At 40.7% G+C, this 122,486-nt stretch overlaps 5 protein-coding genes and 1 non-coding gene across 6 annotated transcripts; 3 read left to right on the top strand and 3 right to left on the bottom strand.

Moving 5' to 3' along the window:
• Positions 1–12,690: 12,690 nt before the first annotated feature.
• wdr18 (WD repeat domain 18) lies at positions 12,691–63,224 on the bottom strand. The gene is made up of 10 exons (XM_036522281.1): positions 62,989–63,224; positions 61,040–61,150; positions 60,617–60,750; positions 52,722–52,863; positions 37,878–38,021; positions 31,538–31,602; positions 30,048–30,172; positions 17,054–17,220; positions 14,633–14,701; positions 12,691–12,889 (listed from the first exon to the last, which is right to left on the bottom strand). Exons 1-10 carry the CDS (start codon positions 63,196–63,198, stop codon positions 12,761–12,763), a joined length of 1,296 nt encoding a protein of 431 aa, XP_036378174.1. The 5' UTR covers positions 63,199–63,224; the 3' UTR covers positions 12,691–12,760.
• Positions 63,225–77,207: 13,983 nt separating this feature from the next.
• si:ch211-1a19.3 lies at positions 77,208–81,211 on the bottom strand. Its single transcript, XM_036522705.1, has 5 exons — positions 80,753–81,211; positions 79,805–79,901; positions 78,178–78,331; positions 77,881–78,008; positions 77,208–77,627 (listed from the first exon to the last, which is right to left on the bottom strand). Coding segments are annotated over exons 1-5 (705 nt in total). The 5' UTR covers positions 81,077–81,211; the 3' UTR covers positions 77,208–77,625.
• Positions 81,212–83,085: 1,874 nt separating this feature from the next.
• On the top strand, positions 83,086–84,031 carry LOC118771434 (cathepsin L-like; the record flags this gene model as incomplete). Its single annotated transcript, XM_036519435.1, has 3 exons — positions 83,086–83,130; positions 83,315–83,539; positions 83,831–84,031. Coding segments are annotated over 3 exons (471 nt in total), but the record flags the coding sequence as incomplete, so codon positions are not given.
• Positions 84,032–84,770: 739 nt separating this feature from the next.
• On the top strand, positions 84,771–91,098 carry LOC118771427 (cathepsin L1-like). The gene is made up of 8 exons (XM_036519421.1): positions 84,771–84,831; positions 88,445–88,584; positions 88,782–88,904; positions 89,031–89,198; positions 89,384–89,608; positions 89,696–89,861; positions 90,611–90,716; positions 90,999–91,098. The coding sequence occupies exons 1-8, from the start codon at positions 84,771–84,773 to the stop codon at positions 91,096–91,098; spliced, it is 1,089 nt and encodes a 362-aa protein (XP_036375314.1).
• A 6,697-nt stretch (positions 91,099–97,795) lies between these two features.
• On the bottom strand, positions 97,796–103,780 carry LOC118773549 (death-associated protein kinase 3-like). Its single transcript, XM_036522535.1, has 9 exons — positions 103,706–103,780; positions 102,756–102,884; positions 101,363–101,723; positions 100,905–101,034; positions 100,321–100,369; positions 99,906–99,932; positions 99,477–99,629; positions 98,898–98,943; positions 97,796–98,799 (listed from the first exon to the last, which is right to left on the bottom strand). The coding sequence occupies exons 2-9, from the start codon at positions 102,818–102,820 to the stop codon at positions 98,269–98,271; spliced, it is 1,362 nt and encodes a 453-aa protein (XP_036378428.1). The 5' UTR covers positions 102,821–102,884; positions 103,706–103,780; the 3' UTR covers positions 97,796–98,268.
• An 856-nt stretch (positions 103,781–104,636) lies between these two features.
• Positions 104,637–104,710, top strand: trnan-guu. The gene has a single exon. It is a non-coding gene; the product is annotated as a tRNA-Asn (tRNA).
• Positions 104,711–122,486: the final 17,776 nt, after the last annotated feature.

The raw sequence follows: 122,486 nt of genomic DNA, 5'->3' as shown, positions 1-122,486 counted from the left end.
TGTTACTGTGAAAATGGTTTAAACAAACATGCATGGCAACATTTCTGACGGTTTTGGTGTGCACTGAACAGACATCAGTACTGCAGCGCCGGTAGAAGTCTTGGTACGGTTACTGTACATAGGAAAAATACCAACCATCTGAGTGAGAGAATCTCTGTATTAACCAAGAGAAATCACTGACCATAGAGGCGCACTGTACCAGCGACTTGTTTATTATGTAACGAAGTTCAAATGTTCTCTTTTTGGAATGACGATTTCTTAATTTAGAATGCATTTCATTATTTCTGAGATGATTTCAAATGTTATCATAAAATAAGAGCTAGACTTTATTTAGATAACAATAAGAACGGGAAGTAGACTAATCTAAGTAATTACATTAGGTTCTGCCAAACTGCTGTGCAGTTTATTTGTGTTAAATGTATGGGGTATGTATAGGATTGCGTTTGAGGCAAAGCTGGAAACGGCTTTAGGAAACGGATGGCGAAAGAATCGGTGTCTAGCATCATCGTAACAGTGTGCTTAGAGGTTTCATGGTATGTATTGTGTAATTACAGCGTTGCAAGACAATTTATAAATGCATACATACGAATGCGTTTTAAAGTTATAATTTTACTAAAATGAAGAATGTAAAATCACAAATTGGGCAGCAGTGGGCAGCAGCAGTAAGGAGGAGGGTTTGTAATCCAGAGGTTACCAGTTCATATCCAAGGCCAGATAATGCTGCTGTACTCTTCAACAAGGTACTTAACTGGCACTGCCACAGTAGATGTCCAGCTGTAAAAAAAATATATAATGGATAACATGTAAAAACAAAAGAATAAGAATAAGAATAAGAAAGCAATGTAAGTTTCTCTGGATAAGAGTTGCTGCAAAGCAAATCTAATGTAATCATATACACTGTCCATAATAATTACAAATAACAGCAAATGGGAGATATCCAAGGACAGCTTGGTTGCTACAGGAAACAGTGTTTGTTAGTCAATGTGTGGAATTCTTTCCTTTAAATTATCTTTAAATCTTTAAATTAATCTAATAATGCAATGATGAGGCACTGTGTTGTTGGAGGTACCATCCTTCATTTCAGCTTTATTTAAAGATGCAAAGTTCCTAGTTCACTGTAATTAACAATTAATCAAAGACACATATCACATTTGCACCACAGCTCTTGCAATGTCCTATATGGATTTCGTCATTTGTAATATGTGATAGCTATCATTGTTTTTCATATTAAGAGCACACAATGAATTGCTCTGTCAACTATAGCAAGAAAAACCTGTCACAAATAATTCGATGTTAATGTGTTCGCTAACCTCAACCTCACAAACATGTGTCATTAGAGAATAATTTGCATGTGAAATGAAACACATTTGGAACAACTGCAAAAATAAATAAACAAATGCCTACTTGAATGAATACATTGATACGCAAGTCTTTCTCATGGGAACTCATCAAATAATTATATTTGAATTATTTTTTGATGAAATGAAATTAGATTTTAACTGAAATGCACAATGTCATACTCCAAATCAAGCCTTTCAAAAATTAAATTATGACGCTCAACAACAAGTAAATTTGAATACCATATAAAAGTCTCTGAACGCACTTTGCATGTGATGAAACAGTAGAAAGCCTTTATGTCATTGCCCATCTACAGCATAGACTAATATGAACACTGAGGAACAGAGTCCCCTTAGTGATAAATGGTTTGCAGTCATAGTGGCAGTAAGAATACTGGTAGCAGCAACAGTAGTAGTAGCCATGTAGCAGCAGAAGTGGTGTTACCAAAGTAGAATGGGAAAAACTGGATCCTGCAAAGGAACAGTGCTTGTGATGACAGAGGTAGAGATTAAATAAGGCCTTTTAAATGTTTAATGTGACAGATCTTTATATTCAACAAAGCTTATTAAAATACATCTGTCACAAAAATAACCTGGAGGGGCTTCAGAGTATACATGCATCCAGGTTTTGACTGTTAATTATGGATTTACTTTGTTAATTTACTGAATGCTTAATTTATACAAGTGGCATGCTAATTTGGGTTTAAATGGAATGTTGTGTTGAGGGATATGTCCAAAAGCTTTTTTAAGATTTGTGGAAGATAAGGGTGATCCCCCCCCCCCCCCCCCACCCCCCACAGTCCTCCAAGTGTCCTGTCCTCACCAGCAGTCTGTAGTGCACAGCTGGAGATCTGAGTCTTGGCAAGATGGGCAACTGTGAGACTCAGATAATAGTCTGCAGGTATGTCCCTCGATATTGCACTCTACCTGGAACCTTCTCTACCGTGTCAAATTAAAAAGGTGGTGATGTGTGAAATGTACTTTTTGACAACAAATTAAATGCATCCCTAGTTTACATGGGGAAAAGGGGAGAAATGTGTTTGAACTCACCTCCCTTGCCATATGGCGCTGCTACTTATCGATGTAATTCTGGATGAAAAAAATGGCTTATCAGTTTGTCCCAAGGTTCAGTTTGCCTTTGTATGTATGTGTGTGTGTTTGTGTGTAGCTCTCAAACGTGTGTCAGTTTGATTTCTTTCTCTCCCAAGAAAGAGAAGCATCTTACATTTGACATTTCAAAGCCAAGGTGAAACAAAAGTCTGCATTTTTTTTCATAGTAAGCTTATCTATTTATGGTACCTGCGGATTGACTCCACGAATGTAAAAACATTTTTGAAGCATCTCTGAGAACCAGCAGTAGCCTCATGACATTTAAAGTGTCATTTTAAGATTTGGCTTTCTGTCAGCTTGGAGTGCGTGGCGACCAATGTGTAAACATGCATCGCCAGTATGGACTACTTTATTTTCAAAAGTGAAACTGAGACTGAGAAACAAAACATCAAAAATGGAAACAAGGAAGCAAATCTTGGACAATCCTTTCACAAATGCTATTGATAAAAATAACTGCTGAGACAATAATTATCAAGACGCTAAAGACTGGAAACCACATGGCAGGAATAAGCCGTGGGAACCATGACAGTATTGAGGGAATGTCGACCTTGTCAGACATTTGTAAGTTCCTTCTCAGGCTGCTGTTGCATGCTTTACCTTTACAGCGACATGTTTCCAAAAGTAACACTTCACTCAATTTTAAGGGCATTAAACTCTGAATCTTCGCAGAAAGTACTTGACATAAAAGCCTCCTTTACGTGTACTGCATTAAATATGCATTTGCTTGTCCTTGCACTTGAAATGCATTTTGGCTCCGTGTATGGGTCTATTTCAGACCATTTCCACCCTCTCCGTTTCACAGTCAGTAACCAGCCTTGTGAAACCCACTTCCTAACAGACATAAAGGAGACAAAACTTATCCTACTGCACAAACATGGCTAATTCCCCAAAGTGACATTGCACAATCATGCAGCCATTAAATCTTGTTTGTACAATCACTCCTACTTCACCAGAATGCATAATGCACTGCTTCAGTGACAACACCCACCCAGAAAAACCAGACATGGAGCAAACACCCACATCCATTAGAGTTACTGTCATCGCCTCTGTCAGTAGTGCAGATTTCAGTTCAATACTGTAGGACCCTGATGGCAAATTTTTATGAAGGAAGTATTGATTAGCACACTGATCGGATTCCATGCTTAAAATGTTACTCTGACATGGCACTTTTCATGAGCAGATACAAAACTGTATGCGCTGCACATCCTTTAGAAGCGCTAATATTTTTCATTTTTCAGCACATGTCTTTCATCGGGGCATAGCACAATAAAAACATATGCTGAGTCTGACTGCTGGTGTGTTAAGACATCCCGCAGGTTTACTGAATGTAAACAGGTTTTAAAATGGCTAATGCGTAAGGCAAATACCAATTAAAACAGAAATTATCTCTGAGGGATTACTGTGTCTATTCTCTCTTAGCACAAGTGTGTACTTGTGTTGATAATTCCCCTGCTGTCCTTTTCTTCATGTTAATTTCTAATTGTAACCTGAACATGCATTACGCAAAAGGAGCACAGTCTATTCCCTCTAGGAGGTTGTCATGTTGAACGAAGAGGGTAAAGGGAAATTGAAAAAAGATTGGATGCGGTCTTCAGTCTTACTCTTTGAAAAAGGCAAGCAAATTTCCCCACCAATCACTAACCCACACAAAAAAACTGCCAGGCTCTCTGGATGCATAACAGTGGTGGTAATAGGCCCTTTTGCCTTTATTTCTTCGAGCATGCGAAGGTTGGTGGCTACCTTGAAAATAAAGACACCATTCTCAATTGTTTCCTGTTTCCACACCAGCTGACACATCACAGTAAGTCCATCACTGGTTTTAAATAACCGAAACGATCTCCGGAGATGTTCTGCTTTTAAATGTCAGAGCTGCTTTAACATTCCTGGTAGATCCACAGCACCACATGTCCGTGAAATGTAACAGGAGGGGAAGAAGGGGGGGGACATGCTTTAAATTCTCCTCAAGCCAGGTAAGTCGGAGCAAGAGGATTCAGAACTCTCACACACCAACACAGCCATATACACACCTATTAAAAAAGCTTTCCAGAATTACACTGTGCCTGACTGGCATGGGACACTTTAATTGGGAGATTAGAAGGCTGGAGTATATTTTGTCTTTTTTACACGCAAATTTATGTAGAAAAAGTTTCTTTGGCACAAAGAATCCAATCAAAGTTTCTCATATCCCTGACTTCTTCAAATTTGTTAGTCTGTCAAACTCCACAGATTGGAGCTTGTTTGTTTGTTTCCTATGATGGCAAAGGTATTGACTTGTGCAAGGTATAAATATTCAGTTAAACCACTTAGGTTTAATATGCAGCATTATTTCACGCAGTCTTCTATACCAAGAAAAACTCTTTAAATCCTAAAGGAATGATACAGGAAATAGATCCATTTTACCTGTTACTCTGTTTGGTTCATTGGAGCAAGAACAAGGAGACCTGCAATCGATTCCTCTTCACTCTCAGAAGGAGATGGGAGAAAATGTGATTTCATTTTTTTTCCCGTCTGAAAAATTTCCTTTGCGATTTTCTGCATCTGTTGGAAGCCTGCATTTCTAAATAAATGTCTGTCAGACGTCCATCAGATCACCTTAGGTATTTAAGAAGCTTGTGAGTTTGAAAAGCAAGTCATGAACACTCTTTAATGTGCAAGCTGGACTGTTACACCTTCAGCATCATATGGGAGCAGGACGCCTTTTTCAATACTGCAAAAAATTAGTTTATTGTCAGTAGAACAGTTAAATATTAAATACTAATTATAAAGTTACATTTTTTATCTGTTTTGTTCTCAAGTGTGAAGGGACAAGCAAACACCTGAGAACTTAGTGTAACCATTCATTTTTTATATGAATGAATGCTGTTTCATTTACAATCAGTGCAAAATTAAGATTAAGAGAAAATCATCCATTGAGATCTTTGAGACCCCCCCACCCCCCACCCCCCATTCACTTCTGCTGTCTGGGATTCCCATTTCATATTTAATTCTGTAGCATTACGCTGTAAAAATGTCTGGCCAGCTAGTTCTTAGCTACCTGAGTTTTTATCTCTGGAATGTCTTGTTTCTTGAATACATATTTTATCTACTTGTTTGTTAATACATTACATTAAATATGGTATTTGTGCTGGGACCAAATCCCCTAATGCATGTAAACTTATTATTGGTGCAATACAGTGTGTGTTGATTTTGCCATTCATGGGGATTTCAAGAATATAGCGCTCGTGAGTAGTGAGAGGGTCCTGCAATGACAAGCACGATTGTAGATCCTGGCCCCTCTGAGGTCCATTCAGTCTCTGGAGGTTATGGTGTATTTTGATGTGGACAGACATATCAAGCCAAATGCAATACCCCTGGGGGGATTAAAGGGGCCTAATTTGCAGCTAGTCCCAAATTTGAGACCACAAAGGGAAGGTTAAAGTGATAAGCAGAAGTTATCTTCTCCCTTACCTTTTGACTTTTCTCCACACCATCATGCCAAGTACAACCCTAAAATGGTCAGCACCACTGTTATTTAGCAAATGTGTGACTTATACAGTCTGTGAATTCAAAATGAACTCTGCACACAGACTTGGATATGCAAAAATGTGACGTACTGCTTATAAAACTCTTGCTCTGGTCTAATTCAATAGTCTTTCAAGATATGTCCTTGGGGCCCAAAGATTCAATACTGAGCATATTGAGTTCATCTCCATGTTTTACTCTGTGCGTCTCCAAGGTGAACAATGTCTTTCAGGCTGCAATGGTATACAAAATCTAAAGTATCAAATCTACAGTAAAACAACAGATGTATTTTAAATAATCTCCCGAGCGGCTCAGTCTGCAAGGCGCTCATCTGCAAATGCAAGATGGTCCTACAGTGTGGAACCATTCCGTGACATCTGCCTTATGATGGTGGGGAGCCGGGCCCACAGTGGTAGAACAAACAGACTTCATCCTGCCGGGGATAGGGGGAGTAGATTAGCCAGGATTTCCTCATCTCACTACTCTCTGCCTTCCTGTGATTTGTCAGATGCCTTCAAGTTGTTTGGATGATGTCAGGGAGTAGCGCCTAGTTTTTTTTTTTTTTTTCCCCATTTCACTGTTGTGTGGAAAATAACAATTGGTTGTGTGCGAGTGTATTGAAGAATTGCATTTGCATGACTACAGAGGCTGCTGCAGTGAGACAAGCCTAACATACAACAGGTGATATACAGGGTTGCACACATGGGGAAAAGCATACATTAATGTATTTTTTATGCTATACATGGCCATATAACCCAAGCGGAGATATTTTTCAGAGTTGCATGTATTGACACTTAGTTGAGTTTTTTGACACTTTCTTAAGCTTGCAGATGCATTTCGTATTCATTTCCCTGTCACACAGGTTCTCTCTATTCTTCGCCTCTATGGTTTTGAATAAATCACTTCAATCGCAAGTCGGACTTGGTTCCTATAGACAAGAGCCTACAGAGCTCAAGGCTGAAGCACAGCAATGTGGATTTTCCAGCAGCTGTTTCAGTTGTTTTCTTCTGCCTCATTAAACGTGGACCTCACAGCTGAGAATGCAGAATGTTACAGAGAAGAACTAAAGAGTGTGAAATATAGTTTCCTGTATGGTGTTTGCTCATCTTTTGTTCTTAGATTGGAAACAATGTCTTACAATATATTATTTCAGGTGTCAAACAAGCCCATGATGTTCAGAGACAGGTTTACCTTTGTCAGGTTTAGATTTATTCCACATTGTACTATACATATTGGTGTTTGGAGTAACTTTTTGTTTACTTGTGAAACACACAGGCAAGGCATTTATCAAGGACACCTACCTACCATATTTATTCTAGGTACTGCATTCAGTAATATTACGTTGCATTTTGTCGAGTCCGGTCCCTCACAACCAAAGGTAGCCTTGCACTCATCATTAAATATAGGGTGAGAGTCACCCTAAAATCCCCAATGGCCTCTCCTCTGCAGGAGTTTATACAGTACGGCACAAAACTCACCACCGACAGCCTCGTCTTCCTCCTCCTCTTTCACGCTGTCAAGCTCAATCCTCCTCCCAGCCAGACATGGGATCATTGAAGTCTTGTCACCCTGTGAAAATGTAGTGGAAACCCTTCTCTCTCACCTCACTCTTTTTTATATCTTTTTTTTTTATTCCATCCAACCTGACCATCTTCAGCCGTACATTTTTGCTCTGTCTCCACATATTCTGTATGCTTTGATTCTGTCATCTCTCACTTCCTCTCTTCATCATTCTTTTTGCCACTGATCACTTTTCACATTGATCACATCACCCTCCTCTCCTCTGTGTATTAGGAGAACAACCACTGAGAAACCAGAGCTTCCCTCAGCATGCAATATTCTCAGTAATTATTTGTTCATCTTTCCACTATCACACAATACAATTATTCTATGGGAATTGGGAGGGTTAACTTGTTTAAGGAAATGCTAACTGGGTCACTGAAACAGTAGTGTGGTGGAGAGGGTGAAAAGCAAGACAAGATCCTGTCAGTGGCACTGCATACCTCAGGAAACAGTTACAGGATCTGAAAATGTGCAACATGCCTCCTGAGTGAAGAGTCACAGTAAGATTAATCTCATACCTCTGAACCACTCAAGATTGGATCACACAGAGCTACACTGAATTTCACAGTGCTTGAAAATACAATAGGTATTTTCAACTCCTGTGAGGTTTCAGCTAATGAGGATTGAATAGAAGGATAATTGCCCTTCAGTTAAGTGGAACTCAGTGGCTGCTTTCACTTAGAGCACTTTATCTAACTAACAGGGAAACATCAACAGCTTCATTGCGCATGGAGCTGCTGAGCAAGTGTCACAGTAGGAAGTGTCTAAAACGGTGAAAGTGACGACAGGATGGCACACTCCAAAGGGGTGCATGTTCCTGTAAGAACATTAAAAGTTACCAGCTGCACCTGGCTAATGAATCTTAGGGGGATTTCTGCTCCCTGAACAGTTTCCAGCTTTTAGATGCCTCGTGTACATGGAGTGACAGCAGCCGACTCTATCCTACAAGCAGCATTCCCACACTGGAGGGGTTTAATTACTGTACTGTGGGACGAGCCACGATATTACAGCACACTTTTTGATCAGGCTGTTATTTGATCTGCTCTGAGTCACCCAAAGGAAAATTGTCATCCCAACTAAACTCATCAGCGTGTGCCTCATTTTTTCTGCTTGCGTCACAGGCCCCTCAAAGTGCCTACCCTTCAAAAGCAAGGGGCGGGACGCACCAGTGCATAGTCCGGCCCACAATGGAGGCGCCACAACGAAGGCCGTCCTGACGGAACCTCGTTTTGTTGTGTTCATTTCTGTGTACCCTTTCAGAACGATCTCGCTGGGACACTCCACTCCTGCAGATAAAAGCTAATGAGTTCCATCTCGTTAATGCTGCTCTTCGTCAAAAATTTGGGTATTAAAAGAGGTTAAAGAATCAGGGCAGTACCTCTAAGTGGATCCAGAGGCAATGCTATTCCTGACTTCATTATGAATTTCCATGCTCATTTTCCTTTCTGTTCATGGGAGTTGATATTGGAAGCAGGAGATAAGAATGGATTCAATTATTCTGTGCTTGCGCTCCTTTTTCCTTTAGTCATGCCACTGGGTTGGTGTCTGTGTCTACCTTGATACTGGTAGTCTTGTATCCTAGCAAGAGATTAGTGGCAACCTTGATGTTCTGAAGTTACCTGAGGTAACAAAGAGATCTAATACGAGAAGTGATGTGCCATTTTCAACCAATACTTCTTTGATTCTCCCCATGCAGGTGAGAACCAATACACAATCTGGTGTATGACCCAACTGCCTCACATCTCTCTGGGTTTGTACTGGCTCCATTTCGCACTTTACTTTTCACTTCCTTGCTGTGGCTGTTGGTCTAAATATGAGGCTTGATCAGTCAGTGTCTTTGCATGCAAGTCATTGTGGGCCGCCACCCGCAGACAAGATAATCAAGTTCATAGGCCTCTCCATTAATCCAGGTGACACCTCATGCTGCTAATAAAAGCACATGCTGACCATCAATCCAGCTCAGTTTTATATGCCGCCTCCTTCTTTTCATATTTTCCCACCTTTCACCCCTGAGGAAAATTAAAAAGAAAAATCCTCCATTGATTTTCCTACAGATGGCTTTTGCACAAGGGCAGAATAGGGATAAAACATTGTTTTATCGTCCGCACTCCGCAGAAGTGATCGATTGCAGGAAACCCACAGATTAAGCATTCTCTTTAATGCCAGATTATTTTTTGGGGGGAGATGAACCAATCAAGTATGGCATCTTTTTCCTTGCGGTGTCCCAGACAAGCCCCAGATGACGGCACAATACGGGAAGGGGGGGGGGGTTTAAGATCCACTGGTGACCGAGGTGGTGCGTCAAGCCAAGCGTGACAGTCACTGAGACGGAAGCTGGAAGTGCTGCAGCTGCTGTTAAAAGAGGTCCTCTGGTCACTCCTCATCCAAACTGGTAAATGCCAAATAAAAAACTAGCTGAGGATTTCATGATTGATCCTTTTAAAGTATAACAGCAATCGCAGGAATCTCACTGCCCCTGACAACTCCATCCACAGTGTTCACAGAACAAATCAATGAAGGAATGACAGAGCAGTGGTTTTCTCTAGTGCATTATGGGAAATGAGAAAGTGGAAACTAGGGAATGAGGTATGGACGGGCCCGGTGCACAATGTGGAAAGCAAATTTAATTTGACGCAAATTAAAGTTTCACGTCTTGGTTTGGGTTACACATAATAGCATTACCTTAAGATTTTTTGCATCAGGCTTCACGGGGAGAGTGCTCTCAATCAGAAATGTGTGTTATCCTGTAGAGTGATTCAACACATCTGAAGAACAGGTGCTTGTAATTCTGTTTCCCACAGTCCTGCTGAAAACAATAAAGAAAGTGGAAACATCCACTGCCAGAAGAGGCAAAATCCAAACGCAAACCCTGACTGAAGACGTTCCAATCATGCCGCCGCACAATAAATTGCCTCCCACTTGATGAAACAGCACATCAGATCATTGCATCTTACAGAGGAGATTCAACAGAGTATTGATTGCTGTTAACACTGACACACAGCTGGGAGGTCGCCTCAATCAGCACGATTTTCAAGTTCCATATCGCCATCATTGATTTGGCTGAGTATGTCACTCACTGAGATAATCAAGCAGTTCAACAAAGGCAATACAACAAGCTAACCGCTCATCTCCATACTTTGGTAAGTGTTCAAACATCTTTTCACTCTTCACATATTATAGGATAGAGCTAGGAGATGTTGCACCTTAAAGGAGATTGCGTCCTGATGAAGGTCAGAGGGGGCGCAGATAAACCTTGTGGAAGTCCTTCTCCACCTCCTCCTCCTTTTTGTAGCAAAGACAGGTCTTCCTCACTGGCAAGTTTTTGTTTTTCACAAAAATTCATTTCTTTCTCATTTTAAAAGTAATACCAGGTCACATGAGTTCAGCAAGCAAATGTTTCTCTTCATTTCAGCCGAAAGCAGAGTCCGGTCCCTCACAACCAAAAATGTGTGTGAAAAACATGCACTAGTAACTACAGCATAATAGTTAACAGCTTGATGCCACCCTTCCCTCTTTAAATAATGAATACAGACAAAGCCCCTCTATTACTCGGCCTATTCTGTCCAATGTACAGCAAAAACCCTGCTTCACAGAAGAGATAAGCAATGGATGAAGATAAGAAAATCTGACACTTTTTTCCAAAATTCACAGATTCATTACCACAGAAAAAAGACATTTACGTCAATGAAAAATGTTTATTTCATAGGATACATCAAGTTAATAAACACAAAACAACATACCAGTTCAGTATTCAAAGGCTGTTTTTTTATCTGTCAGATCAAACAAAAACAAGTAACTAACGGCTCTGGAAACAGTGCCCCTCCCCTTCCCATGATGCTCCAGTTTACCCTCTGATCAGTTTGCTCCGAACGCCCATCTCTGAAGGCCTATCTGCTAGAAGTGAGTTAATTGAGGTCAACAATGGCGTGCGCTCCTCGGTCAGCGCGGGCAGAGATGCTGTAAAACACGTTCAGCATCCCCGCAGACGCAACACAAAGGGAAAGAAAAGACTGCCCATATCGGCCCCTCACTCCTTCCTAACAAGCAAACGCTCAGTCCCTCAGATCCCCATCAAAGAACGCAAATAAGAGAATCAGATTAAAGAGGCAGCTGTTTCGCTGCCCGCATATTGCCCGTGGTTGTAAACCAGCGGTGACGAGAGAGCGATTTCAAAAGCCCCATCCCCAACCCCCCGCCCCTCCGCTGGAGACTCTTTATTCTTCCGGACAACTTGCAAATAAACCTCTCACCAGCAGCACAGAGCCCTGGGCTAAAGACAACTTACTGATCACAGTCCAACAAAAAAAAACGATTCTCAGAAAAAAAAAGTTGACCTACTCTAATTTGCGTTCAAAGAATGGCATATGTACACGAAAATGTGCATAAAGAAGCACACTTGATGATTAAAAACACATTGGCAAAATGAAGTGGGAAACAAGCTGGAGCTGTTGATGGCAAACAGTCCCATTAGCATGAAGCACCAACCCACGAGGATTACACACATTCGGTCTCACTTTTCCAAAATGAACACACACATCATCCCTATGCAAATTGCACCTTGATGCACGTAACATCGCGGTGGAAATCCATTTTATTGATTGGCTGCTCGCATGCCCTGAATTAAAAGCGTGTCATTGCCGAGTGGGAGGAACAGATGGGACGGGATATTAAAAATTAAGCCTTTAGGAGGCCAGGGGGGTTTGCGGAGTTATGAAGCGGGCAGGTGTCAGAAAGCAAACCAGCCATTCTCCCTAATTGCATTTAACAGAGTGCTGAGGCGGGTTGCGGGCGCCGCCGGGGCTGAGACGGGGCGGCGGAGAATGCAGGCGAGGGAGCGAACAAGGTGCTTGCGTGATACGACGGTGACACCGATCCCCCCGTTCCGTCCCGTCGTGCCGCCTGGCTGACGGATCCATGCCGCTGGGCGCACCGCAGCCCCTCCCCCCGTCCTGCGCTACATGTCAAAGCTGTAGCACAGTGCAACATCTGGCTCAGGTCCCCGGTCCGTGCAAATGTGATCCGGGCGCCTCAATGCATCCATTACTGTTGGAGTCAGAGTCCGTCATGGTCAATGCGAGTCGGAATGCATGTTTTTTTTTTTTTCCCTGTACTGAAAATGACAAATAACAAACATATTCTTTAAGCCCCCCCCCAAACCCCCACCCACCCCTTCCCCCTACAGAGCTTGGCATCTCCCCTCTGGCGTGCCGAGGCCCAGCGGCTGGGGCGACACCCTCGACAGCGCTGCTCTAACTGGGCTTGGTGAGGAGCTGCGAGGAGAATTCATACAGGTCCTTGTTGATCTTCTTCAGCGTCTTCACTTCCTCCTCCAGCTCTGAGACGCGCACCTTGGTGTTCTCACCATCTCCAAACACGCTCTGCGAGGCACAGGAGACAGGCAGAGAGGCAGAGGGGGAGAGAGAGAGCGCTTAATAGCAAGGCATGGGCAAGCATCATGCTCCGTTGGGCATGCTTTTACATCATTAACAGACTGACAGCCTCACATGTTGCTAGACTGACATGATATAATATTAAATTACAGAATCTATTTTTAGATATGTGAAAAAGTTGGTTCCTGCTCCTATAGTTTCTGAGCTTTCTAATGCATACTTCCGTTTATTTCGAAAACCAAGCATTTCTGGACATGGCTGCTCTTCATTCACAGACTGCACTTCAAGGAACAAACGTATCCAATATTTATGGAAATGTGTTCAAGCGTTAAAAGCTCAAATGTTTGGAAATGAGCTTGGGAATTAATTTCAAGCGGGGGTCTAGAATATACTGAACTATATCTAAACCTGCAGAAACGAGCTCCCACTTGCCTTTGCGGTGAGGTCATGAAATCCCATTTTGAAACATCCCTAATCTTATGGAGCAAATATTGACATTCCTATTGTGGAGAATTCCGCAGTGCAGGCAGTCAGAGGATGACAGCGGTGCACATCTCCCAGGGATTAAGAAAGGAAAACTCTTCGCCTCCACTAATTTATTTATTTACCCACTTATTCCAAATAAACATATTGGGGCCTCTGGCTAGCCAGCGGGGACGAACCCTTTTTTGACTGAGTGAAACTAATCCACTTAACACCACCTCTGACTCTGGCCACAGCAGTGGATTCACGAGTGCCTCCATCAGCGGGAGGATGAGGTGCCTTTGGTGACCCTGTCCAGCTATCTGACTAATCCCTACTGCAGACTCCCCCGCCTTGCCTCCCCCCCCCAAAAAACTCACACACACACACACACACACACACACACACAGAGTGAGAATGTGCTAACCAAGGCTATTGCAAGGATTTCCTGTGAGTTCACAGAAGGCCATCAAGCCCCGGGGGGCTAAGGGCACCAAGTCTAAGAACAGGAATATTGTTTATTACACCACACATTCCTGGGAGCCTCTGAAGTTGGCACTCATTTTGCCTACAGTTAAAATATTGTGCTTCCTGAAAATATTGGAAATGCTAGATCTGAGAGGAAATAGATGGTATACTCCTGCCCCATACACTAACTTAGTAAGAGTGAAAACATGGCTCTGAATTTCTGAAGTTTTGATTATCAGATTCCCTTCATGAAATTCAGCTTTGATTTAAGGATATGAGGGAGGCAGGTTGCCTTAGAAAGGATACTGAAAAGATAGCTGCTCTTCGCATAAAGTCTCAGCACCTCCGGATAAGACCATGGTGCTGTCACACCTGAAATCACACTAGGTCAACAGACAGCTCAATGCGCTGCACGTGACAAGACCTTAACTTCCTAATGGCCTGTCATTTCCACAATCTATGATCCCCAGACACTTATGCAGTAGGATCCAATACCTGCAGGGCCTCAGAGAATGATCATCACTGCCAAAAACAACTACTTTCCCTAAGTATCTTTGTGAGAATCTGGAACCGAAAAAGAAAAAGGCACCAGAAAGAACGGGAGTGGCTCACAGGTTGTAATAAATGGAGCAAGTCCAGCCAGTGGCCTAGAGCTTATTAAAACCTTCACTTTCCCACTAACGAAAGATTAAATGCCTTTTCTGCCACGTCCTCTGTTTTGTTGCGGTTTTTTTTTTTTTTAACTCATTTGTAAGGCAGTCTCTCGTGTCGTCGTGTTCAGACGCCGACCTTCCTGCTCACCTTGTCTGTGACGGCACACATGAGGGAGTACAGCTTCTCTGCCTTCTCCAAGTGCGTCTGCTCCGAGCCCTGACGGAGTCCAAACACAAGGAAAGAGTCATCAGTCATGTAATAACTTACACGGCCATGGCAAAATTCATTAACAGATCATCAGTGTGTGTACGCTTGCATGTGCGTGCATGTGTGTGTGTGTGTGTGTGTGTCTCTGTGTGTGTGTGTGGGGGGGGGGGGGGGGGGGGGGGTGCGTACAAGGCGTTTCTATTCTGAAGGACCTGCTGACACAAAGGGTCAATGTCAAGCACGGTTAGTTGACGAGCCAGGATTCAGGACACTGATTTGCAACTGACACGGAACTTTACTCCACCTTACAGCCAAACTATGCGCTCCTCTCTCAAGAGGAGTACAAAACTAGGTACAGTAAAGGCTGACAATGATAATAAAGGCTGACAATGATGATAACAACAAGGTCAATCTTTTTTAATGGCCTTGTCCAATAAACGGTCTATGATCACCTTTCTGCTGATTTACAGGGAGTCAGCAGAGAGTCCGGTGAATTTACAGCTCCATCCACTGACACTTACTGTGTGGGTGTTCTTGCTTATTTTACAACATGGTCAATAAAGGGAGCTGAGAAGTAAGCTCAGTGGACTCTGCGGACGGAGGCTCTGAACAAACACACCGCCCACATTACTGAGCACACAGGGAGGGAAGAGAGACATCATATTAATGGGATATTACACAAGCCTCATAAGAGCCAGCCGGACGTGAGAGCGGTGCACTTCCACGCAACCTCAGCTCAACGGCAGTTATTAGCACCCTCGATGACTTCATTGCATTTCGCTATTTAGATGACAGTTAGTGCGAGCGGTTTGGCAGCAGGAAATTCACAAACAGCCGGTAACGGAGGGGGTGGGGGGTGGGGGGAGGAAGAGCAGCCTGCTAGAGGCTGCCTTTCATCACTGAACACCCCGTGCTCCCCTGTCCTCAGCATTTCGGCGGCGGGAAAAGATAAAGGCCTTCCGCTGGTATGCATCGTTATCTACCTGTACCCCATAATCTCCCTGAGCCCTGCCCCCAGAGGTACCGCTCAATTAGTGAGATGTGTAACTCCCCACCGAGGGAAGGAGAGGAGACCTGCCAGCTCCCTTTGCTCTCAGACCCAGCTCGGCTTGGCCATGTCCCACGCGCTTTATCGTGACCTCCCTCAGAACAAAGTGGCCACGCCGTTAATGGCGTTCCTCAGTGCCAAGACGAGGGGCTGGACAGGTAATTTCAGGCCAGCGGCAGGCTCCCGGACTCCCAGCAGAACACACGCTTGCACTGCTGGAGGAAACCGATAGCAACAACAATTCTGGAGTAAAATTAATTTGGTTACTTAATTTCTAAGCGGCACGCTGTGTGAGCAGACGCCATGTGTGATGTTGGCAATGCCCCTGGGTCACAGCAGGAATATTGTCTTTTCATTCTTATTAGTATTAATTTTTCTTTTTTTGATAATTTGTTTTATTTTTTCCCCCCGCAAAGCGTGCGTGAAAAGCTCGTTTTGAGACATGACAGTGTATTCCTAACGGCTCAGAGATTAGCTTTTATGTAAATAAGAAAAAAAACCTCAGAGGCTGGGTGAATGAGACACCGTAGAGAAAAAGAGGGAGAGGGTGACAGAGAGAGAGAGAGAGAAAGGAGAGCGAGAGAATGACAGAGCAAGACAGCGAGAGAGAGAGAGAGAGAGAGAGAGACAGAGAGACAGAGAAAGAAAGTGAAAAAGAGAGAGAGCAAGCGATAAGGGGAGAAATTGGACTGCTGGTATTGTAAAGATGGTTGGAATCCCTGAGCAGGTGGTAGGTAATTATAAAAACCTGGCATTACCATTTTATTTGGAGCAACATAATTGATTTTGACACTGAGAGAATTGCCAATAGGTTCCACACAGATGTTTCACAGTAATATTCGCAAGCAAATACATATGTATAAGTACATATCTGATCCATTTAGGACTGAGAAAATATGCACTACTAGCCTGTTAAATAACTAAGGCCATAGAGGAAAATGCACTGCTCGATTTAGTTCCCCAAATTAACATTAAATCAAGCACTGCAGAATTCATTTACAGCAGCCAGACTGGAAGGTTGCCCTTGGTAATTCTCAGGAACTCGGTGTTAAACACCAGCCTGTTGTTATGCGCCCCACCATTATTCCTTCTTGATGTCCCACCATTAATCAAGGCCCCATTTATTTTATGAGACAGATTACATTTATCATAGTATCGATCTACCTGCCCGTGTTCAAAGTTTTCATGATGCTGCAAGTCCATTCAATATTTTGTTTTTGAATCAATGTGTTTACTCAGGTGTTTAATCCGAGAGGCCCCTGATTTAGACTTCATTAGCGTCCATTGTGTGCAGCGGCGGGGCGGAGTCTGACCTGCACGCTGGACCCCAGACGCAGACACACCCCCCCGGTCTCGGTGCCCTCGCCCTGCTCGGACGGGTTGAGGTGGCGACTAAAGCGCGGCAGGGGCACGGCAGGCCGGCTGTCTGGCAGGAACATGTTGGCCGGTGCGGGGATGATGAAGGCGTTGGTAACGGGACCTGTCGGGGGCAAAAAAAAGGGGGGTGGGCTGGGGTTAGTAACGTGCGCATCTGATCCTGGTTTCTCACACGCTGTCGCTTTCACACATCAACGCGTGCCCCCGTGAATGGCTGGGAAAATGATCAACAGAGGCTGAGTAGAGAAAGCAGTGTAACACCATTACATTACATTCATTTAGCAGACGCTCTTATCCAGAGTGACTTCCAGCACAATAGAACATAAGTGTATCCATTCAAGCTGAATGAGCAACAGTGTCAGACCAAGCTAACAACATTCCCACACCAGGGAGTGTGCAACTTGACCAGACAAGGGAAGCCATACTATCCTACCATACATGAGTCACTAGAACACACAATCCGAAATACATCGCAATACTGCATGTAAAATAAACAGTAAGTGCTACAGGTAGTGGGTGTTAGGGGGCAGGGATTGAGGTGGAACCGAGATGCAGTCTGAAGAGGTGGGTCGGAAGAAGGCCAGTGATTCCGGTGTCCTGACCTCCACGGGGAGTTCACTCCACCAGTGAGGGACCGGTACAGACAAGGATCATGTTTGTGCAGAGAGTAGCCCTGAGCCAGCACTCTCCTCTCTCCCAGATCTCCCAGCCGACACCACCCATGGGAACCTCTGCAGTTCACGTTTAAAAAGTAAAAACAACACCACATCATTAGAAATAAATGATGTCCTTGGAATTTTACGATTTGGACACTTTAGCGCTCTTCAACTCTTGAACTCAACGTCAAAGTCCCCTTTTTTTATTTGCCCATTACTGCCAGTATTTCACACATGGGCATCAAATCATTGGAACTGCCCATCTGTCCAAAAGGATAAAAACATCTTTCCCTGAAATTGGCCACTGGAAAGGTTTTCAGCAGCACTAGCACAAAGCCTTCCGCACAGCCTGCATCAGGTACAGAGAGATTAATGTGCAGAATCAAAAATTCCACTGAGGTTATGACACAGACTAATTCCCACTGATGGCTCCAGGTGAATCAGCCATCTTATCTCATGACGGGACATAATCACAAATCATTTAACCACTGTGCTCTTGTGTCACCAAGTCCTTTTTTACATTAAAAAAATCTGAGGTAGAAACCTGATCCTCGTATCCTGAAGGGACGGAATCTGAAGTAAACTTTTTTAGCTGTGGGGTAAGAAAGCTGATCAGCACACAATAGGGTGTCTTCCACAGTACCCACTTTTTAATGTATTCAGAATTGTGCTGAACTACATTTTCCTGGAGAGACATGAATAAAATTCTTATCCAAACAGGAAAGAAAACAAGGCTTGCCTGAACTTTCAGATGTCTCCCTTATTTTAGACTTTAACTATGCCTCAAGTGTATTCTTAGCATTAATCTAGGACAATACAGATCACCTAATTTGAAAGTATTAATCATACCCATTTTGTCATCTTACAGGTATACATGTGAACCTTATTGCAATTAGACTCAGTAATATTACATTTTAAGCATCATTATAACTTAAGAAAGCCTCTGAATTTGTGGTTGTTTTTTTCTTATCATATCTGCTTTTTTTGCCAAAATGCATCTTAAGTCAATCTTATAATTGTTATATATGTTACATATTTATCAGACGTCCAAGATCACCATTTCACAATCCCAAGTGCTTTCTTTTTTTTCCCCCAAGTGTTTTTCCTTTGGATCAATCAATTTATTTCCCAGAGAGTTAGACAGAAGAGAAGAGAGGATCATAACGAGGTAGAGCCATTAAATCTAAATTAGATCTGATGTTGTTTGTTGCATTGATGGCCACTGCACTTCTTCAGATGCACCTTTCCTGTATGTGATTGGGGGGGGGGGGGGGGGGTCACCATAAATTCTACATCTTTATAAATACATGTTATTCTATTGGTTGACTATTCCACTAATCATCTTCAATTGGAGCTAAATGTTCGAATTGAAGGAGCTCAAGTAGCTGGGATCCCTCATTAAACAAACATGACTGTTAGAGGTTTCCATCCGTTAAAGTTGGAATCTTATGCAGAGCGCCTCTGCACTGGAAATGAAGAGGTTCTTTTGAAGAGATCCATGGCAGACAAAATATGCAGAACACAGGCAAACTATGAAACTTGTGCAAACAGTGCTTTTTAGTTTGTTAAATTCACATCTGTCAAATCCCTCCAAGACAGCGGTAGCATTCCTCTACGATTCCGTCTGATGTCTGGTGAAAACAGAGCGAGCAAGAGCCATACCAACGGCAGAAAAGGAAAACCAAAGCTCATTTTTTAAAACAGGTAAAAATGGAGCGACTGCGAGCTCTTTCTAGATTTCAGCACGGGTGTGTGGATATGAAACGCCGGGGGCTGTGTGACACGGCATGAAAGAGGGGGACAGGGTGAGCACACAGAGGGAAATGCTTCTTTCCTGTGTGGCTGATGAATGCCATCAGGGGATTCTGTGACATGAACTCAGCGGTGAAAGCAGCAGCGGCGGCAGCTGGGTCTGGGCTGGGAGCAGCTTCTCTCTAATCAGTCCTCATGATCAAACAAACTCGGAGTCAGACGCTTCCCGTGAGTCAGAGGTGTTTCAGGGGATCACTTGGTCGGGGGTGTTTCGCGGTGGGACCGTTCCGTGTAGCGGTTTGGTTCTGCCAATCGATTTGCATTGGATTTATACTACAATGACTGATTCATACTGCTCCCTGGGTCTGCTTTTTTATGTAACTCCCCTCCCAACACACTCCCTTTTTTTCCTCTGAAAAGTGGATATAATTCATGCCCAATGTTCCCATCGACGCAGACTGACGTGTTGCAGAAACGATGAGAAATGAAAGGACCCTCTCATCGGTGGGGGCAAAAAATGAGCAAAGACAAGGGAGCGCTATGTGATAAGGAGCAGCTTAAAGAATCTGACACAGATGATGCCACATCTCTGTGGCCGCTGGGGGTTTGCGCAAGGTGGGTGCACACATTACCACAGCTCCGTCAATGCAAAACTTCAAACACGCACACCCTCTTCTTCACGGCGCTAAATCGCTGAGTCAGACCGTGGCGTATCACATTCTCCTCCGGGCTTGATTGCCGACAATGCAAAGCGAATGGAAGCGGAACCCGACAGCCAGTTTCTGGATTCAGTCCTAGCAAACAGTTCCAACGCGGTTTTTGCATAAACTCAAATTACACCCCTAGTCGGTAACCATAATATCAGAAAGCATATCAGCGCTCATTCATCTCTCAGTGGTCTCCCATCCCATCGAACCTTCTGAATCGCTCTGTGAAACAGTGGTCTAATAAAGGCGTTCCTTTTAAACAGTGGCTTTATTCTAAGCACCAACTGCCACCTTCTGAGGACTGAGCCACTGGCAGAGAACCTGATGTTTGGACCCCACGCCAAAGGTCTTGCACGTCAGCTGCATCAGGCTGACAGGACTTTTCTTCTCTGCTGATTAATCTGTTTTTGCACAAGAGGGGGTTTCTGGAATGATTGATTCCTTCCAAAAACTTTCTGATGATTTGGGATGATTTATTAATGCTCCAGCTCCCTCTCCCCACAAAGCATGTCATATTTTTTAGCTTGGCCGAGTCCTGTGCCAAAAACGCAGTCGAGTCAATTTAATTCTAAAGCTTTTTAAAATAAAGAGATGAGATGCTTCTCTAATGCTTTTTCCCCCCAACAGAGAGTGCCATCATATCTCCTGGAAAGGGTTGGGAAGACAGAGGATGAGTAGTGGAAAGCCAGGAAAAAACACAGGAAGGAAATGGAGTAAGAGAGGGAAGGAGAGGAGGGGAGGGGGAATAGATTTTGAGCCTGTGATTTAGGGTATTTAAATCAATGGTGTTCTACAAACCTGGGCTTGTAGGACACACTGTAGGCTGCAGGATGGCAGTCCCCTTTAGCTCCATCCATGTTATTGAATATACATTTCAAAAAATCCCTTGTGAATGCTGAGTGGGGCATTCAATCTCGTTTGTCTGCTGCCTCCATCAAACCGCCTGCCATTTTTTACATGCTGACCATTATCAACCCCCAGAGAAGTGAAAATGTAATAATATTCTCAGTGGAAAGAACTCATTCACATATTAAGGAATGCTTGCACTAGGCAGAACCTTATCATGCATATCATAGCAGAACTCTGTGTTACTTCAGCTGACTGGTTGGGACTCGGGAAGGAAAGGTGGAGTGAATATGTTAATCTAAACGTCATGGCATAAATCCTAAATCTAAAACTGTGGGCGGGTTGACAAGGGTGAGGGAAGGATGCAGTGCCATAATTCCTCATCTATGTGCTGAGCTTCATGCCAGGAACATTTCACGCCAAAGGAGGTTGAAATTAAAAGAAAACGTGGGTGGTTGATTTATCTGTCCTGACCGTGGGTAAATGTAAATCAAAGAGTTTGGTAACCTTTCTTCTAAACCCCTTGGCATAAAACTCTCATCAAAAGGCAGGTTTGCTTACCAAGTGCACATTATCGATTCTGCTTAGGATGTATTACTGTGAAAGCCAAAAATGAAGTGTCAGTAGAGGGAACCAACTCTTCCACCTTCTTTGTGAGTCTAGTTCACATCGGTAAGACTAGCCACATGGCTGGGTGTCACATTAGCTTCCTCGTAATTTTGGAGGAAATCGTTTCAGTGTGCACTGCCTGTTGTTACTGATAAGAGTTGCTTTGGGGGCAGCTGAGGCGATTCTAAATGTTAAATCATGCTGACTGTAACTACCCCCGGGGGGGGCTTTTGTACTTCATCAATTAGCAGGATATTATATGTAATTGTGCATACACACACACACACACACAAACACACACACATTTATATATTTGTTTGTTTATATATATATATACATACATATATATAAACAAACACATGTTGTTATTCATCATCAATCAAACAATACAAATATTTATAGCGAGCTAGCCATTGTAGTAATCTTGCTGTGCTAGCTCATGCACAATGTTGTATACATCATATGTGTTCACAGCTTGACAAGTCCATTCCAAAAATAATAGCAGTGGTGGTATAACATATTTAAAATGATCTTGCTACCTTATATGTAATGTGTAGGGCCAGTGGCAAGAATCTCTTCCTAGCATAGTAAATGTTAACTACACATTTATTACTGAATATAACACTACTTGATAATACATGTAATCAGCTGGCCAGCAATAATGATCAAGATTGGCTGACTCTAGCCTGAACACAATGTGTGTTGAGCTATGTTGTTAGTCATGCTTTTGCAGACTTACATACCTAATGACAGGATAATCATAGTTTTAGACTAGCTAACATTACCAAACCACCTACTGTACATATTCAATAACACATTTGCACCCCAGAACTGTCCATGTAACACTAGTTTTCATTCATATCTGGTTGTCTCAGCAAACTGTATCTTGCCCCTTCTGCCATGTAATGCTTGCATAAAATTAAAAAGTATCTCACTTGACAGAGTGCATGCATATTCACTTTTCGAAAGAACGGGTTATTGAAATCTGCCAGATGTTGTTACAAGCAGTCTTTAAACAGAATTGGCAGGTCCACCCAGGCGTACTGGGGTGTGTTTTTTGCTTTCTACAGTATGTGCAGATCTTATTTTAAATCAGCAATCTATCGTACAGGCGTGAAACAGTGTGTTGTTCCATGGCAAATTCTGTTTATGTTACATTCCATTGCATCTTGCTGGTTTGCACAGAGCAATCCACTATGTGAGGGACATTTCACATTTGGTGAACAATCAAACTAAAAAGTCAAAATTTAGTTCATGCAACAGCACGAAAGATTATACGTCTGACAAAACACTGAAGATCCAAATGCTGCTTGCATTGGATTAACCGATGTAACCGATTAACCTCTTTTACATGTCGTTATGGAAATAGCCAAAAGGTTACCACTGGTAAATAATTAATTCAGGGATGAATGTAATGCCATGAGAAGAGGCCTGATCACAACACCTGTAAGAGTAAAGATCAAACTGCTTGAACAGATTTTTTTCTGGGGACGACAAAGGCAACTCCACCAGAACTAGGTAGCTTCAAATACAGGAAGAAGGACCAACGTCCATCAATAGTAACAGTACTTACTTTCTAATTTAGCGTGCTGGCGACAGGAAAGAGCAACCATCTCTGCTCTTCTGCTGAGCTTTATACTGACTCAACTGTCTGTTATTACCAGTAATGCGCTTTCATTTTCAAGCAATACTGACTTACAACATCTTCAACAATGCAATCCATCTTCAGGCATTAGCTGAGCTTCTTAAATTAAGCGACTAATCAATGCAGGAAATTGAATTCAAACACACCCATGATATAAAGTAATAGAAATAAATGCTTATAAAGAGCAAATCATCTCTATTTAACTTAATTTCCCCCTGAGTAAATATTTCCAAGCTGTGCGCCTTTGTGATTCAGCAGTGCAAATTCTGCAGCATTGTTATTTACCATGTCATCATATTCAGCAGAAAATATCCGTTTTGGGGAAGATTTCTCTGGCTCCTTGACAGGAAAAGGTAAGGGTGGGAGAAAATTAATGTCACAGAAAGTTATAACAGGTTTTTTCTGCCTAGGACAAAACAGTATTAGCCTTAGGGTTACATCCTGTATGGCTAATTGCAACGTTGAATGAATATGAAAGCCAGGATCAAGCTCAAGTAACTCTTTAAACCGCAGTAATATTTCCATGTTTGAGGAATCCTGTCTTGATGTCCCTATTTTTGTCTGTTTGGGGCGAGCGAGGGAATTGAATTATGCATCAGGACCATCGGAAATATCTCAAGTAGAGCAGCTGGCTACTTCGGAAGGGAGAGAACAAAAACACCCATATATTAAAATTGGATTCAGGCAATGGAGCCAAGAGGTTGCTCTTCATTTATCTGCACATAAATACAATACCCAAAGTCAAACAAAATAAATTACTGCATCATAAATAATGCAGGACAGCGGCAGGAGAGAAAGACGAGGGCAACATTACGCCTAATAAGGGTGGCTATAAACTTCACTCTAATCTCACAATAAGTAAATACAAAGCAGACTGGGTCTCCTCCCTCTTTCTGTCTATCTTCTTTGGAGAATAATAATAATAATAATAATAATACTTTATTTGTATAGCGCTTTTCATACAAAGAATGTAGCTCAAAGTGCTTTTACATTTCAGCATATGACAGAAGAAAGAAGAGAAAAATACTACTACTAATAATAATAAAAATAAAAAAAAAATAGTGATAAATAGACCACACAATAAAAAACCCCAAAATAAACCACATAATCCAAGGGGCATAAAACAGGAAAGATAATCAAAGTTAAAGAATAAAACAGTTCAATAAGCCCTCAAAACCATTCTGGTTTCTTGAAAACCGCACATTTGCACTAACTGGAGGACACCATTTACATTAAGAGAGGAAGAGTTTTAGTTCAGGAAAAATAATATTTATGACCGTGTCCTTCCATGTAGGCCATCACTAAACTCCAGAGGAAGAAGTGCAAAGAGAAAAACAGAGGAGCGTGAGACGCGGAACCCTACCTGTATCTGAGCAACAACAAACCCAGCGACCATTTAAAATGCACTTTGTGTAAAAGCCCAAGCAGGGAGTATATTCCTTCCTTGTTGTGGGTAATCAGGGCTGGCTAATTATCTCCCACTCAATTACAGATATCGATCCCTTAGAGCTGGCTCCCACTACTAGCATTACACTAATGGTCTGGGCCCCCTCCGCCACACATTCATAAATTTTGAGCTCTGCCACTCAGGGTCAGGAAGGCAAAGGTGGAGATGGGGGAGGGGAGCGCTATGCTCTGACACTGCCAGCACACTGCAGATACAGCCTCCAAGCATGTGCGTCCACACACACGGGAAGGAACTCAGACTTAAGACCCATGACGCAACAATCTCCATAGACCATTTCAAAAGTTAAATCCCGATTTCTCCTGAAGCCTCATGTCCTTGCATTTAGGTAAACTTGCATTCAAGTAATCTTCCTGTTTTAACCCAGGATCTGGATCTGGATCTGTGCTAGGTTTTCAAGTGGCTGTGCACAACATATGGTAGAGGTGTTCTTGTGGTGGGAATTTCATTCTCCTACGGTGACTGAAGTTGCCAACTCAACAGCCACTGCAGAAGGGTGATAAATGATGCAGGGCCCCTTCTTCCTCCAGTTCACACTGAGGTGCCAGCCCCAATCACTTTTTCAACAGCTCCCAACATGTCCTGAAAAGTAAAGTGTGTCAGACAATTCCACTGCTGTCCCTGAAAACAAGGGAGGGAGGGCAGGGTGAGAGGAGAACATCACTCTGATGTCTTCTCTGGAGTTTTGACTAGACAAATGCAGCCTGTTCTCTCCCCCCCCCCCCCCCCCCCATCTCTCTCTCTCTCTCTCACTCTCTCTCTCTGACAGAGAACCAGCCGCAGGCAGCAGGACCCGGGATGGGCTGCTTATCATGCTGTTCAATCATACCGGTATTTAACACAGAGGTTAATGTGCTCCTTGTGTCCCTGCATCTCCCTTGACAGAAACAGATTTGAATTTGAGACCAGCCTGAGCCAAATGAGTCCAGCAGGAATCAATCTGCCATGCTTTTCAACCACACTGTAAATCTATCCTGGAAGAGTCATCCTTGTAGTGGCTGAAACCAAACAAGGCAGAGGGGGCAAAGGCAGGAAAGTAGCTGAATCAGAATTTCACCCATGCAAAAAAAGGCGAGCAAGAACAACAGCCAGGGACCTAAATAAAGGCGACACATTTCATTTTTCCTGGAACATCAACAAAAGTGGAACAAAAGGAAAAGTCAAGGCCTGAGTTGCAAAGTAATAAACCAAAAAGGATGAATGACTGGTATGATGCCTTCGCTTTTTTCGATTTATTGAATGGCAATCTCATCATTGTATTAGTTTCAATGCTCACTGCCAAAAACGGTTGGAACCCGCTTCAAAAGAGCCGCTCTGGAAGTGGCAACCTCGCATCTGGTAATGCTCCCTCTCCGGCCCTTTAACTTGCTTGAGTCAAACTTGGCACGCTCCCAGCGGCGGATTTAATGTTTGCCGTTTCCAGAATGAAACTAAATCATTATGAACGAGAAACCTTTGATATCATGGGATTTAATGCATGCTCTGAAAATCCACCACGATCAAGATTTTTAAAAGCCAATTTCACCTTGGTCGTTCCACGCGCACCTGCCCCTCGTTTGTGATCATTAAGTATCAGCAGGAGGAAGGTAATCAAAAAACAATAATACTTGGTAATTACGCACGACAGAAGCAGTAATTGAGTTAATGCTTACAGTGCCTCGGAGGACGATAAGCAGACAGTTACATCCACAAAGCAGGATTGGTGCAGACAGGTGAAGGAGACTGCAGTGTCTGAAGTGTAATCTGTCAGAATGTCACTGTGGGCCCATAGTTAATCAACCTGAATTTTGTCAATTACTGTGAAGAGGCTCTTCTCTCTCTAGAGAGAGTGCCACCAGCCCTCTGCTCCGTTAATACAAGTTAAGAATTCCTTGGTGAGTCTGAGACGGTGTCTCTCGAACTGCAGCACATGGGTAAATAATTTCCCCTGAAAGGCACAAAGCTATCATAAAGCTAATCATCTGTGTTGAAGCCACAGGTTAATTCCTGCAAGGAAAACATCTCTGATTGACATTCTGACTATGTATTTATGTGCTAGGGGTAAAGACAATAAAGCAGGTAATTATCACTCGATAATAGATCAACTATTTTCTTCTCCAAATTTAATAGTCAAATAATCTTTTTTTTCTTGCTGCCAGACTTCTAAGGTGAGCTACATGAATGAACAAACTGCAAAAGACAGAAGGTGACACACAGTCACACTTTTCTGATCAATTTGTCCTTCTTTGCACTGAAGGAGAATCAGTGGAGAATTACACGGTTTGAGAGGTTTATCGATATCTACATTCAAAGAAATCAGAAAACGTGCATATACATACACACAGAGGAGTTAATATTTCTGCAGGCCACCAATGATCAGTCAGTGTAGACTGTCAAGGACACTCCCGCTCACACTGTAGAGACAGTCAGCAGTCTGTGTGAAGCTAAATTCATACCTCTTTCTCTTTTGTTCGTCATCAGGACAGTGTATAAGCCATGGTCTATCTGCCTGTAGCCAATGTACTCATTTTATGCTGATCCTGCCAGTAACTAGATGCATATTGTCCAAGTCCTAATTGACAGTCCACACATAAATTGTTTAACTTAAACAATTTATTAATTGTCATTGTTCACATATGGAATTAAGGAACAGACACCCCCACATCCACAAGCGCATGCACAAGTAATTTCATTTGCTGAAAACCCAAACATAGTAAGCTTGAGATGGAAATTCCTGCACATTAGCCATGAATCAGACTCAGTCTATAGACTACGGCATTCTCGCTTGCAAATCAGTTTGGAAAGGTAAAAAAAAAATCTCTTGGTGTTTTTCAGAAAAGAAGTCGATAACTAGTCTGCAGAAGTCAATCACAGGTCACTGCGGAATCTTTTTTCTGCTCTCTGAACTCACTTCAGATGCATGAAACACAACCACTAATGTATTTCCACTGGAATCTGCTGGCTGTAGGATCAACGAACGGAAGTTTTTTTTTTTTTTTTTTTTTTAAAAACATTCATTCTCACAGAACTCCAGCTTTGGAAGTACACATTTCAAAACTTCCGTTCACCTGGGAGTGGCTTTCTGATTTTCCGCAACCCAGCTGATTAGCTCTGGTGAGGCGCCACAGCTTAATAAAGATGAAGAGAAGGAAGAGGGTGACGGCCTAAGGAGAACTGGCCATGAAAGTGGTTTTAATTGCCTTTGTAACAAAGCACCCTGGAGTGACTAACACAAACTGCTGTCCCCGCCCCGCCTCCTCCACTCTCTGTCTGATGCTACAAAGCTAAGACAGTCTAAGAGCCACCGAGAGGCCGAGCTGCACACGGCGAAGAGGGGAGCCCGGAAGTTTCTGACAACTCCGTTACCGGCCGACTGTGCCCTACATCGCTGAGTAGGCACTGGCGTCTCTCAGCTGTGATGAGGACCTCAGAAAGGTACCATCACCCACTGAGCTCTGAGAGGGAAAGAGAAAGTGGCAGGAAGTTCCAGGGCATGGAGACGACCCCACTGTCAAAATAAGCCTTCATTCGGCACTCTTAACGCAATCTGCTTAAATGCCACGTTCTCATAAAACACGTTTTGATACTGCTTGGTCGTTTTTTTCTCTAATGTACCGAATGTTTAATACTTTTTTCTAGTCTTTGTTTATGGAAGGGTATTGATGTGGGGGCAAGCTTACGGGAGTATCTGGAAGATAAATGATGGGTTAGAGGTGGGCCATTCGACCTGTGTCTCTGTGATTGTTTGCTTGTTGCAGCTCATTGATCGAAGAATCCAAAACCATTTGTCTAAAGGGTCTTAGATTCTGCCTCCACAGCACAAGTAGGGCAGTTAGTTTGACATTCCCTCAGCGTGGCGAAAAGCCTTTTCTGTTCTCTTCCTGATCTGTTCTGTTCCATTCCAACACCTGTGGCAGCGAATGTGATACAGTCATAAGGAGCTGTCATTAAAATTAAATCATTCACCTTCACACCATTCAAGAATCTCTGCCCAAGAAACAGGCTGTCATTGTTAGGCGTCCACATAGCTCTACTGCAACAGCAGCCGGCTAAAAAAACAACAATTCATTAGCTTGATTTTCAAATTTCGATGCTGGCCTGCTCCTTCTCCATTTGACAAATTGGTAAAGAGCTTTTTGGTGATAAATTGTTTTTCTATAACAATTTATTAGCTAGGAATGAAAAAGCATGGTATTGGACAAGGGTGTTTCTGACAGTCAAATGATTTCACTGGCTAAGCAGTGACCCGTTCAAATGAGCTTTAATGAAGTCCTGAGGGTAGGATTTGTGTGTGTGTGTGTGTGTGTGTGTGTGTATGTGTGTATGTGCGCGTGTGTATGTGTGTGTGTGTGTGTGTGTGTGTGTGTGAGAGCAAGAAAATGTTTTCGAAATCAATCAACCCATACACCCCCATGGACAATACCAGGTCTGAACCTTCAGCTTTCCCATGTGGATGTCAGATTTGCAGAGGATACTCATTAAACAACAAAGTTCTCTGTGGCTCAAAGACATGAAAAAATACTGTTATGAATATCTTTGAGAGCAAACACTGGAGGATTCAGAGTGAGAGACTCACCGAGTTCACAACTGGGCCGGTGATGCAATCACGTACAAACAGTATAAAATCACTAAAGCAGGAAGGTCATGAAGTACTGAATCAATTCTGCAATCCAGGGCAGGTGAGCAGAAGCCCTCATGATGAAAGCTGAGGAAGTCCACAGAGAATAACAAGTTCCCCTTCAAGCCCTCTGTCTGCTATTTGGCAAATGTCCTGCAGAAAATACTACCTTAAATCAAATTTGATTCATCAAGTTACCTGAGAAGATGTAAGACTTGTAAGCACAGTCTTCCCCAATTAATACAGTCATGGAAAAACTCACAGCATCAAAGAGGAGAATGTGTGTATGTGAATCAGGGGTGGGGGTGTCACAAGGCCCTTACAATCAACACAGAGGCTTCTTTAAGGCAGACAGGCTGCCAGAAAAACAGACTCAGCAAAACCTGATGTGAACCTACCAGTTATCTACAAGCACCCCAGTCTCATCTGTGTAACTGTTCTCCCCAGAGATTAGAACAGTGTTTTTGGAGATTTTTCCACAACATGGGGAAGGTGGGAAAAGGGCTTTTGGGGGCAAAATCAATGTTACAACTCAGAAATCTTTTTCCCCCACCTGACTTTGTGACTGAAGTGGACAAGACAGGTTTGCTTCAGGCTAAGCAGAGGGCTGGGAAACAGGACCAGCGCAGCACCGGACTCTGGTCCATACTCACCTTTGTGGCTGATGCTCCGGATGCTCTGCTTGCTCTGGATGTCCCACAGCCTGACAGTCTCATCGTGGGAGCCGGACAGCAGCAGGGTGCCATCCATAGACACAGAGAGGCAGGTTACCAAATTTCTGTGGAGGAGAGGCCCAAAAAGAGACTTTGTTATCAGTTCGCTCATGCATCAATTCAGATTAAATTTCTTGATCAAAACAGCTTTTTTTTCCCCCTCTAATTACTCCCATTGAGGCCTTAACATGGAAGGGGCCATAGACTTGAGCATTGTCTCATTCTTTTGTTGATTCTGTAAATGTTTTATTTTAAACAGACACCTCTGATCTCACCCCAGCGAAATCTTTTGAGATCAGATTTTACTGTCAGTTTTCGCTGAAGCCTTGACAGCCTTCCCCACAGCTTCAATTTTCTTCAAGCCACTCAATGTGCCGCAAGTTAAACAGAGCGCTGAGAGAATTCGGCATAAGAAGTTATAACACAAATAGGGTAATTACTGGAATGAAGCAAGAGCAGTTGAACTCAAGTAAATTGTTCTGGTCAGTCAGCTGTGTCTACTGACTGCAGAAGACATGACACAGCTAAACGTGTTAATTAATAGATGAAAAGGAAAACATAATAACTGGATAGCGTCCAAATCTCTTGTCTGTATTTAATAAGGTCCGTATTTAATAGGCAAGACGTCTACATTTACTGACATTAAGTTTCCCCTCATTAAAGACGTGAAAATTCAAACTAAAAACGAAATGAGCCGATTGAAAAATAAATAAATAAAAAATGAAGTACAACTTTTGATCAATTTTTTGTGAGACGGCAGGCTGCGTATAGAAAGCACAGGCCTGGCCGAATGAATCGGAGAGCTATTTTCAGAGCGCTCAAAATAGAAGCTCACGTTGGACACTCCTCCCATTAAAAAATACTCACGCCTCAGTCACTCTCGGAGGCTTGCTGCCATAGCACTAAACAAAATTACAATTTTTTTTCCCCCCAAACTCTTTTTTCTTTTTTCTTTCTACCCAGCTTCAACATCGTTATCTTGCTTGTTTCTGTTCACACATTACAAGCAGTCTAATTACCATTTGTTTGCCTTCGAGGTATGGTAATAGAAAAGAAAAAAAAAAAAAAACAACAAAACACAATTTCAACACCAAACAATTCAAGCGGCAAGCTCTGGTTGCAAGCTCCCTCCACCCCCTTCCCCTGCTGACGCTCAAGTCCCCGAGACTGGTTTTGCACACCTGCTGTTTCCTGCCTCCTTCAGGGTGGTCCCAGTGTACTCCCTGGCAGTTTTCAGTACCATACGGTGAAAGAAATTAGAATAGCTATCTGGGTATGAGGAGAGGGGAGCACAGAGATTTAATGAGGATAGTGGAGGAGTATTTAACCCCCATGTCTGCCAACGCGTAGCTGCCTGACCTCCTCTTCACTTTGTAACTGCAATCCCCACCTTTAGTAAAGCAAAAAGGGAGACATTAGGGGAAGACTACCTGTGTCCTTTGAAAACTTGGTTGCCTTCATTGTCAGACTGGAATGTCTTATCCCGGCTGAGGGTCTGTGGATCAGACAGAGAGAGGAAAAAGAAAGACTTGAGAAACAGGACACTGCACAAGGGTACTGGAGAAAGATGAGAAAATTTTAAACTACCTTCTCCTCCTGTTCTGCTTGCATCTCAGGTACACACACTCACATGTACATCCCCTCTGTTTAATTGCAGGATTTTTTTTTTTTTGGCCACGTCCTACTCCTAAATGGTTTGATCGATTGATTTAATTGCACTGATTAAGAATGTGGCTGAATCAAAGGCACACAATGGGGTGGACCAGAAGTCCTTGATTTTTAATACTACAGACAGACATCACTGCATCATTTGAACGCTCAAATAAACATGACAAGTGAACTTAAAAGGAATAAAAAAAATCTCTTGTGGAATGGAGCCAAGTTTATATATTGAACCTAAATCAAATTTATACAGCTCAGCTGGGAGATTTTAAAGGCCCAACTGGAAGCCCAGCTGCTGAAGAGAGCAGACTGACTTCAGTTTAAATCTTTAGTCAGAGGAGGGAGGTGGAAGAGCAATCAGTCCAGTGTGAAATTATAAAAGCGCTCAAAATGTATGGAGTGGAAATGAGCTGAAAAAAAAGACCAATTAATCTGACACCGAAGGAAAAAGAACATTTAAAAATGTATACTTGTCCCTTAAACAGCTGAAGCCAAGTACTTAAAAACATGAAAGCTGTCCGAAACCATTTAAAAGGAAATTGGATGTCTTTTTAAAGAGGAAAAAAAAATATTCCACGCAGGATTAGATTTCAGAACCCAAGGAGTGCAAAAAATAGCTCTGCTTTTGGTTCCCAGCAGAGAGGACTTCTCTGCTACATATCTGTCCCTGTGCCTTTCTTCCTATTATGACTACTCCATGCAAACTTGTCTCTCTTTCCCCACCACAAAAAAAAACAAAAAAAAAAAACAGTTCGAACAACAAGCAACCAAACACCCCAACGCGCCTCTCTTTGAAATGCAGCCCTCATCTGCTGCTGGAATGAATGCCCGCGATACACACTGAGGCGTCCCGTCACACTGGAGCGTGTGCCCAGCCGGAGTATGAAATCCCTTTTATTAGACAATGATCCACAGGCACATTCACAACTAAGCTGTCTAGGAAGTCTCGATCCTGTAAACAGGACAATTAAGAAGGCAGAAAAAGTTGCACCAGTTGAGCGTTAATACCTCTTTTGAAAGACTCGCTCCAGTAAGGTGGAGGATGAATTATGAGGAAAGTAGACAGGATGGATACAGAAAAGAAAAAAAAAAAAACGAACTGAGCTGCATCTGAGGGAGGCAAATTTATGTAGTCACTGTGACAAGGAAGATGTGTTGGACCGAAATACATACAGGTAAAGACGCTGTTCAGAGGATAAAATTCACATTCACGTTAGCGTCAGTCAAACAGGTAATAGCTGAATCTCCTAAGCACAGCACCCCCTGGATAATTGCACAATGATAGTAGCGATTTGTCCAAACGCACTACTGACTGCCTATTCCTCCAGAATAATTGAGAAAGACAGCAAATTTCAACCAAGGGGAAGCTTGAAATGTCTTTATCAAAAAAATGCATAAACTCAAAAGCTTAAAGGATTATAAGGAGAAAAAAAATGAAAGGAAACAGAGAAATCATTCACTGAAAATGTAAATCTACTAAAATAAAAACAAAACTCTACACTCAATCGTAGCCGGGGAAGAATAGGCTGACGGATTAGCTCCAATCCCTTCAGAAAGACAACACAGAAAGCTGAATAATGACATATCATCATATTATGAGAGCCACGGACAGGCCAGAGGGGTGTGTGATTTGCCGTGGGGGAGGAGTGGGGGGTTGCAATGACAGGACATTTTAAAAGCTGCTTCCTGACTCAGTCGTCTCACCATCCCCAGCTTTTCCAAATGTACTCCAGCGGTACACATATCCAGTACTCTGCATTATGTAAGGCTAACAAACGAAATACCTTTGTTAATCAAAAATGACTGGCTCTTTTCTTTAAACTGGAAAAAAAATCAATTGTATTTTATTCTGCTAAACTCACTGTTCCAATACTGAATTGCTAGCCTTTCTCCAATTACCTTAATTATCAAATTGATCGTTAAGCCAGATTACCTAAATAATTAAGTGTCTAAGGACTGGCATTGGAGTCAAAGTCCTGCATTGGAGTTGATTGGGGACTAGCTCTGCTTTGAAATCTTTAAAGGCGAGCTTTGGAGATATGAAAATTAAATAAATAAGTGAATCATGCACATTAATAAGCCTGGCAATGATTCCAGAAACAGCTGCAGTGTTGAGAGTGGAAATGTGTAATAACAAGAAGCTGAAAAACTTTATGAACTCACCTAATATAAATAACTTGCCATTGTGAACGCTTTTACTTCACGATAAACACATCTAGCCAGCAATCTTTAATGCACAAATTATATAAACAGCCCTAAAAAACCCAACGGTGCCTCTGAATAGTTCACTCAGGGCAGATTTACCAGTATCTGTTTTTTAAAAAGGGGCCAGTCCAATTTCCATCCACACTTCTTGAAGATAACTTATTTTAAACTGAAAAACTCATAAGGATTACAAATTAATTCAATATACGGAAAACTGTGGCAAAGGGCTAAACAGAAAAGCAGATATGCCTCGCACTATTAAACCTCCAACCTAAACACTAAAAAGAAAAACAACCACAGAGTGTGGGTTTGAACCACAGGTGTCACAGCAGCTCTATCAGAGTATGTACAATAAAGTTTTAACTACAGCTCTTTAGTTGACTGAAACCAATGGAGACTGGTAACCTGTTAGCTGCATTTAGATGTACTGATCCCTGTGGCTATGACCCCAGCTGACTCAGGCAATCACTGCAGGCTTCCAACCACTCAGGCTCAACAGCTGAGTGAAGGGGCCTGTTCTGCTATAGAGGCCATGCTGCAGGGAAGTAGGCATTATCAAGAGGATCATTTGGAGTAATAAGACATTTCTCAGTGGTGGGAAAGCAATCAGTTGATGAGCAAATGAGAAACGAAAATGTTGTTGTAAGGAGCGACAGATAATGAAAAGCAAAACTGTGAGCCAAGATGTGACATCTGTCAAGAAACGCAGCTGTGTGCAGCACAATCCTAGCCTTGATTCCACGAACCCGCCCCAGCCACATACGTGCCGCTCTGACGCACACCAACACGGCAGCTCCCATCTGACCGCATCTCACCTACTGCTCCAGAGCTGCTCAAGTGCATACTAGCTTGTTGCTGCCAAAACAGTCTTTGTTCACAAATAAACAAGTGCAATCACTCACTAAATGTACCTGTTTGCTTGACAGCCTATGATGGAGGAGGAAATCCTGATGTTTATTATATGCAGATCCAGCGTACAGTTTTGGAGACGAAGTGTTTATTTTCCTGCATAAACCATCAATGATATGTGAACAAAGGTGTGCTATCTAACCTGGTGTAAACAGAGAAAATGCTGTTGTGGCCATGCTCATTTACACTAGATAAATGGGGCTTTTTCTGTTTGGTTAGCCTGTAGTCCAGGTTAGCCTACTGGTGTATCTGGGGCTGTTCAATATACTGTCAGTCTGGATCGACTTACCGTACAAATGCCTCTGGCTCCTAGCAGGTGGAGTGGGCAGATCCAATCCTACTTCTGTCAGTCCAGTGCTCAATAAAACACCCCGCACAGCCTCACTCAATCCTTTTTTATTAGCTCTTTCTCTAGTCGTATACTCTGGCATAAAGGGAAACGGGGTTTAAACACAGGACCCATAACTTCACAATTCAATCTACACAAAGAGTAAACGGCAGTGAACTAAGAGCATTCGTGAAACCAAGTGTTGCCACATTCTAATGGACCAGAGAGGGACAGCGAGAGATGCAAACGAAGGCCGTCGACAGCCACACATAGAAACGCCAGCCACGTTCAAACCAGCACACGGGAAGCAGATGAGTCAGGGCCAATTCCCCTCCGCCAGCTCGCTGCGGAGGGAGCCGGTCTCCGGTCACCCTGGGGGGCAAGCGAACACGTGTCGCCGCTCAGGCAGTGACCCCGTCCGACCCCCATCCGTCACACGCTGTGGATCTGCATTGGAGACGCGGTGCAGGATGGGAGCGTGCGGAGGGCCTGGCGTATTCCCTGCAGGCCCCACCGGCCTGCTGATATATGGCACCCTTCACTGCCGCTCCCGCTCATTATGAGCAGGCCACAGGCCACGGGAGAAAGCTCATCAGCCACAGCATTTTAATTACCAGCAGAGGAGGGAGCCCATTTAGAACACAAACAGCCCTGCCCCGGCGTAGCGGACAGTCCACTCCACTGTGAATGATGTGGCTGCGTCGCTCACAGGAGGGGCATGAAGATGCACCCTCCAAAGAGCAACAAAACGCTTGGCCGGCGAATGGAGCAGCTTTAGCCGGACTGCCGGCTTCTTCATCTGGAGATATAGTAGATGGTACAGAGGATGTGAAGCACAGTGATGGTGCAGAGGATGTGAAGCACAGTGATGGTGCAGAGGATGTGAAGCACAGTGATGGTACAGAGGATTTGAAGCATGGCTGCCAGTACCACATCAGTTCACAAATTCAAAGTTCACTTCGAACTTAAGAAGTTCTTTTTCTTGCGCACACCGACACAGAAACTTGAAGACAAACGTAGATAGAAAAAGAATATAGTGGAGCGGTGTACCGCTTCACCCCTCCTTCTCCCATCAGACTGCAGCCTGTCCATGGGCATGCCCTGACCTGACCTTCCCAACAAGCAACAGAGCTGCGCTGGACTGAACATCACTCACACTCTCAAATCTGAGTAACAAACCATGGCAACCATGATCCGCGCCTGCACTGATAAAAGACATCAAGGAGCTGTCGACTGATCAGAGGGCCCCTCTTATGAAATAAAGATGCTGTCCTAAGATTAAAAAAACGGGAAAAGCGTACAGTACGGGGGCTGACAGCAGGAACTCAAAGGGAGCCGCAGCAGGAACTCAAAGGGAGCGCGAGGCAGCTCTTGGAAAAGCACACAGGTATGTGACAGTGTGTAAAGTTTTGCATGTGTGTTGTGCTAACCTCCAGGCTCGGCAGCATCTACTCAGTACCTGAGCACCGCCAGGCCTCGGAATAATCCCATGCATTCAGCTCCTTCTGCTTTCAGCAAGGGAGCTCAAAAAATCCTAAAAAAATAACCAGCTGACTGACATCAGTTTGTTTTTTGTTTTTTTTTTTTTTTTTTAGGGCTGGTGCCGATGCCAATGTTTTATAGAATAGTTAAGCCGATTTAGTCCAGCATATTGGCTGATATTACACTTCTGCTGGTTGCTTTTGGCGATTCAGCCATCTGTACAAAATGAAAGATCTGTTTTATCCAGAGCAATTTACAAAGCAAGGTACAACAATTTTATAGAATGAGGACGCATGAACAAGCATACATACGGAAAATGTGAGACAAATGTAAACTACTGTCAACATGCCACAATGTGCAACAACAGCTGGTTCCATGCTGAAAACAAAGCCTAAATGTTGGATTGATCAAAACCTGAACAACAGTCTGTTGCAATGTATAAATTAGTGCAGCAATACTGCTATACAAAAAATTATGCATGCTCAACAGTTAGTTAGGGGAGCCGAGATGACGCCTGAGGAGAAGACTCCAGCCATTCTGCAGTCCTGGCCACTGTGGCAAGGACACTCTAAATAGGGGCATGTGACCAAGACAGAGGAAGGATGGCATGGAGTCCTGAGGATGCAGAGAGGAGTGGTCTGGCAGGTATGTAAGGTCTGATAATTGCTTGCAGATACGGTGGAGAAATCCCCGCTGCAGGCTAACACCAGCAAAACTAAATCTGGAACCTACTCCATACACCATGGGAACGAAATATGTTCCAATGCAACTTTTATGAGTACCATATTCTGTACATATTCTGTTCTGCGCAGCTATTTATTCTTGCCTCTGATCTGAAAAAAAAAAAAATAATGTATGTTATTAGAATTAACCTTAAAAATTCCCTTTATACAAACAGGTCACATATGAAATCAATACATCCAGTAGATGTATAACATTCAGCTCTTTGTAAGTTCCCCTTTCACGTTTCTCTGTGGGTTCAGCATGTTGCGGGTGTGTACCGAACGCATTCAGAAAACAAAAAAAGTCAAAGATCTACATGTCTCACTTTACAAATTACACATTTGGCAAGTCCTGGTATGATTGGCAGACCTAACTGTTCAGCACCAAAATGAGAACAAGCTGAACAGAAAGAGAAGAAAGAAAAGTGGTACAGGTCAGAAAGACAGGGCTGTAGTCCTTACCGTGCTGCACAGGGACACCTGGAAGATGCTGCCATCACTGCCGCCACAGAATAGGGAGTACTCGCAGGGGTCAAGGGTCACGGACATGATGCCCACATCGAAGAGGACAGACAGAAGCATCTCGCCTGAGGACATCTCCCACAGCTGAGAGGGGGGGACAGAGAGAGAGACAGAGATGGATGATGTGTGAGCTCATCACTGCAGAGGTGTTCGGCTGACCCCCGTCTGTCCGACAAGAGTGGGCAGCGGCACAGAACAGTGGTTCAGGGCATAAAAATCTGTTTCAGCGAGCGCAGTGTCGGCACTTTTCTGTTCCAGCCTCAACTTAATTACTTGATAGGTCCAATTATTTACCCCGTATGACACTTTTAACTGTTTTGCCAAAGACTTTTATAGATGATCATTCACTGTGCGCTAAGCTAACATTAATATTCTGGTTCAAGGAAAATTAGCTGAGGTACAGATTTTGGCAGCCCTAGTTAGAAGTCTAGAAAAGGTATGAAGAACTGACGTAACAATAGGCCAGAAAATGGTGTGTTTACATCGTTTATCAGTCAGTCGTTTAATCACTTAACTCGGAAAAATGGCTTGGGACTGGTTCAGCCATTTGCTTGTGAAGCTGGAGTCAATAAAGAGACATGTTGAATGTAAGGCCAGCTTTGTGCATTCCTGTCTTGGAGTGCTACAGTGGCAACGGCTTTGATATCGTGGTTGCATTCTTCATGGAGAAACTTTACTCTGATGATTCAGTAAAAAAAAGACAGCTTTTTAGAATTATGCTTTAGTTTGCGTGTGTCACTCTGGATGGCAGATATGACAGCAGCAGCTATGGATGGTGAGTGAGTGAAAAACACATCTGATTCACTCTGTGGACTAAGTGGGTTAGTCTTTGAATCACTCTTTAGACTATAAGCGAATGGGTAACTCTTTGAATGACTCTGTAGACTATTAGCAAGTGTGTAACTTTGGATCTGATGATGAGCAAGTGGATAACTCATTCAGAAGATAACTGATGAACTGACGGACAACAGCCCTGCCTCCTAACTGAGATTAACTGTAAAGTAATGCAGCAATAACACATAACACAGTAATCCCGGCCAAAACCTCACCACAAAAAAAGGTGATGAAATCGAAGGGATTCAGATAATGTGCTCCACTTGGCCAAGTTCATAGAAGCACTGCATCCCACAGGCCTACTTCACTCTCTCCATAACAAACACTTCAGGGTAGCTGAATGCTTTAGTCAAATGTCTTTTTCTCAAGACACAAATTTCATCAGACAATCTGTAAACTAAGGCAATTTCTTTCTGGATGACAGCACTCTGTGCGAGGTAAGAGCCTACTCACTATTTTCTTTCTTTGTCAGATGCTCCCATCCAGAGTGATTTAAGAGGCTAATATGGCATAATGTATTAAACATATCACAACATTAAGGTAAAAGATATGTTGAAATAAAAACATAAATATGTAAATAAAGAACAAAATGGCTATCAATACCCATGACTGGTACCATAATTGTGATGAGTTATAACTTTCAAAGGGGAACATTCAAAAGAATGTTTCCAGTGGCTTTGGTACTAGTACCCCTCATACACTGTCTAGCAATTACCCTTAAAAGCAACATAAATGTGTGTTACTAAATAAAATGAAGAAGCAGGCATGCATCCACAGTAGCAATATTACCTTAAACCACATTAACTATGATCCTTCTACCATACATATACTAATTACATGTTAACTGAAAGAGCTATGCTAAACAACATCAGACTTCATTCAAACATGGACTAATCAGGTTTTTGCCGTTATGTGTAGGACAGGTCCAACTCATGGGAGCATATGTGAAGTCTGATAGTGAGTGGTTCTGCAGTTCCGACATTTACACGTCATTCCTCCTATAATGAGGGGAAAAAGGGAGTTTGGGATGTGCAGACACAGATGGGAGAAATATCTTGATGACTGGACCAATGTCTAACAATTGACTACAGGCAGGAAAGAGCCGTGTGCTTGGCTGCGCAGTGAGTTAGCACCAGGGTCTCGAATTTGCTGCTAGGAGCAATAGGAAGCCAGTGATGGGATGATAATGAGAGCAGGACATGAGCATAATTTGCGAGACTGAGGACAAGTAGCAGTAGTCTGCATAAGTTTAAGTATTCAGGCTGCACAAACAGGAAGACCAGAGTTGCAATCTAAGCAGTTATCAGGGTCCTAAATTCAAATGAACCTGCATGCTGTGTTTAACAAATGGTCACAGCTGCTTGAACAGACAGAGGGAAGCGGTTTAACATGGTGAAAAAGAAAAAATATCCATTGGCAAAAGACAAATTACTGAAACACCTCAGTCTGCTGGCTGTTCGGCTGCATTCCGATACGCTTTATTTGATTTGCCTTTAAAACCTGGTGGCTACTGCAGGCGTGCTAAAGCACACCGCCTCCAGAGAGCTCCGTTCCACCCGGCTCAGGGCAGCTCCAGCGGGAGATGGCAGCCGCAGCTGGGCCGAAAAGGCTCCGCTTCCGCAGCTCTACCAGCTCCCCTCTCTGGCACCGGGTGCTGCGCTTGCAGCAACAGCCGAGGAAACGTTTCCAAACTTTCAAAAGAAGATTAAAAAAAAATGTTAAATGAGTGAGGAGCACAATTCAAACTACACTCTGTTCCACATGTTGTGTACCCCAGCTCACATCACTGTTTTTTTTTTTTTTAATTCTGAATTATTCTGAGTGAAAGGGAGAAGTTAATTGGCACAGTGACAGTGCAGTGACAAGAGGTGCTCATCATTCCTAACAGGCGTCCTGCTAACAGGAGCAGATTTTGGTCATGACCTCCCCTTCTCCTTCAGCCAACGCTATCACTCGCCGACATCAGCCAGTTGAATAATTTATTGGTCGAGACTGACAGCATGTAATCCATAGCAGCTGATGATATTGAACATGAAGCCATGAGCTGATGACAAATTTCATGGAAGGGGGAGAAATAATAGAATAAAAAATCATATAGTGGAACCCCAGCAATATAGAGTGGCCAGACAGAATGTGAGGCATTACAACCTAAATGCACTGCCCGGTCAATTTATTTTTTATTTGTATATATTTATTTTTGTATTTGTTGTCAACACCATGTCATTTTAGCTGATGGTCTAAATGGTGAATTGATAGCCATGAGAAAAAAAATTACATTTAAATATAATTGAGAAGATTTAGTGTATGCTAAATGGATAATATATATAATATATAATATATATTGTATTATAAATATAAATATATATCTTGCTGTGAGAAAACAAATTATATGGCTTATTAGGGAGACACAAGTCAAGTAAATTGAAGTACTGCTGTGACCACTTAGCAATAATTGTAAAATAATGATATAGTTCAATTGTGATTCAATAGTATCTTATCATCATGTTGTTTTCCATTTTCAATTAAACTGCTTGATGAAGACAAGCTTAAATAGTGTAGAAACTGGCTAAAGTGGGAGTGTCTGAACAGAATGCATCATCCGGCAAGCTTTTAAACAGAAGTCTAAGCCAGAAATGTAATCAGCGTCACTGTTAAAGCAATCACATTGGAGGAAGAACTAATACTCCCCATTTATGTACTTGAATTAAACTAAGCCAGACCTTATGTTTTTTTATGTTTGGACATATGCACTTCTCAAATTTCCAGCTGTGTGAGATATATATATAAAATATATAATGTATATATATATATATATATATATAAAAACTATATAATATAACTTTGCTCCATTGCATAACATCAGTTATTGTTACATGTTTTAAAGCCCACAGTTGTCCTAAAGGAACCATGGACAGAGGATTTGTTAGACACTTTAGACACAGTTCTCCCTATGGCCGGATCCAGACAGCAATAAATTTAGAACAATGTATGTGAGCAGCTCTAGTCCCAATATGTAGATCAAGCACTACCTGAGCAATGTCTTTCTCTCTAGCCTGCCTCCAGCCTGCCTAACAGCACAAGCCACCAAACCTCATTAATAATGTTCTTAAAATCCATATGCCGTACAAGCTGGATAAGTTGTTCTGTTACCGCTGACTCGCTGTCAAATACAGCTAGTTTTTAAGCAACTTCAACTGGCTTTAATATGGCAATGCAAATGCCTTCATGAATGTTTTCCAGTTCCATTCTGCGAATTGCCTTGAGGAGCTAAAGAGGGCTTAAGTGGTTTGAAAAATGACACTATATATTTTTGAGGTGGGTCAGATCACGGCATACTTGGTGACTAACTTTTTACCAGCTGCTGTGTTTGAATTGTAAAATTTAGTCATCAGTAAAAGTCATCACGAGCTGCACTGATGGAAACTAATTTGGTAAATCATGTTATCCATCACAATATAGAATACTGTGTTTTGAAATACAGTACGTCTATATAAACTTTCCTGTATATCAGTCTCATTTCATCTCATGTCATGTCTTATCTGTGGCACTCCAAAAACTGTTTTTGTTTTCCTTGCCCACTCAACTCATTTTGAGACTCCCATGTAATTCCCATAGCATTTGTCCTTCCAGTTGCCTCAGAAAGCATGGGATTCAACCTGCACATACAGTATCTGCTCATGTATAGCCCCAATGTTGACTGCTTCTCTAACGAACTAAATGTAGTCTGATACCTAAGTAGCTAAATTTGACAACTGAGAGAATTTACTTAACGTTTGCTGACATCAAACGTAAGCATGAGATATTCAATGAAATGTGTTTAAACACGGTAGAATTCGGTATGTTAAGACCCGTGGCCTGCACCCCGTCGGTGGGAATATGGAATTTGTCAACAGAAGATAAAGGAAGCATGTGAAGAAGTCAGAGAAATTACATGCAATGATAACTGATTAGTTGTTTCAGTGAATGCAGTCTCTGTATTACATTCAGAACACAAGGCTACGATTGATGTTTAACAAAAGAAATGAAAGCAAAACATTTTTTGAACAACTCTTAAAATCAACAGCATCCATTGTGTCACAAATCTCAATAATATTCTGCCCACCACAGAGACATGTAAAATCTGTCTTTTTAATCACATTTAGGTCTGCAAATTGCATATGAAACAAACCACTTGCACAGACTGCAAATGACCTTCCTGCTAAATAAAAGAACATCTTCTAGATATCATTCATGTAAAATTAATAAACAGGGGCTGAGTTCAAACGGAATTTCCAGCACTGTGCAGGTGTCTGTTACAACTCACACATTCAGAATCAAGCACTTGCGTCAGAAGGCAGACCGTTGAGTCTGGGAGTTCCGTTTTCCTCTTTTCTTACTCAATCAGATGATTACTCTGCTGGTTTACTGGGAATTTTCTCTTGTGTGTAGCGGATTTAACCCTGACAGCAAATTGGATGTTTTGAAAAGCCTCCTGCTAGGTGGGCAAACCCACCAACCGACAGAATGAGATCAAACAGCAAGCAGCCCAATGTGGTGACACAGCACATGCTGACACAAGACGCTTTCACAATGGGGCTCTATCTGGCAAATAAAGGTTTTTCTGAAACCCAGTGAAGTTTTATCCCCCATTCTGGCTTTTCACAGTAATTTTTAACAGCAGATGCTGGTGTTGAAGAGAGAGCAGTCTACAAAAGTGCTGCTAAGAAACCACAGATTTACAAGCAGTACAAGGCTATTGAGAGGAGAGGTGCTGACAGGTACATCACATGACTTTCCAGCCACATAATGCCAATTCATATCAAATCACATACCCTAAACATATAATAAATGATAGGCTAGCCAGGTCCTACATATTTGTGAAGTGAGACAGCCAGAGTATTTGAACAACACTAGTTACCCACATATATTGCAAGTGTTCTGCCAACTATGTGTGTCACTGGAATACATTCATGAATTAGCTTATATATAATATATGTATGTATGTCTGTTTCTAGTCTATTTCAGCTAGCTGAGTTCTGTGATCTGATACCATTTTGAACATGAGGCAGCGCATTTCATGATGACCTAAAGCACTGGTGACATAAACTCTTAGCTATCTAGTTTTGATTGCACTGCAAGAATGCAATGCTGAAAAAGGCAGTCACAACAGCGTAAAAGAATGCCTTGCCTTGTTACCACTTCTGCCATGTCTGGAGAATTTACAAAAACATTTCTCTGTTTTTGACATTTCATTTTGTTAAGAAAGCTACAAGAACAACAGCTAACAACTATAACCCACAATTTACAGAAGGCTGGGGCTGTTTGTCAAGTATCAGTGTAGAAATTTCACATTCATTCATTCTTCTGAGTTTAGCTTTACAGACCTACTATTTCCATTCAAAGAAATAACAGGATTCAGTCATTTGAGAGCATACAGGAACACACAAAGACCAAAATCAAACTGCTTCCATCTAATTTTTTCATTTACCAGCTGCAGAAGCAAGCTGCCGGAGAACTTCAGACAGATTTTCAGTCTGCGGATTCAGACTCACAAGCTGTTTTTTTTTTTTTTCCCCTAACAAAACAATGGCTATTCCCACCTCTCTGGAGGACTGTCAGCAGAGCAGCAAGGTGGCATGAAGACACAAATCAATGCAGGCTGCTGTGCTTGTTAGATAGGGGCACGGCTGTGACTCTGCATGGAAAAGCTATCATTCACTCTGATGTATTCAAACAGCTAATCAGGGCAGGTTCCCTGTGATGGGGTCACACTGACGTGGCCGGGACCCAGCAGCTCGTCTTCAGCTGGCAGCAGGGGAAAGCAGCGCAGTCTCGCCGCTCAGGTCACGACAGCCTTGGACAAGGCACACTACTCAAATGCACCCGCTTAACAGATGCGTTCAAACCATACGCTGGTTTACAGGTAGAAAACGAAGGCTGCCAGTCACTGTGGCCATTGACAGGAGACTGATTTATCAAAACAAAAAGAGCAGAGCAGGAGGTGTGGAACTTTGAGACTCTGAGGCATTAACTTTGGTTTGACAAATGAGGATACAGGAATCGAAACCAAATCTCCGATTTGATGCGCCCCTCAATCCCCTGATGCCCCATGGAAAGGTGGGAGATAGCAGAAAGCCATTTCTTGGCCATTGAATAGCTTAAAGACTAATAAAACGTTTTTTGGATGGGCAGTCATGGGTGAAAAGGAATGTGCAGAGAGCCCAGGCAGGTGCCAGGCAGAGCCCTGCCAGCAAGAGGGAGGGCCCAGTGCTCTGGCTCTCCATGCAGCAGAACAGGAGGAGGAGGGGGTGTGCCCCACAACCTGAGAGGGATCCTTTTCTGCAGAAATTTCCACGAAAAGACTGAGTTTCAGACTCAACCGAAGACTTGAAGCCCCACGAGTTACCAGACATGGAAGCGAAACTTTGTCCCACTACAGCTCGGTTGCGTGTGATCAAACCGTGGCTTGGAACGGTGCTCATTATAGTGTAACTCACCCACACTGAAGAGCCCACTTGGATTACTCAGAGAATTCCCCTAATTCACCATTACTGTTTCATTCTCTTCATGTTTTAAAAGGGCGTGAGCTGAGAAGGCATCGACATGTTCTTCGGTTAAAAAAGGGAGCGACAGCGGGGTCTCACAGGTTGCTCGGAACTGCTTGTGGGACACGACTGCAGTATCAGTAGCACGCCATAATCTCTCAAAGAAGAGCTCTCTTTCTTTCCAAAGGCTCAGTGCTTATTTATGTCACGTACACCACGGGAATGTCAGCGTTTGCCTGAAGAGGACCCACGCCACAGTTGAAAATGCACTGCCTCCAGCCAGAGTGCCTTATTGATTCGGGTTGTTCTGCTGTTTTTCATTTATGTTTTGAAATTATTTATTTTCTCTGAGTGCTATTAAGGTAAATGTAACTGTCACGGTATAAATAAGCACTGCGCCATTAAAAAGAAATAAAAGATCACCTCTGCCACTTAACGGTGTGCTTTCCCACTTCTTCAGGCATGACAACAATAAACAGAACAAAATATGAAAATACCTTCCATGTTGTTACAGCAAAACTATCATATAGCAGCCTTCTTAACCATTTTGAAAACAGTATCAGTAGCATCCAGAGGAGTAGAAGAGAAGGCTGACCTTCCCTGTAGCCTACTTGCACATCCTTCACATCTCTGCATCTACCCAGCACCACTTTCCAGACACAGGCAGTGTAATTTCCCCTGCAAGCTGCATCTATGTGCCAGCTGAAGAGCCTGCCCTCTGGGGGCTTTCGGTAATGGGAGAATGTGGTCTGTGACATTGAGCAGGGCCACTGTCACTGGGCCCAACTCCCCCCTACACACACACACACAGACAGATCGGACATCGAAGCAGCGTATGTCAAATCCCTTCAGACGACACAAAGCAGGCCAACAGCTCTTGAGTCCGTCATGCCTCTTCCCTCATTTGACAAGCTTGATTATTTAAACAAATCCTGTCAGTGCAATGTCAATGACAATGAACACAAAGTCAAAAGAGTGTGAAAGCTCTTTTGTCTGATGTATCATTGTAATTTGCTCCTGCCCCCCTGCTGGACTAGGCACCAAACAGATTCAACACTCAGATGGTGACTGGAAAACCACATGTTCCAAACTTGCTGTTTAAGGACTAAGTTTGGTTGTTTAAATGCAAACAGTGAACCACTCAGGTCCTAGGATAAACCTCCGGCTTCTTCCTTTAGATGTCCCACACAATCAGTTTCCATCTCCCACTTCTAAGCACAACACACCCCTCCCCCAGCCGTAAATTGCCTACACTGCCTTTTCAAAGCCTTTTAGAAAACTACTGACTGTGTTTTTTTTTTATTCATTTCATGTACGTAAGATTAATTCTACCTTTTTTTTTTGCGCAGGCACAGAACACCTACACGCAAACTGCTTCTATTGCATTTCAAACAGGACTCATTAGGTCTAATTAAAACTCTTAAACTGTGGACCTTTGAAAAACTATCTTTGTTTGTATTTGTGTTTGTGCTAGTGTGCATGGACATGTATGCATATAAGCAGCCTCCCTATGACAAAGCTCCAAATTCTTCAATCTCATACAATAATTGCCGGCTACCTGACCACTGAAAAGCGACCGTCACATCCCTGTACTATTTCCTTCCTCAATCACCCAGGAAGCCACACCACCCACTCACAGCATGGGTGCTCATTCCTCCGTTTATCGATCTGGAGTTACTCCTGTCAATCAAACCCCAGCGGCTTGAATGCTCACCCTAGAAAAATAGCTGCCCCAGTCTGCATAACCAAGAGGATTGATTATTTCTAATCCAATTTAGACGTTTAATGTCAGATGCATGGATCGACTTTGAGGTCACCTTCCACTACAGACCAAGTCAGTTACACAAGATTTTCAGACACAGTCTCTGTCAAGTTTTCCAAGTAATATGCCTTTTTTCTAAGCCTCCAACAAGAGAAATCTGAAATCTCACAGATAATGAATAGCTTCAAGAGTACAGCAATTTCAAGCATTGAAAAAATATAAAAACCAACTGGAATACACTGACGATAATAGAATATACAATACAACAGATACAATATCTAGAATATACTGTACATAACACTATAGGTATTTTCATCAAATGAATTGTTGTTTGTACATTGTTCATTGTTGAAATAAGCAGCTCATCACATGATTAAATAAGTCACAACAGTGATGAAATTTGTAATTCTACTCTACATTTTGTAGTATTGTCATTTTTACACAGACCAACTTAAACTGGCTACAATATTTTACATTGTATCCATTGATACAGCTGGATATTTATTCAGACAATTCTGGGTGAAGTACCTTACCCAAGGGTACAGCAGCAGTGCCCCCATGGGTAACTGAACCAGCAACCTTACGGTTACGATCCCTACACCTTACTGCTATGCTACACTGCCATCCATTTCAATATCAGGCGTGTCCTCCGCTACTGTTTGCTGGGTATGAGCATTAGTCTCCACTAATGTTCATACCCAACTGGGTACCAATGTCACAAGGACAACAATCTTCCTCAAGTTTCACCATGCAGGTCAGTGCTCTTCAATGTATATGTTTCAGGTTTATCCTGTTTGTAGTGTATTCCAATATTGTATCTCCCAATGTCTAAACATAACGTCTCATTATATTTTATTTTATTCAGCCACTTCCACAGTCCAAAAAAACTTTGATTTTGTGTCCATGATTTGCACTTTTTAGAGACAGCTTTTAATGATTATGTAACAAGAAGTAAACAAACCGTAATACAGAATCACTCTCATAGAACGCCCACAGGGATTCAATGCAAGCATTGTTGCTCTAGTGCAGATGTGCATTGGGAAAAACAGAAGCATGGAACCAGTAAACCTGTTAACTCTGAGACTCTGTAAATATTTTAGAAACTTCATTTCACTTGCATATACAAGGGATGTTAAATCTCTATTCCCAAGTTCTCAGATCACCAGTGTTTAATTTATGAGTTCAGACTATGTTGCACCTACAGTATGACACTGGAAAACTGGCTAAAGGAGCAGGGCACTGCGCACCAAAATTACACGCTCACAGGATGACCTCAACAAGGTTATGTTTCTTGGAAAAAAAACACTTGTTGCATACATTTCGAAGAGTGCATCTTTGGTGTACATAATAATGTGGGCAAACTTAGTTGTAAGTAGGTGGTCACACTCACTCAATACTTTGTGTGACAGAGCCATTTTCACAGCTGTGTACATACTAACATAAAAAGAATACATCTCATACCTCGCTTTTGTTATACATACCATGTCTTTCGATAGTTTGCCTTGAAATGATACGCAGATGAAGCAAATTAAGGTAATGGATACAGACATGCATGCAAGGCGTACTGTGGCATTCCTTTCTCTCAAGACCTTTAACACTGAACACCTTCCACCTGCCTACTCTTGCACCCGAACAAGATGGCATAAACAATGCATTAGAGGTGCAAGCCGGAGGTGGTACATGGATCATACAAGAAGGATTCAGGTATATGTCATCAGATCAGAGATTTATGGTCACTCTGTATTTGGCACACAGACTTACAGATGCCATTTCACTGGCTTTCACCAGGGCGGGTAGACCCCCCGCCCCCCCTCCCACAGGAGTAAAATCTCATTTTGGGAGAAGTAGCCACCTCCTGGGTGCTTCTGAGGGGTGCCCTCTTAGAAGATATTTGAGATGCAGCATGTTGGGTCTCCCCTTTGACATTTACCATGTTCTACAGCCTGAAAGTAGTGATGACTTTGGCTGCAGACCGCAGGCAGTGAAGGGTAACATTATTAGAGCAGGCCTTGTATAGTTCCCTGTGGGCTGTTTTCTCTACAAAGTTGTGATGAGTTCTCTGAAAGTGAGCACATGTGTTGCATCTCCTATGCAGTTTGTTTTGGGAATGCTGAGGCTCCCGCTTACACTGGCTTAGGATATATATGCACATGTTTGCAGCTCTGGGTGTGTTCTACTCCCACATCCCACAAGTAAGTACAGGTGCCATCTCTCTGCAGTTGTTTCAGTGGACTGTAATGGCAGACGTTTTGGAGGCTTTTTGGTTTTGTTTTGTTGCATCGTCCCTCCTGACTAATTCATGGTGTGTCTTGTCCTCTTGACACGTAGTGGTTAAGTTGTCAGAATGCTCTGCTTTTACTTTACATCAGGGTGGAGATCCAGTCTTGCGGCATGTTGACCGTAATTCACAAACTGCAAGTTAGCCTACTATATAACCATTCACTCAGGATTGCTATCTAACACCTGTACTCCTACGGGTAAGGAGTCTGCAAGCACGCATTATGGAACACAGCCACAATACAGTTGATATGGCAAAGCACACATACTGTAAGCAATGGCATGTTTACATGCACAAAAAAAAGAAAGTGTACTAGAAAGCACCATCAATCACAAAGCCATCAGATTTCAAGTTTCAAATTTACCAGACCAGAAGAGCTCTCTTTTCATTTTATTTTACCTAAAACAATGTTGGTTCCACAGATAATAATCTACAATGGCAACAGTTAATGGCAACTTACAGCCATTATTTATATTTTCAAAAAGCCAGTCACAATTCCTCTCGACATAACAGGACACACAGGTCTCCACATTATTGGCATCAGAGGAGTAATCATCAAGTTTCCTATTAGCAGGCCAACTTGACAGAATTGGTGGGCATTACCATGGAGTAACAATATAACATACACAATATAACAACTATATTCTCCTACTAATGTAATGTTGCAGTTGTGGCCTAGCAGCTGGCTCAAATTTCACATTTACTGATGTTTTAAATATACAGGAAAACACAGACACAGGACAAACCATGCAGAGAAAAAATGTCAAATGATTACAACATACGTTTTAGTTTAAAAAAAAGTATTTATATAATCTTTACATAATTTATTTTTCGTTTACAGAATTACTTCTTTTCCTTAAAAAATTATTTTTCATCACAATTATTTATTTTCCCTTGTAATAAGAACGAATAGACTATTCATTAAGCTACATTATTTATTTGTGTATAAATCTGTATAATTAATGCTTGCCTAAATTGGAATATCTACTTAGAATCTGTGACTGTATTCACTATTGATCTGCAGTGGGTTTATTGTCAGTGCTGGCCATTCCTTTTCCAAATGACTTATGATTGCGTTGGGCAAAGTGTTCTTTCAGCAACTGGAAAAAAATCTCTGCTGTCACTCTCATGGGTGAAAGTGCCAGTATGGGCTATGGATGAGACTTTTGGAAAATAACTTCTACTACTTTTTATTTATTTTTTTATTTTGGTTGGTTGTCAGAGGCAACTTGCCCTTGTGTACGACAACCAGATAAATGGAGTAGGGCTTGAATAGTGCTATGCTCACATTCTGTGGTCTGGGGGTGTTGTTAGCCTTGTCTGACACTGTTGGTCATTCAGCTCGAATGGATACACCTATTTTCTATCGTGCTGGAAGTCACTCTGGTTAACGATGTCTGCTAAATGAATGTAGTGTAATATAATGTAACATAACGGCTATTCTGCAGCCCTCCTTCTGAGTTAACAGCTGTGATTTCACTACACAGCAGAGTCCACATTGATGTGTGTCCACAATTCCATCACCAAAATCTCTCAAAGTAATAATTATCCGTAACAAGAGGTGTGGAATCCCTCCTAGAAAAAGGTATTTGTGAGATACCCAGAATCAATGGACCTGCTGCTAGAAACCTCCCAATGCTCAGTAGAGTAAAAAAATCCACAAAACACTATAAGGTATGTGCAAGTATAGATCACAAAGACTGAACAAACATTACCTGCATTTAAAAAAAAAACTGTGCTTGGTGTTTTCTACTTGAAAAACAAAATTGTCACTAGCAAATATAATACAAATATTTTGCTCCTGGGTTTCCTCAGGTCATGCATGACTGAGGAATGATCTTTGAACGGCTTTTAATTTCAGGATTATATGCTAATTTTCTTCAATTCACCACATTTATGGCCTAAAAGATAAACACTGGTTAGCAAGTTAAATGAATGTGGAAAGAATTTTGTTAGGTCTCATTCCAAGATGAAACCCCCCCAAGGTAGCCATACATGAATATTTATGGAATATATGCATTAAATGAATCCAATCAAAATATTTACTGGAGTATATTCACTTGCTGAGATACTCAAGAGTAAACATACATGTAAAATGCAAATGAAAATGGGCAGTACTATCTGGTGCTGCGTTTTAGTTTTCTTTATTGTAGCTGTGGACTAATTCATGAAAACAGCAGAGAAACAAACATCTGATATTTTATATTGCTTCCTCATTTTAGCGGTCCTCTAACACTCTAAGAATATAGTACTATGTACAGGATGTAGAGGAATGCATACGAATACATAATACTATAGTATGTAAAGGATCCTATAGTATGTATAGGAATACATAATATAACAGGACAGCAAATGTGGACCAATATTCCCAGCCCTGACTCAAGCTGAAGGTTTAGCCTGGTGTTGAAATTAGTCGGCTCAAACCATCTTCATTAAGGTCTTCATATATAAAACACACAGAATACATTATGTGGTTTCTGTTTAAAGGAAAAATCTGGAATGCTGAAATTCAACTTGTTTTCTTTTGGAAAAAAATAAACTGACAGCACAAGTGGTCCGCACTGTCCTGGGCATACACACTTTGATGGTGATCCTACTCTTGTTATCACCATTTGAGGAAAAAAACTGGGAGGTTACTTGAGAGGCCTGAACACCCCAGCTATTTCATTTAGATTATACTGGCAATCTATTACAAAAGTGATTACAGCTGTTGTGAAGAATGTAAGCAATCACAAGATGAAGAAAGGGCAAAGCCAGGCATTTCTCAAAAGCTAGTTTGCAAAACCAAGACACCCCCTCCCCCACCACACACACACACACACACACACACACACACACACACAAATATCATCTGAACATCAGAGTATATCTCCCCAACCACAGTGTACTTTTGGAAGGCCTTGAAAAGCAGCTTAATATGTTAATTTCAAAATGCAAATGTATTCATTTTATTTCGGGTTTCAAATAATCCAATATGAGAGTTTTGCAAACAGCTGACACATGCCCTAGAAAGACATAGGGCCTTTTCACTGTGGGCATAATGACTAAGACAGAGAACGTGCCCAGTGTTCTTGTGTGCTTTTTAGCAGGTTGTTATGAGAACGTAGTTCACTCTGGATTAATAGTGTTTGCTAACACTGTTTATGCAATGTTTGACAATTTATCTGGATACAGTCTTTTGGATATATCTGCTCCATGGAAAGATTCCTTTTTATGTTCAGTGACTGTTGGCAATTCTTCAAAAAAATCTGTCTGAATACATGAGATAATAATTCAAGCTGAGGTATTTGCTACTTCTCATCCACTATGCCTCCGAAGCAATTTCAGAACATTGTGGAACCTTCAGTTATCCTGAACACAAATGTGGATGCTGGAGCCAAGCCCACCTTGACAGTCTGGTCCAGGGATGCGGTGGCTACTCGTGCCTGGGGTCCCATCAGGCCACAGTGGATGTCTGTGATGGGCAGAGAATGCTGCGTCCAGACATGGCGGGGCTCAGGGGCACGAGAGGAGTCCAGCTGCACCACACTGAAACACAAAGAAATCTGTGGGTTTAACGATCACAAGGTCATTCACCACAGGTAATAAACCACACAGGTCATACAGTACATTCAAACAAGTCAGGACCACAGGTCACAGATAAAACAAAATGCTCATAATCACTTGAAAACCTTGAAGACTTTGAGGTTGATTTGTTCTTTGTTCACTCTTCAGGCATACAGCAGTAGACAAGATTGATCTGTCATAAATTATCTGCTATTCTTTGACTGGCCAACAGGATTATAGGTATAACCTTTAGACGAACTTCTTGATATGAAACATAAAAAATAGGAGTTCATAATTCTTCAGTGGTGAGTGGGGGGTTAGAAATTAAAAAACGCCATTTAGTTTCTGCTAAACATAATTTGTGTCTGATTGTGGTGACTGTATTTTTTTGTATTTCTTACAATACAATGTTTCAATAAAATGTTATTGAATATTTACTAGAAATTTACAGTTACAGCCTTAATAACACGAATTTTTTTCAAGCCGGCAAATCACCTTCTCTTAACTGTCCTAAGCTGTAGCATGAAAGAACACACCCCTTAAATTTGATAGCAAAGAACCAGAAGAGATTTGCTCAGTGTAATGCTAATAAATAAAATGCTAAAATACAATGAAAACTTTTGGACATTGTTGCTTGATGACATGGTTGGGATTGAACACAGACCATGCAGTTCAATTTGTGCCCAAGGTGAGTGCTTTAGCGACTGAACTACTCAGCGCTTTCTATAACAAATATTTTTCCTGTACTTTTACATATATGAATGTCAATTCACAAATTCAAACCTAAACCATCCTCCCTAACAAGCAAACTTCACTGGCTAATTAGTTCCAAAACATGAAATAAAAGTGTATCATTGATACTTCATGAGCACTAATATTGTTAACTAATCTAGCTTCATCATTTGACAATACCTAGATGATGGAAAAGCACAAAGTGCCAGAACCAAGTGGTGGAAACCACAGAGTGGTATGGGCACCAATCCTGTCATTTGAGTTTCCATGCACATGTAACACAACATAAACAAATTTAACTGGCTTTTGAATTTAACTGGCTTCTGAATTAATAAGAATGTATCAAGTACACTTACACAGAGACCTATTTTAAGCAGTTTTCTGTAGAAATATAAGTTAAAGTTAAAAAACAAATTGTCTGCATGCCATAAGATAAAAACATACAACTTAGAACACACAGGCATTACTTTTTCAACACAAACAAAAAATTCTCGAGTAACCGCACATACCCTACCAACCATCATTGATTAATGATAGCTTGTATCCATTTGCCACAATCATATAGGTTTACATGGTTTCAACTTACTGCCAACTGTAGGTGAGATGGGGTTAAAAGCAGGTCACTCCAGCTATAAATGACTACCTACTACTTGATGTGTCCAAGCTGTTGGTTACAGTACGTTTGGCAGAAGTAGGCATGTTTATTGAACCAACAGAATAGGGAGTAGCCTGGCACTATACCAAGTAATCCGCCAATAAAAATGATTCTGGAAATAAACACTGAAAATGTCCAGCCAGATAGAGGCATTTTTCCCTTTGTGGGAGGAAGGAAGGAGGACTTGTCTTTCCATTTCCCCACACTATGGTCTTTGCAAGCTACAGATGAAGGAAAATGACAAAACAAGAACACAATACAGCTGATTATCATATGTTACACAGCAAACTTTGCAGGAGGATATTAAAATCTGTGCAGCCTCATCTTGACATTGACAGCAGCTACCGTTGTATCAGTACTCATTACATGGAAATAGCATTGGTCTGTTTGGCTGCCTAGGACCAATATACTAGTATATTTGCGTGCTTTGAACACCCTATAGCCACTTTTACACCGAAACCAAACTTTAAGCCCGAATCTGAATCCTTGATTTTCTCATACTCTGTCTCATTTATACCGAATTCCTTACAATCTTATAATCCCCCAGTTTTAGAAGTGTTGGTTTACACAATTGAATGGAATGGTGAGAGATTCTCTAAAAAGACTCTGAACCTGGAGTCAGCAACAATGCCTACACAGGAGGAGAGCTTTTCTGATGTTCTTCTTGACAGAAATTGTGAGCAATTAGGCAACCAATTACAGACAAATGTGGGTAGGAAAGCAAGGAGGGCACCATGCACAAATAATGGATCTCACAATCTCCCTTCACATGGAGGCTCCAGAGTCATCTACTATTCCCATGTCCAAGAACCCATCAATCTATAGCAAAGGGCAACCCAGGTAATTCCAGAAACACCCACATTCTCAATCCACTGCAAAAGCTGTCTATGGACCCTCATTTAAAAAGGCATGTCCTAACCGTTGCATTTAATAGTAACTGTTAGTGTATGTTTCAATATAGCAATTTGATCTGACAATAAATTTTGACATAACCCCGTCTTCTAATATACATGTTAAACCTAATACTGAATACTAAAACACTGAGTATTGGTCAAACTCGTTAGAACAATGTGTACGTTTGTATTGGGTAATCTGTATATAGCTTCGCACCTGAGTATACTTGGAGACCCTACTGGAGGCTTCAACTGTAATATGTTGATGACAGATGGAGGAGCAATCATACACATGCTGCCCTTAGCATATCATACTCTAAGTAACATCAGAATTGTCAGCCTGTGATCCACAGGTGTATACAGACACAACCACACACATGCACGCATTTTACTATGCTAAAATGTACGTGCATGCAGTCATGTCATTCTCTCTCTCACACACACACACACACCTCTCTTGTAAAGAGCTACTACTCTGCTTGCACATTTTATACCTTATTTAACGTTTACCATTTTATGCAGAGAATATTAAAAGGCTCATGTTGGTTCCAGAACTGCTTTAATTTCTTAGACATATCTACTCAGCTTTCATAATTGAAGTTTTGAGTGTCTTGTGGCTGTGTTCTATAATGAGGACACGTGGCTGTTATGAAACTCTGTGAAAATATGCATCAGCCACCAGGTCCTTGGAAGGGAGGTGTAGTTTTCTAGGGTGAAATTAATTTATTCAGTGTGAAACTTTGTACCTCACCTTTTTAAGAGATACGCTGCTATGTAAGTTAAGTCTGAATACCAAAAACTAAAATCCACAAAGAAGTGCCCAGAAAAATTACTAAACTCTCCCAAATCTGATTTGGCCCCTTACTGCTTTATGTTAACTGTTGAATTTTTTCTGGGTTTCCTTGGAAATTAAAGATAATGTGAGACCAGTCTGCCATTACAGCAGCCCTACCTATATGTTAAACACACTCTCTCTTTAATGTTTTTGGATTCCCCTCTGTATATTCACTAGTCAGTGTAGAAGCGCCATTCACCTGAAAATAAGACTTCCAGGACAGGGTGTATGAGCAGCATTACGCTGAACATAGGACAACAACATCACACTGTGGGCTTCAGAGGCCAATTCTAAATTTTGACATGACAATCAGCTGTTTAAATCCACATGAATCCTTATTTTAACAGGGTTTCTTAAAGACACTTTCCAGGCATAGTGGAAGAAAAACATAAGATGATTGTTGCTGGACTATGCACATCCATCTTCATTACACAATACAATATACTGTCATTCTCTCATTTCAACATAATAGTGATTATTAGCTGTCTAGCTGATAATCACTATTATGTTTCAATTTAACAATTTGTTTTGACAATACATTTTTACATGGTAACCCTCATTCTAATATACATGTTAAACTTAATATCGATTCCTAATTATATATAATATTGAGCATCAGACAAGCTCATTAGAGTACATGAACAATTTGTACTAGACAAGCTGTAGATTTGTACCGGAGTACAATATCAGGCCCTGCTGAAGGCTTCAACTATAATGTATAGGTGACAGATGGATCATATACATCATACAAATAATACACATCCTGTACTTAAAATACAATAATGTAAATAATCTTAGAACTGTCCCCTGCAACTTATAGATTTTCATTATAAAATACAATATATTGTCTTTCTCTCATGTCTACAAATCACTTGTTCAAGCCACACAGTTGTCTAGCTAACATGGGCAGCTAAATCAAAAAGGAGGTAATATACATTGCCTTTGGGGATTTCACACACAACAATGGAACTCCAGGTGTAAAAAATCAGAACAGCAATTTGAAAAATATGCAAATAATCTATTTTGAACCAGACTATTTGGAGAGTCATTACATTAGAGAATATTTGTTTTATAAACTGAGACAAATAATAATGGAAAAACTTTAACATAAAACAATGCAAGACGAGCCAACTTATTATTAATGCTCTCAGTTCTGTAATCAACAAAAACGAACATTAAAAATAACTCATCATACATAAGGACATACATTTTCCATTGCATCACAAATCAATTCAAACGTCTGAACAACCATCTGCTTCATTAAGGGAACCCCACTTTCTCAACTGGTAGCTCTCTGTGGCTACAGTGTCTTATTTATGCCAGGTGCTGGAAGGAGAAGACACTGTGTGATTAGAGAGTGGGATTAAAAACAAGGCAAATCAATGTGAAAACAGGACTCCTACAGTTTGACATTTCAGGCAGGGCCTTACTTTTATTTCTGTAATAATACTGTCAGGGAATTTAGAATCTAGAATTGCACGGGTGAGAGGCTGTGATGCAAACTGCTATGGCAAGAGAATAAAAGATGCACATCTTCTCCCTTCAAAGTGTCACTGAATTTGAGTGATCCTACATTACTTATTCCCATCTTAGGGCAATATTGTGCACTTTCTAGCTTTTCCCCCATATCATAACTCTAGGACACCCTTAAAGAACTGAGCTGGTTCAGTATACTAACAAATTAAAAAACTGAAATGATGGATGAGCCCTTCTTTAACATTCAAGTTATTTTCAAATGCAGCTGACTTGATTTTCAAAACCATGACTGGCCTCTGTTGTCAACCCTGTTCATCTTGTGAAAGGTCATGACAAGCTTGTAAAAATGGGAGCAAACCCAACATCTGTGAGAATACTGGCTAGGTTACAGACAAAGACTACAGAAAATAGGTCAACAAAAACTGTACAGAAGTCTACAGCATACGGTACATAAAGTACATTTAAATGCCATTCCGTTAGAATTACTGTGAAGTCTCCATGGATGTAACGCAATGAAGATGTTGAACTCTTCCATGACTTAGTATTCGCATCAATTATTGCACAACCTCATGTTATTTCTACAACAATCTGGCACAGAAGACACTTCAAATGCAAATGACGGTCTTTGATGTTGGACTCATAACACTGAGACAACTTACTGGCAACACAACATGCTCCACTTATAAAAAAAAGAGTGCATGGGCACACTGCCCATCGAATGCATTTGCTGTGAATGAAATTCACCATGCAGTGGGTCTACTAACGTTTAGGAAGACAGTCTCAAGGTCGCTCAGGACTATAGTGATTACCAATGTTCATCGTGACTTTTTAGAAGTGACTCAAGTAACATTTGGATCTAAACATGCGAACCTTAGAAAACAGACGAAATGGGGGCTACAGTGGTGATCTTAAAGCATTGTGTATGCTAAAGCAACCTGTAAATTTCCGTTCTATCTGTTGGCACTCTGTGTGTTGAGCTGTTCTCAATATCAAGAGCTCACACTGCCACCTAATGGGGAAGAAGAAAAATATTTCTTTCACAGTTTCTGCAAGGCCTCTCGTGGTGGCCCCTATTCAATGCAAGGCACTTTGAAAGCCTTTGACTTTGAAATATAAGAGGTAAAAAACATCTTAAAACAGATTAGCAGCTGACTCAAATTAATGTGGTAATGTGATTAAAAAAAACTGATTAAAGACCAATTTTGAATACCTTTCATATGAGCAAAAAATAATTAAATCGCTTAGTGACGTACACAAATGTAATGCTACTACATGAGATGCAATCGAGCAGAATGGCAATCAGCAGCAAAAACGTGATTCCTGTTTAAATTCATAGACTTCAAGATAATCAGCTGAGTTTATACTCTCCTCTATTTCAAGTGCATAAGCCTCCACAAGAGATCTTGAGATGATCATGACTGTGAAATATTTTCATGGGTTACTTGGTGTGTATGCTTTAAGAGATAAAAATGACAAACACTGTTTTCAAAGACATGAACAGGTGTTGCAGCTACACTGTACAAGTAAGCAAAGATCTATACTTTTTTAAACTGAGACAAGCAAGACAAGGTTGGGTATGTATTACATAATATTGCTAATGACTTACGATTCAAAACTGCTTTAATATGTTGTGTTGCAAAGTGAGATGTATGTTTGTTTGCATCATCAAGTTTAGAATTAAACACAAATTGAACAGCAATAACGTTAAAACATTTATGTACTTTTAAACCCTCTAAGAGACAGTCAGTCATACTGCAGTTCACACCTATTGACTGGTGTGCTCAAAGGTAATATAGACAGTGTACTTTTTAATACCCACACTCGTCCTGCTCTGTGCCATTTATTGCACAACAAATCCTTCCAGTGAGCACTTTAAGTGGTACTTTTGACATTATGTTTAAATTTACTGGAAATGGATAAAGTAGCACTTATTGAAAGACTATTAGATTTCCTATACTTTATCTGTCATCACACTGATGTAACGATTAAACTGTTATTCAAATGCTTTTGCATCCTTTCCATCTTGCATGTTATCAGCATGTAACACAATGGATTTGAAATGGCTGCATCCTGCAGATAAGCTTGCAAGGTCTCCTTGCTGGAGTGGGCGATTCACTTTCTAGAGGTTTCAAATGAGGCACTTTGCAAGCTAACGCAGGTGTTTTCGGAGACGTTCGTTTGATGCTATGTGTTTTGAGTGACAGGAGAGTTAAGCTTTGCGATCCCCAGTGACTGACTGTATGCCACCAGTGATTCAGTGATTTCAATCTGTGTTTTGCAAAGGAGAGCAACATCATTTGATTCGTTCATGTGAGTCACTCACTGACAGCATGCAATAGCTCCATCTATAATGGGGTTAATGAACCCTTACTTTACCAGTACTTCTCCCCTCAGATGCCCTCTTTAAGGCAGCAGTAAGTGTTAACGCAGACATAAAGAATGATCAAAGTATGGAGAGACACCTGACAGCAAAGGACACAAAACAGAAGAAAGGCTGGCCTTTTAGAATATAATACAAATAACTAAAAGAAGAGAATTGGGTACCAAAATGAATTTTTAATGAAATGCTCATACTCAGTAGACCATTTTATTGCTTCTCCACTCTATGATCAAAACAGAGAAATTTTTAGCTTCAACCAATTTCTTTCAAGATTAAAAGATTAGAAGTCCGCTTTTACATATTGTGATCCTTAAGGGCTGTAATTTAAATTACAATTAGGTGTGTGTCTCCATTTTAAAACAGTTCAGAGCAAGTAGCTGAATTTATTTCACGTCCACTGAAGTAGGCGAGCACAAAATTGGATAAAGATGCACAAAGCATGAAGATGTACCAATGTCACCATTACAAAAGAGCCCGGTTCAGAAGCTTGTGCTGAAATGTCACCTGCCACTTCAGAGTCTGGTATTTCCAGAGATTAGATTAATATACCATTTAGATACACCACTGTAGACCACTCCAATTTAAGTAGGTGGCTCCAAAACTAAAACACCCCTCAGACTGCAGGTCAAGTTAAGATAGCGTTGTATCCTCTATGGCTCAGACTTGCTGCTTAAAGGCAGCCGATGTCAGATAAGGACAAGCACTATAGTGGGGGCTCTGGACACTATGTGCCAAAAAGTGCTCAGCATGAGAGAGAAGGTTACCTGGCTAGATTCCAGACGAGCACCAAGTTGTCTTTGCCACCAGAAATGAAGTGGCTGCTATCGTCTGTGAAGCGCAGGCAGGTCAGGTCCTGGTAGTGGCGACTCAAGATAGCCAGCAAGTTTCCTGTGGACACCTGAAAGCCACCAAACTGATCACTACAATACACAGCAAACCATTTACTTACTATTGTTTTTCTCATCGATGTCAAACTGAAGAAAACATGACTAATGTTATTTGTGCATCGGTGCAAAATAAATAGGTGAGGAAGAAGTTAAAGACCAGCTGAGATTAAGCAATACAATAGCAAACCATAGGTAAAAAAATGATTTATAATGTAGGTAACAGGTGCTTAAAGGAGAAGACCATATGAGACAGTATGTGGTGTGTTTCTTGTTTCACGCAGGTTTGCAGACACTCCTCACCTCCCACACATAAATTGCTTCAGCAATCCCTGCTAGCAGGAATAGCCCATTGGGAGAAGCAGCCAGGCAGGTAACTATCCCAGGACACACGATTTTCTGCTGCAGCTGGTCCTGATAAGAAAACAGGAAAATATGCAGCACAACACCTCATCAATAATAGGAACAGAACTGCATGCGAACAGATGGCTTAGTACAACAGTTAGGAATACTGTTTGTGGACATGCAGTAAAGTATAGTGAAGCCAAGGGCTAGGAAATTGCTGATTTATTCACATCATTCCATTCTTCTAGCTCTGGTTAATTTAAAAATAAATGTATAACACTATATACACTATGTATATAACACTACAACTCCAGTGACCTCAATTTAATGTCCATAAGCATTAAGCTACGAAACTAAAATATAACCTAAGTGGGCTGCCTGCTGAAATAACAGAAGGATTCAGAAGTCAATAATGTAAAAGATTACCGAAGTTCCTTTCATTCAGGGGCAATATCTATTAAATAAAAGCACAGCAGTAAATCAAATATCTGAGTGAGAGCTATCAGCAGAGAACTGCACCTTTGGCAAATTACATGTAATGAAACCCACCCCTTTCCAACTATAAAAACAAGGAAACCATGCATGAAACTATATAAACGTATTAAAATCATAATAGCTTACAATAAAAACAAGGAAAAATGTCTTGTGGATCTACCGAAATATTCATGCCAACACGTCAATCTTACATTTTCAACTGGAATCAAAATTCAGAGTTAATTAAAGTCCATTCAAGTTAGGTAGCACCTGTTTGTAACCAGACCCAGTGACGATCATGCGGCTGACTGCCTGATAATTGTGAGAGAGGTTACAGTGTTCAGTGTTTACAGTTTACAGTAAATGATGAAATTGGACCTCAAGATTGCATAAAGGGAATGGCTAAATATGATTATACTACATATGACATAAATTTATATATATATATATATATATATATATATATATATATATATATATATATATATATATATATATATATATATATATACACACACACACACACACCTATTTAAGGTTGAATATCTTCAAATACGTATTACAATGGATACCTAGTTGAGCTTATTACTTTACAATCACATCAACTTTATACAGCAGGGGTGGCCAGGTTTCAGACCTTCAGAACTTCATGTTTGTTTCCTAAAAGGGAATGTGGAGTGACAAAAACAGCATATATTTCAAAGCGGATTACTGCTATTATTAAAAGGGTTATTGTTTGGTGTTGTGAAATTCATTAAACGGCACTACCACAACCACTTATCCCTGTTCTTTCACTTGAAGCGTACAGCCACTGCAACTCTGAAGGATGCAGAGAAGAACTGCCATCACCTCCCCCTTTTTGGTAAGTGTAGGGAAAAAAAAACAGTCCACTAATACAGCTGGATATGTGGCTTGATAATACATTTTAGACAGCTGTATCAAGCATTATTACACTAATTCTTAATTATGATTTTGAAAATATTCTACCACTATTCACCGCTATCCCTGATCATAACTCTAACTGGCCACCTTTGTTAAAGGGTTCATGCATATGACTTGGTGACATTTTTCAAGTGAAGACACAAAATTCTGTCCCAGATCTTTGGTTTACCGGTCAACGACGCTAACCTTGTCCAACTAACACTGTGCTACCTAGCCTGCACAATACAACCCGACATTGTTACTCGAGCTCTGGTGTTATTTCGCCCTTTTAATAGAGACACACTGGTAAGAAGATAAACCCCTTTAGAATAGCCCAGGAACGACAATAGCTGACTATTTATCTGGGAAGTTAGTTTTCTATGGAGGTCTCCATCACAGCAGGTTAACTAACTAGTTGTCAAACAAGCCAAGCTGACAAGTGGGTAGCTCGCTAGCTAATGTTATGTGTAATGCACGCTAACTGATTAGCGAGCTAATGTTAACATAGTTACCTTTCGTTGTATCTCCCACACATTGATGAAGTTCTTGCCAAGCTGGGCTCCGAGAATATATTCACTGTTCAGGACAGTGAGGGACCTCGACGAAGTGTTACCCCCTCGATAAGATAAGAGATTGGTGCCAGAATGAAGCTCAAACACGGCACAGTTCCACAGCTGTCCCGCCGAATCAGCGCACACCACTACTTCCATGGGCGCCGACATCTTGGTTGTGGACTCAATAATAATAAAAAAAGCACAGTTGGTTTGAACAAGGGGATTCGCAATGCATCGCGGTGCATTCTGGGTTAAATTGTAGTTCGGGGACCTGTGAAAGTCAATTAATTTTATCTAACAGTTTCTTATGATAAGTATGCCGATTATGGTGTTTTAATATAGATTATTTAAAGATACAAACATGATCTCTCGTGTATGTGAAAAGAAACCGTACACTGTGTTTTATCCTAACGCGGGTCTATTGGTCATCGTCATTTCCAATACCGCTGCAGCTCTCTCTCTTTCAGTAACGTAATATTCCTTTACTGTCGATTAGCAATACTTTTGGTAAAATTTATCAACGAAACATATATTTCGGTCCCTGTTGGCGCGCCGTAGGCAGACACCGCCCCCTTTATTTCAGGCGGTCTGCCTCTGTCTTTCACGAACGACAGCGCGGGTAGCACTCACAGCAGCAGGTGGTGACAGAGAGGGGGAGCGGTAGCCATAGCAGGTAGACCAGTATTTTTAGTGATCCCAAATAATAATAAAAAAAAAGCTTTAATTGAGAAATAATTTAGATATAAAACAAATCTATACTTTATGATAGTGCAATTATTTTAAGAATGCATACCTTAAAAGTGTTTACATTGCATTACATTATTATCATTTGGTGGACGCCCTTATTCAGAGCGATTTACACAATCCATTTGTGTCAATCCAAGTGTCATCAAAGGTTACACAGAGAGGACACCACCAACCAGGGGCGTTTCTAGCTATTGAAAAGATCAGATGAAAAGGCAAATGTGTGCCTAGATTGATATGAAGTGTAAAGCAAGACTTAAGCAGCTTAAGGGCTCTATCATTCCAAATATAACGCTAACACATACAGTACTACATACAAGCAGGTAAACCTCCATATGTCCCATTACTTAAAACTCTGAAATATACTTGCACATGCAGTGGTTCAGCTGTTATGACCGAAACGGTAGGCTTGTTCGGCCACACAGGGGCAAAGACAGACTAGGATGCGATGCATCCCGAAGAAGCTGAATGCAGTAGTATAGGGCCGGGCAATCCACTGAAGATAAGAGCGAGCCCCTCACCACTCGGTCGGCCAGTAGGGTTTTAAAGCAGATGCGAACTATCACTAGTAGCCATTGAATGGAGATCAGGAAAGTGAGGCACGGGGGGAATTTGGGGATATACTGGAACACTCGAGCAGCAGCATTCTGTATGTCATTTCTGTATATATTAAGTAAATACTGACCTGCTTATGAGTTTGAGGGACATTGAGGTTTGGGGGACACTTCAAAAAGCCTGCTCCATTGGGAGCAGGTTTTTATCTGATTAGTCAAATTTTGATTCATACTTACAAATGTTTCAAGTCCATGCATCCTACAAATCGACATGAACATTGTGTAAAATCAGTCCATTCATAGAGAAATACTTGCAAAACATGTACCAAGGTACAAGAACTTTCTAAAGTCACAGTCTTGGTCCTAGAGAGAAGCTGTTGTCCATCTAATTAAAATGTATGTATTCATGTTAACTGGATTTATTTTTAAAGTTGTTATAACTATGACCCACCTCCAGATACTGTGTGATGCTTTGAACTTTAATGGACACATTTTTAAAGGAATGCATATGCTATATGTACAAATGTAAAAATAGTTCAAAATCCAGTATTTATGGGATATTTGTTATAAAAAATGCCATAACTATGAAAATGATGACATAGCTATGTAAGATTTTGGTCCAAATCCCTAAACCAGCCCACTCAATGTAGCATAAGAGAGCACAGATCCTCTCACTTAAGGTATGCAAATACCTGTATTCACTCATCTAGATGGCCTTATTGTAACCACAGTTCTGCTCACAGACTTCAATTGTCACTTTGGGCGCAGCTAGCTGTTGCGGCAATTGATACTTCTAAAGAAACCGGTGATGGGTGATTGAGAACTGTTCTTGCTAGGGAAGATAATCTAATTACCAGACCTCTTGTATTTCACCACATGTACTCTCACTCTCAAATTGATGGTTATTTAATTATTGTCTATCCTGATCAAAGCTCTGTATCAGTATAGAGAATGCTTTCAGTGAACCCTCATGGTTCATTTTGACTCTGATGAACCCAGAGTGCGTTGGACGTATTTCTGTCAACTGCTGATCCTGTAAATAAAGAAGTCTTTTCCACAAAGATCAGAATTGCGCCTTGTTTTTCCTTACAGCAAGATCCCAAAATATGGCTAACATGTGTTGATGTACCATATATCAAAATTAAAACTACGGTAATGTGCATCATGACCTTGAGAACAAGCAATGGACATATTTTTCCATAGTTGATGCATGTTCTACTGCCCATTCTAACTTTTCTGTAATCTCCTTGCTCGGTGACCTAGCATATTGGGTTGGCATATTTTAATTTTAGTAGCATGGATGATACTTGCCCCAATCCCGATGTAAAACTAAATATTGCTCAACAGCTTTCAGTTCATAGAGGTTTATAAAACTGACAAGGAGCTCAGCTGAGGACAATTCCCATTACTCCAGGGGCTGCAAAAGAAAATAAAGCAGATGGCCATACCACAGTTATCATATAAAACCTCAAATGAGAATATATGCACACATTTGTGCAAAAGCTTTCAGCATGTCATTTGGAATATGTTGCCTGTCAGTGGCAGATTACAAGCTATTTTTTTTTTTGCAAGTCAGGCCTCAAAAGACAACAAATAACACAGCCACCCCTGCACAGCATTGTGGTCTAATTATCTGTAATCACAATTCCAACATAACATTGCAGCTGCCTTTTCTGGCATATCTGTTAAATTGCGTCCAGTCCTAAATTACACATCCATTTATCCTTATAGATACTGAATGTTATATTTCAGTATAATCTCAGATGCTTAGATATTATGGTAAATAATCAGCATGCATCCTTGTGCTTTAAGTGCTGGGCTCTGAGCCTGCCCAGGAGTTGTGGTTAGTTATCCCAGATTTGGCTTTGTGCTTTGGTCATTGTCACACGGAAATTCTTCCCCATATTCATCTTCTTTTACAGGGGGTATCTGGATTTTCTCTAAAATCTTTCTCTAAAATCTCTAAACAATTCTTTTTGACCTCTATAATCACCTGAGCCCTGGTCCCTGCTGAAAAGAAACAGACACATACAGTAATATGATGTTACCACCACCAATGACAACAGGGACAGTAGGCATTGTGTTCTTAGGCTGATGGGCTTTGTTGGCTTTGCGCTGCACATATCGTTTGGATTTAAGGCCAAAAAGTTCGACCTTACTTTCATCAGATCACAAGACATTTTTCTACATGGCAGCAGGAGTTCTAGAGTGCTTGCATAATTCATAGTAGACTGGATGTTCTTCTTTGTGATAGGTGGCTTCCATCTTGCTGCTGTGGAAGTGGAAAATTGTTGACCTTAAATTACTCTGTGTGACTATGTTTTGTTTTTCAGTGAGTTTCTATTATCTATCAGCTCATTACCACCCGTCTAGCAGGTGCAGATGAGTTGGCAGAGCGCCTGGGTTTTCAGCCTGCTTTTGAAGTTCTGTACTATAGACAAGTCTCTCTGATGATTGGACTGTTGTAACTGTATCAATGATGATGCAAATTACTATTGGATGATGTTTAACGCTTCTGTTTTGATTAGCTCACAGACATTGTTACACGTGACTTTAGGCTGTATGGGGGGTTTCTCCCTCAGTGGCAGACTTCTGCATACTGTACCTTTTGTATGTGATTTAATGCACTAGTTTCCAAGTGCACTTGTAAAAAATGACTTCACTGCATTAACCTCCTAAACTGACTGGAGGGTGATTTTCCCCCACACTGCCCTACCCCACAAGCTCAGAATTGTGAAGAACACATGAAATTGTTGGTATGCGCATATGGTGGACAGTCCTTGCCATGAAGTTCTGCAGGTCTTTTAATATTGCCATTGGCATCTTGGTGGCCTCCCTGATGAGTTTCCTCCTCGCATGGTCATCCATCATGGAGGGATGACTTGATCTAGGCATGGTCCTGGTGGTGCCATATTTAATCAATATCTTGATTATGGTTTTTACTGTGTTCCATGATATATTTAAGGCCTTTGATGTCTTTCTATAACACTCTCCTGATCTGTACCTTTCAGAAGTTCAGTGCTGGAGATGTTTTGGTAGCTTGTTAGAGTTTTTTCCTTACAGTGGCATGCTCTAAGAAACAAGGCTGAGAAACAGGAGCAGCTGATTTTACACTGAGCTAATCAGAATCACTTCAGGTGAAGTGATTTAGCTTTGGGCAAGATTTGGATGGTGAATGGTTAGGGCTGAGCACAATTACAACTGTCATTATAAGGGGTATGTTTTAGTTCTTCTGTTTAAAATTAATATTCAGAAATGTGTTGCCCTTTCTTGCTAATTTGATGTTGTGGGTTACCATGTCTAAATGACAAAAGCCTGTGAATTAATGGGTTTTCATTTAAGGCCTCAAAGCAATAAAAACAAGAAATCTTCAAAGGGTGTGTAGACTGTCTAGATCCACTGTATATAGTATGCATTTTTATAACAAATAATAATAATATTTTTTACAGTTGTTTCATCTGTTTCTACCCTTTTTAGATTAATTTAACATTTCAAAAATGTATGGTTCTGGAATAAAATTAAAGAACACATTTGTGAGATGATGGAGAAAGAATCCATTTTAACTAAGACATTGTAAACTACAAATACAAAATATATCAAATGTATGCATGGTTGTTTTTTTTTTAAACACAGTGCACGTGTCATTCAGTTGCATAGAAAGAAATCTACATTTATGCACACAACAGGAAGTTTGTACTGGCTGGTAGAAAATTGTAGTTGATTTAACAAAGCAACTTTGGTTTCAAGGTCAAAAAACAATGGTGAAATGCCCTAAAATACCAGTCTCATGGAAGTATTCCAGTTATCTAACTGTGATTTTAAGAATTGCTGCGCTCTGATTTCCCATATTCATTTGGCATTAGGACCAGTTTGCTATTCCATTTATTCAGTTATTTTAGGCTCAAGGTAACCAGAAGCCATTTATACCATTGCACCTTACACGGGGCCTTGTTAGTATGCCAGGAGGTGCTTGTGTTTTAGATGTGCAATTAGGTTAGAGTTGCTAGGGGTTCAGAGCAGCATTAAAGAAAAAACTACAAACTGAAAATGTAATTTCATGGCAGGGTACATTATACAGTATTTCCAAAGTGAAGTGGAACTATGTTATTTAAAAAAAAGCTCACTAATTTATGCTCAAATAACATATAGATCACATGTCCTTCTTCCCTTTTCCATCAAGCTCCACCACCTCCTTGAAATGACAAACCTTATGACATGAACCCCAACAAGGAAAATGAAAGCAGCACTAGTCTTTGAATAGGACATGACTTCACAAACTCACGCAGCCACATTACTGAAACAATGCCCCTTTAATCTTAAATAATATTTCATTTAATTATAATCTGCTTTTTCAAAGATAGCATCCACTCCTGAGATTTCATGGATGACTGCCAAGAAAGGAGGATCTTATAGACAAGAGAACAGCGAATAATCAACGTAAATTCTTTGTGTTAGTTGTTGAGTGTTTATTATGTGTTATAGTGCCGACAGTTTCATAAGTGTGAAACATGGTGATCAAGAATGATGTCCTGCATCCTACTGGCAGGGACAGGGGTTCTTCTTTACCTGGAATAAAATGTAACAGTTTAAGTAACTTTGACCAAAAAACAACCAGAATATGTTGAAACTTCTATTATTGTCCTGTATTGATGGCCACTCTTAGAAAAAAGTACATTGAGGATCTACCACACCTTTACCAGCTACAGACTTCCGTAATAATTTTTAACACACTACAGGCATGTTCTTCAGACATTGACTGCATTTGCACGCTCATAATAATGTGGTTATTGTCAATAGTACAATAAATACAATACTTCAATTAATCCTTTTACACTTTCTCTGCAGAAAGAGGTGTTTCCCAAATGCTCCCATCTACATGTAAATAATGGATAATTCGGTTAAATAGTGGAAATACCAACCAAGAAATGTGATTAAGGGGTTTACATTGTCAGATAGTCCTACAAGAATGCAAATAAGATTCGAGTACTAAACAAATCATACTGCGATTATGTTTACTACAACTGAGAGCTTAATCGTATTAAAATAACCCAAAGCAGGCTAAGGTGTTTTCATGATTTCAGCCGAACTTGGAGTACTGTCTTAATCACATTAAAGACAGATTATTAATGAGCACTTAAACATAGCCATTGTTTTGTCTGGATGTAAAAACGAATCTGTTTTATAAATGCGTATGCAATTGTCTTTGCACACCACTCCAAGTTCTATGGTTATATATCAGCTCTATGCACCAGGTAAACAGTGTTGTACTTCTCCCTCACTATACGCTTCTTTATCATTTTACACAGTAATGATATATTTAATGTTCTTATACAACATAAAATAATCAAGTTAAAGTGTTTGTTGCTGAATTTGTAGATTTTTTAAGTATACATTGAGATAATGAATCTTAAAACTTCTCTGGGAAATGTGGCAAATGCTTTCTGGTACACCTCTGAAAAGGTTCAGTTCAAGAGCAAACGCAGAGTTAATGCATCTAATGAGTCACACTTACCAGGGCTTCACCAGATGGGACAGCAACAAGTGCTTATTATCATTGCACAGTCATGCCACTGGCAGCTCTTTATGGCTACTGTTGTGCATTGCTCTGTCACACCCTCTGTCACTACTCTCCATCTGCAAAAGAAAGTGGAATGATTTAGTCACTATCTTCCTTCTGCTCCACTTCCTCTTCCTGTAGCAAGGGGGAATTCAATGGGTGGAAGTTTCCTGCAGACTCAGGTGGTTAGACAGGCTAAAGGCCATTCCTGTGTGGGGACACATTTAGATGATGAGTGTTAATGTGATGTCATTAAGGAATGCTAAACCTGGTACCGTTAGCTACTTCTTTCAGATAATTATAGATGCTTTAAAAGTGTTCTTTGTAGTGCCCTGATAGTCCAGGCTGAACATGTCTCATTCATAGCATAGACAGAAGAAATACTGGGCCCAGATCTATGGCTGGTTGTGGATTCCCTCAGTCACCCATTCTGGAAACGAGCTATTGCCTATCTCTGACTTCTGTTTGTCTTTCCCTAGAAGCAGAGAGTTGCCTGAGGGTGACCCTCTCCTGGGAGTTCCTGGGAGCCAGGTAGGAGACATGGCCAGCCCTGTGGTCAGTCCTGTTTGAAGCTACAAGCTTTAACTATTGGCTGCACACTCCCAGCATCCAACTGCATCATCTTATAATGTCCAAAGGACACATAGATTCTAGTGTGCTACTGTAGCAATGCTGGATTGCATCAGCTTGTTCAGAGTTTGGCCTCTAAGGGGTTGAATCATGAGGACCAGCGGAAGAACTGCAATGTGGGAGAGGAACAAGCTGTTTGTTGTGGAAAACCTATTCAGTGCCAAATTCCCTCCTAGTCCTTTGTGGGAGCTACCATTTTGGCAGTGTGATGACCTATTCTACAATGAATGAGAAAAATGTATGTGTTCAAGCAGAGAAAGGGCTTTCAAAAACAGTACAGATGTTAAGATATTGTTTAGTTCAAGGTTGCTAGGAACAGAACTCTCAGAGGGACTTGACTTTGGAGTGTTTGCAATCTGAACTTGCAATCTGAAATCTGAACATCAGCACAAGGAAAGATAATACACAAATTACAAGATGCAGCCTAACCTCCCCACAGATCAGTTCATCTGTTTTCTCGTACTTCAGAGGAGTATTGAAGGCACAGTGGGTGTTTTTTGGTATGCACTCAGAAATTAGAGTAAAAATATTCTGAGAAAAAAGACTTAACTTCAGTTTACCAATATTAGTAAGCTGAAGCGAAGTCTTTTTTCTCTATTTTTACTCTAATTTCTGTTAACAAACCTGTCTTGCTAGCTAGCTAGCTACAACGAATTAGATAAGTCTTTATGGATATTGGTGGTGCATTCAGATGAGCAACCCAGTCAGTCTGCTAGCCAGCTAACAGTATGTGTTCAAATAAATGAGAAATGTGAACACCGCAGTTAGCTAGACTGTTATAGCACAGGCCAAATAAGTAAGTATGAAGTCACCTTTTTATTCTCCACTCAAACAGTTTGTTTTGAATGCATCTAAGAGTATTCCAATCATTTTTATTGATTCAGGTTGTAGCCTTGATCTACATTCAGAATACAAATGAATTCATGGAAATGTAAATAATAAATGTCTGGGTGAGATTCTGGAGGAGATGAGCAGTGTTGGCAGTGTTGCAGTCAATGACTATATACAAGAGAATTTCACAGGGCTGTTTAACTGCATAAAGAGCAGCATTCTTTATTCTTTATAAAATTGGACTTTATGTTTTGTTAGTAATAAACTGCAATTGTCTCCACACTTGTATGAAATGGCAGTGATTATTCTGCATTTCCTTTGGGAGAATGAAAACGAGAGTTTACATTAACTTCCTTGGCCTTTGGATTTAATTTAAGTAAGTTAACAAATTTAACAAACTTAAATAGGTTTAGAAAAAGGAAATTTATTTATCTCTGCAAAGTGGAAAGCTAGTTATTGTAAACTTATTTTAAGGTTACAAATAGCTAACATAGTTAGCTAGGGGCAATGAATTGGGCAAATCATGGATATTCGTGGTGCATTCAGGGGAGGCATGGAGCCAGTTAGCTAGCTAGCAAGGGGATGCACAATTGCTGCCCTTGGTTTGTGGGGGAGATGATTGCACGTGATGTTGGGAATAGAGGAATCTTCAACCTTCACCTTTTTGTCTTTATCATCATCATCATTTTTGTCAGATTATTTAGTCATTTTCTTGACAGATTCCAACTTTATTTTTAAAATGCATAGCTCACAAAATCCCACTGTGTTCCTACTTCTTTTCTATATAAAACAATTCTGATGTCACTCATTTTCAGTTCAATCCATGTCTTTATTTCAGCTTATTGGGTAATAAAGTATTCAAGCATTGAAGTGCAACAAAGCACAAATAAATGTGAAATTTCTTTTCCAAATATTAGACTCAATTCCATGCCATTCTTCCAATTCCAGTTCTATTCCCAGTTCAACCCTAGCTATGACTACATGGAGGGCAGCACAAAATATAACACTGTGTAAATCTTAGTAAGATGTTTATTTGCAGAAATCGTATTACATATAATGGGTGCGGTTACACTGAAAGGAAGAATTCCCTAACATCGTTCCTAATCTGCTCCCTTTACCAGTAGGTGTCGACAGCGTCAACTATCAAAATATTATATTGAAAAGGAAAGGTCTGCATTCACCAGCATCAAAAGGCTTCATTTTTGCAGTTATGTGATCATGTACCCCCCCCCCCCCCCCCCCCCCCACATCCAGGAAGGAGTCAACCGCAGATCAGCTACATTGTGCATTGTGGTAAATGTGCATTTACCTGCATTTACCATTGCATGCATTTACCTATAAAACTGAATGTGAGTGTGAATCTACTTGAAAACTGTTGCAAAGTTTGTTAGATTTCCAAATAACATTCAGACTCTTTGTGCAGAATCTGGACAATTTTAATGTAGATGCTGATATCCCAGTAAATAAAACAACATCGCTGTGAGTTCTTTGACCCCCTACCATTGGTTGAACAATGAGTATGTGACAGAACGCACACAGGTTGATAATGCTGTCTCTGATGATACACTCAAGTGTTGCATTAAAGAAGTCGGGGGGCGGGGTACCTTTAGTAAATTCTGCACTGAAAGGAATAGTGAATTGCAGCCATTGCACAGATGCATACATGGAAGACACTAGCTGAGAGACTGCACATGTAAAAGCGCATCATCTCTGTGGATAAACAATGAAAGAGCTTTACCTTTGGTGTAATTTATTAGCTCTTTTTTCTCTCCTGTGCATCCCATATCTGGTAAAACAATATTGTAAGAAAAGTTACATTGTCCACAGACAGCTTTCAGAGAATGCTTCTGTGGTCAGACACTTTTTCTTTTTCAGCAGGTTGACAGTACTGCTAATGGTGTTTTCTAGTTCATTCCAGGTGTACTTTGGGAGTTTTTTTAAACCACAGTTAATATATAGGACCACTAGTTGTAACATGCTTTCAGGCGGTACCAGCTGGCTTGTCATTTATTTAATTACAAGTTTTCATTTTTGTTTTTCTCTGTGTGTATGGGCTCCAGTTTTCCTCAAACATTTGTTTTGTATATGCTACTAATGAGGAGAAATGGTATCTTCCATAGAGGGTGCTGCTGTTCAGACAGACATGTTCTGGGTGGAGAGGATGGATCGGGATCAGATGAGAATGTAGTTCAAGCCCCTCCTCTTCCGTCTGATTTTGGATTATCTCCTCCCACCCCTCCTGACTCTCTGCGGTGGTGTGATGCAGCTCCCAGCTATGACTCTGTTAGTGTGTTAGTGGCTGGTGTGAATGTTTTTAGACAGCTGATTTAGTCGTTTACAGTGTTGTACTTGCAATCTGTGTGGAGGGGGACATGGTTTATCTGCACTGCTCTGTCTGTCTCTCTGCAAGCGTGGCTGAAATTGCAGCAGTTTATTCAAACTCTGCTGATTTTCCCTGAAGCTCCTCTGACCATTTCCTCAGACAGCACTTTTGATATTTTTACTGATTACCTTCCCGTCTAGGAAGAAAATAGTTCCATCCCTAGAGATAGCCTGACTCTGCAAATAGAAACATGAGAGAGTGAGGAAGAGGCCTCAGTCTCTGGCCTTCATTCTCACAATGGTTAGTTCCTCCTATGCACTAACTGATGATAACGCTGCACTTCCCTTGATGTTCTCCTTTTCTCCTCCTCTGACTCTGATGGCACCATGGTACTGTCCTTTTCCATGATTAGTTATTCTCATCATTGGTATCAATAATAAAAGGGGCATAGTTTAGTGGAGTTTAGAATGTCTTACGTCATTGAACCATTACTGTTGCGTATACTTGTACGCGTTGGATTCCCTCCTCAAGTTTTATCTGTTCAGGGCAAGGCCTGAGTTATCTTTCTGTGTTTATGTTTGTGTCTGGGTGACTGTGTTAGTCTTTGGTCTTGTGGAACATATTAAAGATGCTGGTAGAGTGTCTATGTATCATAATAGTTTGAGGGATATTAAATGTTACTTAACATTGAACAGTAATGCCCTATTATTTGTTCCTGCCCGCTGCACTTGTTATCATCCAGGGTAACTCCCAGTTGACCAGAATAGTCTCTGAATGACAAATGATAAAACTGTTAGCATTCCTGTGAGCAGAAACACTCGTGCTCAGTTTGACCAATACTAATATTAAATTTCTAAGACTTACTGAAAATGAAACCCATGGGGTCTGACTGGAGTGAGAATGGCTTAATTGCTGGAATGTAAAATAATGTGTAACCATTATTCTTCTCCTGTGCTCGTTCCAACACCTCTTCTGTAGTGGCAAGCTTGAAACTACAATTTATCAAGTACTAGTAATATCAGGCAATGTCAATTAACAGTTGAAATGTGTTAGTTAGCAGCATGAACATGAATGCAACTGTGATTTTTAAATCCTGATGTATGTTCACAGTCTAGAGGACCTGCTACACGATACATATGGACACACTGATACACAGGCGCACACATGCACACAGGCCTGACTGATACACACAAATGTTGGCCAGACATCTCTGGTCTTTTTAATCAGTCACTTCTAAATGAGTGTGGAAACACTGGATTGTGTCATTCATGTTTCCAGTGGATCTTTTGTGGACTGCAAAAAGTCACAAAATCAGTTATGAAGCATATTGATTGACATTGCACAGTTCTTCCTTTTATCATTTTCACTGCAAACAACATCAGTTAATGTGACTGTACTAACTCTACAACTGTATTTACCTGAAAAACATTTAGTTGTAAAGCTATTTACACATGTTGTGTTGAGAAAGGCACGATAATCCAGACAGACTGATATTTAATATTTGTTATGGCCACCTACCACTCTAAAACTCTATTTAACAGCTAACACACATCACTATCTCATCGAGAGTCTATGGGAAGCAGCCTCCATCCCATGACATTCGCCTAGATCACCTCAGGACAAACAAACAAATAATGCCATGCCCACTGTCACATAGGTATTACAGACATTTCAGTAAATTATCATTGATGCTCTTCAGCTTCCTTTGTATGCTTATTTGGGGGGGTTGGTAGGGTGAGAGTTTTACTTTAATGGTTGGAGTAAAGTTAAATAAAAAATAATAATTTCTTAATAATAACAATTATTATAATAATAATAACTTCTCTCTCACCGTTTCAGAGATGGCAGAGATTATGTTGTACTGTCTGCAAAGAACACCACCTGCCATCAGCTTGAACACTGCCTTTGGCCCCATGGCTATACAACATTTACACATCAGAGTGCCTGTGCCCACCTGTTACTCCTCAATCAGCCTGTGAGAATGTTTTCCATAGTCACTGGCACTGTGATCTTTCTGTAATAGACTGAAGGAGTCCAGGCCCTGAGGCCCTTAACAATCTAACTCTAAGGGCAAATAAGATGTTGCAAGAAAAAGGTCATTCAGTTTGTGGCGATATCAGTTACAGCTGATTTCATGCCAAAGCACTATGGGAGTTACAGTTCAAGTCAAGTTACAACATAACTTGCTGCAACCCCTTGCAACAGATTAGCCAAGCACTGGCTCTGTAGCAGTCAGAAGGATAATGGAAATTATTACAATGCATCTCTTTGTTTTTTAAAAAATTGGATGCAAGGAGTAATTTTCCAGTATTCTGCCCAGCCAAAAGAGAAGTCCTGCAATTGGGGCATTAAAGGCATATCATTATGGGTTAATTTCACATCCAGACAAGCAAGTGGCAAATGGTCTCCAAAATTCAATTTTAAAGGTGGTGATATTGAAACAAGAGGATATGAACTAGGGTCATCGGTATAATGAAGGGGTTTAAAAAGTTAGAGTGGGGAATCATAACAGTGCTACAACACAGCAAACCCTGGGTTAATTGCACATTACATATGAGTACAGTCAATACTGTAAAATGGATGAGGTTAATATTATATATTTTCCAATATTTGCCATTTACAAAGCTGTCCTCTTAAAGGGGCCCTCTGATAAGTTTAACAAGAACTTTGGGCTGACTGAATGTACAGCATGCTCAGAGCATGTCACTGATGAGTCACAGATTTCCAGAAAATCCAGTCCATTTGCCAAATTTTATAAAAAGGTACAAATAAACCTATCAACTTAGTCTGTATCTAAGATTCCTTTGACTGAAATAACACTACACAAAATGAGACTCCAATGTGAAAATGTGCAATGTGTGAATTAACAGAATACTGAATACTTAAAGACATGTTTCGACAGACTTTATTGATATATTTCAACAAATTGGTGTTCAGTGTGAATTGAAAAGCCATTGTTTAAATAGTGGTGTAGTAAGTGGTAGTCAATTTATTCAGCCTACAGTACCAGTCAAAAGTTTGGACCCATTTTTCTTTTTTTTATTTTTACTATTTTCCACATTTTAGAAAAATCAAAAAGCCATCAGAACTATTAAACAACACAAATGGAATCATGCAGTGACCAAAAAATGTCTTATATCTATCTATGACTATCTTATATTTTAGATTCTTCAAAACAGGCAAAAATATTTTTCATTAAAAAAAAAATTGGCAAGAAATTCATGCAAAGGCATCAACCTGACTATTTACATTTGTCTAAGAAACAAATTTCAAGTATTTAAGCATAAATCCTTAGATCAAAATATCGTTCAATGCATTTTTCTCATTATCTTAATCAGGTGTGTCAAAACTTTTGAGTGGTACTGTACATAAAGTACTACAATAAAGTTTTGAAATGGCAATGAATAAATAAATACAAAAATATTACACCATTGTAATATGTTCTGTTTGCAAAAATATCTCCCATAATTTTAATTGTACATCTGTAGAACATTCAAAATATTTTTTGGAATTCAGGCTCTGTTCATTCAGATTGCTTCTCATAGAACGACTTCTAAGGGTGGGTTGTAAATCAAGTAATTATTGTGTTGTAATCATAAGAAAAATATATATCTATGAATATTAATTGTGAAATTAATCAATGTACATCATAGAAAATATAGCACAAAAGTGTTGTTTATTTCTCTATAGTTTGTCTGTGTTCTATGTCCATGTTTTTGTCAGTCCAAGTTACCCCTTAATAACGATGTTTGTTTTTTGTTGTATATTTTAAAATGGAAAAAAGCCCTTATCTGTTTCCCTGGTTTTCCAACAGCATGATTATTTCATTTTTACAGCAGTATTTGATAAACGCACTTGCGTCCTTCAAGTACAGGTTGAGGATGCATCAGCTTGCTATTCAGGAGAACAGTTTTCATGTGGAATACTCGTCCAAACAGCCCCAGAGTTCTGCATATTCCTGAAGACAAAATGAAAAAGTTAAACCAAAATGAAAATAAACCACACTCACAAAATATAAATTTTGTGGCTTCATGCATGGTTCCATATTATAAATGAAGAAGTAGGTGTTCTGTGGTGAAGCATTATTGCATTACTCATAGAGAGCTAAGATTCACAGTTCTTTGATCTGTATGTATCTGCCTGTCTCTGCATAAAGCATTCATTAGGCAGGTCCTCCATTCATCAGATTCATTGAAAGGTATTTAACTCACAAGAAGACAGAAAATGCAGGCTCATAATACAGAGGAACGTGGCCAGGGTGTTAGTGTGGTGTCCAGATACTCCGTTACCAGTCTTTTGTGGCTCCAAAGCAGTTGAGCCTTGACTCTTGCACTTTTGCCTGAAATTAAGAACATATTAAATGAATGTTGCATTCACAGTTATGAGAAGGGAAAATTAATGTTATGAACCTTATGGTGCACATAGCCCAATTCCCTCAGTTTAGCTCAGGCATGAGTATATTCTTTATCATTAGTTTTTGGCCTTATATAGCAGTTCTGTTTACTCACAGTTGCTTTTGTACGTATTGCTTGCTGGACTCGCAAGCATTCGTTTGGCTCTCAGCTGCTTGCTGTTGGCTCTTTGCAGCAGTAAGCAAGGCCTTACATGACTCCTGCTGATGGAAAATCTGTGTCATATTCTGCTCCAGGCGCTCAACTCGCTCTGAAATGTGACAATCACAACACAAATAATGATGGCAAAAGTAACAAACACAGAACAGAGCATGACCTGCAAATACATGGATAAGGTTATAATGTTTTATTTTAATGTATACATCATCACAGAATTCCTGTTCTGTACTGACGCAATTTCTCTTTTCTAACAAAAAAAGGATATCATGTTTAACAGTGCAATGTTAACATATAAGGCAATGTCTGGCCTTGGAAGTGCTTATCAATTTGAAGTACTTCCAGACCTCTCTGACATCTACATGTTATTTTGGGAGTTGTTGTGCAGCAAAGGGCATTTGCTCATTTTAGCAGTTTCTCTCATAGCAGGTGTTAGTAACCTGTTCTTAATGATGAGGTACAAGATTTTTGAGATCCTGTTTTTGTCACTGGTCTCAATAGCTACAGATTTGTTTCCCCAAATATATATTCCATGTTGTGTTGGAGGTTTGCCTGATATTAATATACAAAGGCAACTCACATTTATGCCGTGTTTTTTCCTCCTATCGTTTTCTTGCAGGAACTCACCCTTTCCTCCTTTGGCAATAGTAGTGACTCAGGAAATCTCCTCTGTATGGAACAGCTCAATAGAGAGCTCCAGACTCATATTACAATATGTCTAATTAATCTGGTGCAACATCAACTGCCCATATCAAGTGGAGCATGTTACATTTTAACATGATAAGATTTCATAACGGAACATTTTGTGTTGAGCCCATAAACAGTTGGTATAAACATAGTCATCTTCATTCTGAGAGATCCTAGTGACAGTTATGTCTAGATGGTCTTTTGCTTTTCTCAGAACACTCTCTTCTGTTGAGATATTGCATCACAGTTCATTTTGTGAATTCCTAGGGAGGAGAAGAAATTTTGGGCTGTCTCCAAACCAATCTTCATTTTAAATGTTTTCCACTGCTGATTTTTTTTTTTTAACTCTGCCCTCACAGTATAGTGCAATGACATCAAAATTGTCATAGTATTACTATGAAATGACACGTGAAATATTTAAAAGGGGTTTTATAGATCGCTTAATATGGAATACATTTGGAGAAACAAAAGTTGGCAGTTTAAATCTACATTGTCCATTGGCTACAATTTGTACTGTCTAATGTATTAATATGATATAATAATGTACCTATTATACAGCTAGAAGAAATTCCTTTACTAAGCTTACTCTACTGCAGCTATTTAAACCATGTTGCTCATCTGGGTAATCTGTGTACATAACATGTTTTTAACTACTAGTTGTACTCTCTATTGCATGTGCATTTTCATACTTGGTTTCAAAATTAAGGGAACAAACTAAGTGTATTTGTTTGCCCTAAAATGGAAGTTTCTATGGATACACTAGGAAAAACTGCTAAGAATATCCTAAAAAAAAACGAGGCCCTCTCGTGCCAGCCAATACCGAGCTGCGAAAATCTCACATGTCATTCTCCTCCTCCCAGTACGACTTAAATTTTCCTACCTTTTTGTAGTTCGACTTCTGCAGTGAGGTTAGCTTCAGTTTTTACATGTGCCTCAACTTCATTTTCCAGGGCTGTTACATTTCCATTCAAAATGACCTGTAACAAAAATAGTCACTGAATAACTACCAAGGATATGTAAGATAACATAAGTGGTTGGTACAGCTTGGGTGAATGTTTTCAGTCCATAGCAATGCCAAAGACAAGGAATGCCTCATGTCACATAGCTGAAGTTCTGAGAAAAGGCAGGCATGTGCCAACTATGGTCAGACCAATATTTCAGTGACATTCCAATTGTCTGATGTGATGAAATAGCAAAAATGAAAAATATATGAAGACATAAACTTTAAGAAAAAGATTTTATAACTTTCTGATAAAGGTGTTCAACAGATATCTCTACACTACAGTGGTATGGGTAACCTTTATGTAAAAAGAGCGTGGTGAACTTTATCACTATCATTTCTTCCAGGAAGCCGTGATTTTACACTCCCACCTGATGGGAAGATCTGCTTTTAATATTTTTGATGGTTTCACTTGATGTGTATTTGCATGGCTAGCCATGGGAGAAGGGTATTGTTCATTGTGTGTGCTTATTATGTAAAGTGTACTGTGTAGCCTATCTTTAGTTACCTCTTCTGTTCAAAACACATGCATATTTCTCAAGAGATGCATTTTCACCTATAATCTAAAGTAAGGTTTCAATAAATAACTTCACAGCTTTGAATGAGAACAAAAGTGACTAATTTAGTATTATAACTTTAATCAGTTAACACAGCAGTAAGCTCCTGTCTTGTATTTATTCTAGAAGCATGAACAAAAGGAATAATAAAAAATGTGTTCATTAAGTCACAGGACAGGAGGGAAAGTCAGAGAGGAAAGACACACAGATTGCAGGTGTGAATGATTCATCTCTGATCTGAGAACAACAACAGCTGTGAAACAACACTCACATTCTCCTCCTGACAGGCACTTAGGGTCGTGTTGGTGTCGTTTAGTCTCCCCATAAGAACATCAATCTCTCTGCGCAGTGTTGTCTGGTTTTCCCGGCCTGCCTCCACCATCTCCTCCAAGGCTTCCTTGTCTTTTTGCCATGTTATTTTGCTGTCTTTATACTTGTTCGTCAAGTCCTGCATCTCTGCTCTACATTGGGTGGCACTCTTCATGTCAGGTGAGGTTGCCCACACCACAATGATGATGAGAGAAATCACAGACCACAGCGCCAGAAATGCGATGACAATGTTGCGTGTGGTTTGGGATGACTTGGAGCTGGCCATCCTGGAGGCAGAGACAGACGAAGTGCTGACGATGGTACAAATCCTTTAATGGCAGGCGATTAAGATATCAGACTCTGGAGCTTCCCTCTGTCTGTGTGCTCCCTAAGTCAGAAGACGGCAGGGTTTTCTGACTGTGTGGTGTGGTTTTTTTTCAAAGTATGGACTTCCCCCTAAATTCTGCTTCAGTACGACAGGAAAGGGGTGTGGCCCCTGCCCCTGGTGAAGTCAGCAAGGCAAACCTGCTCCACTACACCCTGCCTTCACATCTGCACTCTGCCCAGAGAGAGCTATAGCGATAACTAGATAGTGAAACCTGGAACCAGAATTTGGGTTTGCCACATATTTCTTGCATACTGTCATCCTCAGGGTTCATAAGATCATAAGAAGAAAACCGAAGTTTATATGCAGATCGTTTGCATCTGACACTCTGCTTTCCCTGAAAGTGTGCTTGTTTCTGTTTCCATTTCTCAGTGCAGAAAGAAAAATCTGGCAGGGCTCCCAGCCCCACACAAAGCTGGCCTTGAGTGTGGCTTCTTAGGGAGAGTTCACAGAGCTTGTTTGGTTCTTCAGCTATTTCTTATTTTAAACACTTTCACAAGAACCCAAGTGCAGCAGCGACTCAGTGTTTCCTGAAAAGATGCCAGGGCCGAGGGGGAGACATGGCACAGCCTCCCTGCCCTAGACAGTGCTGCCAACCTCCGTCTCTGACTAATTCTTTCTGGCCATTACTTCAGATGATGAAACACTAATCAGCAACGGTCGTATCTCAGACTACCTGCACCCTTCAGAAGGGAGGCTCTTCGTTTCTTAAGAGCTGCCTGTCTCAGCAAAACATGTGGCACTCTAATCAATGTGGCACATCAAGAAAAACAGATTTTAGTTTCCGTCTTCTAACACCAACATCCTCCCACAGTACACCAGCGCCGCATTTTGTCTTTGTGTGACTAATGAGCAATTTTCAGATTGCTCTTATCAGATGGTTTCAGGCCTTTCCTGGCCTCCTCTTTTTGAGGATGGTATAAATACGTTATGCAGGTCTCACAAATACAGGCAGAGAGGAGAGACTCACAGAGAGGAGCCACATCTGGACTTGGGAAGGCCGATTACAAATCACAGCATTAATATCTCTTTGTAGTCATGGCTAAAAGGTACTGGTCAATAATAAAATCTATCTTAGCTTACATTTGCAAAACCAAAAAACTATAATGAACAGACAGAACAGGCACAAAACACTTGATTGGGCACTTTAGAACATTGATTTTGCTCAGTCTAAATACATTCAGCACTATAAGTGGGAATATAAAAAATATCTCTCTCTCTCTCTCTCTCTCTCTCTCTCTCTCTCTCTCTCTCTCTCTCTGCCTCTAGTTTCTTTACTATGGACATCTTCTTGGCCTGGCTGGCCTTTTGTGTGTGCTTAGTCATTTGTGCAGACCCTGATCTGGACTCTGAGTGGTATGAATGGCAGAGGAGATTCCGAAATGCTTCCAGAATCAGAAAGGTTTGAAAAGATCTTTTTTTCTAATCATTCATATTGGTGTTATTACACTGACAGATATTATCCTAACATGTGGGTGGTATTTCTGATTAGTCAGCTATGCAGCACAGACGAAGACAAATCTGGGAAGACAATTATAGATTCATTGAGGATCACAACAAGAGATATATGGACGGCAGAGAGACCTTCAAGATGGCCATGAACCAGTTTGGGGACCTGGTTTGTGTTTTTTGCTTCTCTCGCACACATGCACACTTGTACACACACACACACACACACGTATGTATGTATATATATATATGTGTGTGTGCGTGTGTGTGTATGTATGATGATGCCTTGATCTGTAACCATTTACCTTCCCTTTTTAAATATTTTTTCCAAGACTGTAAATGAATTTTTGAAGAAAGCAAAGGTTACAGAGGTTACCATGAATGCAAAGAGAGGGGCTGGCAATTTGATGCTGTCTGCCACCAAGCTGCGTCAGGCAGCAAGCATGCTGAATGTCACCGGTATTGATTACAGAATGGAGGGCTGCATCACTCCAGTCCAGGATCAGGTGGGTGCTGCTAAGCTGCATTTAGTTCTTCAAACACCTTGACCTCATTGTTTGAAATCAAATGCCATCAATCATTCAAGTACCATTCCATTTAGCATCAGGAATTGAGACTTTAAATGTGTCCTGTTACCCAATGTTTCTTTGTGTGCACAAACATCTTCCTACCCCCACATACAATATGCAGGGGTTCTGTGGTTCCTGCTGGGCATTCAGTGCTACTGGGGCTCTGGAAGCCCAGTGGATGAAGAAGACGGGTAAGCTGATCCCCCTGAGCAAACAGCAGCTGGTGGACTGTTCCACACCTACAGGAAATAAGGCCTGCGTCGGAGGCCGGCCCAGCCTGGCCTACATGTACATCATGCAGAATGGAGGCATTCAGACTGAGGCCTCATACCCTTATGTCATGGAGGTGAGAGAATGTGCTTGAATATGGTGAGGACTTTGGCAGCACAACTTCCAAGTTACTGTCTTTCGTTGCTGATATTCCATTCATGTTTCATGCAAATAATGTGACAAATATGCATACTGTAACACACCATCTTATTGTAATAATTGAAGAATCTTTTCAAACAGAGCCATCCAGTTATCCAGAGTGAATGCCTTTTACATATTAGTGGTGTGGTGTTTGCTACTGCCGTGACACCAGGCTCATGAACCTCAGACCTGATGGCAGCGACCTCTCCTTTCTCTCCTTGCCCAGGAGCAGCCCTGTGCTTTCAACAGGAGCCAGGTGGCTGTGACGGTGAAAGACTGGAAGTATGTCCCCGCTGGTGATGAACAGGCTCTGGAGGACACTCTGGTTACCATTGGACCTGTAGCTGTGGTCATAGATTCCACACAGCGAAGCTTCCAATTCTACCGCTCAGGTCAGCCTCCTCATTTCCTCATTAACATCCATTAGATAGTTTGTCTATTTTTAACGTCTGTTCAGTCCTTGCTGTTTATAGGATTATTAGGAATATTACCAGGAATGTTATAGCAAGGCTAAAAAAATCCTTTACTCCTCACTGTAAATTTTAGAGAGCATGCTTCAGTCCAGCTTCTGGTACAATGTAACCATGCTGCCCAACGCACAGCATATTAATCAGCAATAATGAGAAAACATACAAATGCAAAGAAATTATATTTAAAAAGCTAATCAATGAAACCAACCTTATCAGTGCCACCACAAACTACTCAGTGCCAACCTCTCTTCTTTTTTAGCAAGGATCCTTATTGATGTTTACAAGATGTTGACATTACATGACAAAAATGCTGTCTAATATCAGAATAGGGTCGTTGGGGTTGTATGGTTTAACATAACTGAAGGCTTCTCCTTAACATACAAGTATGGACAGTTAAATATTTTTTATATTCACCAGCATATCTAGGTCCTCTTTTAGTATGTGACAGGGGTTACCAAAGCACATGTCTGTTTTTTTTTTTTTTAAGGCATTTATTATGAATCAAAATGCTCCATCTGGAAGCAGACACATGCTATGCTTTTAACTGGTTTTGGAATTCAAGAATCTGAGCCATTCTGGGTCATAAAGAACAGGTTGGTGGAATGAGTCTATCAACTAATGTTAAGATGATTAGCTCCCTCTCCTGGGAATGGAGCAACACTGCATGCTAATATTCATGCTTTGCTATTTTCTAGTATGGGCCCATGGTGGGGAGAGAACGGCTACTTGCGGCTGGCCAAGAACAGGGACCGTCACTGTGGGATCAGCCAGTATGGAGTCGTCCCCTTTGTCTGAAACTTACTGTCACACTGCGGAATTATTTCAGAACTGGGCTGGTGTGATTGATTGTTTCAAATCTTTATCAAGCAATGGATTGAACATTGGTAATTCAAATAAAAAATTAGTGGCACACATGACATAATATAATGATTACAATAGAAAGGATTTTTTTTCACAAATCTACACAATGTAAAAAAAATCTATTTATGTTTAAAACAAAGAATGTTTATTTCTCCCATAAAATTACCGTTCTGCAAGTGGCCGTGCCTTGTAGTCCCTGATTGAGATTTTATGTGTCTTAGATGGAGTTGCAAAGTTAGGCTGTCTGTTGAGTATCAGTAGTTAATGAAAGCCTTCTTCTTTCTTTTTAGGCAATAATTCTGTTTTATAGTTAGCAGACAGTTGGCAAAGAGAGTTACTCAAGAATTTTGGGAAATAAGGGTTTCTGTATAAACTAAACGTTTCCGCTTTCTAAAAAATGTCAGTTTCTTGTAAGTGGTGGCAGGGGAAAGTATTAAGGCTTGGACTCAATGGTATGCATATTGCATTTGACGTCTTAAGTGTATTCTAAGTTAAATGAGAGTTTGGTGCTGGTGGGGGCTAAAGCGGCTCATTTTTTCTCTTGTGTGTTACTCCCACGAGCAAGATTCACACGAGTACTGTCACTGTTTTTTCCCTTCTCATTATGGGCATCGACTAATGAAACACACTAAATATTTATAATCAACAGATTGCAAGCATTTTACACTAGTAGTTCCGGACGTTTCATGATAGATGGCTCTCAAGGGTTTCTGTGCTTTGTAAAGTTAAATACATTCCTTAGTTTTACACATGATTTTATTCACTTGACCACTTTATTTTTGGATGCTGTTGAAAATGATTGTTGTCAAATTAAGAACTACAGCATACATACAAAATATTTTCCATCTAGGAATTGTATTTATTTCCATATAGTAGTAGATATTTTTTGATGAGCCTTAAACATACGACATAAATAATATATAATTCAGCAACATATGATCTTGAAGTCAGACTCATCAGAGACAAAACTAACAGTTAATATCTACTTTTCTACATTTGCATAATGTTGTTTTAAATAAGGATTCCCTAGGGGGAAATGTGTATACATTGTTTTCTATATTATGTCCATGTTTTTTAATGCATAACCCAAACTCTGACAGTAGAATGGAATGTATGATAGCATAACAATTAGCTCTGAGCAGTTGCTATCTGACAGAAAATGTCATCTGTATCCAGAATTAAATCATTTTCCCTAAACTTCAAAAAAGCTTCCAATTTCTTTTCACCTTTTTAAAACCCTTCCTTGAAAAGTAAGATCTCTTTCCCTTTAACACTCATAGCTGATACAAATTTTGAAGGGAACATATTCATTGACACCAAGTAAAAATAAGGAAGAGAAACAGCAGGGTGGGTATGAGCCGGCCGAACCTCACTGTGACATTGTTTTGACATCTTGACTGGTCCTTGTAAAACAGTTGCAAATAATGGAAACCCGCCGGCAAAAAGCACAAACAATCAACGGCATCAGGAGCAAGATGAATTTATACATGAAGACAATGAGGAGTTCCAGGTTTCTCAGAGCCATTGCCTGTTATAACCAACATGTCTCTTCCCCAATCTTTCCCTGCAAAGTAATCTCAAAAGCAATCCCTCAGACTGCTCAGCTCTCCACCTCCACCAGTCAAATGGCAGAGTGTGGAACCACCTCTGAGTGTATGACAGTGGGACAACAGTGAGAAACTGTACATACCACATAGCAGAGAGGGCATATGAGAAAGACAATCAGGGTCTGCCAGAGGAGCAGTAGAATGAAATCAAGTGCTTTCTTAAACTGACACTCCAATTGATAAACTGAAGTCATTTATTTTGCTTCTCTCTATTTTTGCCTCTATCCTTAGTTTTACTTTTCAATCTATTTTCTGTCAGTGTGAGCTGATATGCTGTGTGCTGTGTTCTCGCTGTATTGGTAATTGTTTTTAAATGGGATGATGTGGATGTTTTCCATGGAAATAATCAACCACGAGTTTAAAGCATGAGGCTTAATTTGTTGGTGCATATTGTGTATGTAGAGCACTGTGCACAGCTCCCCCACCGGCCTCACAGGGATGGCGGACAGCAGCCAGCACGATCAAAGGTGTACATGCTGCCTTGTTTCAGAGGGATTAGCAAGAGAGCCATGACTTTTAAATAGTTTTAATTTTGTATATAAAAGACTTTCAAAAGGTTATAATTTTTCATACTAACATCATTTTGCATCAAAGATAACATTATAACAGTAGAATCTCAGAGTCTAAAAGTGTATACAAAGTAAATTTTATGCATATTAAGATATTAAATAAGGATGTAAGATATTTATTTTTATTACCTGTCAATATATGGATACTGAATAATACCTATTTTTGCCACTTTTATAAATGGAATTGTTTAAATAAAGTCTATTGAATTGTATACAGAATACACATACTTGTCATTTTTGGCACCCAATTATAGATAATGAGCCGCCATAGTGATTTACTGTATTTACCTTGTTAATAATGACATTTGCACAAGAGATTAAAATGGGTGGAAGGACATCATGTTGGCTAATACATCACTGCTAACACAAGGCAGTAAAACCTGACACACCTTTGAAAGAACACCCTAAACAATGACATGCCACCTACAGGTTATTTAGAAGTGATCACTGTACATAGATTCAAACAGATGTAAATAGATGCAAAGACAAAGGATGATGCACAAAGGTATAGTCTTTATTAATGGTGCGGTTATGAGAAAAAAGTCTTTATCTGTGCTTAAATCTGTGGAAAGACAGAAGTGAGAGGTGATTATGCCCCTTACCATGACACTTTTAAAAATGATGGTATATTTATCTAGGCAGGGCTCATAACTGAAAGGTTGCTGGTTCAATTTCCCAGTGGGACACTGCTGTTGTACCCTTGGGCAAAGTACCTAACCCACAATAGCCTCAGTAACTATCCAGCTGTATAAATTGATAAAATTGTAACCTATGTCTCTTGATAAGAGCATCTGCTCAATGACAATAATGTAAGTTACATAAGGTTTAGAAATACATTTCTTGGTGAGGTCAGTTCTTTAGTAATGTTGTTCTGTTGTAGTATAAACTCTTATATTGACATTGTGTAAGCCAATTTGTTTTGTCCCCACCCTTTATAATCTCCCAATGTCTTATTTAAAAAACACTAAAAAGAGCTGTTTACTCAGGAGTGACCTACTAAACCTCTTTAACACCTCCAAGAAGTATAAAAGACACACATCAGATCCTTTGCCACTGGAAGCTTCGGTTCAGTAGAACACACCACTCAGCACAGACTGTCTTCAGCAGACACTTTCCAAAATACTTCCTTTCAACACCAGGTAATTTTAAAAAAAAGTCTTAGCTTCAAAAGTTCAATTAGAATTGTTTAACAGCTTGTCCAGTCATACCGTGTATTGAATAAATGATATATATGATTCATTTTTGTGTGAAGTTGTAGAATTAGAAGAGCACTCTTCAGTAACCTACATGTTTCTTGGCATTACTCATCTTTCCGAATTCCCTTCTCCACCAGACTCTCTTACAAAGGCCATGAAGGCCCTCTGCTTCCTGGCTACATGGTCTCTCTTCCTGGGTCTGGGCACCTGTGTAAATCCTGACCTGGACTCTGAATGGCAACGATGGCAGATGGAATACAAGAGACCCACCAAGAGGGTAAGTCATTTCAAATCCCTCTGCTGTCCTCATACTCTGCTGTGCTCATATTCAAAGAGCAACGACGAAGGCTCCCATCCAGTCATTTTCACAGTTTACTGTTAGTAGATGCATTGCTGGCAGCCAAGCCAGCCATGATCTTGAACAATATATAAAGCATGGATGGAAAAGATCATTAACACGTTTGTGTGCTTCAGACAGGGGATCTGATAAGAAGGGAGATCTGGGAAGAGAACTACAGATTCATTGAGGAACATAACAAAAGGTATAAGGAGGGCAAAGAGACCTATGAAATGGGAATGAACCAGTTTGGAGATCTTGTGAGTAGCTTGTGTTTTTTTGTTTTTTTTTTTCTTGCTTTTTCAATCATGTTTCAGATAATGTGTATTAGGTTATAACAAAAACATGCATGTGTCCCATTCCTCCTCTTCTAACTTGACTATCAGACCACCAGTGAATTTGTGGAAGTCACACGGGCGTCACTGGAAGCAAGAACCCCAAGAAGCAACAGTCTGATGCTCTCTGCCTCTGAGCTGCGCCAGGAGGCCCAGAAACTGAACATCAGGAGCATTGATTACAGGAGCATGGGTTACATCACTCCTGTGGAGGACCAGGTGGGCTCTCCAAAGCTAATGTCCATTTGACAGTTTTTTTCTGTAAATGCTTTATGGATGATTATACTGAGGTTTGAATTAAAACCAAAATGTTAATGAAACACCTCAGATCAGGTTTTGCTTATTGAGAGAACTCAGTCCCACATCCAACCCTTGAGATCATTTTTGTTCTTCTCACTATGAAGGGGTTCTGTGGTTCCTGCTGGGCATATAGTGCTACTGGGGCTCTGGAAGCCCAGTGGATGAAGAAGACGGGCGAGCTGATCCCCCTGAGCAAACAGCAGCTGGTGGACTGTTCCACACCCACAGGGAACAAAGCCTGCATAGGAGGCCGGCCAAGCCTGGCCTACATGTACATCATGCAAAATGGGGGCATCCAGACTGAGGCCTCATACCCTTATGTCATGGAGGTAAAAGAGAGGGATATTGTGGTCACCTGAGACAGTGGATGATTGAACACATTTTTGATTGCTTTCATTCTGTACGGAAATGTTCAGGAGAGGAGCTGTGCTGCTAACAGGAGTGAGAATGCTGTCTCAGTGAAGGACTGGAAGTATGTGCCCCCTGGAGATGAACAGGCCTTTGAGGATGCTCTGGTGACAATTGGACCCATAGCCGTGGTCATTGACACGACTACCCGCAACTTCCAGTTCTACCGAAAAGGTCTGACCGAATCCTTGCACTTTCAACTACAGCCAATGAGATAATTATCACAAGGTCTCAACCTTTGAAGAGTTTAAGTTATAAGACCCAATATACAATATACAAGAGTGTTCAGTGACAAGCATATTTTTGCAATCATAGTTCAAGGCTGATAGCAAAAATAGTTTGCATGAATGTTTCTCAATCCACCTCAGGGCAGTCCATGAGCCAAATCAGGACCCCAAAACGATCATTTATGTTACCATTAAATCCCCGTTTTATTGATACTAATATTTTCAACCTGAGAAATGCATCACAGCGATTGACAAGCCTTTCTTAGTCTTCTGTCTTCTTTCCATGTGTAATCCTGACCTTAAGTAAACTATTTAACAATTGAATGTTATATACTGTAACTGGTTGTTCTCTGATATGCACAATGCTAGTTTTGTCAAATTAATTGTAAATTTAGTCAAAAAAAGTTGACTGACTGAACCTTTGATGCTTAATGTTCATTAATACAGACCTGACTACACACATTTAGAGTGTTTAGGTTTTCATCTATCATATTACACTTCATTTTGCATTATACTGCAATTGCATCTGACTCTTTAAAAGTTAAGTTACTTGAATTTATTAATGAAATCATATTTAACAGAATGTATACATTTTGAAATAAGCACAACTTTACATGGCTCCTCTATCTGTTATGTCATCCATGTTCTTGGGTTTCAGACTAACCTCTGACCAAAAAACACCTTCTCCCCTTGTAGGAGTCTTTTATGATCCAAAATGTTCCATCTGGAAGCAGGCTCATGCTGTCGTGCTAATTGGTTTTGGGACTGAGGGATCTGAAGAGTTTTGGACAATCAAGAACAGGTGAGCAGCTGCTTTAGAATTATTACTTCATGGGCCTTTGTGCCCTAAATACTATCTGTTATATGAGTGTACAGAAAGCGTCATTGAAACCTGGTCAGCTATGGCCATTTGTTTAGTCTGGAACCGCTTGCACATTCCCAATTTAAGATCAAACTAAAAAGTAAAGCATGTCACTTTTCTTGCTTGTTAAATTAACTGAAAATAAACAATTTTGTAGACATGAGTTTTCTGCAGTTCTGCAAGGTAACCTTCCTTTGTTGTGCTTCTGTCTTTTCTCTCCAGCTGGGGTATTTACTGGGGGGAGGAAGGATATATGCGGCTAGCCAAGAACAGACAGCGTCACTGTGGGATCAGTCAGTATGGGGTTGTGCCATTTGTTTAATGCAACTAAAAAAGACATATTGTATGATGCAATGAATTATCTATACACCTTTGTCTGTGATTTGGGGGCTGTTAATTTTTTTCTGTTTAATCTTTGTGTAATTGTTGCTATTCATGTCTGCTAATATTGAAATGTCTGACACTGAAATTCTGATTAAATTGAAAATTTATCAACCCATGAACTGTCGATTATTGTACAATGGGCTAAAGGTACGTAATACAAAGTTGCTGTGGTTTCTGAAAGACAAAAAAAGCTGTTTTCCTTAAAGGGCAACCTGGTTTGCAATATCAAAAAATATAATATGTATTGACTTCCTACAGTAAATGCTTAATTACCAAAATATTTGATCATTTAAATGTATAACAGTACTCTTTTAAAATTAACACAGTAGTAGTAACAGTAGCTCTGTTCCAACTTTGAATAATGAGCTGAGACACATGCAGCTTAGGAGGGGGTCTGGCAGGTAATCAAATAAGCCATTAAGTAAATGTACCTTTTACAAAACAAATTTGCTATTGTTTGTATTATTTGCATTCTTGCTTTCATTATTTTGTAGAATTTGGAACAATGCAACAAGAAGATTGAAATGGTCACAACTCACAATAAATGACCATTAAAAAGGTTAAACACTTTTATTCTGGACCCTTAACTCAAGCTTTTATCAGTATTATTCATGATCATATCATAATTAAAAAACATACTAGTGCTAGAACAATTTTAATATATCTTGGTAAAATGTATACAAATTGTCAAGCTTTGGGATTACCCATATTAAAGCTTAGATGTCTCTAGCTTTGTTCTGAAGTGTGGCCAATTATATGAATCACATCAGAATTACAGACTCATGGGTCCTAGAACCAAAAGTACCATTCTTTTTTATTTGTCAAAATAGGAGTCTAAGGGGTAATTCATGGATGAGTCATCACTCTTGTTTTTTGCTTGCCTTCAATCATCAGTGACATATTCACCAGTTTTTATCAGCTCAACATTCATTCATTTAAAACAGCACTAAACTCATTTTGTTGGGTAACAAAAAGTAACTCCTTCCTTAAGGTAGTAAATTTGTAAGATCTGAGCAGATACTAAAAAACTGACAGGGCTGAATCAACTCTAAAGCCCTAAGTGATAGCTACACTGGCCAATTCTGTTACCCATTAGATGATTGTTAATACAACACAAATATCATGAAATTTAATCAGACTGATCCATCACAACTGTGTAACGATATAGCCGGCGGAAGTCCAGGCAACACAGCGCAGGGCCGGCGCACACACGCCGCAGGACCTTGAGGGTCTAGGGTGAATAGTATGACTCTGTCAGATACAAGTGAATATTTGTGCCGGCTCTTCACAAGGTAAGAGTGACACTTATAAATACAGGGCCAGGTGGTTTTCACAGTGCCCCCACATCATGCCAGCAGTCTCAGTTCCTCTGCGGTTCTCAACTGACACCAACGAACACAGCTGAAATAAGACAACCTTTGGTACAGCAGCACAGCCACCACGCTTTCTGCTCTTTCAATAACAGGGGTAATCTTTTATTAATCAATTTTTAAAACTGTGCAATAATTACAGCTGAAGAACAGGGGAGTATCAGCTTGGACATCATTTTCCACAGTTTCCAAGTTGCCTTCCAGGACTGAATCCCAGGGCTGGAAATGAAAGAAAAGCTTGAGTTTCTGTTGTTCTTGTCCGTCACACTGAGTGGTAAGTCCTATAGGGGAAATAAGCTTTTTATTGCACATTTTAATGCTCAAAGACCATTACTCAATACTACATGATTACCTTTCACAAAATATGATTAATTTGATTAGGGTTTTCATTCTATATGTCATACATTTTAGAGGGATTTGTAGAATTTTAGAATTCATTTTCGGTATAAAAGGATTTACATATGTGATAGTACTTGTGTTTAATATACACAACTCTGATTTTTTAAAAACAATCTGAATGAACCTTTGGTTTAGAGTGATTGTGTGTGGATTAACTATTATGTTTACACCTCATTTTCCTAAGCTGTGATAGGTATAGGCTATATTTTTGCTGCATTTGAAAGAGGTTGATGAAACCGAAGTGCTTGCAGACCACTATAAAGTGCAACTATTAATTTTTTACTATTTTAGCAATGCCCACAAATGCAAGAGAAATGATTTTTGTGCAATTTCAGGGTTGTGGTGTCAGACTTCCACCAGCTTGTCAGTGACAGAGGGCCAAAGGGCCGCACTGTCCTGCCTGCTACTACCAGACAACAGCACAGGGGTAGTGAGCTGGTACAGGCAGAGCCCAGGAGAAGGGCCCCATCTGGTTCTCAGTTACCACCTAAACAACACCTCCAAGGTGCTGTATGGCCATGGATTCAACTCCAGCAGGTTCACTGTCCTTACCAAGGAAAACGAGACATTTCAACACCAGTTACTAATCAGAACAACCACAGATGACACTGCTGTGTACTACTGTGGAATGAATACATTTCAACTTGGAAGAAAATGATCCACCAGCTTAATATACTAGATATCTAAATCCATGTATATGGTGTTCAGTTTTGATTTCAGAAGCAACAAACCTGTACCAACGGTTACATTTCTACTCTCTTTCATGTTTGTGATCATGTTAAATGCAAATATGTATAATGCTGTATAAACTGTGTATAATTGTTGTACACACTGTCTTTTTGATTATGGCATTTAGTCTGAAATAAAATATGCTGCATTTTTCAACCAGGTCTCTGGGGTAAGAGAAGTATGTGTAATGTAGTAGATGAGAATTGCATGAGCAAATCCATGAGACTGTAAACACGGCTAGCTGTCTCCATTGTTCCTGTGTCCTCTGTCATGTCCTCCCCTCTATTTCTACCCCACTGTAGAGTTCCTACCTAGGAAGTGCCCTAAATATCAGCTTCAAGTGAATATTTTATATCATGTTGTATATCATATATTACATCATATGTACATATTGAATATGTAAATCAGATAATAAATAGGTCCCCATACCAAAATAAAATATTGAGAAGATGTTTGAAAGAAAAATATTGTTAGCTCAATTAATATATTGGAAATATGTAAATTATTCCCATTTGGGTATTTTCAGTATATTTATAATGTATGAAGTATTACATATGTTGTTTATCCCACGAATATATTCTAAATACATTACATTCTAAATACATTATAATACTAAAAAAAGGAATATACATTCATGTAATGTATAGTAGCATAGTGATGCACTGATTTGGAGGTTGCTCTGGTAAGAGCATTTGCTATATGATGCACTGGAATATACAATACACACACACACATACATATACATATATATATATATATACAAACAAGCACTAATGTATAATATGAAATATGAAATAGGGTTTTTTTTTTTACATTTTTATTTAATTAAATACTAATACTTTTTATCAGATCTAATGCTCGTGAGATGATTACAGCAGTCTTCAGTCTTTATTGTTTGTCTTAACTGGTTAAAGACATGTGGCAAACCCCTTTGGAGTATCTTCACACATGTTTATATGATTTAAAGTGATCAAAGTGGCTCTTGATTATGTGATTACATCTGTTTCAAATCATAAAATGTACCAACTGTTCTTTCCTGTTTTTTCTGTTAACGGAATAACTGCCATAACTGCCTGTTTTTACCAGAAGGGCATAGTGGGCCATTGGGAGACCATTTTAGTTCCACATGGATGACTTTTCACAACATTTCCTTCCAGTATAAGATTCTTCTTTCAGATGGCTTCTGTCAGATGGCTACAAAGTCATTCAGTTTATTATTTCTGAGGCATTACATTCAGCTGCAAACACTACCATGCCCACCTGAAGTTACACCGTGACCCTAAATTTTCCCCATTGCAATGCATAGTATGCAGTTGTTCTTTATCAACTAAACATTCAGATGGACTGAAAAATGTATTATTTTTACTCTTTATATCAGCACTCCAGGACACTTTTGCATTTAATTAATTTCTCTGAATGTTTCAGCTGCATGTAATAATATTACCTGTGTGAATAAATAATCTTTTCACTTTAATTTACATAAACCCCATATTATTATGAGGCCAAACATGGTTATTACTCCCCCATATCACTTAAGCTGATTAACTTCACAGTCAGAGGATTGCCACTGCTGCCACATCCAAAAATAGCAAAAGCCTTTAATATTATGATTAAGGAGAACGCAAACAATGATTTTACAGAAATAATCCCATTAATTCTACTCACGGTACACCTCCCCATTTCAGTGAGGAATGTGAACTGCACTCTGTTACACATGACACCCAAATTTAAATATTTACACTTGAGAGGGTCTGGCATGCTGTTCGTCTGCTTATCATACCTCTGTCTCATGAGCATCAACTGCCAAGCATCCTGAGAGAATGAAGAGGGCAAGGGAGCTGTGGATCAGTTTACTTTTACTGGGGTAAATTTAATAGATTACAAACAATGGATAACTGCACTGTAGATTTCCTATCAATATGTATTACAGATTGCACATTTCTGATTATGAACAACTGTAAACTGTACCCATGCAATATTGTAAAGTTCTGTCTCTCAGTGATGATCATGATAATCATTCATAGTGGTATTAGTATTATCACTCTTGGTATTATTATTAATTAAGAATCTTGTTTTACAGGCTTGCAAATGGACACAATCAGATTCAAGAGCACATTGTTTTCAGTGAAGGGATTCAGCTCTTTGTGGAGAGTAAGTCAGCTCATACAACTTCTACTGTGTTACTGATCTGACCTTACTGAATAAGACGCTATTGCTTTCCTACCATGGAAAAACACCTTCTCACGCAGGTGTTTACATATATGGAGCAGCAAGGCTAAGAGTTACATTAAATCATGTTAGCTTTCAGATAAGCCTTATGAACAGGAATTGAAGCAATTACTGTATCATTAATCCATTGTCAACTATTATACATCTATATGTCTTATATCTACAAGAACGTTTGGTGCCGTAGAATTTGTAGTGCTGAATAAAGACTCATAAAAGTTGGTCGAAGTATGCTTTTGAGCTAAAAGCAACATTTCTCTGAATATGGGTTACAGACGGAAATGTCTCGTTCTCCCTAAAGGTTCTTCGAGCTCCGCTGATCCTGTCGTGCTCGTCTTTCTGCCCTCCATCATCGAGCCAACTTCTCTGAAGACTGTTACACTTGTCTGCTTTGTCCGGGGCTTGCACGCAAGTCTGGTGGACATTTCTTGGAAGATCAACAACACTGTGGTGACTACACAGGACGGCGTTGCTCAAGCGTCCAGAGAAACTGATGGGACTTACACTGCTATTGGACTCCTCTTTATCACTATCAAAGAGTGGAACTTGAGCAATAACTACGGGTGTGTGGCAAGGCAAGGCAGAAAGGTTTACCAGGCAAGCACACAAGCTTCTGCTTGCTGGGGTACGATTTAGGTAATGCTTATGGACCTAGTACTTTGAAAGTGCAAAATATTACACATTTACATTCATAAACACTATACTTGCAGCGTGTTTGTAAACATCTAACACCTATGCTATGTATTCTAACATCTTCCTAAAACAGTAACTACAGCTGTGAGGGTGAGATTTTTTATGTTTTAAAATATCTCAGCAAATTCTTTTCTAATAAACATGATGAAATATGACTGTTTCAATTCTGTTTATTAAAAAGAATCATATGTTCCAGACAAGCTGCTTGAGAACAGGTTTTGAGGCATTAACTGCACAATGTGTGACTGACAACACACTTTAAAAGCAGTAGCATTGACAGGGTACACTGCTAGATTTTTGTATTTTAATAGCAAATACATAGTTCATACATATGAACAAGGAATGATATACTTTCAAAATATGACAATTACACTTGGAATGCTTAATGACTTGTTAAAAGACAAATAAAATATTATTCTTGAATGCTGAATGAAGATCATGCATAATATTTGGCAAATAATCTGTAAGCGCGCAGTGACATCAAACCACTTTATGTTCTGTAGCAAATTTAGACATTTGTATTGCACAAATAAAACAAGTGTTCCTTTTTTATATGGAAGAGCTTGCAAACACTGGAGTATGAGTACAAAATTCAGTATCCTGAGTTACTTCTCCAGATACATCACAAGAAAACCAAATGTCAACATTCTTTGCATTTCAGCATTACAGTGCAGGTAGTCGACTTGATTAACTCATTCAAAAGGCACCAGAGATGTGTTAAGTTTACTTTCTGTGGAGCGCTCCACCATAGTTCTGGATTTCTATTTACATGTGGTCAGCACTGGACCATTACTTCACATGTTATGTGAAACAGGAATGGAGAAACGCCATCTGTGACATGGGAGCTGCTGAAGGGGTTTTTACTGAAGATATGCATTTCACGGTAATCCCATCACAGGTCATTTCACCCTAAAAAAAGCATTAATGTAATTTAGGCCAACTTGTCCTTAGAATCCTTGGTCACAAGTCCGTGTTATTCTATTAACCGGTTATTTGTAGTTCAGGGAATTATGCGAAATGTTTGGCCATATTTGGCATTGTTTCAACTACAAAAGATTGCGGTGTTACAGAAAGACAGGCACATACATGAGGATACAGCACATATTCTTTAAGAGGTTGTAGCAGTTCATGAGACATTTCTAACAGTCCCCTAGCGCTGGTATATGGAATAACCTATTCTAAAAGTAATGAATGAGTCTGCAAAATATATATATATATATATATATATATATATATATATGTTAGTAACCAAACCATGAAAATCAAAATGCAGCTTATCAATGTAGTAACCTAGTAGCTTTTATAGTAAATATGTTGGACTTGTCCCTGTTAGCCAAAATATTGCTGTTTGTTCATAAGCACAACTGATACAAAATTTGTTCTGGAATGTAAAAAGCGGACTTCAATTTTTGGAAAGCAGAGATGTAAAACTGGGTACACAGAATACAATGATGTGGTTCACGATACAGACAGTCACTACAGTAAGACGTAAACTCACAAGTTGTGGTGGTGGTGGCTGTTGAGGGGGAATGGGTAAATATGAATGTCACAGTCAAAGCCCAACCTGAGACAGGGCAGACTTTGAAATGGGTCTTTAGCTCTTTAAAAGAGCTGTTCTGCTCTTAGAGGCCCTTAGAGGTAAAGAGAGGAAAGGAGTCAGGATGAAGTAATTCCTGAGAAAACAAACACAATCATCGCATGCTGGGAGCAGAGAGCTTTTGTGGGGCGAGCGAGTGCACCAGCTCCTCCACCCAGCGCACCTCGCAGGCCACCTGCTCGGCCAGCGACTCGAAGCGGTTCTCCAGGCGGCCGAACTTGCGCTTGAGGGCGTTGGCCGACAGCAGGGCCGCGCGAACCTCGTCCTGGCTCTTCCGGCGCTGGGACTGGGTGCGTTGCAGCTCCTGCCTGATCTGGCCCAGGTCGCTCTCAATGCTCTCGTTCTCCTCCTTGTACCAGCTCTCCTTCTCCTCGTAGATGGACAGCAGGGCCGCCACGTCCTCCCGGCACGACCTCTGGTTGCGCTCCAGCTGCCGCAGCCCCTCCTCGGCCGCGGCGATCTCCTCCATCACCTGGGAGAAGCGCTCGAAGTTGATGTAGGTGTTGTTGGGCGGCATGCTGGAGTGGGACTTGATGGTGTACTCCTTCAGCCGCGTGGTCTTCAGGCGCCGGCGCTCCGGCTTGCGCCCGCTCTCCTCCTGCCGCACGTTCCGCCTCTTTATCACCTGGGAGACGGAAGATGGCGGAATTTTAGCAGGTTAGGCTCTAGTGTCCATTTAACCAATTGCACAGGTTTTATCAACAAGAGGAGATCTAGTCTAACCTTGATCCAGGGATGCTGCAGACTGTCTTCAATTGTCATTCTTTTCCTGAAATAGAGAAAATGGGTCTCCAATAAAGCCTACACAGCCAGACAACAAACTGATAAGCACCATCACATATAAATGAAATATATATTTGATGGATCCAATAAACCATATTTTATCCTTTCAGAGTGGAATTGCAAAACATAATTCTTACAATTCGAAAACACATTCTTGACATTGATATTGACATTGTCAAAAGACCTGACACTTCAACACAACTGAGGTTTCATTAAGGATGCATTCAGTTGTACCAAAATAGCTAAGGCATCCCAGTTGTCTGTACTTGACTGATGAAATCATCTTTGCATTCATCTAAAACACAGTCAATTACTTAAAAAAATTACAAAAAATCTAGAAGATTGCCAAAACCCAATCTTAATCTTTATGAAAGCAAAAGTCTTATTTGGGGTGTTCAGATGTTTTTTTTGTGCTGTGGCATTGAAATGTATCGAATATCATGAAACTGAACTGATGTCACGACAATGTTCAAAATTCTGCTGTTGCAACAACCATACTTGACAGTCAATGATGCTCACTTGGGATCTTTGACCAGCAGTCTACGGATGAAGTCCTTTGCCAGTTCACTGGTATTGCTGAAATACTCCTCATCAAAGTCGTAGTTGACAGCCGAAATGTTGGTCAGGGTCTCCTGCTTGGTCTCACCCAGGAATGGAGAGGCACCACTCAGCCTATGAAAAAACATTGCTTTGACTTCACTTGCTGTGAAGTGTTGGTGCAACTATCATCTACAGCATACACTGACCTTAATAAAACTTTGCGCTGACATTCAGAAGAATGCATATGAGTATGTTTCCCATCAATAATCATATTGTGACTAGATGCTAACTAATGTTTGGGTTATTCTGATGCCAGTATTACGAAAGACAAGGGTCGATGCCAGAATACTTTCTGGTTTAGTAACAACTCTCCTCTAATATATTATATCATTATAGATGAATACTTACAAGATATATGTGATGACTCCAATGCTCCTGGGGAAAAAAAGTTAGTTACACAATTATATAAAATTTGGAGACATTTGTGACTAATTTAAAAAGGCTTCTTTTTACAATTTATCTTAGAAAACACATTCAAGTACCATCCTATTTCAAACTGTGCTCAAACTGTGTGTGCATCTGTGTGCTATATATGCAGTGTACACACACACACACACACACATACACACAAATACTTCTGCAGGTGGCCGTGCACTTTTGAGATTAAAGTACAGCGATTTGGTACAAGACTATGCAAGACTAACACACCAAATGACACAGAACACAATATTTAAAAAAATAATAAATTAGAAAAATGATTCATCCAACTATTTGGCATTGCCAATTATGTTACGTTCCATTTATACATCGTTTTCACACTCACCACATGTCTGCTTCAAGGCCAAGGGGCTCATAGTTGACTATTTCTGGAGCTGCCGGAAAAAAACAAGAAAAATGCACTTTGTTCCAATTTGTTTTTCCAAGTAGGAATCACTGGTGACAAACACAGGAAAATTCTGTGAGACATGGGAGCCACTTTAAATTGGCGTGATTTTCTAGAAATTTTCTTGTATGGGTACTCTATAAGCAAATTATAAGAACGGGATCGCTTGTAGTTTTAATAATAATATAATTAATATCACCCATATTACGGGGGGTATGGTTATTAAGGCTATTCAACAAATAAAATATGTTTGCTGCACAATTACTGACACAGGATTCCTGAGAAATACTGCAGTTCTAATGCACACCTTACATGAAACATGTCAAATAGCCTTGATAACCCACCCCTGCGTGCAGACACACACACACACACATTTCACTATGTACTAGCTTACATACATACATATGAATATATGACGTATAAAATCCCTGCAATTGATAAAACAAAAGACAAAGATCAAGACTTCAACTTCATCTCAAATAGTGGTTCACATTTCTGAAATAAATGGAAAAAAAAATTCGCACCTACAAACTCAGGGGTACCAAAAATATTCTTAAATTCATTTCCCGCTTTGATCTGGTGCGCAATCCCAAAGTCAATCAGCTTGATCCTGGGGTTGGGAACATTCTTATCCAGAAGCATGATGTTCTCAGGCTACAACAAAAAGCATGTGTTCTGCTTCAATCGACTTGAATATCAAGATAGGAACAAAAAAACACTAAAAGATACAGAGATGCTGTAAAATCCATAACCCCAGGGTTCTGTAAAATACTCTTTCTACAGTTCATGAGAAAATATATCTGAATTCTGAGCTTTTAAAACTAGCTCAATTTTCTTTCAAGTTACAGTGGGTGAAATGGACTGGGTGCCAAGGACAGAAACATCAGAGAAAGGCTCTCTACGTCTCAATAAGCCTGCGACAGTGTTTATTAAAGCAGACTGAGAAGGCTCTGAAAGTTTACTACTACGCTGCCACAGTCACCTTCAGGTCGAAGTGCGCAATGTGCTTGGAGTGCAGGTAGTGGACGCCGTCCAGGATCTGCTTCAGAAACTGGGTGGCCTCCTCCTCGGTCAGGGACTCCTTCTCGGCCAGGAAGTCGAAGAGCTCGCCGCCCGAGACCAGCTCCAGGATGAGGATGACGTCGGTCTTGTTCTCGAAGATGTCGTGCAGCGTGATGATGTTGCTGTGCTCGATCTCGCGCAGGATGTTCACCTCCCGCTCGATCTCCTCGCGGCTCACGCCCCGCCGGCTGGACGACAGGCGCCGCTTCTTGATGAACTTGGCCGCGTACTCGCAGCCTGTGCTCTTCTCCCGACACTTCCGGACGATCGCAAACTGCCCGCTGAGAGGGGACAGGGCGAGAGATCGACAAAGACGACAGAAGAGAGAAGACACTGTCACACTGATATACACATAAACATTTGCACACTTATCAACATCAAATCTGTAACAAGAAAAAATTGAAAATTCATCAGTTAGAGGATGACTACCTGCCTAGAGCAAGGAGGACACTGTTTTGTGTTCTAGCTCTGATAACAATACTAACTCAATAATTAACAAGCTGATATTATGCCATTTCACAAAACAGTGCTGATATGTAAGGTGCTCCTCTATTAAAACAGCAGTTGATACACTTTTTCAGAAAGAGCAAGCAAAACAAAGTTTAAGAGTCATTTTAAGCTTACTAGTGCCAGTATTACCAGAAACTACAGTTTATCATGCAACTGGTGCATCCCTGGACACAGGAATGCCAACCCTTATCTGAAGAGCACATAATAACTTTTCTATAAGGTGACTTCTAAACCATTAGAGTACTGAACAACACAAATAAGCATAGCAAATAAGTTAATATTTTCTATTAATTTCTTATGGGGGTGGTAGTGTCAGAAATCCTTTTTAGAGCAATGCAGCAAACTCAGAACCTCCTCACCCCAGCAGCTACACACAGGGCAAGAGGCTGAAAGTCAGTGCGTAGCCAGAAAATGATGTCATACTTGCAACAACCCGTGCTGAAAACAATACTTCCATATAAAGGTAGTCAAATTGTTTTTGACTTCCTGCAAGTAGATCACTCTCCTTTTTCAGGGTCTCCACCTTCACTCCCAAATTCACGCTCATCAAATCAAAATGCACAATACATCAATGCAAGACATACCTCCGCCAAAGAAACAAGTGAACGCTGCATATATAATGCCTGCATTAAAGAACATCTCGCTGGTATTTAACTTAAGACGTTTTAACAGATTTCCAGTTCAACAATTTGTTCATGTTTAAATGATTAAAACAGTCTAAACAATATTACAGCATCAACAGCATTCATGAACAAGTTCTTCCACTGAAATACAACATGTTCGCAAGCTTTGAGCCACCGTACCTTCCCAGCTCCTCTCCCATTTCATAGTACATCTCCACATTCTCCTGCCTGAATCCCGCCATCATTAGACAGGTTGTTATCTTTCAGTGGTGGTCCGAACTTCCCTCCGAGTTGGTTGGAGTATGGCAACTTAGAGAAAATATTGGCAATAAGTACTGTTATGGGTAAACGTCAATGTGAAAAGAACACAACCTATCACCTTTGTAGATTTTTTTGATGAGGAATATCCTGACCCTGGTCATGAACGTAGCTAGCAAGGTAACATATGTTGTCGCATGAATTACGGTCAGCTGCAGTCCGTTCCAGCACCTTAAGTCTGGCTCTTCGCACAATACCAGACGTCAATGATTTTCTTACTATCAACATGTTGTGTGAGAATGTACATACGAAAACTCTGGATTTTCCATACAGGCCAGCTACATCACCACGAATGACCCCGACAAACTACCTACACCAACTACTAGCTAGCTGGTTGTCAGCTAGCGGGTTAACGTAATGCAATTCTACTAACTCGTCCGTTTCTACCGCTTCCCGACTACCTAACTTTTACTAACCATTCACTGCATACCATTCTTACATACGTCAACATCCTACAGACGTCACCATACTTGGTTAAATGGACTCAGTTCCTTTAACTTTTGTAACTTGGCCTGCTAATTGATACCGTTCGCTAGCTAGCTAGTCACCAACAAGCATCATCAGCTGCCTAAATTGTCTACTTTGGTTGCTACCTAACTAGACCTATGTCTACATTATCTGTGGCTAGCTGGCTAAGTTAGCTACGTATACAGCTAGCTAGTAATGTGGTTAGCTAGGAAGCTAGTTACCCACTATCCACCTAGGGCTTACTAAGTTTATTTTCACATCGATTTATCCCGATATCTTGCTCGCTACCAGACAGCTATCCACATCCTCATGATACTTATATAGCAAGTTACAAGTAACCTTACGTTTATTTCGATGCTCGCATTCTTTTCCTGCTTTTGCATGCATTCATCCAAGACTGGAGTCACTGGGAACGATAAACTGGAATGACATCACTGTAATTTAAGACCGCCTTTCTAAAAACATGAGTTCTATTGGTTTGTCCACACGCTCATTGTACAAGACAGAATGGCAACCATTAAAACGGAAACAGAGCGGAAGTGATTTCTTAAAAAGATAATAGACCGTCTTTGATAAAGACCTGTTTTTCTTTTGAAAGTCATCGATACTGCGCACATTTGTCAATGCCCACACAAAAAGCACACGACAGTAAATCTAAATATTGTTTAGCTAGCTATACCCGAAAAATACTGGTTTGACTCCCAGATTGACCACTATTATTGTACCCTTGGGCAAGGTACTTAACCCGTATCGCCCCAGCAAATATCCAGCTCTGTATGGATAGTATATTAGGTTATAACGTGTGTAAAATTGCGAGTCGCGTTACATTTTGTTTGCTAAGACAGTATTAACGCAACAGAAGCCAATGTTAAGTCGGTAAATCTAGCTAGCGGAGCTCATTGCTGGTATACACAGTAAACACACATTTAGTGCAATTATGTAAATAAAATACCTGTGGTATAAAGTGTAGGCATTCGTTCGATAAAACAGAAAAACTAGTTACTTGTTACCCAGCTGATTAGCGAGCAAGATACCGTCACCCAAGTGCATACCTGGATATCCCCACGACGTCAAACCCAGAGCTAGACAGTAACATATCTGGTAATAAAGAAACTTCCTACATAAAACCTAACGGTGGGAATGCTTTAAAAGTACCTACATTTTAATGTTGCTAATGCTATGTGGATTATAACAGTTTTAACAGTTAACAATGTTATCGAACTACTACATCTAACTTGTTTTAGTAGAAAATGCGGCTCCCTTCATATCACAGTTGTCTCTGTGGCGCAATCGGTTAGCGCGTTCGGCTGTTAACCGAAAGGTTGGTGGTTCGAGCCCACCCAGGGACGACCATATTTTTTTTCCTCGTTGAAAGTGATCAGATGTAATTATGCATTACTATTTGCATTCTTGTGTTAAAACTGCTCTTCACCGAAAAAATACAATTTTAAAGAGAATACACCAATATATTTTGTAAATAGGGCCTAATTACGTTGTACATTCTCTCTTGAATAATGGATTCAGTTTTTAAGTCATATTTATATGATTTCCATGAGACTGAATTCAGTATTGATTCTAAGACGGTATTTTTTTTATTGTACATTACATTTACATTTATTTATTTAGCAGAAGCTTTTATCCAAAGCGACTTACAAAAGTGCGTACAGCAAGTATAGCGACAATTGTACGCCAGTCTGACTTCAGTCACGTGGGAAAGAACAGAGAAGAGATTTCCAATAGCATTATCCCAAAGTTATGATTGGTTTCAGGGGTTCAACAGCCAATTATGCTATCTACTGACAACTAATTGACAGTTTGTACCTAGCAACCATCTCATCGTTTCCCTCACGCAGCACTGACGTTCCAATTAAAGGATTTCGTGATTCCCCTACAAGTAATGTGAACGCATGACATTTAGCTAGGCAAACTAAGCAAGACATAAAACGTCTAAGTCAGCTCATCCTAAGGCTAACGGAAGAACACAACTGGCATATTTAGCTAGCGAGATAGCTAGCTAACCAGGTTCTCATCTCATTTAACTTTAGTTAGCAAGATCGTCCAACATCAGCTTCAGCTGTGTTCTGCATACCTATAGCTAACATTGTGTTTCTCACCACAATCAGGCCAATTAACTGATTTCTGAATTCCCTCAAATTGACTGAAACCCATCTTTAGCTCGACCAATTAGCTACAGTATGTTTCCTGCATGTTGCCAAGTTGGTGCACACCGGTTACCGGTCAGGCGTGTGGAGACCACGTAAAATCAGAGACGTTGGTGAAAATCTAGCATTGCGTTGGTCCAAATTTCAGAATAGCTACGTTCTGAGAGTAGCTTGACCATGCAAGTCGATCACCAGAAGCCGGGCCTGGTACGATACAACCTGCACGAAATACACCAGAAGATTTCCACCTGTAGAAAAATTTCGACATTTCGTTTTATTTAGTCTACTGCAGAAGAGTGCATCTGTTTAGTTTCACTTCGTCGTAACTGTAGAGCGAAGAGAGCAGTATTGGTACCCTACCATCAGAATCTTTAAGGGAAAGACAATGCTTTCCCCCATAATCTTTAGTTGTTCGCGTTTCTGTTCAGCGCAGGCCAGTAAGGCAAAGAGACAAATCACCCACATTTTCGAGCTCTATTCGAGTAAAACGGATTGTTAGCACCCCGGAATGCTGGCCCGTTAACTGGTGTCTTTGCGCGGGCCAACATAGGCTACTGAATGCTAACAAAAGAAACAGCCGGTGGATGGCGCAAAATTCAGTGGTGCGATCATATCTTAGCGTACACGTAAATGTTGTTTTTTAAGTATAAAGGTGAACGTCAGGCGAAAGATAAGACATCTGCAACGTCAGCCGTCAGTACTTATGACAGAACGATGAACATACCATGTAGTGGACACCAGTTCAGCTGTAGCCTAAATTACTGTAACCGTCGTGTTCAGACAGAACACCATATAGGCGCCGTGCATTGCTAAGTGTACGGTCAACGTATGCCATCTAGTGGAGTCAATGGCATTGATGTACAGTGCAAGCATCCAACTGATGATCAGCAAGCAGATGTACCCCAAGGAGACGGCGCCAGAGAAGCCTATGAACTGGCCTATGAATGCTCTCTTGCCCGGCCTACCTGCATCCACCAGACTGGTCTTCAATCAACCGAAGAAGGCCCAAGTTACGCCTCTCTTGACTCGCTCCATTGGCTCCTTATAGCTGCCCGCATAGAGTTCAAGGAACTGATGTTTGCATTCAGAACATCCAACATAAGTGCACCTACCTACTTGAACTCAATAGTACAAGTCTGTGTTCCCTCCCGACAACTACGATCTGCTACCGATCGGCGTCTGGTGGTCCCATCACATCGCGGCACAAAATCACTTTGCATAACTCTCTGCGCCGTTGTCCACACTTGATCCGTTCCGCTGAGTCCATCACTGTCTTCAAGAAAAATCTGAAGACACAGCTCTTCTGCGCTCATCTTAACACCTGAAACGTGACCACCTAAGGCAATCTCTTATATCGTAAACATTGGAAAAAGTATTTACTCTATGGTTTCACGCACTTTTTTATCTCTACCAGCTAGTTTGCACCTTGTCTGGCCAACTGTTGAAACTTGGTCATGCTGCGCTTCTAATGATGTTGACTCCCTATGTGGCTTTTTGCTTGTGTTATACTCTGCCTCACTTGTAAGTCACTTTGGATAAAAGCATCTGCCAAATGAATAAATGTAAATGTAACTAAATGAATTGGGGTGTAAAAAAGTAAAAAGCTAACACCTTTAACCTAGGAGATTATATTCTAATATCAAATATAGTTCAAAGAAAAAATCTGAAATTATTTATTTTGATATGTATTTGTGCTGCTCCCACTGCATTGAAAATACAGTATTATGATATGTACTGCTTGGTGGTCGCCTGACTGCCCCCTGAGTTTGTTTTGTTTGCTGTTTAGGGGCCCACACTGACTACTGTCAAATTTGGGTCCCCCGTCAGATATGGTTTCCTTCAGCTTTCAAAAGGTTGTAATACTTGTTTAGGTGCTCTTGAACTTGAGTTGTATAGTTCATTTTACTGTTGCTAATGGGGTCATCTCTAAACCAAAGAGTATCCTGAACTATAGGCCTAACCCAACCCCTAATCCCAACCCTCACCCAACCTGAGTTTAACCGTAAGACTAACATTAACCCTAACCTAACCAATTGTTATGGGGAACCCAATGTGATGTGACATTTATGAATGTTTATAAAAGACAGACCCCCCCCCCCCCCCCCCCCCAATTTTTATTTTTATAAATATTTTTTATTTTAAAATTATTTTATAATTATATACACTTGCTGTTTAATGTTGTTTCTACAGTTAACTGAAGATGTTCAGAGAGAACACTAGGTGGACATCACTCTACAGTTACAATGAAGTGAAACTAATCTGGACATTTGGTCCAATTTATTCGTAGAATTTCTGAAATAATGGTTTCTGTGTATTGAAGTAAACCATCTGTATGCAGACTAATTTTGTGTTCTGTTGGTCCAGTGGTGATTCCCTTGATTTTTTAAATTTTTTTTATTTTGATGTATGATTCATGGTAGAGGTTCGATGAAAATAGCAAAAAGTAATGGTGATAAAGGACAACCTTGGCAGGTGCGTCTTGATAATTGGAACGGAAATGAAAGTATATCATTTTTTCTAACTACAGCTGTGGGTGATTCATGCATTAACTTTATATAATTGATAAAATTGTTGCCACCATTTCCCCCCATATTCTACTAAGACAAAGCCCCTGATGTTTTCAAAGCCTGGCTTTTCGGGGTTAACAGAAGTTGACCAGGTAAACTTAGATCAGTGAGGTCTTTGAATGACCCATTATAGGATGGATTTGGTTTTACCCAGCTTTCATTGTCTGTTAACTATTCAACACCCATATTTTCTAGTTCCGTATGCAAAGCCCTCTCCATCCCTAAAATACCCTTTCTTGACACTATTAAGGCTGAATCTGCCTGAAGTGGGAATTTGAAATTTGCCGCAGCATAAATATTAGTCCAAGTAGGTAGCTTATTCTGAGGGAATACTGTTCCTGTGACAGATCAGTGGCTTAATCTCTTTGCAAAATGTCTTGATGAGCAATGTCACTTGCTTTTTGGAGGCTTAGTATGGCCATATCGACATAGCTCCATTTGTCAGTGTAGAGTTGTGATCAAATAGATGTATAAGTAATTCAGCTGTTTTTTGAAGGCCAAAGCCTCATCCTGATTAAACCATACATTTTGTTGTCCAAGATTATGATTGATTAATCACTTTTAATCATGTTGGATAATGTACTTTGGGCCAACATCTGTGTGTACATAAAGTAAAACCAACAGTTTCACTATTATTTTTGTGAACAAGCACAGCTCAACCCATCTTAAAATCAGGACACTTTCCAGTACTAATAGACTCATTTGCATCAAGAGGGAGAATTTTAGGGGTTACACAAGCACTACGTTTTACATATTTGGCAGGGACACTTTAGAGACTTATTCCTGAGTTACACAGAACACCTCAATTAACATAATACACACTTGTATTATTACAATACAACTGTATTAGCTGTATACTAGCCCACAATTCTTCTGGGCTAGTATAGACTTAACAAAGACCACATCAATAAAGCATTAAATAGGTTCATGTGTGTTAGCAACAAATAAATCAAGAATCAAAAACCCTGAATCAAATACCCTTTGCATTACTGCAGCACACCACATGGGGGCAGAAGTTACATGTGAATCAGTGGTTTGGAGTTTCAAAGTGTTTGTTTTCAATGACAGCAAAGTTCATGTACAGTGCATCCTTTCATACCCCTGCAGGATAAAAAGTCAGAACAGCACATGCACCAAGTCATATCTATGAATATGTATTTTGATGAAATACAAACAAAATGCTTTTCTCTTCAAAGCTAAAAATAACACATTTAATTCTTTGTTTTCAAGATCCATGTGAGTGTAAAAGAAAATGATGTTAACTCACACATGTAAGTTAAAGCTTAAACTACTGTTAATAATTTACTGTTGATAAAGTATGAACGCTTTAAGTTACTTATAGTCAGTTATGACAAAGTGAAAGAATAATCAGCCAGCATTACTGTATAGGTCAGATAAGCAAAACAACTCCCCCGACACAAAAGTAGCAAGTGTGTGCTCTGTAAATACATAACTCATTTAAAATTCACTTCATATGTATTGTTTGTGTGCCATGGATTAATATTGGTTTTAATATTAATGTAATCAAGTACTTAGTGTGCTTGGTAGACTAAAATAAATCCATGGATAAATAAACCCAAAGAATGTTCCACAAGTACCAACAAATATTTTTCAAGAGTGATTGTGAAACATCAAATAAAATAAGTAGTTTTGTCTTCAACAGTTTTTATGGCTGTTGATGGTCTTACTGCCTTCTTCATCTTAGAATGAGGCATGAAAAAACATGGCTCATGTCTCAGCATCACAGTTCAAGATCTCATTGAGTTTATATTTTCAGTTGGACTACAACCATACATACAACCATTTCCATCTATCAATGCGACACCATATGTAGCATGTATATAAGACAGATATGGCAGTTTATAAAATGGTCATTTTATAGTATAATGTATGTGTATGTGTAACACATTAAGTTACAAACAGTAGTCCCACAAAAAAGATCTTCAGGTCTGTGGTAGTATAGGAAATGGCTGTAGAAGTCTCATGTACACCGATTTCTGAGTCTTTACACTTAAATAAATTTGTTTTCAAGTCACAATGGAAATGAACTGAAAGAGAGCCTGCAGTACTGTTACCAGCCATGAAAAGTGAGTGACCTTTCAGTCACTGCCGACACCTTCCTGTGTCAGTATCTACCAAGGCAAACAAATCCGAGCCACTTGTCGAAGGGGACTTGAGATACGGTGTGTGTGGGGGCTGGGGAGGTGAGAGGTTGGGGAAATGCATGCAGAGTGTGGTTTCTGTGGCTCGTTTCCAACTGGAAACACAAGGCGAAGAAGAAAAACAACTGTACTGTACGCTCTCACACAGGAAGCAGTAGGGGGCGAGTGGGGTTCTTGACTGTATACGGACAACAGGAGCTTTGGGAGCCTGGGCGTGAGGAATGGATCCTGCTAAGGCAAAACAAAATTTCAAGGTGTTTTCACCGTCTTGTCAACCGCATGACTTTAGTGAGTTTCTGGGCTAATTTTCATCAATCACATTCATCGTTACTTTGTTTCCTCGTGCAAACCTCAGACATTAATGACAAACAGTTGTTAAAACCACACGTCCGTGTGGCACGCTTTGAACTGAGTATGAAGAAATAATATGAGCGAGTAATGTGCCACCACGTCAACAATCTTTTTTTCGCTTGTGCACTAATCTGGGGAAGAGGTCATAGCAGCTCTGCTTGTTCTGACTCAGCAGACACCTTTCGATTCTGCCTCTGCCCAAACGCTTTGGTAAATATGTGCTGTATGGGTAGGGGGCTGCCAGTGGGAAGGGGGAAGGGGACCAGCTAAACAGGGAAGTATGCTGACTATGTTGTCGTGTGACACTGCAGTCTTTTACGACACCCCCACCCTGTGCACTCAAACACACCCACACACCTTCTCTCTCCCTCTCTCTCTCTCCTCTCTCCCACCCTCCCTCACTCACAAGGCTAGCAGGCCTCAGTGCCAGGACTGGCCTTTCCATGAATAAATATACATGCCATTGGCCTCATAAAATATTCCTTCTGAGGTGCTGCAAACTGAGAGAGGAGGGTGATGGTGACAAGGCAATAATGAACAAACTATAAATAAAAATCTAAACTGGAATCCTCAACATTTTCAGTTTTTTTTTTTTTTTTTTGCTTTTTGGGCAATTTTTGTTTTCCTCTCACCCAACATGGAAGGTGCAGTGTGACAGAGAGCATAGTAAGTAGGATAAAGGACCATTGCAGACAGACAGAGTGATCATGGCAGTTAATACAGTTAGCATTATGTGAAAATATTTAAAAGAGTTACATAGATGCCTACAGAATTTCCTTTCTATAACACCTTCATAGATTTTGATAGATAGGTATAATCTGTTTCAGGGATATGGTGTCAGTGTTCTGGGGGAATTTATATTATTATATTTTATATTAGTCTTATATTTTTTTCCAATGCCTGATGCTGCCCCCAGTGCCACTAGCCACACAGCCTAGCCAGAGCCCCGACAGCTGAGTGCTACCCCTGAATGATATGTGCGCTGCTGTAGAGGGTGCAGTGAGCAGAAGAATGCGGTAAACAGATACCAGTCATATTTCAGCATTAAACTTAGTATAAATGGAACGGGTTGCAAAGGGTACTTTGGGGGGGGGGGGCTGTCCCTATTTTGAAGCTGTTTTGATCACATCTCTTGGCTCTAATCATCAGGTTCCCCCAGCTCCCTTCTGGGAGAGAGGATATTTCGCCTGAACAAACCCGTTGAACTGTCTTTCCATTTAAAGCCAGAGACAGAGGGAGAGAAAACTAGTGCACCTCTGATAACTGTCTAACACAGAAGAAATACAGTGTGCCATGGCGAAATGGCTTTCTTGCCACCAGGTCATTTCAGGAGTGTGGTTGCCTAACATTATTGGCAAGAATCTGTGAAATTAAACAGAACATGCTTCCACACAGATCAAGGAAATGTCACTGCATTGTATTTCGGGAACGTGGAAACGCTGGAAATCACCTCCACCTCTGTTGGCTCCCAAAGCAAGATGCCCCCACTCACCTGTTGACACATTTAGGCTGTTTTCACATTGCTCGCTCAGTCAGACATGGAGACAGGCCCAGACATGCCCCTGCCAAACAGAAACCAGTCAGGTTGTTTTGTGTTTATGAAATGAAACCAGGGTCAGGTGAATGAAAAGCCACTGCAGTCTTAACACGTATGTCCCTTTATAATACTGACAACAAATACATTCAATCTAAACAAATGTGTCTGGGCATATTTACCCTCTCTGCTTTGGAAGAAGCTTGAAAGCTGACTCTGCTAATCAGTTTACAAGCCCAAAAGCAACCTGAAATGGTGCCAATTTATAAATAAATTGCAGAGGTAAAGAACAAGATGATGTACATGCATAGGAGTCTGAACACTGAAAATAACATCAGTAGATGGAAATGGACAACAGGCCTGAAATTAAGTAATCAAAATGGCCAAGGACACTGGAGGATGTTATGCATGGGATATTTTGATATTGTTTATGTGGGGGTTCAGGACTTAATTTGGGATTGTCGCTATTAATACTTGCCCATATTCATTTCTTCAGACTTACTGAGAAACCCATTGGCTTGAACAGTTTTCAAATATAGCAATACGCAAAGGCCTTCTGGATTTATTTGACACTGACCCTGGCATTTTAATTGCATACTCATTTTAGCAATATGTTATTTATTTTTTCACTCACACTTTTTCTGTTGATATTTATTGCTGATACTTGCTTAGGGTAAGGGCAACTGTGAAATGATTAACAATAATATGATATTTACAGCAATACTGGGGACATCACCAAAATTGTTCTGGTAAAGAAAATTAATTATGAAAAAACATCTGTATGATCCCCTGTTACTTCCAACACAGTCTGTGGGGAGTAGAGGCTCCTTCCTGCTCTCTGAAGGAACAAAAAATAAAATCAGCACATGTGATGAAAGACAGGGTACATCATGTTTTTTTATATCCAAATTTGTAGGCTGTGTCCCCGTCACAGCACCTGGACCTGCTACCTCATTGCACATTCTCACTTGTTTACATCTACGCCTGCTCTTCCAGCCGCCTCAGACACAACGGCCCTGACGTCCCAGCCGCAGCGCTTCGGAAGCTGTGCCATCACTCCGCTGCTCTGCTTAGCAGCCAAGACTGTTCCTGGACGCTCTGGGAAGCTGTTTGTCTGTGTGGGTGTAGCCTTGGCAGTCTCTCTCTCTCTCTCTCTCTCTCCCCCTCTCTCAGTCTCTCTCAAGACTGAAGGGTGACTAATGCTGGCTGGAGTCCAGGCCTGTATTTACATGTCTGTGAAGGGGAAACAGGAACCGGTCTAAACCAGCGCACGCCGACCCTCAGGGCTATTCCAGAAGTTCTCTCTCTCTCTCACTGAATCACTCAGACTAGCACTGACTGAATCTTCCACAAGCAGCCCATCACATTCTCCTGGAAGGGTCTTAGGTACACATTCCTGGGAAGTGAAATGGGACCCCCCTCCTCCTGTCTTATGGAGACATTTGATGAAGTATAGACAAGTGTGTAAGGGCAGGTGATTTTTAAAGTTATATAAGAGGTCACATGGTTTCATGAGGAAGTCATATGTATTGATTGTCACGCTTTCATGTATGCGCACACACAGGGCCAAGCATTCCCATCATTTTTTGCCTGTAATTGATTGGATAAACATTGACCTATGAAGCGGGGTTCAAGAAAAGATAAGGTTCTGATTATTTTTTTTAGTTTCTTAGTTCATTCTGCAGTGTGTTACTGAATGAATTAACATGTATTGTCCAGATGCTCCACAGTTTATTTCCATGCAGTCAGGTTGTAGCTCTTATTGAAAGTTAAGTTAACCATATGTCGCCCAACCCAGTGGTTATTTTCTGAAAAGCAGATTTTTAAAAAAAATTGCCATCAAGACATATATACACTGTATTTTTGTAGAGTGTGTGCCTGAATGTACAGTGTGCATGTACATACATTGTATAGATACGTTTTTGCTGAAATTTAAAATGGACTTGAAATTATTGTCATTTGGCAGACACTCTTACCAAGAGAGATTTACATAGGTTACCCATTGTACATACAAATACAATGTTACCCATTTATGCAGCTGGGCATTTACTGAGGCAATTCTGGGTTAATTACCTTGCCCAAGGGTACCACAGCAGTGCCCCAGCAAAGAACTGAACCAGCAGGTATTTGGTTACCAGCCCACTGCACCACACTGATACACCGATAATAATGTATACATGCACAACTGCAGTACACTTTGAGCAGAGACAGGACAGCACAAACATGTCCAGCAGGGTATTTTCACTAAAGCCACTGCAGTTCCCAGAGGGAGAGGGCATTTATGTCTAAATTTCCCCTCAGGCTCCACTGTCAGTCCTACATGCAACAGACACAAAACACTGGAGCCTCTGCCCAAACCTCTCACGTAAGATCTTGTCAGGTCTCCTGCTGTCGCACTCAGTAAGTAAGTGTGAGGTCAGGGTGGATGAGCAGGAGTGTGTGCGTGCACACATGCGCACGTGGATGTGTGTGTGTGAATTTTTGGAATTTGAGTTCTGTCTGGAATTCGCACAATGACACAAACTTATCCCACACCTCCTCATGAAATACCATCCTGCCACTGTAAACCAGAGGAGGGGATAGTATTTTGGTGAGTGCTTCATGGTTGCTTACTGTGGTGCAGCACTAACAGGGAGAAAGGGAATGTTACTCTCCAGGACCTGGGGACAACACAGTCATCCAATTCTGAGTTTGGGTGTATAAGGGGAAAATGTCATGACCTCTGACCTCACCTCGTATCTCACTGAGGAGCTTCCTGGTGTGGAGTGCATCCATCATCTTCCTGCACTGCAGGACAGCTCTCATTCTGAAGCTTCTTAGGAGTTCAGGACCCCTCTACTCATGTTTTGTAACCTGCAACCAAACTGCGATCCCACAAAACAAAGGTCCAGCAAACAAATTCCATACTTCCTTCTCATAGCTGTGCAGTCTGCGTTAGAGAGGAAGATCATGTAAATATGGCTTCTATTCATACTAGCAAAATCAATAACACCTGGAGAGTCAGCCAGAGCAATTTGGAAAATGTTCAGTTTGCAAACCTACTCTTAGTTTTTCCATTGTGCGATCCAGGATAGAGTTTATTTATGGAAAACTCTTCTGAGGTTTTGGTCACACACCTCTTCTGGCTTGACAAACTGCACTAGGTATTGTACTGCACTAGGTTATGTGTTTGCTCACATGCACACAGCAACAGTGACTACATTCCCGTGTTACAAAGAACAGAACTCACTGTCTTGTCAGGCTGCCACAAACATGAGGTGGCAGTTGTGCAAATGTGAAAACTGAGTGTTTGTGTAGTTGTGTATATGACAGTGTAGACTATATGTATGCTGTGTTGGTAAGTTTGTTTTTTGGTTCATGGAAGGCAAGAAACATGACGCTTAATAATACAACAACGCAATAAGCAGCTATACTTCCGTAAAAATGGAATAATGGATTCATTTACTGGAAGACATGTACTACATATAATTTGCACAGCTGTCCCTTGCAGCTGTTGCATTTGGTACACTTTGGTGGTGGCACATAAGGTCTAAGCATGCTAAGCAGTATTGACAACAGGCTTCACTCCCATATATTCTTCATTATATGGTCTTCATGAGAGTACTGCATATATACTGCATTAGAGCTCAAATTTCTGAAAATGTAGGGCTGACATTTCCAATTCTAACTAGTAACTCCCTAGATTACTTATTTTAATCCTTTGGGATTTTTTCAGAAATGAAACACCAAACCAGAGTAATATGTGGTGCAATATTTCAAACATGAACTCTGAATTTCAGATAAAACAATGGGTTATACTTTCCTGAAAGCCTAAAATTTACTTTTGAGTGCATGGAAAAATACATGTTGTACAAATAAAGCCTAGGTGTAAAATCCCTGTCCAGCTCCTCATCTTAACCCAGCTCACATGGGGACAAAGTACAGAGATGGCCACGGATGTGCCTGCTTTGGCGCAGTACATTCCACTTTCAGTGGAGTCCAGCTGCAGCCAGAGCTGTTGTAGTGTGGGGGACACAGAGATCAGAGCCAGAGCTGTAACTTCACAGGGGTCTTTGTTTTGTGTGAGACTGTATAAGTATATATGAAAACTGTATTATATATAATACACAGTAAGCATTTACAGTATGTAGTATCAAGTACTTACATATTTTAATTGTTACACCAATATAGTTACTTGTACATTTGAATCATACTTGTTAATAGGACAAAAATGTCAGCAGTGTTAGAAGTTAGTATTCTGTATTTGTGTTTCCATATGTCTGCTCTTTCAAAGTAAAATACCACTTCCCACAGGAGTCCCAAACCACTGCTCTCAATGTTTTTCCAAGAAATATTTGTGCTGAACAGCTGTACAAAACACCCTCGTGGGATCCTCTTTCACAATCCCAGCTTTCAGACTCAAACAATCATATTTAAGATGACTTCAGAAAGAAAACAAAACTGACTACAGTATAAAAAAAGACTCCAAGGGTCCTCAGCATTGTCTTCCTGTAAACACTGGAGTCCTGCTCCTGCCCATGCCTCTATGCTGTAATTGGGTTCTTGTCTCTGACCTCTGGTTACAGGGCGCTGTCTGTGCCGTGTGCGGCAGCACGGTGGATCGCAGACCCCAGTGAGAGTCAAAGCTCCACTATAAAAACATCTCCAGAAAAGCTGCCCTTAGGACAGGCTGGTATCACAAGGATTTGTTGTGGATCAAACACATGCTGGTACATCAAGCTGTCTCACCTCACAGAAACATAACCTCATAACTCATCAAGGGTTGACTGTGGAGTCCATTATACAAATTCGAACAAAACCCTCACTGCTATAGTACTGCCTTCGGCTCCTTCAAGTGTTGAAAGATGTACTACCTCATTTTAAAACATAATAGAATTACAATGGGCCAGTTCCTGTCAGATAACATAATCTTGTGAACTGAACCAGTATGAATGATTTAGGCAGTGGTTCACATGCATGGGCAGGACAAAGTCACTCCCTCAGCACAGAGTTGAACACGTTTGAGATCTATCATGACACAGTGCCAAGAATGAGATCTCAACATACATAGGACACATGTGCAGTATGTTCCTTAGCATGGCAGTTGCTGTGATTGTCTACACATGAAAAGTAAATGAGGGGCTTAGTAACCTGACTGCCACTCTGTTCTAACCTCCCCACCTCACTATGGCACCATGCCAGCTAAAAGCAGCACAAACCGGTGCAAGCCAGTACAACGCAGATGACTAACCTCCTCCGCCCCCGCCCCCCCTTCTTTCAACAACCCCAACACACGCACATGCACACAGACTCTCACTTCCTCCTTTCCTCTCTGCACGTTTCACGCGGTCATTCACCTCTGCCTTTTCAATGGATTTTGGCTTATTTTTTGTCCAGTCTTTCATATGGTCCACTCTGTCCCCTGGTCTTTTTCCAGTCTTTTTGTTTTGAGATGAAGCTCTTTTTGGTGTGTTGGTGGTAGTGGGGGAAGCAGTTTGTTTATACCATGTATCTCTAGTTTTTAAGATGAGAAAAAGACATTCTTTCCGAGCTCTGCAGTTCTTGTCCTCAATGTGCAGGTAAAGCCAAAAAATGAAAAGGGGGTACTAAAGAGCTGTTAGTTATGTTGTTGTGTCTAATTTTCCTGGACCCAACCTATCATGGACAGGCAGGTCTTGTTTCTGTCCTGACATCCAAAACAGATGGAGAGTAGCTTGGTCTTACCACTAAGCTAGCATAACGTGCAGCTGATTTTCTATGCTTCAGTGCTGAGTCTTAACAAGTATACTGAGCAACATTAAATTGCTAGCTCCTCCAAAGTAAAGAGTGATTTTCAACCTGGGCTTGGTTCAACTTTGATGAAAACCACTTGTTTATGACGGTGTTTTCTGTCAGCCCAAGAATTGCCTCACATTTATTTTTTTTCCTTACCATACTTAATGGAATTGAAGCCAGGAGAAACACCTGCTTTCAATCAGTTCCACAGCTGGAGTGATTGGATAGTGGCCCCCTAATCGTTTCCCAGAATGCCCTAGCACCAACATTCTGCAGCAGGGGTCCCAGGGCAGGGGGCCTTTAAATACTTATACAAACACAGGTTCCAGTCCCAACCAATGTATCAACCAAAGCAATGAGGAGCTTATTATCCCCCTGTTGATTTAGCTTGGTTTCATTTTAAGTTGTCAATACAGGTATTGGAAAATGGTTCTTTCTTCACATCTAGAGGCATACACACCATGTTAAGATTTTGGATAACATGACTGTAATACATTGTTAGAGTGTTGGTATAGACTCAAAGATGTGAACACAATTGCTTGAATCTCATTTTCTTGTTAAATACTACAAAACAGCTACACTATGCTAAAGCTAATACTGCCATTAAAAAATACAGTCAGGCTCAGCAAACAACTGGTTAAGCCAGTGACTCAAGTTAACTTTTTAAGGTTAAATAAGTTAAATTAATGTACCTCTATCAAATAAGTTCAAATATACTCAATAATTAAAAAAGAATCAACACTGAAACTGCAATAATCATTTCCTTTTTTAAAAATGTATGATTCCATGAAACTAATCACACATTTCCAATTGAAGAGTGTTGCAGTGTCATTGAATCTTTCATTTAGACCCCCTCTTCCTCTTTCCCTCTGGCCCCATCTCCAGCCACCACATCTCCTCCCCCGGTTCCTCCACCACAGCCTGGGTTTAAGGGGCCAAGCAACAGCACGTTCCTCATGTGCCTGCACTGTGCCGGATTCCAGGTTTATGAGCGTGCTGAGCCAGGCTGTGACCCAGCCGCCGCTACGCCCGGAGAGGAGGCTCAGAGGGGCCGCTGGCTACGGGCTGATGAATGGAGCATGAAGGCAGCCACTCAGTCCAGGGTCGAGTTTGGCATGCCCGGGACAGGGGAAAGCATGCCTGCAGAAGTTAGAAACAGTGCAAAAAGGTACTCCTCACCCGTGTCCAAACACATTGGTGAGAAATGCTGAACCACCATCACTGTTTCCTCCTTAGTAACAGTGGTAGGGGCCCTGACCAATGACTGTCAGGCAGGAAGAGGTGACTGACAGGCTAACATGCCCCCCCATCCACCCATGCTGGGGAGGGAGGAGCGTTTCCTGTGGTGGGCTCATGTGACAGATGAGCCACAATGATAATAATAATAAAAAAAACATTTTCCTGATCCTGTCATGGGACTTTTAAAACAAGGGCAGCGTTATGGATTAAAAATGACAGCAAAGCCCTGTTAGCCTGTATCCGATGTGGCAGATGTAGGTGTCAGGGTTCAGGTGGAGTGGTCGTGTGAACAAAGTATGGTCAGTATCCTAACCAGTGAAGTGTATCACTGCACAAGGCTGCCATATGAAGGTAATCAGGATTTCACAGCACAAACCCCAACACTTTACTCTCTCACAAGAGTGTACAGTATGCATGAGACCAACAGGTCCAACCAAGACAAGTACAACCATATATTTTACAAACGGTATGTTTGGCTATCAAACAATTGTTAGTCCTCATGCAAAACTTCAAGTGCACAATACAAATAATGTTTTTTCCTACTCATCCCATCCAGTGCTAAATGTCAAAGGCAAGTCAAACTCTTATTAGGGGTGATCACCGGAAATGGATTAGCCACAATTACCATGATAGCAGAGCTGACCAGAGAGGGATAGCACTGTGTATCTGCTGTGTATTTCCTTTCACATTTACTGACACATAATACAGCATTAGAACCATGGCAAACTTTAGATAAATAAGTACTGAATTATATGAATATAACAGAAAAAAAGAAACTCAGGTATCTGTTTGGATTAATGGTCTACTCTTTATGGAGTGTACATAATCTCTAAAGGTCTGACCTGCCAGTATGCCCTGCTCTGTTTGTTTGCATGCATTCCATACTCCACCAGCAGAGTTGAAAGACCAGATATTTTGCATCAGCTTACAGATGCAAAGATAGCATGCAAGCAACCAGGAACAAAAAGAATGGACCACTGCAATGCAACTGTTGTAAAATATTGGCATATGCGGGCATATGCTGTGTGATTTGAAGAACCAATGAACATTTTGAAGAGAAAACTCCCTAGAGGCAATGCATTACTGAATTCAGCTCTTCAAAAAGCCTCCCTGCAAACATGTCAAATGTCATCATCTGCAGGAGCTCCTGCAAAGAGAGTAACAGGAAACCTAGCAACAGGGCTGTGTCTGTCTGCAGGAGCATCTCCAATGTGATCTATTTGCCTTTTAAACCCTTGTGGTTTTCAGTTTAAAAGTCAGATGATGTCATTACACACTTCATTTCGGCTTTAAAAATAGGCGTTGGTGAAACAGGGAGATTTTCACTGCTCTCTCATTGGCTGGAGATAGCTTTGTTCTCTCCTGAGATGTGCCTGACGACAAAGGAGCCAATCAGAGGAGCAAAAGGAGGGGCATTGTGGTGTGCTGAAACAGCGTGTCTGTCTTCTGAGAAACCACAGAGCTCTGTCTGGGCTCTTTAATCAACCTCTGCGTTTTCTGTGTACTCAACAGCCTGCTATTGTTTTCCTGGCCAATATCAAGAAAAACTTAAAAAATGTACTAAATTTCAATGAAACCCTCAAAATGATAAGTAGATTAACTTTCTGTTTTTTTGTTTTGCTTTTTTCTGTGAAAAGTATATTGATAGTTTTAATAACAATAAATGTTGTATAATTCTTTTAATGGGCCAGAGCTAATTTATCCCAAAATGTGTCAATATGCACAGTAATAATGAGCCGTTAGACCCTTGCAGTGAACACCTCCCCCCATTTCCTGCAGTTCAACACTGACAGTGTGTATGGTGCTGCATAGGACACAGAGCTAGCTATCAAATCTGCGCAAGTCCAATCACCACCAGCCAGAGCATAGGCAAGTGTATGCACACTACATGTGTGTGGCAGACGGCATGACCCTACTATGGCTTTCTTCTTATCTATTCCCAGAATTCACCAAAACTACCACAAACAGGCTGTCACATACATTCTCTCATACACACACATGCAGACACATACACTCAGACACAGACTCACACACGCAGATTTATGCACTCGGTCATGCACATATACAGTCATGCATGAATTCCATATGTTGTTTCGTTTCTCAGCTGGACTTGTGCCAGAACCTGGTTTTCTAAGGGAGGTGTGGTCTGTGGCATGTGTCTGGAGACTGTTAGAGAACATGAGGCAGGGGATAGTGTCAGAGGTGGGGGAGGGAATTTGTGCATGAAACAGATGTCCTTGGAATGATGTTGTGGAGCTCGGGGTCCCCACAGAGTCCATCCAGCGGTGCACGGGAGCCGCCCGGTTGTCTGTCAGCCTTGTCCTGCCGAGAGGAGCCTGACGTTACTATGCAGCGCTCGCAACCAGGAGATAGGACACAATGGGGACTCTGTGCAAAACACATTCCTGAGCCCCCAGTACCCTTTAGCACGCCCTTCCCCCATTCAGCGTTGGCCCTGGCTGCACTCTACCTGGCCTCTCTCACTCATCAACCAACCTGGTTATCTGATCCTGGACCCTTTCTCCCTCTTCCTTTGCCAAAAATCTGTGATCTGATGGCTGATAAAGGCAGGAATCATCTAAAATGATGCTTTTCTGTGCTTCTGTTTGGCAACTATTTTCGTTTTTGTTTTATTAAGGTATGATGTTGGGAGCCACATGCTGTTTATTATCAGTAGATAATATCACCGTAAAATCAGGAAGTGTTGCACAAATTTCATCAACAATCTTTGTTTAATAGCATGGTGTTGAGCTTTGTTTTCAGTACCTTTTTTTCAGATGGAAAGGGCATAACGTCCTGTGTGAATAACAAACTGTAAATTCCGAAAGGTTGTATATGTATTCACATTATCTTTTCTGTTGTTATCGCTCATACTGTAAATGTGAATGATGTATATGCTAGTCGCATTGCCCTGAAAGTTGCAACTGTTATTATCAAAAAGGAGGGAGGGGTCAGAATGGAAGAATTGCCACTCATTGGCAGAGCGCATCCAGCACAAATCATCACTGTCTGTTAATGAAAGGGCTTTAAGGTCTATACTAGAGGGCAGCAGATGTACTCTCTCAGCATTGTGTTGACCCTGCTTTGGAACACAGCCAGGCTGCCATTCATGGTCTCATGCATCTCCTGTCAGCACATCTCCCTTATGTGCACACTGCAGTCACGTTAAAGTCAGCACAGTTCCCCAAAACCCGTGTAGTCCACTTCCCTTACTGCCACCAAGCGAGCCTGGGCAACATGAGGCCGTGGTGAAACCCGAGTGACACTCCTATCACAGGAGCGTGTGTGTTGAGAACGGCTCAAGAACATGAGGGCTACGATGGTTACGCTGCATACCAGGACCATACTGACTCCAC

The sequence above is a fragment of the Megalops cyprinoides genome, chromosome 2, assembly GCF_013368585.1.
Source record: "Megalops cyprinoides isolate fMegCyp1 chromosome 2, fMegCyp1.pri, whole genome shotgun sequence".
Taxonomy (NCBI): Eukaryota; Metazoa; Chordata; class Actinopteri; order Elopiformes; family Megalopidae; genus Megalops; species Megalops cyprinoides.
This window is presented reverse-complemented; position numbering and strand designations above follow the sequence as displayed.

Coding starts and splice junctions, on each gene's coding strand:
- wdr18 (XM_036522281.1), bottom strand. CDS start 63,198: ATGTCGGCGCCCATGGAAGTAGTGGTGTGCGCTGATTCGGCGGGACAG. Junction 38,022..52,721: donor CCCTGGACCAGACTGTCAAG/GTGGGCTTGGCT, acceptor CCCCCCTCTCAG/CTGTGGGAGATGTCCTCAGG. Junction 31,603..37,877: donor AGGTGTCCCTGTGCAGCACG/GTAAGGACTACA, acceptor TCTGATCCACAG/ACCCTCAGCCGGGATAAGAC.
- si:ch211-1a19.3 (XM_036522705.1), bottom strand. CDS start 81,076: ATGGCCAGCTCCAAGTCATCCCAAACCACACGCAACATTGTCATCGCA. Junction 78,332..79,804: donor AGAAGTCGAACTACAAAAAG/GTAGGAAAATTT, acceptor GTCACATTTCAG/AGCGAGTTGAGCGCCTGGAG. Junction 78,009..78,177: donor CAATACGTACAAAAGCAACT/GTGAGTAAACAG, acceptor TCTTAATTTCAG/GCAAAAGTGCAAGAGTCAAG.
- LOC118771427 (XM_036519421.1), top strand. CDS start 84,771: ATGGGCCCATGGTGGGGAGAGAACGGCTACTTGCGGCTGGCCAAGAAC. Junction 88,585..88,781: donor ACAAGAGACCCACCAAGAGG/GTAAGTCATTTC, acceptor TGTGTGCTTCAG/ACAGGGGATCTGATAAGAAG. Junction 88,905..89,030: donor TGAACCAGTTTGGAGATCTT/GTGAGTAGCTTG, acceptor CTTGACTATCAG/ACCACCAGTGAATTTGTGGA.
- LOC118773549 (XM_036522535.1), bottom strand. CDS start 102,820: ATGATGGCGGGATTCAGGCAGGAGAATGTGGAGATGTACTATGAAATG. Junction 99,933..100,320: donor GGCCTTGAAGCAGACATGTG/GTGAGTGTGAAA, acceptor TTTTTTCCCCAG/GAGCATTGGAGTCATCACAT. Junction 99,630..99,905: donor GGAGTCATCACATATATCTT/GTAAGTATTCAT, acceptor GTTTTTTCATAG/GCTGAGTGGTGCCTCTCCAT.